At 49.5% G+C, this 143,257-nt stretch overlaps 1 protein-coding gene and 1 pseudogene across 2 annotated transcripts; one reads left to right on the top strand and one right to left on the bottom strand.

Moving 5' to 3' along the window:
* Positions 1–5,464: 5,464 nt before the first annotated feature.
* On the top strand, positions 5,465–5,610 carry LOC116869582 (annotated as a pseudogene).
* Positions 5,611–24,783: 19,173 nt separating this feature from the next.
* Positions 24,784–126,587, bottom strand: COL15A1 (collagen type XV alpha 1 chain). Of its 2 annotated transcripts, XM_032860696.1 has the most exons (42): positions 126,513–126,587; positions 126,183–126,257; positions 126,011–126,096; positions 89,909–90,456; positions 88,429–88,503; positions 86,752–86,832; positions 81,847–81,994; positions 77,557–77,720; positions 75,643–75,798; positions 74,311–74,454; positions 72,755–72,904; positions 72,127–72,270; positions 68,255–68,314; positions 66,933–67,025; positions 65,749–65,883; positions 65,100–65,162; positions 58,962–58,997; positions 58,438–58,578; positions 58,173–58,241; positions 57,367–57,402; positions 57,181–57,264; positions 55,812–55,877; positions 53,865–53,900; positions 51,951–52,013; positions 49,448–49,516; positions 49,302–49,337; positions 46,634–46,687; positions 46,473–46,532; positions 45,047–45,115; positions 44,891–44,932; positions 42,473–42,518; positions 40,324–40,404; positions 39,663–39,712; positions 39,459–39,560; positions 38,436–38,580; positions 35,290–35,354; positions 33,521–33,649; positions 33,312–33,371; positions 32,523–32,576; positions 28,702–28,887; positions 27,016–27,131; positions 24,784–25,873 (listed from the first exon to the last, which is right to left on the bottom strand). In XM_032860696.1, exons 2-42 carry the CDS (start codon positions 126,191–126,193, stop codon positions 25,660–25,662), a joined length of 4,167 nt encoding a protein of 1,388 aa, XP_032716587.1. In that variant the 5' UTR covers positions 126,194–126,257; positions 126,513–126,587; the 3' UTR covers positions 24,784–25,659. The 2 variants fall into 2 exon arrangements, with proteins under 2 accessions (XP_032716587.1, XP_032716586.1); XM_032860695.1 differs by lacking the exon at positions 126,513–126,587 and having other exon boundaries at positions 126,183–126,391.
* Positions 126,588–143,257: the final 16,670 nt, after the last annotated feature.

Raw genomic sequence — 143,257 nt, 5'->3', positions numbered from 1 at the left:
CAAATTCAAAAGAAATAGATTCCACCCCTTGATAAAAGGAACTGCAAAATCACATTGCAAAGGGGTGTAGATATCAAGAGAGATGTAAGTGTGGCCATTTTTTGCAAACACTTTTTACCACTTTTTCTGATCTTCATTTTTTTTTTTTATCCCTAGACTTTCCATCTCAAATCACTTTAATTCCACCTGAAGTACATCCTTTCAATTTCCCCTTAGTGAAAGCTGACTGGTAGCAAACAATTTTAGTTTTTGTTTGATAGAGATGACTACATTTAACCCTTATTTTTGGACAGTGTGTTTTTTTCCACTGGCTACAGAATTGTAGATTGGCAATTGTTTTTTCTCAACAACTGAAGCAATCATTTCACTGTCTCTGGCTTCCATTGTAGTTCAAGAGAAATCAAGTATTAGTCCATTTCTTCTTTGTAGGTAATTGGTCTTTTCTGTTTACTTTTTTTTAATAGACTTTATTTTTTATAAATAAAAATGTTTATAAATGTTATAAATAACAAATAAAATATTCATTTTTTAGTTTCACAGCAAAATTGAGCATAAATTACATAGAGTCCCCATATATTCCCTGTCTCTACCCAGGCACAGCCTGCCCCACTGTAAATATCCCCCATCAGTGTGGTCCATTTATTAGAATCAATGAATGACACATTATTACCCAAAATCAATTACCCAGAATCAATGAATGACACATTATTACCCAAAGTCCGTAACTTACTTTAGACTTCACTCTTTGTGTTGTATATTCTATGGGTTTTAACAAATGTTTAATGATGTGTATCCACCACTCCAGTATCACACAATAGTTTCACTGCCCTAAAAATCCTCTGTGCCCAGCCTCCTCCTTCCCCCTAACCCTTGGCACCCACCGATTTTTTTGCTGTCACCATGATTTTGCCTTTTCCAGAATGTCACATAGTCAAAATCATACTGTAGCCTTTTAAGATTGGCTTCTTTCACTTAGTAATATGCATTTAAGTTTCCTCCCTATCTTTCCGTGGCTTGATGGTTCATTTCTTTTTAGCGCTGAATAATATTCCGTTATATAGATTCACTAGAGTTTCTTTATCCATTCACCCCCTGAAGGATATCTTGGTTGCTTCCAAGTTTGGGCAATTATGGATGAAATGCTATAAACATCCCTGTGCAGGTTTTCGTGTGGACATAAGTTTTCAACTCATTTGGGTAAATACCAAGGAGCATGATTGCTGGATCATATGATAAGAGTATGTTTAGCTTTGTAGGAAACTGCCAAACTAGCTTCCAAAGCGACTGTACCATTTTGCATTCCCACTAGCAGCGAAAGAGAGTCCTGTTGCTCCCTATCTGGCTGCTTTTATTTTATTGAATTTTTCATCTCTGGAAGTTTCGTTTGGTTCTTTTAAAAATCTTCATTCCTCCTCTCATTATGTCTACATTTTTCTTTATATCCCTAAACATATGAAGCATATTTATAATAGCTGTTTTAATGTACTCATGGGATAATTCCATCTACTCTGTCATTTCTGGGTCTGTTTCTGTTTACTGATATTTTAGGCTCACATTTTCCTGCTGCCTCTTATGTCTAGTGACTTTTTATTGGATGCCAGACATTGTAAATTTTCAGGTATGGAATGCTTTATTTTCCTGAAGAGTCTTGAACTTTTCCTGACAGTGAATGAAGTTCCCTGAATATTAGTTTCACCCTTTTGAGGCTTATTTTAAAACTCCTTTGGGACAAGTCCAAAATAACCATCATTCTAAGGCCAATTCTGCATCCCTTATAAGATATGTTCTTTCTGGGATCTCTGTTAAATACTCTGTATGGTCCACAAGATCTCTCTACTCTGGCTGGAGAGAACGCAAATGATTCCTGAGCTGGTCTGAACTCTGAGCATCTGTTTTATAGCTTCTTAGCATTTTTTCTTGTCCCCAAAGTTGTTCTTGCCAGCCTTGTGGGGGTTCACTCTCTGCATGCATAGATTAGTATTCAGCCAAAGAGTCCAGAGGACCCCGATGTGGATTTCTCAAGCTCTCTGGAGAACTCCTTCCTCTGCAGAACTCTGCCTGGCACATTCTAGCAGCTGCAGGAGTTACCTGTATTATCTGGATATGAGTCCATTGCCAAATGTGTGTATGGTGAACATTTTGGTTCTGTTATTTTATTAATGTTATTTTTTAAAGAGTAGTGGTTTTAATTGTTTTTCTTTACAATTAGTTCTTGTCGTGTTTTGTCTTGAAAAAATTGCTTACTCTCAACCCCGGAGATAGTCCTCTATGTGTTCTTCCAGTTGCCTTAAAGTTTTAGCTTTTACATTTAAATCTTTAAGCCACCTTGAATTAACTCTTGGAGTCAAGGCTTAATTTTTTCTGTACTGACATTCAGTTGCTCCACTATGATTTGCTGAAAAAACTTGTCTTTCCCTTTGAAACTACGTTGATACTTTTCCAAAAATTATTTGAGGGCATGTTTGCAGGCTTATTTCTGGACTCTCTTCTCTTTTACCATGGTCTCATTGTTCATCTTAATGCCAGTATCACTGTGTTGATTACGGTACATTATGGTAACATTTAAGATCATGTAGAGTTTGCCTCCCAATTTTGTTCTTCTTCAACATTGCTTTTCCTATTTTAATAAGTAAATTATAATGACAGTTTGTCAATAACTACCAAAAAAAAAAGCCTGCTAGAATTTTTATTGCGAATGCCTTGAATCTATAAATCAATTTGGGGAGAACTGACATCTTTATGATATTGATTATTCTGATCTAAATGCATAGCATCTTTCTCCATCTATTCAGGTCTTTAATTTCTCTCAATAATGTTTTATAGTTTTTATTGGTAGAAGTCATAACATTTGTTAAATTTATTTCTAGCTAAATTTTTATGTTACAGTAAATAAAATTCATTTTAAATTTCATTTTTTAATTATTGTTTCCATTAAGTTTCCTAAAATTTTTTAATTTTAATTCTAGTTAGTTAATATACAGTGTTATATTAGTTTCAGTTGTGCAATACAGTGATGCAACAATTCTCTACATTACTCAGTGCTCATCATGATAAGTGTCCTCTTAATCTCCCTTCACCTATTTCACCCATCCCCCCACCCCTCAACCTCTGGCAACTAGTTTGTTCTCTATGGTTAAGAGCCTGTTTCTTGGTTTCTCTCTCTCTCTTTTTTTTCTTTGCTCATTTGTTTTGTTTATTAAATTCCACATGGGAGTAAAACCATATGGTACTTGTCTTTCTCTGACTGACTTATTTCATTTAGCATTATAGTCTTTATTTATTTTTTTTAAAGATTTTATTTATTTATTTGGCAGACAGAGATCACAAGTAGGCAGAGAGGCAGGCAGAGAGAGAGGGGGAAGCAGGCTCCCCACCAAGCAGAGAGCCTGATGCAGGGCTCGATCCCAGGACCCTGAGATCATGACCTGAGCCAAAGGCAGAGGCCTTAACCCACTGAGCCACCCAGGTGCCCCAGCATTATACTCTTTAAGCTCCATCCATGTTGTTACAAATGGCAAGAATTCATTCTTTTTTATGACTGAGTAATAGTCCATTACACACACACACACACACACACACACACACACACACACACACACTTTCTCGTCTTCTTTATCCATTCATTTATAAATGGACATTTGGGCTGCTTGCATAATTTGGCTATTGTAAATAATGCTGCAATTAATATAGGGGCACATGTATCTCTTTGAAGTAGGGTTTTTATATTTTGGGGCTAAATACCCAGGAGTACAGTTACTAGGTCATAGGGGAGTGCTATTTTTAGATTTTTGAGGAACATCTATACTATTTTTCATAGTGACTGCACCAATTTGCATTCCCACCAACAGTGCATGAGGGTTCCCTTTTCTCCACATCCTCGACAACACCTGTTGTTTTCTTGTATTGTTGCTTTTAGCCATTCTGACAGGTGTGCGGTGATATCTCATTATGGTTTTGATTTGCACTTCCCTGATGATAAGTGATGTGGAGCATTTTCTCACATGTCTGTTGACCATCTGGTTGTTTTGTTTGGAGAAATATCTGTTCATGTCGTCTGCCCATTTTTAGTTGGATTATTTATTGGGGTGTTGAGTTGAATATGTTCTCAAATATTTCAGATACTAACTCTTTATCCGATATGTGATTTGCAAAGATCTTCTCTTGTTCTGTAAGTTGTTTTCCAGTTTAGTTGATTGTTTCCTTTGCTGTGCAGAAGCTCTTTATTTTGATGTAGTCCCATAGTTTATTTTTGCTTTTGTTTCTCCTATCGTAGGACATATATCTGGAAAAATGTTGCTACAGCCAATGTTAGAGAAATTACTGCCTGTGCTCTCTTCTGGATTTTTATGGTTTCAGGATAGGTCCCTCATCCATTTTGAGTTTATTTTAGTATATGATGTGAGAAAGTGGTCCAGTTTCATTCTTTTGCATGTGACTGTCCAGTTTTCCCAACACATTTAATGAACAGACTGTCTTTTCCCCATGGGATATTCTTGACTTCTTTGTGGAAGATAAATTGTCCATATAAGCATGGGTTTATTTCTAAGCTCTCTATTCTGTTCTATTGATCTATGTGTCTCTTTCTGCTCCAGTACCATACTGTTTTGATTATTATAGCTTTGTAATATATTTTGATACTTGGGATTATGATACCTCCTGTTTTGTTCTTTTTATTATTTTATTTTTGAAACAGTTTTGTTCTTTTTGAAGATTGCTTTGGCTATTCAGGGTCTTTTGTAGTTCCATACAAAATTTGGAATTATTTGTTCTAGTTCTGTGTAAAATGCTATAGGTATTTTGATAGGGAGTGCATTAAATGTGTAGATTGCTATGGATAGTGTGGACATTTTAACAGTATTTGTTATTCCAGTCCATGAGCATGGAATGTCTTTCCATTTATTTGTGTTGTCTTCAGTCTCTTTCACTGATGTTTTATAGTTTTCAGAGTACAGGTATTTCACCTCCTTAGTTAAGTTTATTCCTGGGTATCTTATTATTTTTGGTGTAATTATAAATGGGATTGTTTTCTTAATTTCTCTTTTTGCTACTTCATTATTAGTGTATAGAAATGCAATAGATTTCTGTATATTGATTTTGTATCCTACCACCTCACTGAATTTATTTATCAGTTCTAATAGCTTTTTTTTGGTGGAGCCTTTAGGGTTTTCTATGTATAATATCATGTCATGTGCAGTAGCGAAAGTTTTACTTCTTCCTTGCCAAATTGAATAACTTTTATTTATTTTTCTTTTCTGATTGCTGTGGCTAGGATTTCCAATACTATGTTGAATAAAAGTGATGAGAGTAGACATCTTGTCCTGTTCCTGACCTTAAGGGGAAATCTCTCAATTTTTCACCACTGAGTATTATGTTACTGTATGTTCTTCATATATGGCCTTTATTATGTTGAAGTATGTTTCCTCTAAATCTACTTTGCTGAGGGGTTTTATCATGAATGGATGTCATCACTTCTCGGCCTTTTGGCTAAGATCAAGGGTAGTACCATGAATGGATGTTGTACTTTGTCAAGTCCTTTTTATGCATCTATTAAAACAATCATTTGATTTTTATCCTTTCTCTTTTTAATGTGGTGTATCAGGTTGACTGATTTGTGAATATTGAACCACCTTTGCATGCTGGAAGTAGATCCCACTTAATTGTGGTGAATGGTTTTTTAATATATTGCTGGATTTAGTCTGCTAATATTTTACTCATGATTTTTGTATCTATGTTCATCAGAGATATTGGCCTGCAGTAATTTTGTATGTATGTGTGTATGTGTGTGTGTCTTTATCTAGCTTTTGTATCAAGGTAATGCTTGTCTCATAGAATGAATTTTGAAGCTTTCTTTCTTATTCTATTTTTTGGAATAGTTTGAGAAGAATAGGAATTAGCTTTTCTTTAAATGTTTGGTAGAATTCACTCGTGAAACTCTCTAGTCCTGGGCTTCTGTTTATTGGGAGTTTTTTGCTTACTGATAAATTTCATTGCTAACAGTTGGTCTGTTCAAATGTTCTATTTATTCCTGATTCGGTTTTGAAAGGTTATATGTTTCTAGGAATTTATTCATTTTTTCCAGGTTGTCTAAATTTTTGGTATATAATTTTTCCTAATATTCTCTTATAATTGCATTTTATAATTGATTATATAATTGTATATTGTAATTATTATTTTTTCTCTTTCATTTTTTATTTTATTTATTTGAGTCCTCTCTATTTCTCTCTCTCTCTCTCAGTGAATCTGACCAACTTTGTTGATCTTTTCAAAGGGCCAGCTCCTGGTTTCATTGATCTGTTTTATTGTTTTTATAAACTTCTATTTCATTTATTTCTGTTCTAATCTTTATTAATTCCTTCCTTCTACTGGTTTTGAGTTTTGTTTGTTCTGCTTTTTCTAGATCCTTTAGGTGAAGGTTAGGTTTTTTATTTGAGATTTTTCTTGCTTCTTGAGGTAGGCCTGGATTGCTATAAACTTCCTTCTTAAAATAGCTTTTGCTGCATTCCAAAGATTTTGGACCATTGTTTTTTGTTTTCATCTGTCTCCATGTATTTTTTTTTTAATTTCTTCTTTGATTTCTTGGTTGATCCACTCACTGTTCAATAGCATGCCAGTTAACCTCCATGTATTTGTTTTCATTAAGTTTTAATTTTAATTTTTTTTCATTTGTAGAAGTTGTATTTGGAACTTTTCCAAATCTGTTTGGTCTTCCTTTAATGTTCCTTGTTTCCAATGTGTGTTTTTCAGTTTGGTCTTTTTTCTTTTTTTTTTTTAAGCATTTAAAGCATTGGTATGCTAAAAAAAAATTGCAATCATACTTATTTCATATTTGTATTTGTATAGATAATTCCAGCATTTGAACTCTTGTGCATCTATTTCTGTGTCTGTTGTTTCTCATTTACAGTGCGTCTGTATTCTTATTGTTCCTTTTTATTGAAAGTGGTGCATCTTCTTTGGGATTTTAATTGCAAAAATTCTTTAAGGTCTGAGGTAAAGTTCGGGTCCTCTGAGGAATATTTACATTTGTTCTTGCAATCTGTACTGCTTGCAGTCTCAGGTTACTTTAAGAAATTATTGGCTTGAATTTGGGGGGGAGGTTGATGTGTTTATTGTTTAGAACTCACAAGTAATATGATGTGGGGCTTCAGACTGCATGAAGGACAGCTCTGCTTCCAGATTCTCAGTGATGACATTATTTTCCCTTTTTTTTTTTTTTTTTTTTTTTTTTTTTTGTGCTCAGCACCCATGTTCCTGCAACTCGCTGGTGGTTAATAGCTATTTCTGGTTCACCTTTTCACTGGGATTATAGAACTTTGGGGTCTTGTGTTTATGGAGGAGGTGTCTGGAGTCCTTGAATGGCCCCTTATCTTTGTGCTCTGTGATTCCCTGTACTCTGTGAGACCAGATCAGAAAGTCAAGTTCATCCGGTTCAGTAAGTGGCCTCAGAGCATCAGCCGGCTACAGTGCCCCCGTTACCATGATGTGAGTCCCTTCTTTCTCTTAGTATTTTGGCCCAAGAATCTTCTTACTTTCCTGCCAGCTGATAAAGGCATTTAGGAAGCCATATTTCCCAGGCATTTTTAGGTTTATCCCATGGGAGGGTCAGTCCACCAATTGTCAGGAATGCAACGCCTACTGCCTAACCTCCTATTACGCAGACATCTTAAAAATCACCATCGAGGGGTGCCTGGGTGGCTCAGTGGGTTAAAGCCTCTGCCTTCAGCTCAGGTCATGATCCCAGGATCCTGGAATCGAGCCCCGCATCGGGCTCTCTGCTCGGCAGAGAGACTGCTTCCTCCTCTCTTTCTGCCTACTTGTGATCTCTGTCTGTCAAATAAATAAATAAAATCTTTAAAAAAAAAAAAATCACCATCGAATTTTCTGCTGCAGCGTAACAAGGTTGTAACTGTTATAGGTATCAGAGGGGATTCAAACAAAAGCTATGTTGCCAATATAGTGCAAAAGAGATTCAGCTTCTGCCATTGTCTCTGCTGCTTTTCAAACATTAAAAATATGCTCACAGGCTGTCTATCCCACTCGCCTCTGTCAAGCTGGTCTCCCCAAATGCTTGGGTTGCTTTAAGAAAATGTTTTGTTTTGTGTTTTGTATTGTTTTGTTTTCATTTAGACTTTTGTTATGGATGTCTCCTTTTAAACACACTATGGAGAAAGAATTTGTCCTCTGGATACTTTCTTCGCTTTGGGGGCTTTATTTATTTGTTAATTTTTGATTAATTTTGTAAACGCCCCCATGGATACTGGAAAACAGAAGCAGACTCTTGGGCATATGTGAATTTTTGTGTGTGTGGGTTTAATCCTGGTAGTTAATCTTTGCTTAATTTTGACTGCTTGATCTGCAAAGACACAGCCGTGCATTAAGCTCTCCCCACTGCTTTCCCTGTCTCCCCAGAGACACATTCTCTGGCCTTTACCGCCCTCCTTACCTTGTCATAAAACCGTAAAGTAATGCCAGCTTCCTGGCCCTTGTGATTTCGGGCTGAGGGCTAGCAGGTGTGAGCCATCTTCTCTCTGACCCCGGGGAAGCAGTCCACACACCGTGGCTCTGTACCAGTCTTGCGCTCAGAGGCCTGGATGGTAAGCAGTCCCCAGCCTCTCTCTTTGGGACCCGGCCTCCACTGGGAAGACACCTAGGCTTCTGCCTCGTTCCCATGTCTAGGCTGAGCGGGGCAGACCCAGCACGCAGGTGTGGAAGCCAGGCTCTGAGAAGCATCTCCCCCGAGTCAAGAGCAATGGGCAGGACACATTTTTAGGAGAGACTTCAAGGAGCCTGAGCGTTGGATGAGCTCCACTCAGGTAGGCTCAGACCATGCCAGCATCACCAACTCTGGCTCCTAGAGTACAGGTTTCGACTCCTCCTTCAGGCCCCAGAAGGTAACTCAAACTCTTACCTCATTTCTGGTAAGACAGTGGAGACAATAGGTACTTCCCAAAGAATTCGACCATGAGGCTTAAGGAAATGAAAGAAGAAAATGCTGTACACCACCAAGCTTATAGAATCTCTGTATTTCAGTTTCTGGAAGGTTCTGTTCCTCACCCTACTCGAGAGTTCCATATACAGATGACTTCATGTTATTTGAGATGGGCTCCTTCTTTCCAATCCCAACAAAAAGCCAGCGTGAGGGGAAAGGGGTCAGGTTTTTTGGATGGACGGCTTTCTGTCTCCCAGCCCTCAGGAGCCGGGTTGTACGGGGAAGGGTAGGGGCCCTGGAAGGGCAGGACTAAAGCAAGAGGTCTTTCCATACAACTGTTCCTCTTTCCTCTCTCAAACACAGATAGGTCACCTCCTTCCAGGTCAGCCCTTGTTTCCTTCTAGGAGCTCACATTTAAGTGAGGGAGATGGCTGCATGCAATTACCTTATTGTTAATTATATTAATTAACTGAATACAATTAACTAACTTCAATATCTCCAGACCACCTCCCAGATCCTGCATTGTGTTTGAGCGAAGAAACAACAGTCTGACTTTCCAAAGCACACACACAAAAAGTCATTTGCATTTTTATTGAAAATGAAATTTTTCATGGTGCCAGAAAGATTACATTTAAGCGACCAAATGTCGCCAATGCCACCCCATCCTCTTCCTCCCTCTGGACAGGCCCTCTTCCCATGCTGACATCTACCCAGTTAACCTTCTCCCTCCGCTTCTTCCACTACCCAGATCTCTATCACGAAAGTCCTGGGCTTCTGGTGGGCAAATGGACACCAGGTCTTGGCAGGCTGCCAGAGCAGGCAGGCGGGACAACTGCTGCTGTTTGTGTCTCCCGCAGTACAGCGGGACAGGTGCAGCAGTGGTGGCAGTCTTCCCTCTTAACACTTTCTTCTGTCCGTCCCCAAGCACTACTGCTCCCTAGGGTCTGTTCCGGGTCTACCCATCTTAACTCAATTCATACCTCTTCCTGGACAACCTCACTTGCTCCCCGGCCTTCTACTGGCACGGACATGCGGATGACTTCCCAAATCCCTGTTTCCCCAGGAATTCAGCTGCTGAGTGCCTAGATTCTTCCAACAGGTAAACACCTCCCAGGGGGAACCTGGAGCTTAAGAGGGACCCATGGTCAACTACCACGCTCTCTTTAGGACAGCAAAACCAGGACTTTAGGACTTTTATAAGTAGGTTATCAGTGGTGTAGCTTGGAACTCACCCCGTGTCTTGTTTGCTTTTTATGGTCTCTCCTCCCTCCCTGGCAAGTTCTGGCCCGCATGGGGGAAGGGTGGACAATGAATAGACTTTTTGTGTTTCAGACCAGATTGGGCATCTCCAAAGTATTTATATGTCGTTTCCAGGCCCATCACAGGATTTGGTTGGATTTCCTAAGAGACAGAATCCCTGGATTAATTGGGTCATGTGTCCCCTCACTGTGGCCATAGACTAAGACATATCTTGGTCTAGGCCTAGGACTACAGCCCACCCATGAACCAATCATGGTGGAACTGATTGCAATTACAGTAGTTGGTTTATATCAGTCAATACATACTCTTAGAGCTCACCCAGACCACAAGGCTATCCCACCGAGAAAGAGAAAGAGAGGCTCAGTGACACATGAGGAAGCAACCAGTGTCCTCTGCAAACTTCCTCCTGAGCAACAGCTAGCAAACGCTTTCTGTACATGATCCATAGTAAGAAATACACTTAACGCTGTGACCCAGTACCCACCCCCACCAGACCCCACAGCACTGTATCAGAGCTTGCACAAACCAGTATCTACCCTTTGCTTGCTGCTGGAAATGCCTGCTGATACTGTGTAGTTCCGGCTTCTTGACCAGGTACCACTCAATTCTATCTCCTTAGTTTTTAAAAACCCTGGTCCACATGCACTAGATGGGTTTCACAACTCCTTAGGGGGTCACAGTCCACAGTTTGAAAAATGCTGCCCTTACGATTTGCACGGACCACTTGCATTGTTTAAATGGTTGTTAAAATGGGTCATAAATTTTCCAGGAATGTAACAGGGAAGTGTGTAAGGAAGTGGAAGCTGAATTAATGGAGAGTACAAGGTCATGAAGCATAGAGGGCTGGTGCTTGCCACTTGTGACTCAGAAAACTGGCCTTGAGAGCAGAGAGTTTTGAGCTCCAAAGTGGGACTCCTGCTTCAAGCAGTAAGCAGTCTGCAGGATGGTCTCCTGAAACAGACCAGATCTGTGGCCACAGCGGGCTTCTCTGGAGGCAGGATGGGTATGCAATACAGCTGGGGGCACCAAGGTGTTTTGTTCCATGATTTTTGTCACCCGGAACCCAATTCCAACCTCTGACCAGCCTTCTTCGACCCCTTGGTGACTGGATTATAGCAAGTAGACAGGTGCTTTCTGATCACGCTAAGGCCAGGCTAGGCCAAGCCCCTATGGTACATGAGAGGTGTCTGTGTACAAGGCGGAGGCTGTGTGGGTACAGCGAGGATAAATGGGCCACGTACCCATTTACATAACATTAAATGACATACACAAGTAAAGAAGATATTCTTAAGGATTCATTAATATGATAAAATAATTCGAAATAGTAGTTTAGTAGATTGAGAGTCAGAGAGAGAGAGAGAGAGATAGGGAAAAGACAAAGAAGGGCCTTCAGCAGGGATGGTAAGACATTTATTTCCAAATCTAAGTGGTAGATACATGGCTGGTTGTTTTATTATTCATTAAATGTTAAAGATACTGTGTATGCACATGGACATACACAAACACACACCTATTGGCCTATATTACAAAAAATATAATAAGCCACAGGCCCTATGCTTGGTGAGCTCACAGACTCAAGCAGAAGACAGACATAATCACAACTAATATATTACACAACAACATCACAAGAAATATAAAGAAGGAATTCATTCGGGCTGTTTATAAGACCTTGGGTAAGTCATTTTATTTCTTGAAGCCTGGGGTTCTTCTGATGCGTTTGATACATACATGGATGGGTAGATACATAGAAAGCTAGCTAGATAGATGGATACACACATATACAATAGGTTTATTGTGAGACTCAATTGGTATATACTGCATGAGAAAATGTCTGACAAACTGTAAAACATGTGAGATAATATTATCACTCTGGGCATCTTTGCAACTGCTTATTTCTTCTGTGAATCTGCTATCCCACACAGTTTTGTGCTCAAGTGGCAGTCTGAAGGAAGCAGGTTGTAAGTGACTGTAAATTATTCTCGATCACACATATTTTGTGTCTAGCACAATGAGGGACAGAAATAAAGGCAGCACGGGCTACTACTGAATAGCTCGTGATTGCCAGAACGGGGACTTGGAGCTTCAGGGACGCCGGGGAGGACTAGTCTAGGGGGACCAGGACTTTGAACTTGTGGGCTACAGGGGGTTAGTGCAGAGAGGAGAGTACTGTGCCTCCCCTTCCCCAGGGGCTCTTCCAGTCCAGCTAGAAGACCCCCCACTGCCATTGTCACACCAAGGCCTGGCAGGTGCTGCTCGTCCTTCATGATCAGGCCGAAGCATGGACACAAATGCCTTCTCCTAGCTCCTCGGAGCCTGAGAAAGTGCAGGAGCACTCTGGTGCTTGCAGGGTAAGCCCTCTTTCTGGATTCCTGGGCCTGTCCTTGCCCCTCTGCCATAGGAGACACAGAGCACTGGCCAGACAGCAGTACAGCTCAATGGGCTCCTTGCTCAAGGTCCTGATTTCTGGCTCTTTGCCATCTCCATGTGAGGAGAACAAACCTCCAAACCTAGGAGGTTTGTTCTCAGGAATAAAGTGAGAATTCATGATCAAGACTTAGGAGTCTAGGTTCAAGTCTACTCCAGGCAAAAAGACTCCTGAACTTAGACTTCAAACACTGTCTCTCCTGGGATAGAGTATGTCCCAGAGATGAGGGGAGACCAAAGTCCCAGGATGGCTTTAGGTAGTTTTTCAGTCCAAGCCCCAGACAAACAGGTGACACATGTAAACGGGGTAATTTAAGGAGCATTTAATAAAAGGACTGTTTTCAAAGGGATGGTAGGCTACGGGGAAAGTGCGATGGTGAACGCAGAAGCCCACGGTGCTCCTTGAGGCACCGGTAACAGCAGCTGCTGTCACTAGCCCAGCTTGAACAATGGGTGCAGGGAGGAGGAGCTCTGGGCACATGGAGAGAGAGGCCCGCCCAGGATGCCACTTGACAATGGTGTTCTTTTCTATGGAGGGGTGCAGCCAGACCTTGGAGAGCCCAAAGACAGGAAACTTGGCAGAGAAATCCCCTGAATTCACACTCCTCCCTCCCTTCCCTCTCTAGCCAGTTGGCCTAACCTACCTGGGAGCCAAAGCACAAGAAAACCCAGTGCTGTGTTCCAGATGGATCAGGGTACAAGGCACAGAGCCAGGTGGGTCTGGAGGAGCAAGGGACCCACACAGCCTCATTGTGAAAGTGGGAGTCAGGTCAACGGGGGCCAGTCTGAGCAGCATGGCACAACAGTCAGGATGAGGGAACCCAGAAGGTATCAGAGATGACAAAAACACTGTCAAGGAGCCGATTCAGGAAGACCGCCTTTAGACCACAGGAATTCAGAGATCCAGAAGGCCTCTGGGAGGCCGGGGCATGTCCTTGATGGCTGAATTCAAGTGTCCCGTGTTTAAACAAGTACAGAGGCACAACTTTGCAGAGATATTTTTGGCATGCAAGAATTGAATTCATTTAGCAATTTCCCTTGGAGCAGCAGGTTGAAATTTCCCATCAACTGTCTTCAAGGACATTTAGAAGCAATGCTGTAGGAGACACTCCATTATTTACTTTATGAAACGGTCTTGAGTGACTTAGTAGCAAGATTCAGGTGCAACAGTGCAGAAGACCTGGTGTGAGACTTCACTTTGCCTCAAACTCACAAGGGACCTTTAAATCACTCTCTTCCCCTCTCTGGGCCCCAGTTTCCTCTTCTGCTGTGTGACAGGGTTGGCTGTGATCTGTAAGATATTTCCTGACTCTAGCACGTGACTTTCATAGAAACTATATGATCAAGAACAAGTCTTGACACTTGTTCTTGTCAAAAGACAAGAACTGGTCTTAGCAATGATTTTTTGGGATAGGAAGCCAGAAACTCAGGCAACAAAAGCAAAAGCAAACAAGTGGACCTACATTAAACGAAAAAGCTTCTGCAGCAAAGGAAACCATCAACACAAGGAAGGGGCACCCTACAGAAGAGAAGATATTTGCAAACCGTACATCTGATAAGGGGCTGCTATCCCAAATATATAAAGAATTCATACAGCTCAACAACAACAAACACACAAAAGAGAACGTTGATTTTAAGAATGGGCTAAGGACTGGAATGGACATTTTTCCCAAAGAAGACAACCACCACGGCCAAAGGTACATGAAAAAAGATGCTTGATATCACTCATCATGGGGGAAATGTATATCAAAACCACAGTGAGATATTACCTCACACCTGTTAGGATGACTGTTACCAAAATGACAAGAGATTACTAATATTGGAGAGGATGTGGGGAAGAGGGAACTCCTATATGCTATTGGTTGGAATGTAAATTAGTATAGTCATTATGTAAAATAGTATGGAGTTTCCTTGGAAAATTAAAACTAGAACTACCATATGATCCAGCAACCCCTCTCCTGGGTACGTATCCAAAGGGAATGAAATCAGTACCTTGAAGATCTATTTGTGCTCCCATGTTCCCATGTTCATTGCTGCATTATTCATAATAGCCAGAATATGGAAACAACCTACACACATACACACACACACGCGCGCGCGCGCGCTGGAATATTATTCAGCCTTAAAAAAGGAGATGATGCCATTTCTGACAACATGAATGAACCCAGAGGATGTTATGTTATGTGGAATAAGCCAGACACAGAAAGAAAAATCCTACACGATCTCACTCGTGTGTAGAATCTAAAAGAAGTCTAGAAGCAGAGCGTAGAAAGGTGATTACCGGAGGTGGGGAGGGCAAGGAAATGGGGAGATGTTGGGCAGGGGGTACAAAGTTGCACTTATGTGGTATGAATAAGTTCTAGAGATCTAATGTACAGGGTGGTAACTATAGTTAATAATACTGTATTGTAGGGACACCTGGGTGGCTCAGTCGGTTAAGCATCTGCCTTCTGCATGGGTCATGATCCCAGGCTCCTGGGATCGAGTCTCACATCCGGCTCATTGCTCAGTGGGAAGCCTGCTTCTCCCTCTGCCTGCCACTCCCCCTGCTTGTGCTCTCCCTCTCTCTGACAAATAAATAAATGAATAAAATCTTTTTTTTTAAGATTTTATTTTTATTTGACAGACACAGATCACAAGTAGGCAGAGAGGCAGGCAGAGATGGGGGGGGAAGCAGGCTTCCTGCTGAGCAGAGAGCCAGATGCGGGGCTTGGTCCCAGGACCTTGAGATCATGACCTGAGCTGAAGGCAGAGGCTTAACCCACTGAGCCACCCAGGTGCCCCATGAATAAAATCTTAAAAAAAAAATAATATTGTATTGTATACTGGTAATTTGCTGAGTAGATCTCAGGTGCTCGCACATAAATACACACAAATGGTAACAAATGGAGCGATGGATATGATAATTGGCTTAACTGTAGTAATCCTTTCACTATGTATATGTATGTCAAAATGTTGTACACTTTAAATATACACAGTTTTATTTTTTTAAAAAAGAGCCAGTCCTGACATACCAGCACAGCCAACTTGGCAGTCCCTCTGTGATTCCATTTTGTAAGCTACAAAATTGTTTCTTTGAAATCTCTTTAAAATTGCTCCATTTCTCTGATGCAGCAAGAAGGCAAGAGAAAATAATTGCTTTCCAGTGGACTCATGCCCACGAAAACAAACCCAAGTGTACTGCTGCTAAAAAGAATCCAGTCTGCCACACTTCCTATTTATTTGGCTTTGGAGAATTGGACAGAGCAGAACCGAGGAAGGCACGGTATACACCGCACTGAGTCATCCCCTGAAACGGATCCCACCCCCTCCCCCCGGGCTCCCGCGGGCTGCTGTGCGAGGGCAGGACCTCCTCTCACCGCTAACCCCTCGCTCGTACGGGTCTCCACGGAGGAAGCCGCAGAGCTCACTTCCTCACTACCATTCCCGCCCGCAACCTGCATATTTCTGGTGTAAGTTAGCAACGAAAACCACACCAGCCTGAGCGCGCACTCTCTCTTCGGTCCCCGGACTGCATTCAGTCCGATCTCCTGCTGTGTCTGCCTGCCTGGCTCCTTTTCCCGACTTTCTTTGCAGAAAGTGCAAAGGGGACCTTTGAGGGGGACCTCCCCTCCCTCAAAAATCTGCTGGGTTCTGGTGGGGCTGCCGGACGCAGGTTCCGGACACCTCCCCCCTTCCCCCCACCCCACCCCTCACCCCCCCGCTCCCGGGTGATGACGCAACCGAAGCCTGACCAATCACAGAACCTCGTCCCGCAGCCTGGAGACTGGGAGCAGAGACTGGGGGACGCTGGCAGGAGCGGCCGGTGGGACTCACATCGGGTTAAGTGCCCAGAGGAGAGAGCAGCGTTCTCACGGCCTCGGCCTCGCTGAGCTAAAGAACGGGTCAGGAGCTTCGGGTGGCCATGCTTCCTGTGCCCTATCCTCGCCAGGATGAAGCCATCCCACGTAAGAGAAAATGGGGCCCGAGCACACAGAAAAGTCAAGATGAGAGGTGCAGAGAAAGGCGTGGAGAGTCCAGGGTGGAAAAACTTGACAATATAATTTGTTTGCTTGGACGCAGTGATCCCAGTCCCAGGGCTCCCCGCCCGCCTCCCCCGCCCTCGGTACAAGCACCAGGAACTCTCCTTCTCTAGGTAAGCGAGGGTTAGCTGGATTTCTGTCCCACAACCAAAGAAGGGTGAATAATACAGCAACTGATCCGTGCACGAGGAGATTTGTAGGTAATAAGGTAAGAGACCCTAAAAGGGGGGACTGGCTCGGTTGAGGTGGTGCAGAGCCTCGGGGATTCCTCTTTGCCAGTGGGGGAGAAGTAGGCCTTACAGGCCTTGTGCTGTCAGCAGCCTTTCCAAGAATTCTCCACCAAAAGATGTCAGGATGCTAGAATGGGCCGTCTATGCACTACCGAAAAGGAAGCTTTCGTCAAAGTTGGGCTGTTTAAAAGTGGAAGGGATCAGCAGACAGATACAAGAGAAGGTCTTTCTCCTCACAGTGAGATGCCAAGGGTACAGAGAGTCGGGTGATCTTTTTCCTTGAAGAATTGCAAAAGCAGCAGTCTGGGGCTGGGAAGGAGAGTACGGGAATAAAGACAAAGCATCTTGTCTTGGAGCAGTATTGAATGCGGCACAGCCCAGGGCCTGAATGGACCTTCCTCGTCTCTTGGCTCTTCAAGCCAGCTCAGGCCTGGAAGCTGAGCCCCCAGGAAATGGACACTCCTCCAGGCCTGTGGCCAAGAGAAGACAGCCCTCCGCTAGGAGGTCTGGTTTGCTCAGTGGAATTCTTCCAAGTCCCGCAAGAGGCAGGACCAAGAGGAGGGTAGGGGAATTTGCTCCTGTGCCAGAGAAGTGAGTTTTTCTCGCCTCTGTCCGGAAGGATAGGGTGTAGGTAGTTGGCTGATGACAACCGGAACTGCTTCCCCTTCCATTTTTTAAAAATAGAATTTTCCAAATATACAGGGAGAGGGTTTGTGCATCATTTAGTCATAGATGGAAAGAGGATGAGTAGGTCTCTTCGGCTTCTCAATTATAACCTGGCCCAGTTGTTGCTTTTTCAGTTACTCAACACACATTTATTGAGCACCAACTAACTGCTGGATCTCTTAGATCATGGGGATACAACAAGGAAGAAAACAACCAACCAACCATGATTTATGACTTGGGGGAGTCATTCCCATACCAGGAAGTGGGGACACCATCCAGCCAACTGGCCAGGGCCAAATCCCAGGAATCCTTCTCCGACTATGGAGCCCTTTCAGGAGGCTCCTCCTAAACCCAGCCCAAATCTGCCCACTTCTCACTATGTCCTCGGCTTAGCCGGGGCCCAGGACGACATGGCGTCTTGGCTAAATCACTGCGACGGTTTTCCGAGCATGCCATTTGCCTCCAACGTTGCCCCCACCACCACCAAGTCCATTCAGCACACAGAAGTCACAGTGGTCTTTGCAAAACAAAAAATCAGTTCGTACACTGTCAAACCTAACAGATCTGCTGAGAGCAAACATCTAGATAGTTGTATCTATGTCAGTAATAAAATGAATGCTACCAGCAGGAGGTGAGTACGTGTTTGTGAGACTCACTTGGTGTATGTGAAGAGTCAATGCTGGTTTTGTGTTCTTTGACAGTGGAAAATATCATAATGATGCATTCAGTTGTATAATTTGCTTCTGCAAATTTATATATATATATATAAATATATATATAGTTTGTGTCCCTCTCCTGCTTAAAACCCTGCAGTCGCTTCTCAGAGCAACCACACATAAAATCCAAACGCCTTACCTTAGTGGGCAGGAGCCTAGGTGATCTGTGGCTTCCTCCCATCCTCCCTCGGCTGGTGCTGTCTTCCCCTTCACTGCCTCCTGCTTCGGCTCTACCAGCTTCTTTCTGCCCCTAATACATACCAACCGAGTTTGAATCTCAAGGCCTTTACCTTTACTGTTCTTCCTTCTTGGGATGATACCCTTCCCCCAGATCTTTGCAAGCCTGTCCCCTTTCCAATGTTCAAAGGTAACAGGATACTCAGTGGGGATTTTTATTGTCCAGGAATCCCAGCTAAAGCCCAGAGGTGAAGACAAAAAGGTTCTAAGCATCCACCATCTCAAGAGAGCTACCCCTTCCCCTCCACCCACCAGAGCCCCAGTTTCCCCTGGTGGGGTTTACTGAAAGGTGTCAGAATGTGCCTATCAGCTGTCCTCCAGGCCTCCTTTCTAATCTTCCTGAGATGACTGGGACTGAGAAAAGAAAGGTGGGCTAGAGCCAGAATCCTCTGCTTTGTGGGGAGAGCAATATTTGTAATGAGCGACAACCTTCCCCCTAAGCCAAATACTGGGGAGGTGTCGAGAAGTCAGCCATAGAGAGGGGGTCCCTGAGATACCTGCTGTTCCCAAGCTGATTATCATTTTCTAATCTGCCCTTAGACTTTTGTGAAAGGTAGGACGGCTGGCATTGTTTCCAGCTGGGAATGGGGCAGAAGGGAGGTACTTATACTCCTACTGCTGTCTGGCAAGAAAGGAAGAATTTGTGGTGGGGTGAAGTAGACACTAAGAAAGGTGGTTGGGCTTGGGTCCCCCAGAGGAGCTTACAGTTGGGTGTAGAGAGTTAAAAAAAAAATGGGCGCCTGGGTGGCTCAGTCATTAAGCGCCTTCGGCTCAGGTCCTGATCTCAGGGTCCTGCGATCAACAGGCTGCCTGCTCAGTGGATAGCCTGCTTCTCCCTTTCCCAATCCTCCTACTTGTTCTCCTCTCTTGCTGTATCTCCCTCTGTAAATAAACAAGTAAAAATCCTAAAAAAAAAAAAAAAGTCTATCCATTCTTTCTGATTCTAACACTGCTATTACATAAATATGGAATATTATATCTATCTTCCTCTCTATGTTTCATCTGATGAGTTTATCTTTTTGTCTGGGTTCTGAGGGGATCGCATTAATTCTTATGAATTTATCTGACAACTCACTAAGTCAGTTTTCAATAGTGTATATGCTGTAGTTCTATTTGATTTTGGGGCGCATACAATTATTTTATTTCCAAGGATTGTTTCTCGGTGTCCCAGTATTCTACTCCGTGCTTCTTCTGCGCTCTGTCTTTTCACTGAAATAAACACTTGAATTGTTTTAAAAATTACCTCCTGCTTTCTGTAATAATTCTTCTTCTTTGGCTCTGATCGATCTTCTGGTTCCATGTTGAGGTCACTTAATCTCCTCGGATGACTAACAGATGCTTGTCATTCTCTGGTATTTGTAAACAAGAAAGTCTGTAGTGAAAAGGAGGGATGGGTCTTCCGAGTGCTGCGAGCAGTCGCACAGGTCACTGGGAGCTTTCCTAGCTGCCCCCAGAGAACATTTGCCTCCAGCCCCTGCTGGCGTGGTCCTGCGGAAATCGGGGGCCGGACAGAGTCCCAGGCAGATGCTGCCTTTGTCCTGTTTGTCACATACCCGCTCATGCCAGGTGTCTGTCTCCCAAAAAGTTCTCGAGGTTTCTGCCTGGTTGGCGCTGTTCTTGAAATAAAACCCATGTGGCTTCCCTTTAGATGGAGCCTGATTTTGCAGGTTTTGCGGTGCCTGGCCCAGAGACCTCCAACCTGTCCTTGCAGAGTCTGCCCTAAGGGCTTGCTCTGGCAGCCTGAGCCCACTCTGCCTGGGCACAGCCGCTCAGAAGGACTGAAATTTAATGCACCCCTGCCTTCCAGTGATGGCTGGTGTATCACAACCACAGCTCCCCTGTCCCTTAGGTGGGAAATTCTGTGGTGTCTATTCATTGCATAAAGAGTCCCAGAGTTCCTGAGAGGAGACATGACCTGGTTATCCACAATGGTGACCGGATACCCCCTTTAGAGCTTGCCTTGCCTTCTCTGTCTCACTTCCCCACTTCCCTGTCGGGTGTGTCCTGGCACCACCTCCCACATAAACTGCTTGCAAATGAACGTTCATCAAAGGGGAAACGCAAATGACAGAGTGTGGCAGGCTCTTTAGAAAGCTCTGTCTCCTGGTATGGAGGAGGAACCGGAGGGGGAAGCCGGAGGCCAGGAGATCAGCCTGGAGGTGTGAGCAGCAGTCCCACAGAAGGTAAGAGAGGAGTCAAGACCTCACTGTGTCTCAAAGACCAACACCTACAGCAGAGCAGAACTGCCCTGAGATACTGGTTAAATATTGTGACATTCAGAAGACTAGAAGTAGCCATCGTGGAAATATCTAGACTTTGTCGACCTTCCTAGCATTTACATTTATGGTTTTTTTTCTTAAATTGTTGCTGTTGCTGCTGTTATTACTGCTACTTCTAAGGAAGCATTCCATCCATATTTGTTGAATGAATGAGAGATAAATGACTCCTTGGCTGCTGGCTGGGTCCGCAGTGCCATTCACTGAGAGAAGGCCCAGGGGAAAAAGAGCAAGTCTGGCGGGAGAGGGGAGAGACAATCTCCTCTACAGACATATCAGATAACAGGGCACTCTGGGTACTTTCTGGAACTCAGGGTGCCGGGCAGGCGCAGGCCGGGGACTCATCAGGCTATTTCATAGTCACTGTAGCACGTGCTCCTGTCAATCAGGTGGAATCCAGCCCCAGGGCGGAGCGGAATCTGGGAGCCCCTGCATAGCCCGATGATAACACTAGTTGTTGGATTACGAGGAGGAGCAGAGGGTGAGGGTAGCCAGAAGCTTGGGCCTCTCACACACTTAGGGGCTTGGGGCAGTGGATCTTCACCCCAGGTATAGTTGTACTAGGGTTTACAGGTGGAGCCCGAGCCCTGGGCCTGATGTCAGGTCGAGAAACCAGGCAGATCAGAAGACATCACCCAGCGAGGCCAGACCCCCAGCTCCTCCTTCCCAAGAAACATCAGGCCAAAGATAGCGAGCACTTACGGATGCTTACTCAGTGTGAGAAAACCCTTTCTAGAGCTTCCAGCAACTTAACAGAGAGTGGTTTTCCATTGCTATCTCTGTTTTATGGGTGAAGAAGCAGCTTCAGGGAAAGGTTGAGTGGAGGGGACGATTTTTCATAACTTGCCTATGATTCCAAGGCTCTTCGGGGGTAGAGCTCAAATTCAAACCCAAACCAAGGCCTGCCTATACTCGACTGCCCTGCAAGGTGAAGTATAAAGTGGGAGGCAAAAGGGAAAGTCATCCAGTGGGGACTGAAGAGCTGTGAGGGGCTCAGTGGGGTCTCAGTGACCCAGGAGCTCAAGGCATAAACAGAAAAGTACTTCTCCGGCTGCTAGGTTAGGCAGAGGTTATACCCATGTCCATGCCTCCACTGGGGAGGTCTCTGTGGACTTGAGGGAGAAGGAGATATACAGGAGGTATGCAATAGTCGGTGGCATGAGAAGGCGTTTGGTGGGTTTAAAAACTGGGGAGCATCATCTGTCTTTGCACTTCCAAATCCAAACCTAGTCCTGGGTGCAAACTCATCATTCAAAGTATTTCTGAATGTTTGAATGAATAAACAAAAGACCTACTAGATTTCTCTCGAACAAAGACCTGCCTGATCCCATATCTCATCTTTTTAAAATCTTCCCAACATGCGCCCCCAATTGCAGGATCAAGTTCAAATGCCTCATCCTCGAATTCAAGGCCAGTGTACTCTCACCCACCTCAACCCCCACCACATCCCCCACGCTCGGCCCTTCCCTGTGTGTGCTGGAATTTTTATTTGCTAGTTTGTTGTTTTCTCAACTTCCCAAGTCCCCTTTTTCTGGTCATCGTAACCCTCACATTTTGGGTGGAGGAACTGTTCCTTCTGCACGGTTCATCCTGGGTGGAGCTGCTGATCCATTTCAGACACACAACACACATGGGACGGATCAATTCCTTTCTGGAAATTAACAGAATCCCAGGAGGGAGAAGAAGTCTCTATCCTCTGAGGCCAGCCTCTGGGGTGGGATGGGGGGCAATGTAAGGCTGGGGATGTCTGTGAACTACTCCTACCACACGAAGAACTCTTGTTCCTCCCTGGAGGGAAGGAAGACTAAATACAGAGAAAAGCAGAAGCAGGACACCAGACAGACAGCCTCTCTCTCTCTCTCTCTCTCTCTCTCTCTGTCTCTCTCACACACATACACACACATACACACAGACACACACACAGAACAGAATAAGTGATCACATCACTTGAGTCTATTGTACTCCCCGTCCTTCCTCCTGGTTTCCAGAACCAATACATTCCTTTATGTGTGTTTGCTGTTTTGTGTTTTTGGCTTATGAATTTGGCTTGTGTCTCCCTTACTGACTAGCGTTCATCTGTGCTGGATTGATGACAGTTCCCTAAAGTCCATGCAGTCTCCTTCTGGCACTCTCCACAGGTTCAGACAATGTAGTATCCGCCATACAAAGTCCAGAGGTGCAGGACATGTGAGAGTGGCTCTTGTGATCCAGCCTCCTATTTCCTCAGTTTCCCTTCCACACCAGCACGTGGTCATGCTCATGTTGGCAGAAAGTATCACCCTGGACCTTCTCCTTCATGCTTTGTCTCCACCACCCCCATACCTTGTTAGTCTCTCGGCTCCTCTGGGCCCTCCAAAGTCTGCCTCTTCATGGGGCCCAGCCCCTCACATAGGTTGACAGCTGCTTCTGTCATTCTGGTTCTGCTTCTAGACGGGGACCTTGGACGCTGTGGGCTTCAAACCTTGAGAGTCTACAACAAAGACTCAACTCCAGTACCCAAAGACCTCCAGCACTGTAAAGACAAGCTGTCCATGGCATACTTCCTTCCCTTAGTGTACCTTAGAGCATCAGTCCACTTCTTGGCCTGAGGTCATCCAGGAGTAGAGTGAAGGCTTAGAGACCTTTCAGCCTCTGTGTTTCAACTGCGTGACAAGAACCCCGGGTGCTCAGAGGGGGAGGAATGACAAGAGGTAGACAGGTTTAGGGGACTGGGGGATGTTGCAGAAGAAGCAGTCTACACTGGCTATCAGCAAATGGTGGTGATAGCTGTCCTGACATGGGGTAGGACACGAGCAACAGCCTGGCAGAGGAGCTTGTGTGACTCACTGAAGTGACCCATGAGGACACCAGGCTAGTGGCCTTTGGCAAGTGACGTGAAAGCTGCTGTTCAGGGAAGGGTCTTGGATGCCCAGAATTTTGACCTTCATTCTCAGAGACTGAAAGGGCTTGGGTTGCTTCAGGGCCTCTTCCAGGAGGACCCACTGGTTATACTGAGTCCAGTGCCCAAGGAGGACTGAGAAGCCAGGGCAGGAAACTCACCTCCCTTCCTGGGGTTAGCGGAAGGAGGCTCTCCTCCTTCGGCTCTCCCTGAACTCCCATCTTGCCCTGCCCACTTTGTGACCCACGGCCGTGGTGGGCTCTCTTCACGTCGTGACCTCAGGTGCCTCCTGCCCCTCTCCTCTCTCCGTTCCCATCCATGCCAGGCAGTTCCCAGCCCCCCATCACTCGGTAGGTGGGACAGTCCTCAACAACCCACTTCTGGGACTTTCCAACCTATAACTGCCTTTCATTCTGTGACTCATTAGACATTCTCATCACTCTTCCATTTAGGAAGCCCCTAAGTGGAGGTTCTGGGCTGTGTGCTTTTTTTTGTCCTCAATTTCCTTCCTACCTCAAGGACTATTTGGGTGGATTTGGTGATTCTGTTTCTCTAGCAGGGTCAAGCCAAGAGCCAGAGCATCACAGACTCAGAGCAGGAGAGAGCAGGCAGGCAGCCTCCTGCAGGGGTTCCTTGCAAAGAGCTGACACAGACCAAGTCTGAAAGCAGCCCCACCATTCACCAGCTAGGCCACCTGGAACAAGGAACAAGGGACTTCCTGAGCCTCAACTTTTTTTTTTTTCCCATTTGTAAAGTGGAGCTAAAAATACCCACCTTGCAGGGTTATTAAGAAAGGCAAATGGGCCTTATAATAAGGTTGATGTTTAATAACTGGCAGCTGGTATTAGGGCTCTTTTATGCCAACCTCCTTGAAAGAACCTAGCAGGCTTGCCCAAGGCCACGCGTTGCTGCAGTCACAGTTCACCGTGTTTCCCGGGCTGGGGTTCTTCTGCCCACTCCACGCTGCCCCCACCAAGGGGGAGACAACAGGCAGGCCCGGAGGAGCATGACGGTAAATCCTCCTGCTCTCTGATCATCTCCCAAGGGCTGGATGGCAGCGGCAGGGTGACCAAACTCGCCCCAGGGCCACTTCCACATCAGCGGTGGAGAACAAAGGAACTGGGGGCAAAGAGTCAAACAGAAGAAAGTGCCTGGAAAAGATGTTTTTATGTTCACTTACATGGAAAAAAAAATCGAAGTATACAGCACAAAGATATATGCATCTCAGAAAATTCATCTTCATGAACTTGTCAGTTCAATGGTAGTTGGACTTCTTGAGTGTTGCCCCAAGGAAGTCATACAATCAGGGGGCTGGGGGTGGGGAGGAGGGCCTCCAAGGGAAAGATAGTCATTAGGCGCAATTTCTTTTCTAGTTTCAGATCATTTGGAGCTTAAACTTTTCCAGCAAGTCAGAGTTATATAAACAGATGCCATACTAAAATACGATTGTGTAAAAATATAAAACTCCTAAAGCATGATGGCAATAATAGTTTAGGAAATAAACATTAAAGTCTGGTAATATCAGAAAATACAAATGGGATCCTTTGAGCAGTTCTGTCTCTGTACGAACAGCAAAGGATGGGTACGTATTACAGATGCGTGAAGAATAAGGCCTTCGGTCGGCACATAACTTAGGAAGGGCAACATGTCTAAACGCTGACTTTGTGAGAAAACATGAAGGACATCTTACACTCAGCAACAATGGTTCAAGGAAGAAATTCCTTTCTGAAGAATGCAGGGGGCCTTTGTTTTCAACTCGCTCTTAACCGTGGTGGGACGTGTCCACACCACACGGGACCTCCTGCAAAATCTAGCACCAATAGATGGATCAGATTTTATTTTTGATCTGAGTCCTTTATGTCTTCAGTTTTGAGTGTATTGAGGTATGTTTTCCTTGGTTGCTGTTGTGATGAACGTGTAATAAAAAATAAACTAATATTTACAACATTTAAACCTTTTAGATTTCAGTGTCAACTTTTCCCATAAGAAAAACTGGAAAACCCTTATGAATCGTTGGAAGGTCATTACTTCCTGGCATCTATCATGAAACTGTTTTCGATACACAGAACGATGAGCCTATTAGCACAGCTATATGTTTTCTGGTCCAGAATCTTCCCTGTGCTCAGTGGGGAGGCCAGTCCCGTGACGGCCATGTCAGCGGTTCGCCACGCTTCACAGTAGTTATCCACAAGACGCACTCCGTGGGGGCTGGAGCCGTGCCAGATGACCTTCTGGGGCCTGCAAAGGAATTGTGCCACATTACTTTCGAGATGTTGCTTCTTTGTGGCGTACCTCATCGAAGAACAAATTGGCCTAAGTCACAAATCAAGTCCAACTCTTGAGTTCTTCATAGTCTGACCCCACATCATAGTCTCTCCCCACCACTGGGAACGTCATTCCTTCCAACTAGCTGGACACCCTGTATTCTATCCCCACCCAGCTCGGACCTGTCCTAGACCATACTCTTTGCTTTTGTGACTCTGAACCTTTGCTCACAAGGTCTCATAGTCTGGAGTGGCTTCTCTTTCATTTTCAGACCAGGGATTCCTTCTGGTCTTTCAAAGTCCACTAAATGCCCCTTCTTACAGGCAGCCTTCTTGACTGTCAGCCCCATATAAGGATAAATCTTTCCTCTGTGCTCCCATCATCATACCTGTTACTCCATTTTACAATTACAGTGTTCCATCTAGAATGGTAGCTAGGTGGCGACTGTCCTCCCCTGTAGACTGTGAGCCTTGTAAAGGTTTATTACTATGCTTTCTGGGTGGGCATCGGGCCTGGCATAGGGTAGACACTGAGGAAAGCTTTGCCAAGCTTGTTCTAATCTCTCTCTCTTTTTTTTTAAGTAGGCTCCATGCCTTGTGTGGAGCCCAATGAGGGGCTTGAACTCATGACCCTGAGATCAAGACCTGAGCCAAAATCAAGAGTCAGATACTCAATCGACTGAGCCACCCTGGCACCCCAACCAAGTTGTCTTAATCTTAATAGCACACACCATTTCCAAAGAATTAGAGCACAGCTCACAGCACAGCGTTAAAGGATCATGAAGAACAGCATTCCTTACCATTTGCTGAGTGTCTACAGCATGCTGGACGTTCTCACACTTATCATTTTATGCTCACAGCAATCCTGTGGTATAGATATGATCATCTTGTCCATTTCACAGTGAGGCCACTGAGGCTCATAACGTGGAGGAAACTTGAAAGGTCCCTTATTAAGGGACTGGTCTCAGGTTTCCCGGCTGCAAGACCAGGGCTCTCTCTATGGCCTTCAGCCGTATGGCTGAGGCTCTGTGTTAGCAACAGCCCAGAGGGGCAGCCGGTAAAAGCAACTCATAAAACTGTCACTCCGTATACTTTGAGGGCTTACCCCCGACTTACCAGGAAGGATCCGTCATCACATCTCGGCCATCAAAGGAGTATATCGGAATATGTGTATTGAACTGACCTCCGTGGCCAGAAAAAATTGTGTCCCAATTGTTGAAAAGTACTTGGCCCTGTAGAGATAGAAATACTTCATTGGAGTTACTGTGCTATGGGCCTGCTAGTGGACTAGCTATTTATTCATTGATTTTTTTAAAAGATTTTATTTATTCATTTGACAGAGAGAGAGAGAGAGCAAGAGAGGGAACACAGCAGGGAGAGTGGGAGAGGGAGAAGCACACTTCCCACGGAGCGGGGAGCCTGATGCAGGGCTCGATCCCAGGACCCTAGGATCATGACCTGAGCCGAAGACAGATGCTTAACAAGTGTGCCACCCAGATGCCCTATTTATTCATTCTTTAAAGCTGAGAGACCACCCCATGCCAAAGCCACCAGCCCCAGGCCCAGAGCCTGGACTGACTGGGAACTCAGGAAATGTCTGTGGTTTGATTTTACAATCCATCCTTGAACCTTTTGCTTTTATTGTTTATTTCTTGAGGTAATTTCTCTTATTATAGGCATATAAGGATTCCTCCCCATCAAAAGTGTGTTTTAGGTCTTTACTAATTTTTTTTCAAAAGATTTTATTTTATTTTATTTGACACAGAGAGAAAGAGAGAGATTACAAGTAGGCAGAGAGGCAGGCAGAGAGAGAGGAGGGGAAGCAGGCACCCCGCTGAGCAGAGAGCCCGATGCAGGGCTTCATCCCAGGACCCTGAGACCACGATCCAAGCCAAAGGCAGAGGCCCAACCCACTGAGCCACCCAGGTGCCTCACTAATTTTTATTTTTAAAAAATTTTCTACATATATACTGAACTTCAGAGTTGTGCCAGGGCTTGTGCCAATCTGCACTGTATGGAGATGACCCTCTCACTCCTTTTCCTGAAGGAGCCTAGTGCCCTTCAGTTATCTGTATTCCAAGAATACTCGTCATCTGAGTGGGTGAATGTGGCAGAACAGAAACTCAGGGAAAGAGAAAGAAAGGACGAGGTGTGGGGTCTGGAGGTACCAAATTGGAGCATGACGGGTCACAGCGCCTTGGAGGTCTCAGAGTAACTGAAATACAGTGAGAGGTCATGGTCCAGGCTGCATGTAAGCGGTAACAGAGCTGTCCCTCCATGGAATTCAAGGACGCGCCTTGCCAGCAAAAGGGGGCAGAGAAATACCTGCCAGGTTCGGGCAGTTTGGATGTGCCAAGAGGACCAAAGTAGGGGGCAGGACAATTGGGCTCTGGTCTGGGACCAGTGCTCACCAGTTCCTCTCTGGAACTGGGAACCCCAAACTGGGCATCAAGGACCTGACTTCTGGTTTCTAGTGATTTTCAGCAAATTCCTCTCTCCCTTTGTGTCTCAGTTTCCACATATGACTATTTGAGGAAAGAATAACTCCTTTTTATTGGAAGTATCTATTAAGATGATGGGTATAAAGCACTTTGTACTTGTCTGCTCCGAGAGTCATACCATCTAAGCAAGAAGGACCATGGTAAACGTCAGGAAGCTGAGGCACAGAGAGGTTCAACTGATCCACCCAGGCACACAGCCAGTCAGGGACAGGCAGGGTCTGGAACCAGCACGCCTCTGACGATGTCGGTCTCCGTGAGACCAGTGCCTCCAGCAGCCACTGGGAAGAATACTTATGCTTACCTTGAGGTTCACTATTGGAAGGCTGTATCTCTCTGCTTTCCTCACAACCGTGGAGAGGTCTTGCAGATGGGAGGACAGGAAGGCCCGGTAGGTGGACAACAGCCCCGCAGCCCTGGCCTGCTGGAAGCACTGAAAATCAGCTCGGAAGTCTCCAGAAAATGGCGTGTTCAGAGCAACCAAGTGCAGCTGTGAAAAGTAAGTGAGAGTTAAAAGTTAGAAGCCGACTCTAACCCGCATACCCATCTCAGGTTGCTGGTAAGACCCTGGACTCCCCAGGATGGAAGGCGCTACAGGTGGTGTCCCTCAGCCTCTGCCTGAGGGAGGCTTTCCAGCCCCGGCCTGACCGTCTCTGGGGCAGGGAGCTCAGAGCCCAAGCAGTGGGCTTCAGCTCTCTGACCCACTCTAGATGGTGACCACGTCCTCTGTATAGCAGAAAACAAAACAAAAGCAAGCACTTCAGAGATCTGAACCCAGGGTGCAGGCCATCTGCTGGAGACTCCTGGGTCTGCCCTTAAATCCCAAGAGGGATTTAAGCCAGCTTTGCTACTGGATCCCAGAACTCCACCACGCTGGCTGGCCTTGCCCTTTCCTCTACTCCCTGAGTAGGTTGGGGCTGATCATGAGGGTCCAGAGGGAAAGGCACTGAAAGGAGAAAGTCATGACATTTCTTGCGAAGACTGCTGGGTAGACCCTTTTAGAAACTAGGGGTCACACAGTAACTCGAGTCTTACATTCCTGCCACCTTGGGCAACAGCCAAAATAAAAGTCGTTCCATAGTCTGTTTTCTCCCACACTTCTCCCCAAACCCATGCCTCTCTCCCAGCCTTTGTGCTGTGCCCTTTGGAATACATTCTGTGGCATGTGTCCAGGAGTGGCCCTCTCCCTCTTCGATGTCACCTCAGAGAGGGATGGCCCAAGTCCCCAGAAAAGAAAAATATTTCAAAAGGTCTTAAACCAAAAGACACGAAATGAGCCCTGTGGGGTGAGGCAGGAGGTGGTCAGCGCTTCTCTCCCCATTCCTGAGCTGCCTCTCCAGGCTGAACGTCCCCAGCACCAAGCTTCTACATGGCCCGACACCAAGGGTCGCCATGTTGGCATTCTCCCACTCAGCAAGGGTCTGGCCGCCATGAACCACAACATTCGGACCGTCCCACGCAGTCCCCCCTGCGCTTCTTGGAACATTCTTCTCTGTTTCACCACCCCTTTCCTTCCCCATTTTGAAGAGAAGAGACCACGCATACCACACCTCCCAGTTTCTTCCTGTTTTTTTATCCCTGGTTCTGCCTGCATCGTCAAGCTGGATAGAGGTCCAAGTCAAGCACACCCTTTGCCCCCTACCTGAGACAAGGCTTCCCCCGCAGCCCTCCCAGCACCAGCCTGAGGATGAGGAGGCAGCTACAGCCCGCTGCTCACTCACCAAGACCACTTTCAGGCCACCGGACTTCCAGCCTCACACACAGGCTCTGTCTTCCTCCCTGGCATCGACCTGAGGACCAGCACCCAAGGGACGAGGCCCTAGTGTTCCATAACCTTCCAACCAGCATGCTTCTCGTGGCTATACCCAAGTGCAGTCACCAGAGGATGGCATCCCCACACCAGGGGCCACCTGGAGAAGGGGCATAGGTGCATGCATCCCTCTAATCCCACCCATCTCCACCTTTTTTTTTTTTTTTTTTAACAAAGATACATAAAGAACTGTCTGGAATGATGGCTGTTTCCAAATGGCAAGACTGTGCCCTCATGTCTGTATTTCTCTAAGAGCCAGGACATTTTTAATAATGAACATGCTATGGTTTTTATGAAGACAATACAAGTCCAATAGTCAAATGTTAAAAGGGTGATCTGGGGAGTGGTTGTAGTTTTGGTAAAGTTATTGGGGATTTACTGTTTCCTTCTCCATTCTTTTCATTTATTGCCCAGATTTTCTACAAAATACACATGACTTTAGAATTGATAAAATACTACTTTAAAACATCCTTCAGCTGCTGCCCTAACTTCTCCCCTTCGTGGCCGAACTTTTGGAAGGGTGACCTCCGCATGCGTCTCTCTTTCCTCATCTCACCTCCCCTGTCCTCTCAAGCACTTGGAATATCATTGGCATCCCTCCACGACCCAGATATGCTCATCTCTGGCTTCTAAATTTGGAGGACACCGTTTTGTTCTTCGGATGGACCTCTTGCAGCTTCTGACACTGCTGGCTTATACCTTGCTTGGCATTCTTTCCTCCTCTAGGGCTATGGCTTCTATTTGTTCTCATGATTCTTCCATCGGCTCCTTTCTGCTTTTGCTCTACGCTCTCCAACCCTGCTCAGTGCACACATTCTCTTTTGGGAATCTACCAGGTCACAGCTCGGCAGAAGACTCCCAGGTCCGGAGTACCTCCAGACCAGGCCCCCAATCTGACTCCCTCTGGGCGGCTTCCATTCACATATCCTATGGGTACCTCAGACTTACTGTGCCCCTGAGGGGGTCCTGACTGGTGAGTGGCAACACCCCCAAGAAACACATTTCGGCTGCGAATCCAGGCCTTGTTCTTTGAAAACGCCCCAGGACCCTCGCTAAAAACGCATGGCCTTAGGCCATTCAATCTCATTCTCTTGGCTACGCTCGATTCGGCTGGGAGTGGGCAATGAGCCCAAGATGACCCCTGCAGATGACCTCTCCACACAGACCCTGGACCGAGTCAGGTGGTACTGGGCTCTCCAGCTGCAAGACCCCCTGGAGCTGGGACCAAGGTCAGTGCCACGACAACCCAAAGTGGCATGCGAGCTTGTGGATGTGACCTATGTCTGCGTGTTGGGATGGGGGTGGAAAGGCGGCAGGAAGAGAGAGCCTTACAGAAGCTGCCCTGTACCAGCACGGACGAACAGCAGGGACAGGAGTCCCACAGGAGTCCCAGGAAGTTGTACTTCCTGCCGTTGAGTTTCAGGAGGTTCCTACAGTGATCTAAACACCTTCACTCAAGCTCATGAAGGAAAAGGGTCAGTGCTGTCATTCTGGCAACACAACGACCCTCCGGAAGAAAAGCAGCACCCTTGACGATCCAAGCAGAAACCTGGGCATCGTTCCCGATTGCCCTCATCCCCGCTGCCCCATATCTGTACCGGGGACCAAATCTGTCACTCCTGCCTTTTTATTTTCTCCCCAATCTTATTTTTCTACGTGTTCACCGCTGTGATCCTGGTTCAAGGAATACAATAGCCATCTGACTGTCTTTGGGCTGCTGGGCCTGTCCCTTCCGAACCATGTGTACACCGTAACCAAGGTAATCTCTGAAATGCCAATCTTAGAGACTGTTTTCTTTGCGACCCTTCAGTAGCTCTTCATTGCCCGCTGGAATAGGTCAAAGCCCTTAGCTTTGCTTACAGGCCCTTGCCCTCTGCAAACTAAATTTCTCCCTTCTCTGCCTTAAAACCTGCCTCTTCAGCCAGACCAAGTACCTGCTGTTCCACGAATGCCCAGTACCTCCCCTTGCCTCCCTCTGTTCCAAATCCCCTCTCCCTCAAATATGCCCACTCTCTCCCACCCGTCTGCCTCTCTCCTGCTCTCAACTCTCCTCTAGGTCTTAGTTTAGGGGCTCCCTCTAGTAAAGAAGGCAGAATTTTTTGAGGTTCCACGTTCCCCCAGCACCCAGTGTGTGCCTCGCCTCAATGACTTACCGACTATCGTAACTCCCTGGTTTTTGCCCCCCCCCCCCCCCCCCCCCCTCTCTATGCATCTCGAGGGGGAGGGAGAGGGCTTCAGGCACGGGGCAGGGGAGTACACGACCTCGGACACACACCCAGCACTTGCAGGGGGTAAAAAGCATGAACCATACTTACAACAGGTCTCTCGTAACTGACACTTGAGAGCGGCATCAGCGGAGGCGGATGTGGCTGTCAAATAAAAGAGGAAACAAATGGTCCTGAATAAGCATCCAGTCTGATCCTCAGCGCACACCAAGGGGCGACTGTGATGCTTTGCATCGTCTATCATTGTCTCCAGGACACTCTTAGGAGTTTCATGCCTCCCCGTCCCCGGGCCCCCTCTCCCTAACCAGGAAGACAGGATCCTCAGGAAGGGAGGGGATATTCTCCAATCTTTTACAGAGAACACAGAACTGAGGAAGCAGAAGACCATGTCTTAGAACCAACTTATTCACTTCAACTCAGAGCCTCTGTTTCCCTGCAAGACAGGGTGGGGATGGCAAGACGTGCCTCAAGGGGTTGCTGCAGGGCCAAAAAAAATGGACAATGGAAGTTGCCAGTGGTCTTATCAGGCAAAGAAGTCACAGAGTGCAAAAAGTAAAGGGCTCTTCTAGATCACGTATGCCAACCACGATTTCACAGGGGAATAAACTGAGACCAAGAGGGTTTGGAAGCCCCTCATTGCCCAAGAGGATTCAGCTACAACATGGAAATAGCAGGTCTCCACCCTCTGGGTCCGGTTCCTGCTCTGCTCTCCTGTGAGAGCATTCTGTTGGCATTTGGGAATTTCTGGGCTTCCGCCAGGGACTAAACCATGCCGAGCTGGCTGGGCAGAGGTTGGAAAGCTTGGTTCTGGACACTGAGGGGGACTTCGTGGATGCTGATGAGCGAAGGAGTGAGAAGTAAGGCAGGGCAACTACTCACATTGCTGGAGAGCGCGGGGGGAGGCGGGCTGTCGGCAGGAATGGGGATCAATTCTCCCAGCTGAAAGAAAACAATACATTGAAAATGAAACATCAACTGGAGAGTGTCAGCCTAGTTTCAAAACAGAAAAATGGCATTTCCAGGGGGTAGATTATTATTTTTAGAGGGTATCTGCAGGCAGCTTGTTAAAAGGAAGCTTAAGAATTAACCTGTAATTTCTTCCAACCATCTCGGACCCGAATGAAGAACTCCGTGCTGTCCCTCAGGTAGATGAAGGTCCCTTCAATGACCAGATGTGCTTTCTGCAGCATGTCATCCATGGTGCTAAATGCTGTCACCTGTCAGAAAGTTTTCCATTCCCAACAGTGCTGTTATCGCTAGAGTGGTGGTAGGATTCCCCTCACAGCCAGTGAAAGGCTCTTTGTGCCTTTCAGACATATGTAACTTCATTAATAGCCAAAGGACATTCTTTATGAGGAAACAAAAACACCAATTAGCTCAGAGTACAAATTGGAACTGTAATGAATAAAGGAAAATAGGAAGATGATATTCTAGGGGCACAAGGACAGTTAAAAACTATACAGAAAACCTTCTTTCTTGGGTCTTGGCATCGGCAAAACCATGGGTACATTTTGCCACTTGGATCTGTGTGACGGCTTGGTGGCCGTGATGTTGTTAAATGTGTTTAACTCCTGCTAGTCCTTTTTTTTTTTTTTTTAAGATTTTATTTATTTATTTGACAGAGATCACAAGTAGGCAGAGAGGCAGGTAGAGAGAGAGGGGGAAGCAGGCTCCCTGCCGAGCAGAGAGCCCCATGCGGGGCTCGATCCCAGGACCCTGGGATCATGACCTGAGCTGAAGGCAGAGGCTTTAACCCACTGAGCCACCCAGGTGCCCCAACTCCTGCTAGTCCTTAAAGAGTTTCAAGTTTGCTTTCATTTGGAATAAGAAACGCAAGCTGGTGGGCCATTCCACTTAGGTTTGGAAACTTTTTTGCCCAGTTGGGCAAAAAAAATTGTACAATTAAATAGATTTCAATTACAATAAACTGTAAAATTGTAAAAATTAAATAAAATTAAATTTTATTTTTATAAAAATAAAAAATTAAACAAAAAAGTTGTAATATTAAATACATGAGAGGCAATGGGGGTCTATAATTTCTCCGTCTAGAAATCGTCCAGAAAAAGATCAGCTGTCCATCTTGGCCACTCCAGGAGCAGCCACAAAAGTTACCAAAACCTGCTGAGAGGCATCATAGCTCTGAGAAATATCGGCCAAGAGAGCCTGTATTTTTCATCTTGACTGAGAAAGAGCATAAAAAGTTAGTTTTCACCTAGTCTTGAAAATCATGACTTTGGGCATCAAAATGGCTTAGACACGCCCCAAAGTCACCCAATGTCAACATTCTGTCAGCTGCTGGATGGTTTTTTTCCTTTGACAGCTACATTTTCCAGCTAAAATCCAGCCAAGATCTCAGAGCATTCCCAGGACTCCGGACATCCTTGTGAGGTGTTTGTCCCTCTTCCTGGGCATGGTAATCATCTCTGAGCGCTCGCTACACTCTGGGCCCACGGTGTGCAGGGGAACGAATGTATGAGAGATGTCCGAGGGAAGGAGCAAGAAGGCGCAAGGACCCAGGGGAGGTCTGACCAGCAGGGGCCCTGCCGTGAGCCTGCTGATACTCTGATGCTTCTGGTGTTGGATGTAATCGAATTGGTTCTTGTGACCATTTAGTCAATTAAGGATTAGAAGGGAGGAACCAGAGTCATAAATGATTTTGTATTCTCTTCTCTTTTTACTTGGTAAGTCACCTAAAGACACCGTAAAGAACCTCTTCACGTGGAATTATACCAATTCTATGGCCATGGAGACCTAATTCTTACCTAAAAGGTGTGCCAGCCCCTACACCCCATAGCTGAAATTCTAAGGAAACCCAGCCAGAGCAGAAGGAGAAATGCACAGTGGTAATAATACTGACCAGGTTTCTGGATCCGGGAAGCCCTGGCTGTCCTGGAGGGCCGGGTGGGCCTGGAAGGGCCACAGCTAAGACAAAGCAGAAAAGAGAAGTTACAAAAAGGCACCCTCTCCGCAAAACACCTCAGGTGTCGGCGGGGGGGGGTCACCGAGGGGAGCCCTCACAGCCCCATTCAGAGCACTGTGGAGCCCTGAGACTTGCAAGTGCAGCTGGGGGGCTGTGGGCCCAGCCTGGGACTCCGCCATGCTGACAGGTTTGGGAGAGAGCCGGGATTCTTGACGGTAGCCTCGCATGAAGCCACACTAGGACTTTCTCAGTTTCGCAAGTGACTGCATCCCCATTGTTTCTGTTGTTCTTATAGGACAGTCTGAGTGGAGTTTCCAAAAATGTCTCGAGGAAACAACAAGCTCCCTGAACCCCTGCTTCCTCACCTGTGTAATGTAAACCAATCTTTCCTCTTCCCTGGGCTGTGGTGAGAAGGGAGAAAAGATCGAAACTAGGGACGTGCTTTACACAAACGACACAGCATCCCGCCAGATGTTTGCAGGTGTTTGAAGAGTCAGAGCCCTCTTCCCTAGAAAAATGCTTGTGTTCTCCTTCTACCTCTCTAAACCCCGCCCCCCACCCCCACCCCCAAATCTGCAAAGCTCTTGGCAGTTCAGGATGTTTTGGCAAGTTCCCAGTAAAATTATCTTATGAGATTGTTCAGGGGCAAGGAAGTCCGCAGTTCTGACATAGGACTTGAAAATCATTACATAGATGCTGAATGTCTGGTGAAGAGAGAGTTGGAGGACCCGGGTTTGGATCCCAGCCAAGCCCTTACTACGATCTGTGACCTTGAGCAAGTCTCCTAGCCTCTCTGAGCCTTAGTGTCTTCATCCATGAAATGAGTTTTATAATAATGTCCATTTCCTCTCCCTCCCAGCGTTGCTGTGAAGATTAAGTGGGCTAATTGATAGGACATTTTGTACCCGGGGATGGCGTGACCTAGGTGAGACACAGTCCTTCGTCATTGGAGTGAGGAGCCCTGGGCAGCGTCTCCTATCGAGCTGCTATGAACAACAGATTCCCTGCGTCCCGTAGTGTCCTTCCTCCTCCTGCCACTGCTGCTCGTCCCCCAAGGTTATGTTGGCTCCTCTGGTTTCATCTGCCCAGAAACTTCTTTCTTTGTTGGATGAGGATCCTCACTTCCTCTTCCTCTTGAGATCTTCCCTCCCCCCTGACCCCCCACCACTTGGATTCAGAAGGCACCGTCCTGTTCTCATGTGATCCTGCCTTCTGGCCACAGGTGACTGGACCAAAGCTGGGCATCAGGGCCAGGCCAGGTTGGTCAGAATTCTTCCCTAGGCCTTCTCCACCCCAGGACCTTTCAGACTAAAACCGAGAAAGAAGGCCAAGATTTCTAGCTGAGCGGTGGAAAGTCTGAGCTGTCAGTAACCATATTTCCCTCCATGCAGGGGATGTGGTCTATGGTGAAGAAACGTGAAGCTGGCACACAGAGAGAAGCCGAGACAGGAGATGGCCAGAGAACCCTTCAGGGGTCGAGTCCCCGGTTCTAGGCTGTGCCTGAGGTCAAGCTGCAGGCCAGTCCCTCCCACAAAGAAAGATTCACCTCCTTCTTCACATCCAATAAATTTCCCTTCTGCTTAAGCTAGTTTGAGTTACATTTCTATCACTTGCCGCCAAAAACCCCCAAAAGCCCAATCCCAAAGCCACCTCCTGTGTTCTCCCTGATGTCCCTGACACTTCTCTTCCCGGGGGTCCTTCCATCACACATGGCTCGTGCCGGTACAAACAACAAAAGTGACACACTCATGCTCTGACTGCTGCTTTTCCACCATGGGCCCGGGAGGCAGAACACAGGCTTTTGGAGCTACGCTGTTCTAGGTCTGCGTCCCGTCGGTGCCCCTAATTAGCCGTGCGACCTTGGAAACATTCGTGGGTCTCACTTTCCTCATCTTTGAAATGGAGATGCTAGTACTTTCCTTGAAGGGCTCTGTGAGAATTCCATGAAATGATGTAGGAGAGTGACGAACGGAGTGCTGGCGCTTGGTGAACGTTCAGTAAAGGGAGATTTTCTTCTACTTCACCTGTTTGTTGTTTGAGGGAGTGAGGGACCTCTGGGTAGGGAGAGTTTTATAGAGGGTTCGAATCGACACTCGTCCTCGAGTCCCCTGAGGGCCGGACATTGACAAAGCAGCCAAGAAGTTCCCCACCCACACATGAAAAGGTGTTCCACGTCTCTAGGTAGTAGGGAAAGGTGAACAAAAGCCACCGCAAGCTTTCTGTTCATGGCACTGGGAGCTGTCTGGAATAAAACGGGTAGAAGACTAACAGGGGTGGGTGGCAGCGAGCAGATACCGGGGCCGGCCTGCGCTGCTGGAGGGGCTGCAGAAACAGGGTGGCCACTTTGGAAAGCAGGTCAGCAGGTCCTCAAAAGGTGAAACAGAGTGAACACGTGTCTCTGGCACCCGGCAAGGCCAGGCCGAGCAACACACCCCCGGGAGGCTTAAAAACATATGTCTACCCAAGAACACGTATGTGAATGTTCCCAGCAGCATTATTCCCAATAGCCGAGAAGCAGAAACAACGCGGGTGTCCAGCAGCCGAAGAGCGCAGCAGCAGGAGGTAGCGGGTGCACGCAGCGGACTGCCACTCAGCCAGAGCGAGGAAGGAGGAGCTAGGGCACTCTATAGCACGGTTGAGCCCGGAGGGCATCGCACGGAGGGGAGGCAGCCAGACACAGAAGGCCATGTGGGGTGTGAGTCCTCGGATAGGACAGTCCCAGAGCAGGCCAAGCCAGAGCAATAGCAAGTACACTTTCACGTGCCCAGGTCCGTGGGGGGAGGAAGGCAAGAATGACTGCTCATTGGTGCAGGGTGTCTTTTGGGGATGATAAAAACGTTCTGGAATGAGAGGAGATGGCAACACGACCTTGTGAATATATTAAAGACCAGTGAACTGTACACTTTGAATGGGTAAATGTTATGGCGTGTAAATTATACACCAGTTTAAAAAAAGAAAGAAAAGCCTGTCCAGGAAATAGCTCTCTGTCACTCAGTGTGGCCCAGACATGCCACTCAGCTGGGGCAGCTGACCCTGAGCACAACAGCAGGGAAGCATGAAAGACCACTACACACGGTACTAACCTGCTCCAAGGATTGCTGGGGGTCCTGGTGGCCCTGGGGGTCCTGGTGGCCCAGGGGATCCAGGTCTTCCAAAGCCAGGAGGCCCAGGCAGGCCAGGAGCCCCCGGGGGTCCCTGGGGCCCGACGACAGTCTCCCCTTTCTGGCCCTGTCAAGGCAAGAGCACAGTAACAGAAAAGAAAACAGCATCGCTCTCTAGAGGCCCCAGCTGTCTCTGTACATTGGTAAAAAGTCAGTAATTAGCCTCTAAGCCAGGCACAGCTCTGGCAGAAGAAGACCTAGAGAACAGCAGCCCAGTCATCATGCTCCATGTCCATGTCCATGCAACTGTGTCCAACTCCACAGAGCCCTGGAGTCAGAAGGGCCCCAACTTTGCATTTCACAGATTGGGAAACTCAGGCACAGAGAGAGGATGGGGCTTGTTCAGTGTCAAAGCAATTCTCAGCAAAGGAGGAAGCGGACCCGTGGTCTCCTGGCTCTGCGGTCTCTTGTGGTGAGCTCTGGGACCAGAGTTTGCTTAGGGCTCCTGAGGCTCATGATCTGGTCATTATCTCACTGGAGGCATAACCTGAATTTCTCTCCTGTGAGCTGGAGAAACTTGGCATCCTAAGAAGACTGAACCTATCTAAGGTTTCCTTCTTTGATGACATTTCAGAAGAATCAAAGAGCCCCTCCTAAAATATCTCCCTCCCCTTCCCTTCCGCCTTCATTATCTGATATGTTCACGATTAGTAACTCCTTGGGTTGAGTGAATTTCCCACCGTTGATGTGAAAAAGACAGTGTGGTGAATGACCTGGAAGTTGCCGGAATGCATAAGGCCACAGCCTGCTCCCATTCCTCCACGGGCCTCAGCAACCTCCCCATCAGTAAAGAAATACAAGGGAGGGAGGCCAATCCCCAAGTCCTGTCTCCAGCTTCTGGAGCTGTGACAGACCCTTGACTCTCCCAACTGCCTGGTCCTGCTGGGGGGCTTCAGGGAAGGCTGGGCTCACTGAGGCAGATGGCGAGGAGAAGTCACTACTCACAACCAAGCCAGGACTTCCTGGCAGGCCTGGAGGCCCCGACACAGAGAAGTCACTGTGAGAGTCTCCTTTTTCTCCTTTGATCCCCTGGTCTCCATTCTCCCCCTGTAAGCCGAGAACATTCAGTAAGAGTAAGAAGAAGCGGTCTATGACCTAAGCCCAAGCACTTGGAAACACGGGCCAAATATCTGGTAGAGAAAAACTCACCTTCAAGCTGTTTAGAAAGTGTCTCAGGTAAGCCGGATCTACTGGAGGGCCTGAAAAGGAAATGCTGTGTAAAATTCACAACTATAACCTCAGAGATTCAAAACTAAAAGTCTCCAAGGGGCACCTGGATGGCTCAGTCAGTTGGGCGTCTGGTTCTTGATTTCGGCTCAGGTTATGATCTCAGGGCTGTGAGATCGAGCTTCGCATTGGGCTCCGTGCTTTCCTTCTCTCTCTTTATTCCTTCCCTTGCTAGCATGCCCCCCCCAAAATAAATAATCTTTAAAATAAATAAATAAAAGTCTCCAAATTGGCAACCATCATTATTCCCTAGTGGAGGTGACCTCACATTGGTTTAGCTCACAGAGTAGGCACTGGACTTGGGCCCCTAGGCTGGGCCCTACGACCCGGACACTGTGGGATCCTAGGCATGTCCCTGGCCCTCTGTGGGCCTTGTTTTGCACAGGAAGCATGAATGATTGGAACTGGTCTCTCCTGCCAAGGTTCCATCGAGTGTATGTGTGGCCCATGACTGGGTCTCTCTAGAACTCCATGGAGCTTGCGGTCAGTGTGGTAGTAAAATGTGTCTTACTTTCTGGCTCAGTCAGTTGGATTTCTCATGAACAAAGACCCAAGGCAAGATCCAGAACAATAGTTGGAATACCTGGTGGTCCCTGGGCCCCCTGGTCGCCTTTTTCTCCTTTTGAGCCGGGAAGACCCCAGGATCCTTTTTCTCCTTTAACACCTGTCATCAAACACATATATGTTCTGTTTTGTTTTTTAAAAAAACAATGGAAAATCACCTTCATTCTATATAAAATGTTTCTGAGACAAGTTTTCACACTGAGCCCCTTTAGCAAAGTCCACTCAATCAACAAAGTCCTATTGAAGGTATGAAATCCTTTGCTAAATGATGGGGAGGGCAGAAGTAGATACATGAGACACAATTCCTCACCTTGCAAAACTCTGTCTGCCTGGGGAGACGGACATATGAAGGATAACGCAAGGCAGGATGGAGTGAGTGCTAAACTTAGGAGCTGTAGTGCATGGTGGGGGCCCAGCGGAGGCTGCTGGTAACCCTCTCCTGGACAGCTGCATGCACACAGCCTCACAGGCTCAACACCCAGTCAAGCTTCCAGTGCCATCTCCTCTCTGCCTGTGCAATACGGTGGTGCAGGGGAGGAGAGGAATCTCTCAGGGGTGCCCTCAGAGGACACCAAGGGAGCTAAGTATTCCATGTACAAAGCTGGAAGGATCCCAGCTGCAACCCCCACCACCATCTCTTAGGACTTATGAGAAGCAACCTGTCTCTCCAACTCTTTCTATGGAGGAGAGGCAGGGAGGGAGCCTTCTGGAACTTCAGCATTGGGGAAGGGAAGCAATCCCCTATGCCCACTTGACGGGTGGGGGAGACACCAGATCTCTGCATTCCTAGTTCCCAAGAGGTATGACAAATCAACCGAGCAGTACCCTTGAGCCTAGAGATGGGGCTCGGGGCTCAGGCTTCTCAGCATGGGGGAAGAGGTGTGAGTACCAGAGGCATGATGCCCCCCCCCCCCCGGCCGGGGGTCAGCAGGGAGATGCAGTCTCAGGGCGAGGGTGGGAACACCTCCACCCACCCATGGTGAGATCATACGCAGTGGTGAAGCCCCAGGAAGGGGCTACTGAACTCCCCACCAGGGATGAGGGTGCTCACTGCAGGGAGCAGAAGTGACAGCCACGGTAGGTAGCAGGACACAGGCTCACCAGGGGCGGTCCTGTCCAGAAATGTCTGCGCCCTCCCCCCTGCCTCCCACAGTGGCCCTGTGAGGACAGGGAACCCCCAGGGATCTGAGAAGGCAAATCCAGGCCCACCCTGCCTCCCCAGTGTCCACCTTGCACCAGGGGCAGGGGCAGAGCCTTGAACTGGACCTGAGCATGGAGGGTCTAAGCCGTCTGGCTTTGCAAAAGCAACAGAAAAACCACGGGGCCAGATATCATCAGTGGGACCACTGCCTGGCAGGCCACAGACAAGAGAGGTCAGTCTTGGGGGAAAAAATGACCTTTACCCGTTTAAACAGCAAGTGTTCAGAGATCCCAATCAAAAGGGGGACAAACAGTGATGTGGTGTGGGGACAGGGAAGTAGAGTGACTGCTCCCCTGCAGGCTCCTGTCTCCTGACCTATGCCCTCTGTGGATATCTACTAATGAGACACCCAGAGCCAGCGCCTCTCACGCTCTCCTGCGCACAGACCTCCAGGAGGAGCTTAAAGGGAGCCTCGGACGAGCAGGTCCGCGGTGGAGCTAGAGATGCTGCATTTCTAACGTGCTTTCCGGAAGTGCTGCTGCTGCTGGTCTGAGAACACGCAGAAGCAAAGGGCTTCTGAGCTCCCATGGCCCTTCCCTGTATTTGTTCCTCGCACACTGCATTATCATGGTTCTTAAAATAGTTCCATCTCGTGGAGTCTAAGGGCCTGGGTGGCAGGAACGGCGTAGGATTCACCTGCTGCAGCCCATCCCACAGCATGGGGTGCTGTCATGAGCTGTGGTCTCTGTGGATGCTTTACGAACAAACTAACAAACAAATGCACAGAGTACTTCCCACTAGCTAGAAGTCCTACCAAGATGTACAGAACATGCAGATGTGTGACAAAACCAAAAGAGGTGCCCAGCCCCACAGCACTGTCCCCGCGACCCCTGCTCCCACCACACACAGCTAAATCTTCCCAGTCATGAGTCATAGGTCCAGCGCTGGGAGTGGAGACCACCTTCTGCAGAGCTACAAGAGTCTAGAAAAGTCCCACAGACCATAAGGTGAAGAAGGGACACTGTACCATGAAAGGTGATGAGTTCTGAATTCCCAGGATGTGTGGTGTCAACCTGGAGAGGAAGAGAGTCAAGGTCATAAGGCACCCTGCCATGGAGTCAGGCCCTTCTTGGACTCTGGAGCCACCCCAAAACTCTGAGCTCCCCAGAAGCCCTCACTGCATAGGCCAAACCAGGCCTTCAACTGGGGCGGGGGGGCAGTGGGCATCATAGGCCTGGGGGACACTCACTGGCCGGACAACTCTGCAAAGGGAAGGCACAAAGCTTCAAGATTACAAATCGTGGCCAACTATGAGTGTCCTTAGCCTCCTTTCTTATGATTTAGGACCGATTCATGCAAGAGGTTAAGCATCCGAGTGAGTGATGTTCACGGTCACAAGGCTGGGCCAGCCGTGAGCTCTGCTGCAGCATAGGATCAAGGAAGGACGTAACGAACAGGAGCTGATGATGGGAGTGGTAATTAATAAGGGGGGTTAGCATTTGGTTCAAGGGCTATTCTAGACTCCCCATTTCGAGTCAGGGGCCGGCACCCAAGTTATCCTAGATAATCACTCCTTCGCAGTTCATTCCCAGACTCCTGCATTTTCTCATCTATAAAACAGAGCTACCTGCGCCCTGTTTTTAATACTCAGCTTCACCCTTTGCCAGTGGATACATAGAATCAAAGTGACCACTCTGGTACCGGGATCCTCCTGCTTTTGGATGGAGGGTCATGAGCTGCTCAGCGGTCACCAAGAGAAGAACAGGGGGCGTGGATGAGAACCCCTACAAACAACACTTTGGAGCTAGGGAAGAAGGCTGCAGTGCGAAGCTGATATCGTGCGGCTACACCGATAGGGTCCTCCACTCCCAATGTGGGCTGACACTGTGGTGTCAGAAAGGGGCTGAAAGCAGAAGGGGTTTATGGCATGATGGATGTGGACAGAGAGCAGTTCTCTTCCAAGTGTCCGTTTTGAGAGATGGTCCAGAAAGGTCCATGGTGTCCGGCCAGATAATGTGAAATCAAAAACTCATCAAAAATGTTCTGAGCTCATCACTGGTTTCTTTTCAGAGACCTCATGACCCCAGGGGCCATGGCTACGGCAAAAGGTTCCAGCACAGACCGTGGTGATGGCAGTAGCATAATTACAATGATCTCCAGGTTTGCGGAGTGCTGCCCCATGGTTGTTCCATTGACACCTGCAACCATGTTAGCTGAGGGGGGTTTCGGGCACAAACTCATGGGGTCCCTAGAGCAAACAGGCTCTCCTTCTGTATGATAAGGAGGCGGGATGCAGCCGTCTCTTGGAGGTGTCCCTTCAAGCCATTACCATAACATGACCTGGCTTGCTGTGGTCCTCATGGAGATCTGAGAGCCGGCAGGCCCCTTGGTCATCTTAGTGGGTCCCGTCATCGGCCTTCTAGGCCATAGTTCCCAGGCCCTGGGCTGCAGACTTGTGTGCCTCAAAGTTTTGACACAGACAGATGTCCAGGCAAACAACGCAGCCAGACTGCGTCATTTTAAAGCTTCTGACCCAAGCCTCACCACCACACCCAATAAGCATCAATTATGAACCCACTGCAAGAAATCTTTGTAAACTGACATTTGCAAGCTCCCGAGAAGGAAGGCCACGCCTGTCTAGTTCACCCCTGTGTCTCCAGGGCCCAGCAGAGTACTCGGTTCTGGGCAAGTCCTCAAGAAATACTTGTTGAATGAATGAGAATGTGATCACACTGTGCGTGGGGACAGGCCCTCTCTCCTTGGCCCTCCCTACGGAAACAGGACCCTCCCGAAACAGGAAGTCCTCAGCGACAGTGCCACTGCCTAGCTGGGTGACCAGGCACATGCCTGAATCCTGGGAGTCGCAGTGTCTATACCTGGTGCCTGAAGGCCAGGGGACCTGAGGGACGCCCCAGCTTGTTAGGACCACGGACCTGGACGAGTCAGGGAGCTTGTCTGAGTCACAGTTTGCTCACTCGTTACAAAGTGGGCGGGAGCGCTCGCCTCTCTGGGTTGTGTGCTATGTAGCACCCCAGTTGGGAAGGGACACCCCAACTCAGTTGTAGGCCTTAGCCCACAGCTCGTAATGCAAAGAACACTGATTGGAATTGCTGTATTTTCCCATTGATACTTTTAAAGTGTTTGTCTTCCTTATTACTGGGCAGTTCCATGCAGGAAGCTGATGTGGTTACAATAACGAGACACTGCTTTCCTGATCGCAATACAAGAAACACTCTGACATCACGTGCACCGTTAGAAGACCCAGTATGTTTCATTGCCATGGTCTGTTTTCTAGAAGCTTCTAGCTAGTTACTTTGGGGTGATGGGAGATATTGAAGAGGACGTTGTTGGACTGCAAGGGCTCAAGACAAAGACTGGTCACCTTCTCTAGGTTGCTTTCTATGTCCCAGTCTGGCCTGTAAGGCGGTGACTCCACACTACTTACCGGCGTTTTACAGTGTGGCCGGACTGGTATGGGGAAGACGGCCTGTGCAAAATAAGAACAACAGCAGTGAGGCCCTCAGGACCCCCGACTTCAGCTTAGGCCAGTCCGGGGTCCGTTCCCGCTGAAGGTCTCCCTCCCCAGCCCCACTCAACTTACTCCTTTGATGTTAACCACAGCTCCAGGGGGTCCTGGGGGGCCTGGAGGACCAGGTAAGCCAGGTGGGCCCTGAAGGGAGAAGAAAGGCCTTTTCTGAGTTCTGGTTATTGTGTGCAGAGGTGATGTGGGATATTTCCTCCAGGATTTGGGGACACTACTCGAAAAGAAGAGTCCTCTTAAAGTTAACTTCTCCCACGGGTAGGCCTGACACTTCTAAAGAGCATGACTGCCTCCGGGACCCCCAGGGCATCTTTATGGCAGCCCATGGGGGAGGCAGCGGAACAAACGGTCTCCCTAGTTTACAAATGGAGATGGAGACCCAGAGAGGAGAAGTGACCTGCTCAAGGCCACACAGTCGGAACTCAGATTCTAACTCCCAGAACAGGGCTCAGCCAACACAGAACCCACCACCTCTCCACCAGCACATCCCTGGTATGGAGGGGTGCCAGGAAGGGTGGGGAGGGTCCTTCACCAGACTCGGTAGCGGGGAGAATGTATGTAAAACTCTTCCTCAATAGCAGAGCTATTTTCAAAGTCAGGTCAGCCTGGCCTTAACACCACACAAAGATTTCTTGAGCGTGGATCGGAAGCAGGACTGCTCAGCAGGAGGGGTGAGGTTCTGACCACAGGCATGAGGAGTCTGGCCTGCTCAGAAGCCGCACTCATTATCCTAAGTGAAGGCTTGAGTGCCTGCTTTCCCTAAGCAGCTGCAGCGGCTTCACAAGCATGAGCTGGTCCCCACAAGCTTTAGTAAAACTGCATTCCTGATTTCCACACATTCAAAGGAGAGGCAGTGTGGCACCAACAAAAGGAGACTTAGCAGAGAGTGTGGGACACAGTAGGTGCTCAATAAACATTGACTTCCTTATTGTAGACCCTGGAGCCTGCTGTCGTCCCCAGTGTCTGCCCTCTTGGGAGCTTCCGCCTAAGAAGCTGACCTAGCTTTGATACCAGCTCACGAACACGTCCTGAGCCCCTAGAGATGTGTGAAATCCCAGGACTGGGTATGGAGGGAAGACAGATTACTACCCCAGGGTCAGAAGACTGGGGTTGGAGACCAGATTTCCTGACCACATCTGGATTGCTTTACCCCAGAGTCAGAAGACTGGGGTTGGAGACCAGATTTCCTGACTACATCTGGATTGCTTTCTCCCATCTCTGTCTTGGGTCTGAACAAGGAAGCTTCTGTTCCACTAAGGTGTTCTTGGGGACAGGGATCCTCCCGAGAGTGAGCTGGAGGACAGGGAGGGGTTGAAGGATCTTTGAAAGGCAATGGAGGAAGGAGAAAAACACTCCTAAAGATTCTGTCTGCAAGCCCCACTTGCTGGACCTGGCACACTCTCGGTCCTCCTTTGGGTACTGGACTCAGGGCTCTATCCCACGGGGGGTGGGAGGGAAGGGTTGGGACAGTGGTCACATCACTCACCGGCATCATGATCCCTCGGTCTCCTTTGGCGCCCTTGAGGCCATTCAGTCCCGGGCGACCCTGAAACCCACAGGTCATGCCTTAGTTAACCCACTCCCCAGCAGCTAGCCCAGCCCACGAGTCTGCCCCTCATGTCCAGTCGGAGGAACACCGACACCTACAGGTCGTCCGGGAAGGCCAAACTCTCCTTTGTGTCCAGGCGGTCCTTTGGGCCCCTAGAGGCAAAACAATTACCAGATTAGAAAGAACAGAAAGTCAAGAGCCAAGGCGATGGGGGCCACTGGCCTGCCTTCATGAGCAGGGGTGAGGATGAATCACGGAGGGGAGGAAGGATGACAAGAGCCAATTATGAAGTAGCCACTTGCCTGTCCCCTTTCTCCCAGCCTCTCTGCTCTATTCTGGGACCACCTGTTCCACCCCTTGCCTCCCCTGAAGCTCCTGTAGGCTCTGCCCCACCCCAGACTCCCAACCCCACCCTCTCAGTTAGAGCTTAGGAAGGAACAAGAGATCAGGAGCTCAGGGCCTTGGCTCCCAGGTAGCAGGGTGCAGGGTTAGCTTAGAAGCTGGATCTTTGCTCTAGGTCTTAGGTCCCAGGACATGTCTCCAACTGGAGTAATACAATCCTGCCTCATTCCTCATGTCAGCCCAGCCTGAGAACCTGCCCCAGGATTGGGCTTCTGCCTTGCTCCTACCTCTCAGGACCAGAGTCTTGGGCTAGCGCCCTGATTCTCCAGAGGAGTCCTTGACCTGTGGACCCTTATTCATTCTAGCGCTGGCTTTCTAGGTCTTCATGCTTCTAGAGACACAGCGCTGTTCCAATCTCCTGCAGGAACCCTCACACCTTCTGGCATCCGGGAGACACACGATGCACACGACCTCTTCCCAGAACAGGCTCTACCTCCAGTCAGCCCCTTCCTACTTCTGTAGGTGGGTCTGCCCTGTCTCCCAAGGGAATGCCTAGTTTAAGCTAAGCCCCTTCTTCCTGCTGCCATTAACATATACGTTCACGCCCTGGAAACTGGCAAATAAAGCTGAGCGGAAACAGCCACATTACTCCTCACGAAAGAAAGGCAAGAACAGAAGGAATCACAGGCCGCAGGCCACTTGGTGGTATGTTCTAGTGCAGAGCTTCTCAAATGTCAGTGTGCCTGGCATCACCTCCGATCTTGTCAAAATGCAGACCCAGGAGGTCTGGGGTGAGGCCCAAGGCTTCGCATCTCTAACAGGCTCCCAGGGGATGCTGATATGCTGATCCATGAGCCACAGGCAACTTGGCTCTAGGGAAATTGTACAGGAAGTGTAAGCTGTACAGGTCAGGAGGGCCACGGCTGCCCTATAGGGCACCTTTATGCAAATTAGGAGGTGCTTCCTTCCAGTCTGTACTTGGCAAGCTGTGCTCACACCAGACTTCAGTAGGAACCATCAAAGCAGCCATCCCCAGCAGCCTGCTGGCCACCATTGCTAACTACCACTATTTCCCATGGGACCAGATGATAGTAAGTGATTAACCAGTGATGAACACAATACTCCCCCAGTCTGCCTTAACCCACAGTTTCTCCTCTGCAGGGCAATCCATTCTGCCTGACTTAAAGGACCAAAGGGCTCAGAAGGGCCTTTGAAAGATGCACCTTGGAGGTTATGGCCCATTCATTCACCAAAGACATGTGTCTTTGAGTCCTTTCTCCCCAGGCCTGAGGTCCAGCTTCAACCGAAGAAACCCTGGGGGCAAATCTCCAGGCCAAATGCTTCTGAAGAAATGCTTCCTGGAGGCAGTGGGAAAACCCTGAACACGGAGTCTGACAGGCTTGGTTGAGATCCCCAGTGTACCATTTACAAACTGTGTGACAGATGGCAGGCTCCTTACTCTCTTTGACCTCAGTGTCCTGGTCTCTAAAATGGGGATTCTGATAGTCACCTTTCCGAGTGCTGAGGATGAAATGAGATGGCGTGAAGTGTCAGTGTGTCTGAGCCACAGTGGGGGGTCCTACACCTCAGTTTTCTTGTTCTTTAGTGGAGGGGGTGGAGACTATGACAAGAGAGGCTTGTAGTTTATTCTGGAGAGAACTGGCAGTTTCCAAAACCATTCAGCAGCCCAACTGGGTAACTGATTCCCAGAGCAAGTAAGGCCCTATCATATCACCTAGTACTAATTCACTACCTTTCCCTTACCGATGGGAAAACAGAAGCCCAGAGAGAAGTGGACTTGCTCCAGAACTCATGACAAAGGAGCCGTGGATCCACAACTAGAATCCGAAAAGCAGAGAGGCTCTCTGGGATTCCTTGGAGGGGCTCCCGGGGCAATGCTGGTGAGCACGGGGGTACCTGTGCAGCACCATCCCGGCCTCCCCACCTTCCTGGACACACAGCTCGACCACACTTCTGAGCGTGCCCTCCCCCCATCCCACCCTAAGCATCTGAGCTCTTTCTGGCCAGTAGAATGTGCTAGAGGTGATGTTCATCACTTTCCATGGCCTCTTTCCTCTCCCTAGTCCCAGCCTGCCAGCTGGAAGATGCCAGTGTGGTCTCGAAGCCACCAGATGGTGGAGTCACAGGATGGAAGCATCCTGGGTCCCCTAGTCATGGCTTGAGGGAAGGGGAGAGGCCCGCCGAGGAACCACCGCCATGGGCTTGGCGGGAGTGAGAAACATGCCTCTGCTGTGTTAAACCGGGGAGACTTCTACTGCCTTACAATTAGCCTACCTTAATCCACACGCATCGGGCCACATCCCTTCTATGTTCACAACGGGGACAACTCAGTCTAACAGGGCCCATATATGATAAACCCTTCAGCCCCCAGACCAGACCCGGCCGAGGGGTGTACCAGCTTACCATTGGTCCTGGGGCTCCGTGCTCTCCAGGTTCACCCTAAAACAGGGAGACATGAACTTGTCATTCAGAGGGCCACAGTCCATGGTGGGAGCAAACTTGGGATGCTGACACAGATGGCTGTCTTCAGGATTGGGTGACACAATTACCTTTTTCCCCTGCAGCCGTTCCAGAGGAATGTCCCCTGTCAGGATGGCACCTGGCTCTCCCTTCTCGCCCTGCAATTCAGAAAACGTTTGATGACGTGGGGCTCTTCCTCACTGCCTGGGCCCCCCTTTCCTGTCGCCTGGCCCCACCCCTCCAGCCCCACAGCTCTGACATAACCTGTGTCTGGAGAAAGAACCGCAGCAGCCTCCTCAGGGTTATTGCCTCCAAACACCATAGGACCAGGCGGGGGTCCTGCAAGCCCCCCCACAGGGCTCCCCAGTGTTGACAGATCTGCATTGTCATCCCCTACCCTCCTGGGACCAGCCTGACGAGGTCCTCCCCACCTCTTGCTACACGGCACCCCTCTGAGAACCTCTGACTCCGAATTATTTTGCGGCTTTCTTTCCTAACAATCCCTATTCTTGTTAAAACTGTAATTGGAAAAGAGACAGGTGAGAACACCAGGAGCCTCTCTCAACACAGAGGCCTTTTGTCTCCATGTGGAACTTTGTCCCCAACGCCAGGCTCCCGGGCAAACCTGGTCGGGCAAAGTTATCTCAGCTGCCGGGAGCTCGGGGGATGGGGAGACCGGTGGCAAATCCCATCCCCAAATCCTGTCCTCAGCAAAGCTGGCTACTTATCCCAGGAGGCTGGTGGATAGAAGATACTGGTGCACAGAGAAGGCCGGTGGAGGAACCCTCGATAACACCCTGAGGCTTTGGCTCCAAGCTTCAGCGCTGGCCCCTGGGGGGGGCTGGGCTTGACCCCACTAAAGTCTCCCTCCCACGGGGCCACAAGCAGCCAGGACAGTGGTGCCGAAGCAAGCAGAGCAGCCTCTTCCCTCTGTCCCCCTAAGCGCCCACCTCATGTTCGGCTCTTACCCCTCCACCGGTGAGGGAAGGCAGTCCTGAGCACGGCAGCAGCAAGAAGGACAAGCACAAGAGCATTAGAGGCTGAGCGAGAGAAAGCCTGTTTGCTGTGAGGCCTGGCAGCTGGCTGGGCGCCCTCCCAGTTTTCAAGATGGCAGGAGATTAGGGGCGGCCATGGTGTGTAGATCCCTCTAGAAACTGTGTAAGGCAAGAGCCACTCTTGCTTGATCAGGCTTCCTCCCAAGCCAGAGCAGCTGTTTGCCAAAGGCCCAAGGCAGTGAAAAGCATCCCAAGACATCACCCCATGTGGCGCCAAACTTAGACCCCCTTTGTCCAGCACACTGCTCCCCCTCCCCCCAAGACTGTGATTCAACAGATACCAGAGCCTCTGTTGGGGGGCCAGGGCGGGGTGTTGGGGGGAGAAAGAAAGAGAGAAGCTTAATGCTCCCTCCTTTTGGAGACATAACCACCCTCCGTGACTCTCAAGGCAGGCTCCAGGGCTGCTCCTACTGGCTTCGCACAGACCTTCCACGCAGCAGTGGCCATACTTTCTGTCGGCTGATTGCATGTCCGTTCCTCCTATCTTACTTCTGTGTCCCTAGTGCCTACTATGGGAAACTGGCTGGCACACCCCAGGGAACAGATATGCGGCGGATGAGTACACAAATGGATAGATGAATTAATGACCCAGTCCCCAGTCATTGCAATCTGTGTAGGGATGTCATTCTACACCTTATCTACAAAAACCAACTGGGGCGTTAATTCTAAGAGGCAAAGGTGGAAGGGTATAAAGTTCCACTCATTGTCCTGGGAGCTCCAAGGACATGCTTTGCATGCTTTTTATTCCAAAGCTTTTGGACCAAGACTGCCATTCAAATGCAGAATGCCCAGCTTATAATTTCTAAATGTCAGCATTCTTTGTACTCATTAATTATATATTTTTTATTCAATAAATGTCTTGACTGCCATCTGTGTACCAGGACCCATGCTAAGCACAGGAACTATAGAGAAGAAACTGGCATGTGGCCTGCCCTTGGGGAGTACACACTCTAATGGGTGGATGCCCAACAGGGCGTTAGACAAAGCACAGCACCTGTGACAACAACACTCAAGGGCATGTTGAGTTCTTTTCCCAAACTGAGATGAGAATCCATTTCTCCTCCCATGGCCCACCTATACCTTGGAAGACCATGGAGATTAGAAAAGTTAAGAGCTAGGGAATGATGGCTAATAAATACAGAGTTTCTTCCTGGCATGAAAATGTCCAAGAATTGGGTGTACCTGGGTGGCTCAGTCTGTTAAGCATCTGCTTAGGTCATGATCCCAGTGTCCTGGGTTCGAGCCCCAAACCAGGCTCCCTGTTCAGCGGAGAGCCTGCTTCTCCCTCTCCCTCTGTGTGCTGCTCTATCTACTTGTGCTCTCTATCTCTCAGTCAAATAAATAAATAATATCTTAAAAAGAAAGAAAGAAAACGTCCAAGAATTGGATAGTGGTGATAATCCTTTAAGGGGTGGCTTCTGTGGTACGTGAATGATATCTCAAAAAGTTTACAAAAATTAACAGTGACTTTCAGCCAGTTGGAAATACTTGGCCAATTCTGGAGCATGATACCACTAAACACCCAGCTCCCTCTTACCTGTTCTCCTTTCAGTCCTGGAAATCCAGGCACACCGGTGTCCCCTTTTGGTCCTCGAGGGCCCTGGAAGGAATCATCAGAGGCTATTTTATGGTTTGTTAAGATTAAAATGCTTTAACCAAGTGGAATTTTTTTTTTTTTTCAAAAAGTAGAATATGAAGGGTCACTCTGCTGGTGGGAAGAAATCACCATGAGCCATGAAGCCGTGATCTGGCAGGGCCTGGCAGAAAGAAGACAACACTGACCGAAGGCTTCCTCTGACAGCCACCACTGGAACACCCTCGTCCTGCTGCCTCTGGTGGCCCTGTGGGTCCTTCCAGGCCATCCCGTAGCTGGCTTCCACCCACCATTCACCTTCCGTGACTCCTACTTCTTCTCTGGCTCCCTACCACTTATGGGGTGAGATCCAGGCAGCCCAGCCTGACACCCAAACCCAGCCCAGCCAGCCTTAGACCTCACCCCCTTCTCCCTGTCACCCCACCAGGGTAAGCCTTTCCCCTTTTCCTCTGCGTCTCCGCCCATGCCTGTCCCCGGGCAGAAAAGCCCATCCGACCCCTTGAGGAGCCAAGTTCTGCACACCCAGCCAGAGCTGACCTCTTCTCAACCCCAACAGACGCTCAATACCTATGACGATGACTCACAACCAGATGTCTGCCCCAAAAAGGCTCACACGCTTTACTGCCATGAAGCTTTCCACTAGTCCCTGTCCTCTCCACTGGGTTAAAGGGTGAATTACGCGTGAGAGCAGTGGTTTTCAAATATTTGTGATTACTATTTTTTAACGATGAAGCTCTCTGCTGTCCTTTTTCAAACAAGACTTAAATGAAAACCCAATATATAAAATATGTCAAATGGGTGTTCTTTATTGGAGGTCCCCCAGAAACTGCCTTTGTGGCCTCCTCTTTACTCCCTAAAGTAGCCCTGTAGGCTCCCTCAGGAACGCAGAACTACTCATCTAGAGGAAAACATATTCTGGAACATGCCACCAGTTTGAAGCCACCACGCCCGGGCTCAGAGGTGTGGCCTCTTTTCCTAACAAAGAGGTGTCCTCCTCGGCTGCCACTCTCTCCTGTGTCTAAGGGTTACTTCATACGTATTTTCAGTGTCATTGTCAGATATGCTTTTACAAAACGTAAAAAGTTCAGAAAAGTAAAAAAGAAACAGAAAAAGAAATTGCTTATCATCCCACCATCAAGAATCAATTTGTCACAGTTTTGATAAATTCCCTTCATTTTCCCAGAGACAGTGTATAGGCCTGCTGGCATTGGGACGTTCCAGAGCTGTAGTGTCTTGGAAAAATCATGTAGATTTCACTCTGGAGCCTTGAGCTTCAGCACAGGTTCCAAGTTCTAGACAGAATTGATCAGTTTCTACACATAAATACATATTCACCTTCCACGATGGAAACCCCAATGGGGTTTCCTATGAACTGTTGGACTTCCGGCCTATGATTCCACTTCCCCGATCCCCCATCGCTACTACCTTCTCACTTTAGGAAACTGATCTGCTGGAACTGTATCGACCGTATCTATCTATCTACCAACTGAAATGTTTGACTCATCCACTTGCATTCATAGAAAGCCAACCACGGGGTCTGGTTTCCGCTGGTACTGTGGAAGAGAGAGATAAGACCCAACCTCCACAACCTATTCACAGTAAAATTGAGAAAAAAAGACAAGGACGCAAATAACTGTTATTCAGGGCAGAAAAGAATCATGGCAGAGCTGAAAATAAAGCCTATGGGACTCAGAGGAGGAAAGGATCCCTCCATGTGGGGGCCAACGAGGACAGGTTACATGAACAAGATGGCACCAGAGCTTGGTCATGCAGAATGAGAGTGGCATTCCAGGGGAAAGGGAACAGAATGAACACAGCCCCAGAGCACAGAGGGAGGAGGGCCACTGTGGTACTTACTGGAAATCCTGGCAGCCCAGGTATGCCCTCCGGACCCTGTGACATAACAAAACCAAGCAGATGGGTGAGGAGTAGCATTTCCAGCAGGAGGCCAGCAGGAATGTGGGCCTCAGGGCCCACCCCTCCCAGCACCTCCCAAAGGCCCAAGCATGTTCCTGTGTGGAGGACCCCATGATCCGTTCCTAGACGAGGATGCCGAGGCCCGGGACAGGAAGGAACCGTGCAGAGTCACATGGCTAGTTAGTGACAGAGCCAGAAACTGTCCGGGAGCCCAGAGGCCCCACTCCCTCTCCACCGCCAGGGAGGACCCTGCATTTGAAGTGGCTGACTCGTGCTCTGGGAAATCACTCAGCATCAACCTCAACACGTGTTCTTGAGAATAAGCCCCTCACTTCTGAGGAGTGGGCCTGGAGAGTGCACTGAGGTATTTGCGGGTGGAAGTGGGGGCGTCTGGGTGGCGTTCTTCTCCCTCAGAGAAGAATAAACAGAGTCTAGTTCACTACACGTTGGTCAGGGCTCTGTCTCCTGGCCTGGGCATCCACATACCTATTAAAGTCTGTGAGTCTGGCAGAATACATAAAGAGAGAGACAACTGGAAAGCAACACATTTCTCAATGCCCTGTGCGTACAGGGGGGTGGGGAAGCATGAGGGTGTTGGCCGGGACTTGAGTCCCGTCAGGGAGAGAAGGTCCTCTGAAGAGGACAATCTTGGCCCTTCATTAGGACTGAAAAGGACCCCTGAGGACCCGGATTTGCTAAGGCGGGGGCACGGGGGAACAGGGATTGGCAGGGAAGGTAGATTCTAGAGGTGGGCAGAGGGAGAAGGGGCAGGGGCAGACAAGGCCCAGGGACTTTCAGAACAGAGAGACCAAATATTTCATTTGAGCCTGTACATTGCTTTAGTAATAACCCACCTAATACCCTAAACCTCTAATAGTTTGGGAAATACCAAGAGCCTCTGTGAGACGACTTTGGCTTGATAGCAGGTTTGCTTTAGGGGTTGATCACCAGGGTGTTTTGAGTGATTGTCCAGAAATCAAGGGAAGGGAGCCCCAGGGGATGTAGTGCAGAAGAGACAGCAGAAGGCCCCACCAACAGAGGTGACCTGGCAGGAGAGACTGGCTCTAGAAGAACCAGATATTTGCAGAAGCCTTGGGGAGAGCACCGAGGGCCCCTGGACATGGATGGTGGGGGTTCCAGGCCAACCTCAGTGGGGACTGCTGGGGGGTGACCCCCAAAGCCAACTGTGGAGGTATGAGCCTCAGTCTCCATGTGGGCTTCCACAGAGGCCAAAGCAGGTCCATGCCCCAGCCTCTCATGAGCTGCCCCAGAGGCTAGTGAGGTCTTATCAGAGAACAGGCTCAGGGGCTCAGCTGACCTCTCTCCCCAGCTGTCACCAGCAGATGCTGGGAGGGGTGATGGGAATGTATGGCACAGCCTGTAGGAAGGAGTTTCCTTCCTCTTAGGTCCTGCTGTGCCTTAGACCAACTCTGTGGACTAGCTTCCCTGAGTGTTCCTGGTCTCTAACAGGGGCTAGAAGAACTGAAGCAAGTCACATTCTCTCCTTGTGTACCGCTTTTCCCATGAGCACAAGGTTAGTTCTCTCTAGGCTCTTCCCATTCTGCGAAATGAAATCATGGTAAGAAAAGCAGGCCAAAGCCATCACACGGACGTCACTGGGTTTGTTACTTCTGATTCTCTGATTTCCATGACACATACTTCTGGTACATGAGACTGGAAGCTTCCACTGCATTGGACAAAACTCCCAGGACAATCAAATTAATGTGATGGCAACTTCTCAGAAATGCAAAGTTCCTTTTCCCTTCTATCCTGATACACTCTAGCTCCACACTTCAGGAGCTAAAAGGGTTCCAAACCAATCCAACTTCATTTCTGCAGGGGCCTCTGGGTAGGACCCTCACTCTGGCGGCCGCTGTGGATACGCACCGGAGGCCCAGCCAGCTCAGGAATGTCTGAGAGATTCATGAATCCATGGGTGAGGTTGGTCAAGGACTGAAAAGAAGGAAAGCACAATGAGACAGAGGGTAGCACACACCCCACTGGTGGCAGGCCTTAACGGAGGTCACCCCAGGATGACAGAACACAGGTAGACACCATAACATCAGAAACTGACTGCCAACATACCCATCCCCTCCCCCACGTCTTATACAACAGCACTGAGCTGCCCTAGCACTTTCTTCTTTCAGTTAACCTTAAACTTGCACAATATGTACATGCCTGCTCTCTTTTAAAATTTTAAACATGTGTCTATATTTTTAAGCCATATATATATATATATATATATATATATATATATATATATATATCTCCACAGTAAGCTTGCAATGTTGGCGGGGTGTGTGTGTGTGTGTGTCCACGGGCCTGTTTTACATAAATGGCCTCAGGCTATCTGTATGATTTTTTTTCAACTTGCTTTCTCTAACTACACAGCATGACCATCTTTCCACGTGGAACTGGCTCTATGGGGCATTTTTAGTTTTAAGGTATTACTAAAAGCTGTCTTAAAGGGCCATACAATTCACACTGTTGCTAGAGCATATGAGATTAACTATTTCACCACGCCCTTACCCATGCTGGATATTTTTAATACCCCTCTCTCCCCCTTTTTAAATTCTAGTCATCCTTTTTTCCAGTTATTTGGGATTTTTGTTTTTCTGTCATCTACTGGTATGATGTCATGTGTCTCCAAAGGGCCACAGTTCCTCACCAGTGTGAGGTCCTAACATGAAGGGGACCTTGCTCTGGTCCCAACCACATCCCAGCCTTCTCTACAAATTTCCATCTCTCTCCACCCCATCCACAGCCATCAGCTCCCTGGGCCTTGGACACACTCACGTTTTCTACTCTGAACGGTGGGCCTGCCACCTGAATTCTGGAGGTCCTGTCCTTCACACTTACCTAGTAAGATCCTTCCCAGCTCTCAAGTCTCTGCTCAAAGACACGTCCTCCAGAAAGTCTTCCTGAATTTCTCATAACCCAAAACATCTCCCGTACTTGTTCCCTCACTTATGTTCCTCTGCCTCTCTGTTACAGCTCTGTTACAGCTGTTCTCTTGACTGCAAATGCTGCCAACCAGAGGAGTGTTCTGGAAGCCCCATGCGAGAGAACAGTGGTACTGGGGTAAGAACAGACACACGGGGTATGCTGGCAGCCGGGAACTCCAATGCCAGAAGCCAGCTATGTACCCTCTGTGTAACCACCAGCGCTGAAGGCCCCAAAAGCTGTGGACAACCTTATCTCCCCTTCAGCAAAGGCACAAAATACATAGTCACTCTCCAACCTGGATGACACTCACACTGGACAAGACTTCGATGCGACCTGGTGGCCCCCTGGGTCCAGGGGGTCCCACAATGCTGGCTCCATCCATGCCTCTGTCACCCTGGATACAGCAGTGATAGTGGAAAAAAAGTCATTGTATACAGATAACTCTCCCAGAACCTGGCTGGGAACCCCCACCCCCATCTCAGATCTGTGACCTCACCTTGGGTCCTTGGTCTCCTTTTTCTCCTTTGGGACCCTGGTGAAACAAACAGACATTCTCTGGTTTTCTTCTCTTCACTTTGCTTCCTCCCCATCTATCCTCCTGTCTTGCCGTCTCTCCCTAAGCACCCACATCAATTTTGCTCCCCAGATAATGATGATGGGCAAATTCCCCTTCCGGAGTCAGAAAGAAGAAACACCCATAGAAGCTCTCTGCCAGCAGGGAGTGAGTGTTCTCTTGACCCTGAATCCCAGAGCCTTCTGCATCTGGAGGAGAGGGAAGGGTCTTATTTAATCGTGGAGGGGGCTATGCTGCCTGCCCCTGTGAGGCTTCTCTCCTGGACTGGTATGCTCAGCTCTGGGTCCCATCCGACAAAGATAATGAGATCTTTATCTCATTATCTTTGTCAGATGGGACAAAGATGGGGAGGGGTGGTCCTCTTGAGAGCAGGAATCATTGCAGAGGATGGATAATACCTCCCTGGGACTAGGTGCAGCCGGAAGGAGCCCCTGTCAGGAGCGCAGGGTTCTGAGATGAGGAAAGTGTGAGTAGTGAAGGGGGCAGCAGGTAGGAGGCAAGGAAGCCGAGATGCTTGATGGTAAGGGACAAAGAGAAGACTTTCAAGTTTTCCCCTATGATGTTTTATATAAAACGTCTGTGCCGCTCCTCAAAGAAACAAGCTATAAAGAGCACTTGGTGACCCCATTGCACGGCTGGCAGCCAAAGGCACAGAGAGGGTGAATTACTGAAAACAGCAGAGCCCGGATGGCAGCCCCCCCAGATGAAGGCTTCCAAAATCAACCTACACTGGGAGCCACTGGTCCAGAGGGTCCAGGTTCGTGTAACAGCCTGATGTTTCCAGACCCTTCAGGATCCTGGGAAAGAAAGAGAATGAGAATTTCTTACCCAGTTCCTGAGCACCTACTGGTGCCAGGTGGGGAGCTGGGCCCTGGGGCTGGGCTCAGTGGAGGGTCACCACTGTCTCTGTCATTGGACTAACATTTGTTAGCTGGTTTGCTCCACAGTCCCTAGTGCACATTGTACTTTAGCCACAAAAAGGGGGCAAAGTACCTCAAGTCCAAGTCCCGCTGTACATCCAGGACCTGGGGGCCCTGGTGGTCCAGGAGGCCCTGGGGGTCCCATGACCCCGGGAGAGCCAACTTGTCCATTTTTCCCTGGAGGTCCCGGTAAGCCTCTGTTGCCAGGGTCACCCTGTAAGGAAGACGACAGGTTTATTGTGCAGCCCTGGGTTCACCGGTGAAAGGAGCAACAGACACGCCTGGGTCCGAAAATCATTCTTTGTACTTAATGAGGCTGATGGGTTCTCTGACAGGCACTGCTTCGAGGTACAAAAACCTCCGTCTTGCTAACTGGCATTTCATGTGGAGACACGCTGATGCACTCTGTGCATTTCGCCCTTTGGGTGGAGGGCGTGTGAGGAAAGCAGACATGGTATCCATTCTGCTTTCCCCAAGCACTTCCTGAGATCCGTTTCTCTCTGCTCCCAGACACGCAGACCCTCAGCACTCCAGCCCAATTGAGCAAACCCAGAGAAAGGCCATGAATGAGAAGAAAGTATTTTCTTTTTCTTTTACCTTTTCACCGACTGAGCCGTTAGGCCCCCTTGCGCCCTGGGGAAAAAAACAAAACAAAACAAACAAGACACACACACACACACAAAACAAAAAAACAAGAAAAAGGGCCAATTAATATACATCTCATTTGGTATAATCAGAGGAAAAAGTGCAGAATTAATGACTTTTTTTTTAAAGATTTTATTTATTTATTTGACAGACAAAGATCACAAGTAGGCAGAGAGGCAGGCAGAGAGAGAGGAGGAAGCAAGATCCCTGCTGAGCAGAGAGCCCGATGCGGGGCTCGATCCCAGGACCCTGGGATCATGACCTGAGCCGAAGGCAGAGGCTTTAACCCACTGAGCCACCCAGGCGCCCCAGAATTAATGACTCTTAAGTAACAGGATATTAAAAGGGGCTGATGTCTCCGAGCCGAGGGCATATTACAGTTGTCAGTTTGCTAGGCAAGTTATACTGAAAGCTGGAGAAGTCCGTTTTTCAACTGTTAGCTCATTACCTACCTCAAGAGTGAAAAGGAGAGGTTAAAGATGAAACAAGGAGACTGGAGAGGAAGAATTCCCTTGGAGAATTATCTGTATACTGGCTGGTCCCTTTTCCCACCTTCCCACAATGCAAGTAGAGGGATATGTCTCCTACCTGAAGCCAAGAAAGGGGCTTCAAGAACTTGATATGTATTTCCTAGACTTTTGGAGATTTGTGGAATGATGATGGACTTTCTTCTGGATATATCTAAAGACCAAAAACTGGCTGGGGTGGCCCCGGAATGGGATTGGGGAGGAGGTTATCATTCTAAAGTGGGTTGCATGTCCATTCCCAATGGGAACCACAGTACAGGTTGAGAGAGGGGGGTTAGATGTGGATTCCATAGATGAGAACCAGCGATGAGCTCTGAGTAGAAGGGAGGACCAATGGGGGGGCTGGTGGCCAGGAGTGGTCAACCACAAGAGACATGGCCCTACACCAGGGGACTGTGGACAGGGCCCCCCAGAGGGAGAACCTCTCAGGATTTACAAAGGAAGGAGCCAGGGAAAGGTCCTGACACTTGATTGTGATGTACCCACCTTCTGTGGCTCCGCCGTTCTCCCCAGTCCCTCTCTCACTGGGCTGGATGGCCCTTCATATCAAATCCATAGAAAGGACAGAACAGAGAGTTCCAAAATAATATGCTCAAAAGTCAGATGGCAAATGACACCGAAACTGAAAATACCGAGGAACGCTAAGGCAAAAACACAGGAAGCTGCAGCCAGAGACTTCAATGGTGGAGAGAAAGCACAGGGGAAAAAGGATCCTGCAGAGCAGTGGCAGCGGAAGCCAGGAGCTGGGTGTGGCTCTGATGGGCAGATAAGTTCAAATTCTGGAGCAGTAAGGCTGGCAAGCGGTGCCCATTCCCCCTCACCTCCTGGTCTCACGCCTACATGAACAATGAACATTGTTTACTAGAGTCAGGACATAGGGCCGAGCCTCGAGAGGCTAAGGGAACCCAGGGAGGTCCAGGGGTACCCCCAAACTCATAAGACCAGCTGCAGAGGGGCCCTGCCTGATGGTACACCCCACTGTCCCCATCCTCTCCCCGAAACCTGCAAGTCTCTGAAGTAGATGCTGCCCAGCTCTCCAACAGAGGCAGAAAACAGACCGAAGAGAGGTTCCAATTTCGAAAGCAAACAGACAAGCAAGAAACAGCACACATCCGGGGGGAAGGCAACACAACACTGTGTAAGGGAGGCAGCAGTACCGACAGAATGCATGCCCGGGGAAGGAGCAGGAGGAACAGAAGCCAGTCGGGACTCTAAGTGTATACAATCTGTATTCTCAGGGAGAAAAGGGAGGGCTTTCCAGCCACGAGACGTGGGCAAGCTATCATGGCATAAGCACAGATCACTTCAAGATCTTAGAAATAATACATAACCGCTGAAAGGAAGTGCTCTATAGGGACTGAATCACAAGAGAGGCACCGGAGGAGAGAATTACAGAATCTAGCTGTAGAGTCCCCCTGCCTTCCAGTGGGGACATTAGTGGGTGGCGGGATGGGAAGGGGTTCCGGGAGAAGGAAGCAGTGGTGGCCAGGCTCAGAGGCTTCTCTGCCTACCAACCTGACCGCTGAGAAACTACATGGCACTTTTCACCATGGGCAGAAACAGAAAATAATTGTATTCCAGTTCCTCCTCCTAATCGGGAGGCTGTGGTTTCTGTGCCAGGTTTTCTCGGGTGTGAGCAGCCATGCCATCCTCTGCGGCCTGTTGCCATCTGTCCTTGAAGGAAGTGCCGACCTTCTGCACCTTTCCAGTCACAAGTCACATCGCACTCAATCAGGGATATTGTGAGAAGTTAAACGAGCCTCCTCTCTCGACTCCTGGACTCTATCCTCCAAAAACCTTATTGTGTTTCCAGCTGAGCATGTTAAAGAAAATTATGTTTGGAAAGTGAAAAACGGTCTTTTTCACGTTACCTTCCCAGCTCTTCAAATTGAGAGTACATCTTGTAGCAGTTTCAAAGGAAGTTCTGGAAGGTATTTTGGATCTTGATTAACTGGTCTCAGAAACAGATGATTTTATCCAGCTTGTACATGCAAAAAGGTAGTATTTGGACTCATTCCACTGGCTCACAGATTCGGTGGCCACCATTTTGGAATCTGAGCGGATTGGCTTGGGGCACGGAAGAGCTCATCTTGGAATTTACGTGAACACATACAGTGTAAACTGGGAAACCCAATGACAAGAATCAGCAAAGACTCTCTGCTCTCCAAATGACAGGGTAGAGCTGTACTTCACTGCTCAGTGGGGACTGGAGGATCCTGGAATTCCAACCAGCCCAGCTGCGGGGTTGGCTGTGGCAGTGAGGTATGGAGAGGCCGCTCCACAACGGAAATACTGCCAAAGACCAAGGTGCAGGAGTGCTACAAAATCACACTGCAGAATTCACTAGAAATTTCCGCTCATTATGGTAACTGAATTTGCTAAGGACTTTATTTGACGTCAGTGTACAAGAACATCAAAGAACCTAATAAATACGTTGATTTTTTTTTTTTTCCTGTTGTGGTATCTGAGATGTTACAACTTACTGCCTCATACATGTCTCTCAGCTGAGCTCTTGGTGTTTGTTACACTGATAACTTCAACTTGTTACAATTAGAACTGACCATGGTTGGTTCGGTTTGATGGGGGCCTATGATCCTGATTTTGTACCAAACCCGTCTGATGGTTAAAAAAGATATGAAACAGGAAATCAGGCCAGTACTGAAATGTTCAAGTGACCTAATCTGTTACCAGCCCCAAACCCATTACTGGACCTTTATTAAGCGTGGTTCACCGTGTAGGTTCTCAAGAGCACCCTGCTCTGCCGCGTGTAAGATTTAGAGAACTGCTCAAATCCCGGGTGGGGTTCAGTAGAGAAAGGGCAGCTGATAATGATTTACTTGCATTTCCCCTCATCTCATGGGCAAAACAGAATCTCCTATACGAGGCCCAGTGATGACATATGGGCAGTTCAGTGGGATCACTCGAAGCCCATTAGTGGGAGCTCAACGCCCCTCTGCAGTTCTGGGCACTGAAGAAAACTTCAAAACACAAACTCCTTCTGGCCTGGCTGTCCCAGCACCTTTTGACATCGAAGAACACAGTGAATGACTCAGATTGTAAAAGGAGGACAAGAGTGGGGATTGCAAATGCTATACGTGTGCTGAAGATCTGGGTGGCACAGTGTGCCGGGCACAAAGCAGGAAGGAATGTTCCAGAGATCCATCTCTAGCATGTTGCAGAAGCGTCCTTTCCAGAAGCATTCTGTAGCTGGGAAAGCAGGCAACTCTTGTCCTGTTCCTTCATGGGCTAACGATCTGAGAGGAGCTGCTCCTCTTAATTCGGGGAAAATAAACTGAAAACGCCTGTCATCGAACTCAACATAAAGTAATCGATTGCATAAATTCTTAATGACCATCCACATTTTGAGGACAATCCCAATTTGAAAATAATGAATATATAGGATAATATTCTCTTGCCAGCCAAATAATTCCTTGGGGGAAAATTCTTTATTCTTTGGGGGAAAACTGCCCTTTGGACAACTGCCCAGACTGGTCTCCATACACGGTGAGAGAGAAGAGAGGCTGTTTTCTGGGCGGCGTGAGGAATGATCCCCTTACAGGTGGCCATGTACCGCCTGGCAGGAAATGAGGCCCTTGTCACGGGAGGTATGCAAGCTGAGGAACAGATACCATGGAGGGGAGTCAGGGATCAAGTGATGTGTCACTGGATCCTACATTGTGTGATGACCCGGAAACCGCTCATGTTCTCAGGCACCTTCTGTTATTTCACTTCCCTACCACGCTCCTCGGGTTACTTTTGTCCTTTAAGAGATATTTTTTAGGTAAATGTCATCTGCAAAGTTTCTTCCGAGCTTTCTAGATCTAAATTTCCAAGTCCTTCTAGAGTCTGCTTTCACTTGACCAGAAAGTGTCTTCTGCACGTGGTGTGACAAATTCGGACTCATGCAAATTTGGGGGAGAAAACGGTAATTTATGTCCAACAGTGATCCTGGGCGAGCCTGCCGCCTAGAGCAGTTGCAGACGGTGCCCGCCCCGTGTCCGCGGGTGTGGCTATGGGTATTTTTAAATATGAGACGAGCATGGGAGGGGTGTGTGCGGGTGGGTAGGGGAGAGCTGGAAAGAAGGACAGGGAGGAACAGTGTAGGTCTGTGATGTTTCCTGCAAAATCTAATTTCTTATGAAATAGTTGGTACATGTAAAAATGAGTCCTATAAAGCTTGACAACTAGTGTTTTTCTTCTTTTTCTGAGAAATGAGCTTTCCATGGAAATCAAGTTACTGTTTCAGTTAAAAGAAACACACCTGAGAGCTGATGGAAACTGGAAACTCATTTCAGCAAAGATGGCGGTGTCTGGGGAGTTAGCATTTTCCACAGCTTCATAGAGTGGGGTCCACAGAAGGCCTTGCTCCCCATCCTAGTTGGGAGGGATCATCCCTCCTCTGATCCCCAGAGAAGCTCACGACTGCCTCACTGCAAGGAGGTTTACTTTTTTTTTTCTTATTTTTAGTGTTCCATCATTCATTATTTACATATATACCTCATTTTGATTGCTCTCCTTTGCAGGATGTGGCTTATCTCCTCAAAGAGGCTGGGGACCGATGGAAGGGCAGGACCTCCATCCCCGCGGCATCATGTGGGGTTTGCAGACTGAGGACAATACAGGTTCACAGAGAATGAAGAGACTGAAGGGAATGGCCAGTTCGCTGGTCAGACGCTCACAGAGGCCTGAGCCAGATTCTAAGGACACATAGACAGCGCTAGAGCTGTTTGTTACAGATAAGCTAACACGGGCTCGGAGGGGTCCCGGCAGAATCAATGCTGTGCTAATGGGAAGTGCAGGAGGGACAACTGCTCTCTGCTCTTCGGGAGTTTGAAAGGGCTTCTCAGAGGATGTATCTGAACCGGCCCTTGGAGAACGAGGAAAAGGAAAATCACCTGAGATGGAGAGAAAGCATGTGCAAAGGGCAGGGGGCCATCCAGGAAGGGCAGGCCCAGAGCACCACAGTAGGGTTGCTGGCTGACCCAGAATCCATGTGTGGGAGCGGCAGGGGACGGAGCTGGGAAGGCAGGTCTGGGCACTGTCAGCGTTTGGTCCTTCAGGCAGCAGCAAGGCTTGATACCTTCTCAGCAGAGACCAGAAGGAGCCTGCTGCAGGAGGATGGACAGGTGGGGCAGGTGGGTGGAAGCTGGATTGCGGGTGGGAAGAATGGGACACTGGCGAGAAGCCTGAAGCTGCCGTGCGGAGGAGGAGAGATGAACCTCAGATCAGGGTGGAGAGAGGCAAGGCAGGTGGATGACAGATGGGCCAGTCCCCGAAATGGGTGGGGCAGGGCAGGAAAGGGAGATGAAGCAGGGCTTAGAGAAGATTCTTCGTTTGCGTCCTTGGGACTGGGTAGAAGGCAGCATCATTTACTGAAGCTGGAGATGCTAAACTCAGGTTTGGGCATCAAGAGCCCTGGGATGGAGACATCCAGCAGAGAGAGGATTCGGAGGGGATTAGAAAGGGTTATTCACCTAAGAGGCAAGGACAGGCCTAGAGGTAAGTGAGAGGCGGTGTGGCCTGGTGGACCCCGTGCGTTGGGCCCCTCCCACCCTGTCCTTACCTTCTCTCCTTTCATCCCAGGAAGGCCGGAGGCTCCATCAGCTCCAGGCTGTCCCTCAGGGCCCTGGGAACAACAATGACAATCAGTCCACAACATCTCTGATAAGAATCAAGAATGAACACTTCCTAGAGAAGGAGGCCATAGCTGGGAGGACTGAGCTGGTGAGGTCAGTGGGTCCAGGAGCCTTGTGTCAGTCTAGGGCAGAATGCAGGCCTCTGGCCCCAACATGGTCACTGCTGACCATGCCCTGAGGACAAGTGTCCTTCACTCTCTGGATGGCATCTTCCTCTCTGGAGGGGAGCTGGGGGCAGGGTCAGACCAGATGGCCTCTAGTGGCCTTGTGCTCCAGGCCCAGCACTCTGATGTCCTAGGATTCCAAGATTCCACCTGAGTTTGCCTCTCCTATAATGACTAAGCTAAAGCAGCAAAGGAGGGGGTAGGATGGTGTATTTCTTGGCTTCCGCCTCTTATGAGTCTTAGCAATGACTCAGCTGAGGCCTTTTTTGCTTACAAACATTAACAAGCTGCTCACTCTCTGTTATGAGCCTTCATGTTGGGGTCTGGGGGCTCTACATGCCTCCCTGGCTAGAGGAAACCTCATGGCCACTGAAGAAGGCCACTGAAGGGGGAGAAGACCCCAGGGGCTCACCGGGGGTCCAGGTTCACCAGCAGCTCCATCCTCTCCAGGCGATCCAGGGGGTCCCATGAAAACATCAGTTCCTGGTTTTCCTGGAATCCCAGGTGAGCCAGGTGGGCCTGGGGGGCCTGGGGGGCCTGGGGGACCCTAAAAAAACAGAAAGTCTGTTAAGAAACAGCAGGGGAGGAGATAAACGTACTAAGCATTTATGTTCCATCCATTCTTTCCTTTCCTCACACTAACACTACAAGTAGAGAGCGGTGTTTGCACTTAGCTGATGGGGGAAACTGAGGCTCAGTGAGATAATGTGACTTGGTCTGGGCTCACACACTCACAGCTAATTATTAGAAGAGCTGGGATTTGAACCAGGGTCTTTCTGAGCCCCTCATATCATGTGTTCTCCCCAGTTATATGTGTACAATAAAAGCCTAATCAGTTAGACTTTTCAGAGGTGCTCTAATTTAGTTTTCTGATTACCTGACAGAGCAGTCAAAAACTTCCTGTTGCTAACCCTTATTAAAACTCTTTAGCCTCTTGCTGGGTTGGCTGATCCCACCAGCCTGGAAGAGCCATGTGGCTCCCACTCCATTTACACAGTGAGTCCAGAACTTTCCTGCTCTATCCTGAGGTGTGGGTGGGGAGGGGGGCAACTGAGTGGTGGGGAATCAGCACAGGGGGGTCTGAGTGAGGTTCGGGCCTCAGGACAAAGCCACCAGCTGCAGCTGGAATAGGGAGGTGCTGCCCGGGAACCAGGAACCAGGAACCAGGAACCAGTGGCGGCCCTGCCTTGGGCGGGAGGCTGAGGGGGTAAGACCAAAGAGGAAGGAGTGGCTGAAGAGGTAGGAGGGGCTGCCTCAGGGTAGGGAGGATTTCAACAAGAGTCTGGAAGCCGAAGTGTGAAATACTACCTAGAGAGGAGGCCAGTGGTTCTCTATAGTGGTTTCAGGGAACGGGGGTAAAACCAAGCAAGAGGTGAAGGTCACAGGCATATGCTGCAGGACAGCCCAGGATGCCAGCGAAAAGGGGGCAGGGGCGAAGTAGGGGTCCTGAAGAGAAACTAAGGCTCATATTCACTTGAAACAAAACTGATCAAAGTGGAAAATGCCAAACATAGACACATGTGGGGGGGGAATATAATCCTCCCAATAACTGGGAAGGCAACCCCAAACACCAGGTGGTTCCATCTTCACACTCACCCTCAGCAGCTCCTCACTGCGCACCAGCTCGCCAGAGCCGGAGCCGACGTCCAAGCCCCAGTCCAGGCCAGAGCCCTCGGCCTCAGCTCCTACCTGGAGAGAGAAGAAATTCCCACCACTTGGTTTCACCTGCCACTCCCTAAGGACAGCCTTGTCACCAAAAGTCTTTCCTTACTCTGTAGCCCTGTAACTGCAGCTGCCAACCTTCCTTCTGGCCTTTTCTCCCGTTCCCTTCTACCCCTCCCCTCCTTCCCCACCAAGTCCTGCTGCACAGCCAACGGGCAGCCCGTCCTTGAACATACTGTGCTCGTTCGCATCTTCTCAGCCTCACTTCCTGCCTTCCAAACCCCTACTCATCCTTCGAGGCCTAGTTCTACTGTCTCCACTTCCAGGAAGCCCTCCCACCCCATTTCCAGGTGGAGGCGGAATTCATTTCTCCCTACTCTGTGTTCCTCACCAACCTCTGCTGAGGTCTTGATTTGGTGGTAGGACCACCTGACTTGAAGCTCAGTTGTGTGTATGTCTGTCAGCCCCTCCAGACTAGGACCCCTCCAGAGCTGGCCCATCCCGAGATACCGCTGGATGTCCAGTATCTTGGCACAAGATCTGATACCAGGAAGCTGGCCCATCCCGAGATACCGCTGGATGTCCAGTATCTTGGCACAAGATCTGATACCAGGAAGGTACTCAGTGCTTACTTGTTGAATGCCATCAAATTCCTCCAAAGAACAAAAGGGAATTTCTAAAAACCCCTTTCTGGGACTTAATTCCTGAGCCCAAGAACCAGGTGAGGCTGAACTCAATCACAGAACGTGCAAGGAGCACACACTCCAAGGCCCCGAGGAGAAGCAGGGCTGGAGGTCCGGGCTGGGTTGAGAAGGGAGCAGTGGTATGGGAGAAGGAAGGTGGGGACTGCGGGGGCTTGCTGACACCGTCTGAGGGACCAGCTAGACTCGGGGCTTGGAGACTGACTGGATGGGGGGTGGGAGGCAGAGGGCTCCTGGCGGAGGCTTCCTGATTTCTGTCTTGGTATCCAGGAAGGTGGGGCACCACTCCCAGAAACGGGGCATCCTGAGGGAGGAACAGATCTGGGGCATTGCAACAAGTCATTCAGGATGTGGTTGAGAGACGTACAGGCCGTTCAGAACACCGGATATAAACGGGATGTAAAGAGACTCCGCTCCTGAGCTCACTGAGGGTTCTGACAGAGGTGAAGGCCCCACGTGTCACTGGAAGACACCCTGAACCTTAGGCTGGGCCTATTTCTTGGCTTCCCAGCCCCTGCATGCTGTGTGTGCGCTGAGCCTGGGTGAGGGTCTCACCGTGAGTCCGGTCGGCCTGGCAGGTTCGGGATGGCCAGGAAGCCCCTCCCCAGCTTCAGCCTAAAGAGAACAAGATGGTCAGTGGAGTGCTGGCCGCCCCCCCCCACACACACACACTGTCCCCTCTGCTCCCTGTAGAAACCGCTCATCTTTAAGAGGAGGCTTACGCAAGGAGGGAGAAGGCTTTGTTCTTCATAAGCCAGCCCAAGGGACACTCAACCACCCTGGGCTCAGGAGCCCTTCATCTCTGCATCACACGCATAGTATGCATGGGAATGATGGAAGGAAGGAGGCAGTAGGGACCCTCTCCATCCCATCACCTAGGGTCCCCCCGTCCCACACCCTGGTCCAGGTGCTGCCAGAACAAGGTAGCCAGGCCCATGTGCCTCCCTCTGAAGTGGGTCCTGGCCACCCTGCTCCCCCCACCAGCCCTTCACCCTGTCCACAGGGTTGTAGGCCTGTCTCCCTGGGACCGGGGGCTTCTGGAGGGCAGGTGTGGCACCCCAATCTCCTCCAGGCCCCAGTGCCTGACACATGGCCCTTGGTGGGTACTCAGGAAATGCTTTCAGAGTGACAGGAATACCCACTTGGAAAGGAAAAGGAAGCAGAAAATGAGAAAATGCAGCATCCCAGGGGGTGTTCAGCTGTCACAAACGGTGCAGAGAAATGGCTGCTCTGACAAAAAAGGTGACACAATGGTCTGAGCCACCAGAAGGAATGGAAACACAAACAGTACATTCGCACAGAGCTCCTGGGAACTCTGCTAGCATCCGAAGTCCACCGAGGAGGCCAGCCTAAAAGGAGGACACCACCCTCCCCAGACTCCAAGCCCTCCCGCCCCTCCATCCCCACCGGCAGCCCTTCTGACCCCACCAGGGCCGGAACACCCTCCATCCGGGGGAGGGTGGGAGGGAGGCAAGAGGACCGGGACCAGCAGGCAGACCAAAAAGATCCCCAGAGGCAGCCAGGTTGCTGCCTCTGGCTAGAGCAGGCTCCGAGGGTGGGACCTCAGCAGGCTGGGGGGCTCCCGGAGGTCCTGGCCCTGGTTACCATGGGCACAGCCCCTCGGTGACAGTTCAACCTCACTGCTGCTTCAGGAACAGTCTGTTATCTGTCTGTGGGGACAGACACCAGACAAGGCACTCCCACCAACACCACCTGATTTCATCCTGGCAACATCCTCGAGGGGTAGTCTCCACCACCCCCCATTTTACAGATGGAGAAACTGGAGCACATAAGTGGCAAAGATCTCTCTGGAAATCCCACAACTCCCAAGAAGCAAACCCAAGTGTCTGAAGCCCCCATGCTCCTGGGCTTTCCCAGGAAGACAATCAGGGGCAGAGACGGGAGCCGAGCCAGAGAACACCCAGAATTGGAAGGATCCTCTGATTACAGATGGGGAAACTGAGGCCTGCAGAGGTTAAGGCCACCGATCAATGAGGAGAGGTGGCCAGACCTGAGCCCAACACCTTTTATTTTTGGTTCGCCCGGACTCCCAATTCAGTCTCTTTGGGACTCAGTCCTCCTACTGCTTTTGTTATTTCCTTGATCAGAACTGACTCTATTTACCCCAAATAACACGCTCCAGTCACCTGACCAGAGCCAATGTATTCTCCAGAATGGTCACAGCACCAGCCTTTTCTGCTTGCGGCCCAACCTGCCCTTTCCTTCCCACATGTCCTCTCTGAGCCAAGAAAAGAAGATATCATTGAAACCTGGTCCGTGTCCCAAAGACATGATGGAGCAGCTCAGCTCCGATGTGGGAGCCCTTTCGTGAGCTAAGTGTGGCCTGGGGGCTTGCAGTAAGCCCCTGCACAGAGGTTTGGCCACCTAGCCTCTGCTATGCCCCTCAAACCCAGCAGACACTAGGGTCTTGGTAAGTATTCCCCTGACTAGTGGGAAGTCTTCCCTGATGAGTGGGAAGACTGTAGACATGGAGTGACCTCATTTGGACCACCTGGACCCTGATGACAGGCTTCCGGCTCATGTCTGAAGATGGGTGTCTGGCGACAGTGCAAAATACAAAAAGACAAAGTCCAGACAGTAAGGCTTTCACCCCTACTCATCTCCTGGGAGCTGTGTGACCCTAGGCAAACTGCCAGCCCTCTCTGGGCCTGCATACGTAATTGGTTGGGTGTAGCCATGCATTAGGTAAGCTCTTCCATGTACTGATTCATGTGATTCTCACCACCACCCAAGAAATAGGTGTTAAGACCCCGTGTTACATAAACAGAGAGAGAGGTGAGAAATGCGTCACAGGGCTGTGGCAGAGCCAACCTTGGATGTCCCTTTCCCCCACTGTCTTGGGTGACTTTGAGACTCACAAGGATCCTAAAGATGGCGTGGGTACGCTCTTCGCTGCCCCTACTGTGCCTTTAAAACATTTGCTCCTGAACCGAGGCTTCCATTTCCCTTCCCTGCCGATTCCTGGCACAGTGACCTATCTTAGGGGTGACCTGTCTTCATCAGTCACATGCCAGAGCAAACTACAATCAGTGTGGCTCCCCCTTTCCCCATTGTCCCCCTGCCTGGACTCTCCTTAGACCTTTCACAAATTCCCACTGTAAAAGTCATAAACACCTCTGGTGAAAACACCAGAATGTATTAGGAACCTGCCAGGCCTCCCCGATCCTGCCACTTTGAGGACTCAACTGCTAACACTCAGGGAGGGTATTTCCTTCCAGAGTTCGTGCGTGTTTATTTTTAAATAGTGAAGACCACAGAATGTACTCGAGCTTATAATCCGTTTTCATCGTTCAATGTTATGTTGTATTTCTCCCACCATTAAATACTCTTAATAAGTGTAATTTTAATAGCTGCATAATGTTTCGTTATTTGAATATACTTTATTCAATCACCCCCCCCATGGTTGTCTCATTAAACTGTGTCTGATTTTTTTCTATTATGGGTAATATGAAGATTAGCAAATGTGTCTATAACCAAGCCTTTTTACACAGCAGACTATCTCCTTTAGGACTGATTCCCAGAACAGGAGCCTCTGGGTCAATTTCGCCAAGAGGTTCTCATGAGTAGTGAGCCCAGCGGCATTGCCAGCAACGGGGCTGGTTTAACTAGACAATGCAGGGGGTTAGTCCTGGAAGGCTGTGGCAGGTCCCATAGGTCACACACCGGTAGCCTGGGTCAAGGCTTTGAAAGTGCAGGTGACCAGGTGTGACTCTGGTCACTAGACTGTCTCTTGAAAATATTCACACCTGAAGAGCAGCTTCCTTTAGATTCACAGCTGCCCGTGCTGGGAACCAGCTCTGGGGCTCTAGTTCCAAAGCACGAAGTTACAGCCCTTAAGTGAGGGCAATGCTGGGCATGCATACAGAGTTTTCCAAACATTCCCAGACCTGCATCCTCTGACTCGGCCTCACAGCCGTCCTCCCGCGAAAAGGAGGGAATGAGGCCTAGGAAAAGAACGGGTTTGCTTGAGGTCATGCAGGTACGGCCCAGAATTACAGAAACTCGTGGGAGAAGGGACGTGGAGGTCACCTCCACACACCTCTGAGTCCCTGCTGAGTCTGAGAAGCTTCCCCGAGTCTGGGATGGGACTCACCTGACATCAGGGTCTTGGTGTCTTCAGCCAGCTCTGCCTGTTACAAAGTTCTCATCTGAACTTGGGGACAACTGGGGACATGAACCCAGGTGCCCTACCTTTTTACCTCTTGCTTTTTCCTCCACACTCTGTGGCTTCCTTGTGTGTTCCCATGTCGCAGGCCCCTCAAATGCCCAAATGTGGAACCTTCATGAACCAAAATGAAACCCGCCTCTAAGCAAGCCAGGGGCAGGTCCCTCCCAGGATGCCGGCCTTTCTTTTTCCCCTCAATAAGACAGGTCATGCCAAGTCTTTGCGCCTCTACGCCACTCACCAGAGTGACCCCTCTCTCTGAAGCCACCGTGGGTATGGACAGTGGGGGCCCCTCTGGGGGGCTGCCATCCAGCTCTTCTGCCACAGTCCCGGGCAGGGGCTCCCCTGCTGCGGCTGCTGCTAGGTCCTCCTCTTCACCAGAACCCTGAAAAGCAAAACCAACAAGAGGCATCACCTCGCCTGGCCTGTGACGCAGCGCGCGGCAGGCTGCCCGTGAGTCTGGGTGACTGTCATTCCTACAGTGCCTGTCCAACCTCACAACACTTGCTTACCTTCAACCGTCGGTACACGCAACATTCACAGAAGCCTAGACTCAAAATTCCCCTCCCACATGTGCATCTCCTCTTCCCACGCATCCTCTGCCCACCCCACCCCCATCCCTAGCGACCCCTTCCAACCTGGCAGCACTCTGAGAAAATTCTTGGACAAAGCTAGGAAGTAGCAGGGTGGGGAACCTGATTCCCTGACCTGCTCTCTCACGCTCCTTCCAGGCACCCTGCCTCCCTCCAGGGGCGCCGACCCTGATCTGGGCTCTCCCAAAGCTGGGAAGGCCAGTGACCGCTCGTGTCCCAGGATGCTGACCCCTCTCCCTGCCGCGAGCCAGACAGAAAATGCCAGGAGACACTTACAGAAGCAACTGCTTGCTCAGGGGCCGCTGTGGGTGTGGGAGGGGCCAGGCCACCGGTGGGGACCCCGCGAGTCTCCTCTTCCTCAGAAGTGCTGGGGGTCACTTCCACTGCAGCTGCCGGTGTTGTGAACATTGCCTCCCTGATTGCACCCTGAAACAAAAACGGCATGAATCGGCCCCTTCTTCTACCCGCCCTGATTCAGCAGGTGTATGGCTGCAGGACAGGAAGCCACTGGGCCACCAAATAGATAACTCATGTGGCCATAGCTTTGCTCGAGCAAGACCCACCTTGGCCCACAGAGCCCCGGAACCCCAGGCTGGAGCGCACCTCTCAGGTCAGGGCACTCGTTCCCCAGACACCCCCACAGCACCCCGCTGCCCAGTGCTTTGGCTGGTTAAGGGTCCGACGAGCCACCCGGGTGCTCCTGGGATGGTATTTCCTTGACAAAGTGGTATTTGAGCTGAACTTTGAAGGCTAAGCCAGGATTAAGGGCAGGGCAGAGGGAAGAAGAGGTTCAAGGCAGAGAGGAGAAGGTCTGGGCATGTTCAAGAAACTGAAGGAAGGTCAATCAGGTGGGAGTACTGACAGCTGGGGAGACAGTGAACCAAGATGTGGTCACCAAGGCTGGCCAGGCTAGATCCTGAAAAGCCTTGTGGTCAGGGGCGGGGGAGCAGGGTCTGCAGTGACGGTGATGGGAAGCTCCAAGCAGAGGGCTGCTCCCACAGGAGGAGTTGGGGAGAGGATGAAGGACTCATGGGGCCTCAGCTATTGTCTGGACTGGGGACATGCTGTCTTAGTCCACAGGCTGGCACCAGGGAAGGGGAGAAGGAGGCAGGTACACAGTGGGTTTAGATAGAAAACCAACAAGACCTGATGCTTGACAGGATGTGGGGAGTAAAGAAGACGGAAGAGAATTCTGGATTGGCCAACTAGGAGGCAATGGTCCCAATCATTTGAGGTGGGGACACAACAGTGAACATAGGAAGTCCAGGTTTGAGTCTGAGTCTGAAGAACTTGCAGGACTGCCACTGTAATGACATTTTAGGGACAGACCTGCCACAGGTCCTGAGATATTTGCATCCCACCTTCACGAGCTAGGAACACTATCTCCATGCTGCCTAAGAAGAAGGTTGAGGAAGCTTGGCCCTGCCCTTGACCCTGATTCCCTCTGCCCTCTGCCAGCCTGTGCTTGTGTCCAGAAATTGGCCATGGCTGTGCCCACCATTACCTGACCCGCCCACATCCAGGCTCCCCCACCCTGGCTCCTGCCCCACCACTGGTGGAGGTGGTGGGTCCCTGAGACTGCCCCCACTCGCCAGCTCTCCACATCCCCCCAACTGGGCTCCCCACCGGCCTGCTGGGGCTGTCAGCACATGCAGTCCCCAAGCCAGCTGGGCTCTAGCACACACATACCCCGGCCTTGGCCAGCTCCCCTTCAGAGAAGTGCCCCATTCAGGCTCCTTTAGGTGTGCTGAGCAGAATGAAGATGGGTCCTCAGAGAAGGTCAGGACCCACCCAGCTGCGAACTCAGCGCTGGGGCACTCTGCACCCCTTACCCATGTAATCCCTTCCCCGGCGTCCTGGATGGGCATGGACGGGGTCACTCCGCCTGCAGGTACCCTGCTGGCCTCCGCTTCCCCGGCGGTGCTGCCGGCCTCCCCAGCTGCAGTGGCTGCTGAGCCTTCTTCAGCGTCTGCACCCTGAGCAGGAAGACATCATGAGGGAGCTGGAGGCAGCAAACCACCCGGCCCCGTGAGTGCCTGCTTGCTGGCACTTCCTGGCCCTCAAGGCACCTGCAGCTCCCAGACCTCACCTCATGCTAACGCCCTGAACACGGCACCCACACAGAAACCCACGCCTTGCATACCACTCGAGGCATGAGCCCTGGGTCAACAGGCCACCTACGTGGTTCACTCCGTCCCTCGCTGTCACCCTTGGTGCCGCGCACCGCCGTCCTTGCCTTCTCCCTTCTGCTCCTCCCAGAAGGAGGGCTGTCACCAATGCCCCAGTCGTGGTGCTGGGACAAAACCTGGGACTCGCAACGCCCAGCCTTCTTTCTTGTTAGAGGACTTGGCTGCCCTCACTGACAGCTTGCTCGTCTCACTCTCCTTCGACACCTCCTGCGTGCCTAACCCTGCCCTCCCCACAGGCACCAGCCATCACGGGGGCAGATCCACCGGGTGCCTTACAAGCCCTTACTCACGGAGACTCGTGGCGGGACATGACATCACTGACCAAACCCAGAGCAACACAAACCACCTGTTGCCCGGACCATGACAGCCTCCGGTCCCAGGCCTGGCCTCCAGGCTTGCTTCTCCCACCCTTTCTCCACTTTCTAAGCCCTACTCTGACGAGGCCACTAGCCCTTCAGTGACTCACCACTTCTGAACACACTCCAGCTCCAACTCGTGGCTCCCCAGGTCTCAGGGGCCTCTCTGGCCACATTCCCTGCCCCTCTTGCTCACACATGCCCCTTGCATGTTCCTGTTGATGCCTCCAGGCCTCTGCTCCTACTGGCCTGCCACCTGCTGGGCTCCTTCCAGGCATCCCCGTAGTCTTGCCTTTGGCATCCTTTCCCTAAGAAGGCTTCCAGGACCCCCAAGTCTGGGTTCTGGGCCCCTTTCGGTGCTTCTCCTATTGTACCTCTTAGAGCTCTGTCCCCAGGAACTGGCCTATCCTATTTGCCTGTGCCCAGCATAACACATCTGTCCACAAACAGCTGCTGACTGATGCAGCAGAACCCTCAGTCTCCAAATCGGTGTCCACTCAGACTGGATCCCACAAGGCCCCCACTCTGCATTCTGCAGACTGAGAAGGAAGACCAGTGACCGCTCCCACCTGAGATGGCCGCCCTCCCCCAGAAATGGCATAAGCTCTGAGCTACTCACCAGAGTGACCCCTTCCCCTGTGTCTTCAGTGGACAAGGACAGGGCTGGCCCCCCGGTGGGCACACTGCTGGCCTCTGCTTCCCCAGAGGGGCTGGGGGGCAGCTCGGCCTCCCCAACCGCTGCTGTGGCTGCCAAACCTTCCTCAGCACGCACACTCTGAAACAAAAGCATCGTGAGGGACCATGTCACTGAGCCCGTGGCTCTGACCAGTGTGCCTGTGGCTGGATGGATCAGACTGCTCACACCCCTCTCCGTCAGCTTGTGTTTCCGTAGCTTCCTTCTCTCACAGCGCTTTCTTATCTGTGACGTCACCCCCACACCACGACAGTCCCAGAATCCCAGAATGCCGGGGACAGGAGAGACTGTAAGGCAAATGGATCTCCTGTTTGATTCCAAGCATCTGTTTGCACATGCCCCGTGACCGGGAGATCCCTGTCTCCTGGATCACCCTGCTCCAGCTCCAGACACTTCTGTCTAGACACATCTGTGTCCCTGTGACCTCCCCCAGGTGCCCATCCAGGAGCCATAGAAACAAGTTGAAAGCCTTGTTTTTCAATTCAGAGATTCAGAGAGATGCAGGCAACAACAATGACCTCCCCAGGCTTCTCCAGACTGACCCCCCATGATTCATCTCTCCCTGTGACTCAGTTTCCTTGGGAAATGCTACACAGCTGATGCATGAAAGGGATACAGCAGTTTGGCTGCGAGTGGCATCAACCTATGTTATATCTCAGTTTCCAAAGGTTTTTTTTTTTCTTTTAAATTTGGAGGGTGCGGGGGTCATTTTATTTTGTTTTGTTTCACAAAAAGTAGCTCTTTTGGATACTAAAACCGCGAAGCTGATCAAAGGTAGATTTCCTTGCTGCAGGATTTATAAGGGGACGATCATAAGGAGGATATAAAGTGCAGTATTTCCCAAATGTGTTTGACCACAGAACCTTTTTCCCTACAACATTAATCCTTGCATTAATCCCCACCGCCCCACAAAAAAAGAGAAGGTGGTGTCACAGATTTTAAAATGAGACTCTGCTTCAAATTGAGCTGAAGTCCCAAAGGCCTTACACTAAAGTATAATTAAGAACAATTAATTCATTGTACAATTAAGTACACTTCACATGCTAGAAGGAGGGACCAGACCACTTGTGTGGGATGTACTAAGACACAAGAAAGGAAATCAGTTCTATCAAGGTTAGCTGCCACCTGCCTTCAGGCTATAGAGGAAAAGGTAAAGAATGCCTTTGGAGACAATCATCGGTGTGGGGGACCTTCTCCTCCCTTCTCCCCACTACAAACCATTTGTGAGCTGGATATGTGTTCCTTGGAAGCTGAGAGACAAAGGGGCTGAATTTTGATATTATGCCAGACTAGACTTTGGAAAAAGCTGTGAAAATAGGTTATTATCAGGTGGCATCTGGGAGAGCATAAGTGTCTGAGTTCCATCCCACGATAACAGAAAGAATGAGCTGAACCTGTGGGATTTTAGCAGAGGTTGTTGTGAAAAGAAGACATTTGCTTTAATTTTGTACTTTACTGTGTCTAACATTTTAAAAAATTGGCTTTGCGGGTATAAAAGCCAATTACCCAACAATGGAGTGGACACGCACGTGTGCAATCAATCTGGTTCTGTCTAAAAGGGGCTCCAAAGGAAAAGGCTGTGTTCCTTCACAGATGAGCAGGAGGGAGGTGGTTACCGTGGGGAAGACCCGGCACCCATCCCCTGGGGAAGGTGTGAGGACCAGCTTGTGCTGCATCTCCTCCCCCTGACCTGGTGTGTGGTCTACTCTCCTCCGTACAAGGATGTTCAGCAAAACCCCCCTTGATTCTTTACCATGCCCCATACAAGTTCCCATCAAGTCTGCAATGAGCAAACAAATTGACTACCGATTTGGCAAATGAAATATACCACTCACTCACCTCTTCAGTGACATGAATGAAGGCTCCACCCCCCGAACCAACGTCTGTACCGGGGGCACCGTCCGTGATGGGGGCACCATCCGTAACGGGGGCACCGTCCGTAACGGGGGCACTGTCCATAGTATGAACTCCCTCCAGCGTGTCATTCAGGACCTCACCAGACCCTACGGAAACAGGCATTCTGTAATTGATGACTGTATTTTGTAACCTTGGAAAAGAATGAAGCATCGCTTTACCTATTAACTTGAAAAGATGTCCATAATATAGGATTAAGAGGGGAAAAAACCCAAGTTGCAGAAAAACCGACGTTGAAGGGCAGTATCACACCATGCTTCCATCAGCTCCAGCACCACCTGCAGATGGGAACCCAGCTTTGCCGCTTACTAGGAATGTGACCTGTGGCGAGTCATTCAGCGGGGGCCTCAGGTTCCTCATCCATAAATTGGGAAGGATAATTCCTATTTTACAAGGGTGTTTGGAAGGTTATGTGCTACAAGGATTCAATGAATGAACACAAAAAAAAGCACTGAGAACTGTCCCTCAATAGAGTTAGCAATTTCATTAGCCATTCATAAATGTTCACGGTCAGCGTGGTTCCGTGTGTAAAAGGAAAAAAACTATGTGAGTGTACGTGTTTTTTTTTTAAGATTTTATTTTTTATTATTTATGAGAGAGAGAGAGATAGCGAGGGAGAGCATGAGCAGGGGGCTGGGAGAGGGAAAAGCAGGCTCCCCGCTGCGTAGGGAGCCCGATCCCAGGACCCCGGGATCATGACCTGAGCTGAAGGTAGATGCTTAACTGACTGAGCCACCCAGGCGTCCTGTGAGTATCCAAGTTTTATCATCATATATATATATATATATATATATATACACATATATACATATATACATATATATATATATAAAATTATCATTATATAATTAGTACGATTATTAAATAACACATGTAATATATAGAAACATATATGTGTGCAGATAATCCACACAATGTTGGCTAACCCAAAAGGCTAAACACTGGTTTCCTCCGGAGGACAGGTAACGCAACTACTATTTTGGAGGGTTCATACAACTCTGCATTGCTTGAACTGTTACCAGTAGCACGTATTTCTTTGCAATTTAAAAAACAAGTGGAGGGGCTCCTGGGTGGCTCAGTTGGTTAAATGTCTGCCTTCGGCTCAGGTTATGATCCCAGGGTCCTGGGATCGAGCCCTGCATTGGGCTCCCTGCTCAGCAGGGGGCCTGCTTCTCCCTCTCCCACTCCTCCTGATTGTGTTCCTTCTCTCTGTGTCTCTGTCACATAAATAAAATCTTTTAAAATTTTTATTTAAAAATTTAAAAAACCTTAAAATAAGTGGAGTCCTAAAGCAAAGAAAAAGAAATTATACTAATATGAATGTACACCGGTCATGGGCTGGGTCCCATGCTAAGCATATCCCATGCAGTACCCCATTTAATCCTCCTGCTTGCCCACTTGTCCTACCCACAAGGACCTTCCCACCACCTGACATCTGGAGGAGCAGAGCCAGGACAGGGATTGCACGTTTCCAGGCTCCTCCCTATCACTCCAGGGCATGTGTGTGCTGCCCTGATGTACACATTAGCACCTTATTATGATTAACCCCATTTTGCTGAGGAGGAACAGGATCCCACAGAAAGTAAGTGACTAGAAGGGGCCCTGAAGCCAGGTCAGCCTGTCCTCCTGTCAGGCAGGTCCATGCATGCTGTACGCACACATGTCCCAGGGTGAGAACAGTGTGGGCAGAGGAAGGTGCTGAAGGGTCCCCCACCCGGCCAATGCCGGCAGGCATCCCTGCTCTCTCTTGTCCTCCCGAACCTGGCCACCAGGGGGTGCCATGCAAACAGAAGGCCAGACCCCAAACCTCTTGAGTCTCCACTCCTTGGAGGATGTTAACTGGAGCGTGGAGGGAGGGGTGCCCTGGGCCAAGATGGTGTCAGGAAAGCTTGGAATGAAACTACTAGGTAGCTTTCCCCAGATGGAGACAGGGCTCAGGGTTCAGGCCCTTTCCTCCTCACCATCTGGGCTGTCAATCCGACAGGAAGAACAGGAACGCTTCAGCAAGCTCTGCTGTTTCTCAGACAGTAACGGAGTCCGGCTGATGCCGGGGAACGGAAGAGCCAGTGCCTGGATCCGTGTCTCTGTCTGCATTGGCTCCCACCTCCTCGGCACTCACCCCCGAGTCCAGGAGAGCCTCCAGCCTGGCCCTGTAGCCTCTGCCGGCTCCGTGACCCTCCTCAGAGATCCTAATTCCACCCAGGACAACGGCATTCACAATCCATAAACCACTTGCACATCCCTGGCTGCGCTCAACCCTCTAAACTACCTGGGAGGCAGAGATCGTGAACACTCCCAGAGGGCAGGTAAAGACTCTGAAGCTTGGGGCACCTGGGTGGCTCAGTCCATTAAGCATCTGCCTTCAGCTCAGGTCATGATCCCAGGGTCCTGGGATCAGCCCCACATTGGGCTCCCTGCTCAGCAGGGAGCCTGCCTCTCCCTCTCCCCTGCCCCCACGCTCTCTCTCCAAATAAATAAATAAAATCTAAAAAAAAAAAAAAAAAAAAAAAAGAAAAGATCTGAATTTTGGAAATATTAAGCAATGTTCCCCAGGCCCGAGAGCAAATAGGTAGCTGAGCAGGGATTCTGTCCAAGCTGGCTGCTGTTCCCAGTCTTCCCCGGCAACACCCCAACTCCGTGACGGTATTAAACGATGATACAAATTTTTTCCTCCTCAGTCCTGTATACCTTCTCTCTCCCAGAGACTTCCCAATTTAGTTGTTAAAATAATGTGCATTTACTGATGGCAGAAGTGAGAAGAAGAATGATACACAGGATTACAGAAGGCTTGTTAAACCAGAGGTAAAGACAGAAAAGCCAGCCAAAATCCTACCACCCAGATAACTACTTAGAACATTTTGTTGTCTATTACTCTCTCCCTCTCTCTCTCTCTCTCTCACACACACACACACACATACACACATGCACACGGCTATATATAAATAGATATAAATAATATACTCAAAGTTAGGGTTGCAGCACACAGAGTTCTGAAATGTGCTTTCCTTGTGGTGTTTCGCACGAGTCCGTCCCTGGGTCCTTACATCTCCTGCATCATCAATATCAAGGCCGTACACATGCATGAAAGGCAGCTTGCCCAGCCAATCTTTCCCATGGGCAGAGCGGGTTTCTATCTGTGCCTTCTGCCCTGCACGTTGGTGCTCTGGCGCGGGCAGTAATCTCAGTCCGAAGCCAATATGCCTCTGATAAAGGGCAGGAAGTGCAGATCCCTCTCAGCCTTGGACACATGTCACGCCGCTGCCTGGGGGTCACAGCTGATCTTGGGTTTTGACCAGTGTCCTCCGCACACGTTGAGGGACAAGGGTCAGGGGTGAGAGCGCTGGATGGGGACACAGGAGGCCAGAGCACCCCCAGGGCCTGCTACTGACTTGTGGATACCTGCCTGCCCCTCTCCAGCCACCAGTTTCCACTGTGGGCCCCACAGGAGTTCAGAGGACCTGATCCTATCCTCTGAGAGTCAGGAGTTTGTGGCCAAAGCTGAGAAGGGTGGGCATTCTGGAGTCGGGCCTGGGCATGAGGTCCATCCCACCACTCAGTAGCTGTGTGACTGTGGGCTTCTCACTTACATTTTCAAGCATCCATTTTTCCACCCATAAAATATTGGCCAATAACCCCAACCAGGACATGGACTGCCAGGATTGGAGATGAAGTATGTGAGCACTTGGTGAAAAGCAGGTATTTAATTAACAGCAAATTACTACAAGCTTTTCTGTTGGAACTCAAGCCCTTCCAGAGTCTGGGGGTTAAAAGCTCAAGTACCAGGGGCTCCTGGGTGGCTCAATGGGTTCAGCCTCTGCCTTTGGCTCAGGTCATGATCTCAGGGTCCTGGGATCCAGCCCCGCACAGGGCTCCCTGCTTCTCCCTCTGCCTCTGTCCCTCCCCTACTCTAGCACACAGACACATCCACAGTCTCTCTCTCAAATAAATAAATAAACTCTTAAAAAAAAGTTCAAATATCCAAGTTCAAATGCAGGTCTGCCCTTTACAAGCCAAAGAGCCCCAGTTAGGTCACCTAACTTTTCTGAGTTGATTTCCTCATCTTATCTATAAAATGAGGATGGTTCTAGTTCCTTCCTTGAAGGACCGAGGGGAAGGTTCCATGAGAGGCTCTAGGGGGCATACGTCGCGCAGGCTGAGCACACAGGCATCACCTCATGAAAGACCGCCGTGGGTGAAGGCGCAGTGGGGACTTGCCTTGCTCCAGGCCGCTGTGCTCGGTGATGCTCAAGTTGGTGGTTTCCGGAGTCCCCTCAGGTACAGGCTCACCAGAAAGTTCGGCATCATCAGAAGGAGGCGATGGAGTTGGAGGTGTGTTTATGGGCTCCACTTCTGCTTCTTTAGACTGAAGAGAGGAAAAACGAGACCCAAAAGGATTCACTTGGGAGGAAAGCAGGATAAATGGTAGGGATTTTCACTGGAGGAAATAAAACGTCCACGACCCACTGAACAAACCCAGAAAAAATGCCTGGGCCTGCCTGTTACATACGTAGGCTATCGGTAAACCTCCCAGGACCTTAGCAAGGTGCATACTAGGGGTCATGAAATTCTGTTCTGTTTACAGTAATACTTGGCTCATCTCGGCTGACATTCAAGCACAAGGACCCTGCATCCCAGGCCAGCGCAGAGGACGTGATCAATAGAGATCTCTTAGATGAGGGAATGAACGAGTAAACAGAGGAACCCCGGTGTCCTCAGTAAAAACCATATAAATCCAAGGCCAGATGCGTACTGCGCGCCTGCGAAATAGAAGAGGGGGGTGAGTTCCTTCCAAAGAAACTTCAGGATCTGGGCAGCTTTTCCAAAAGCAGTCAATGTCTTAATGAACTTTACCAAGTAGAGAAAAATGAATAGACAAAATCCCCCCAACAGTTGGAAACACAGCACGGCTTCAAGATCACAGCAAAAATCCTGATGGGGGGTGGGGCACAAAGGTCATGACACCATCCCTCGACCCAGGATCAGGGAGCAGCTCCTAAGCCCAGGGCTTGGGGATGTTCACAGTCTCATCCCTTCCTGAGCTCAAGGAGCTGCGGGTGGTGAATGGAAGGGACCAGCGTTGGCCCTGTGGTCTGAACAGGAAACCACCCAGACACTGAGATTTTTAGAGCTGATTTGTTACGGCAGCACGACTTGACTATCCTGACTAATAACAAGATTATTTCCTTTATGTCAGAATCTAGTATACAAAGAGTAAGTCTCTGGTCCATTAGAACAAAGGGGATTCTTACGGGCACCATAACCTGGGATTCAATGGTTCAGTTCTTACGATCAAATTTAGGTCCAATCTCTGCACTCCGCTTACTGGCTACATTTTGTTGGGCAAGTCGTGTAACCTTCCTCTTTGTAAAATGGGACAATGGTGCCTGCTCACAGGGTAGAAAGCTTGTGAAGGTGTTCAGGACAGAGCCGGGCCCATAGTATGAACCCACATATGGTAGCTATTATTCACATCACTGGAATTTCAAATTTTTGAGAAAGAACAACTCCTCACTAATGCTTTTCTTTGGGGATCGGTATTAAAGGTGACTGCCTTATCCAGCCTGTCTGCCGAAACCTTCCTTTGTCAAACTTGTGAGGCATTTGCTACAGACCCCTGTTCAAGGCAGAGCATGAATCTGGCCCCTGGTTCGGGCCAGGGGTCCTGTGTCCAACAGGTGTCTGCTGGTTTTCAGGGGTTCATGTGGACGCGGAACCTGTGTGGCTGATGACAAAATGGGACTGTCGAGTCTCAAGACTTTGTGTTAAAAGCATAGAGATTGGCTGAGCCTCTCTGGCATTTGCAAACACAGTTGTTCATTCCACGTGTATTTCCGGAGGCCCATTTGTGCTCCAGGTCCTCAGCCGACCCCCAGGGATACAGAAATGGGGAAAAAAGACAGAGTGTCTACTCTCTCATTGTTGGACTGTGGGGAGACCCAGACTCAGACATGGTGTGGCTGAATGTGGCGTGTGAGGGCAGAGGGGAGAGTTGAGTACGGGAGGAAGGCTCCGACAAGGGGCTGGGGACTGGATCCTGAAGGGGAAGTTAGGAATTGGCCAGGTTGGGGGAAGGGGTGTGGGCAGGGCCCTCCAAGCAGACGGATGGCCGGGACCAAGGCCTGGACAAAGGGGTTACAAAGATTACAGAGCCTGGGAAAACTGGGCATTTAGGTGTGGCTAGAGCAGAGGTCTGGCTGTGGATCAGAATCACCAGCAGAGCTTTCATAAGTACAGTCCCTTGAACCTCACTCCAGACCCCCTGAATCTGAATGTCCAGGTATGCAGCCAGGAAGCAAGTGTCCCCCTACCACTGCCCCACCACCACCCGCCCAGACACACACGCAGTTCTGATGCACAGCCAGGGCTCAGAACCATAGGGCATTAATTCTAACTCAGCATGATAGAACTATCCAGAAATGGAAAGGATTGTCAAGAGAAGCTGACTTAGGGGGAAGCATGGGGTAGCAGGGACTCCTGCCCTAAATGGGGAAAGAGGTGAGGAAGGCTGGCTTTTTAAGTCCCTCACTACTCAGACAGCCCATGATTCAGTTTGCTGCTCATGGCTTGTGTCTTGCAGGGTGGCAGGCTGGAAGGGGTGAGGACAGGGAAGTGAGATTCATTCCAAGAGAAGCCAGACAGAGATGGGAGGGGAGAGTCTGTGAGAAGAAGGAAACTCCCTGTCCTGGAGGGGTGGCCACAAAGGGGAGCCACGGAGCCCTTCCAGAGATGGTGATGCCACTGACAGAGCCCTAGTGCCGAGCTAGAGACCTAGCTCTCCACCTCTGGGCTGGGCAGCCCTGGGGACAAAGGTTTCCCCTCCTCTGTGCCTCAGGGCCTTCTCTGAGGAATGAATGGAAAAGCACCCCCCAGCAAACAGCAAAGGGAGCGAACAGACACTCTGCAGGACCCTTGCCAGGAGGAACAGGACTCCAATCCCAGGAACACACCCGTTAGCTCTGGGACCCACCGCCCAGATAGAATTCTGTTGAGGACTAAGGGCAACCACAGCAGCTCGGCATGCCCAGCACCCCCAGTCACCAGCCAACCTGGAAGCAGGGGGCAGGAGGGGGCCCCAAGAGGACAGGGCACTCTAGCACAATAAACTTGTCAGTCAAGGGCGACACCCACCACCACACGCCAAAGGCTGCCGTGTGCTGCCATGTGCCGAGCGCTGCCCGTTTCCTGGGGCAGCAGCTGCAGGGGAGGTCTGCTACATCTCAGTGGAGGTGGGGGAAGTGATAGACTCATGGTCAAGGACCAGAAAGGGGCGGAGCTGAACCACACCCAGAGGGACTCTCATACGCCCCAGTTATCTCAGCACCACTGAGGACAGTGAGGCTAGGAAGTCTAGGAAGGAAAGTGTTGCGTGGGGGGAGGCGGGCAGGGGCCACTGAGGCCCTCAGCTGACTTTTCTTCAGATCCTGGAGGGATGTTTCTTACCTCCTCTCAGCTGCAGCATGTTTGCGCACCTGCCCTGCCCTGGAGGTCTGAGGTCCTGACATCACGGCTGCCTGACTCTGCTCCCTGAGCTTCTGTCACCACCTCCCCTCCACCAACCCCCCGTGCAAGCTGGTTGGAAGAATTAAATCAAGTCACATATACAGAAGCACCAGGCCCACAGCAGGCAGAGAAATTCTGGGCCTCTTCCATCCCCTCCCTTCTCTCACCCCTGTCCAGAGTGCCCAGCGTCAATGCCTCCTCCACCAGAGAGTACTCCCTGACCCATTCCTGCCACCATGATCATCTTATGCTCTCAAACCTCACTCCCCTTATCTGCCCCTCTCGCAAGGCCGCCATGTGTTACTGGCATCCCTGCCCAAGCTGAACTCAAGCCTCGCTGTGACCTGGTGCACTGGGGGACAGCATCAGGCTAGAAGACCCAAGGGACCACCGCTCTGTGCCCTGCTGCAGGTGCCCTGGACACACCAGTGGTAGGGTGGGGGGCAGAGCTGTGGTACACAGGGTTACAACTTTGCCCAGAGCAGCCACCATCACCATCACTGAGCAGGCCACCTCGGACCCTTGCTTCCTCTGCCCTTGCTGCCCTAGAGCTGGCTGTAGTCCTAGGGATGAAACTTGAAAACACCGCCCGGGCCAGAAGCACAGGGCTGCGGCCTGAGAACTGGATGGGGCAAAGGGGGCCCATGCTCTACCCTCAGCTCTGCCCAGGCACCCAAGGGGCAGTCTCATCCCCTGTCTGGGCCTCAGTCTGCCCATCTGTACAAAGGGCAGTCTCCCATATACCTCTGGACAGAAAGAGGAGAACTTTACGTGCCATCCCCTGCACTACGGGACTACAGTTCCATTCTGCCCCACCCAAATCTCTGTCACCAAAAGTCTATAATCTATAGCCTCTGCGTTATTCCCGTGCTTTCTTTTATCAGAGATGAGTCTGTAGAATGTGCCAGCCCAGTCGAGGAGATTTCTGGGCTTCTGTGTTCAATGACTCAGACCCTGCTGGCTGTTTTCATTAAAATAGGCTCCTGCTGCCCCCACCGTCTGACTCAGTACTTTCAAAACCACTTCCTCGTCTGGGCCACAGAGTACATTCCCAGGAGGGAGGAGGCCCCAGTCACTGCGAGGACGGTGCCTTTCCCATGGGAGCAGAAGGGAGCTCCTGGGAAGGTTCTGCATGTCCCAAGAGAGGAGACCCTGCTTTCTTTCTCAGAGCCCAGAGCCCGGAACAAATGTGATTCCAGCCACCATTTAGGGCCACTTCCCTTGTGCCTGACGCCAGGCCCTGACCCTGCACTGCTTCCTCTGACCCTCCTAACACATCCTCGAGATGGGACTCTGAATAGCATTTTATGGAAGAGGCGCAGAGGCCCAGAGAAGCTGAGTATGCGACCTAAGCTCACAGAGCCGGGAGGCACAAGAGCACAACGTTTGCCTTTGGACAGTACTCTTGTGGCCATGGCACATGGTGGCCAAGAGATACGGACATTCCAGGGCACTGGGGCTGTGGCCAAATACCCTGGGCCAAGACTTTCCCTCTTTCCCAGGTAAGCCCACAATTGAAGCCACAGATCTGAGAAGAGAGATGTCAGGCCTGGGCACACTCCATTGACTCTGGGCCCCTAAGAGCTGGCAGAGAAGGTACGGTGCAGCTTGAGTACTCACCGGGACTTGAGTGTAGGTGACTGCTTCCAAGATCTCAGCGACTCCCTCTGTGTCCTGAAGCCCGCTGGCCTCTCCTGACGCCTGTGTGGAGACAAATGATAGCAGCAGAGGGCAAGTCACAGACGGTCACTCCTTTGGAGAAACTGTGCATGTGTACGTGTGTGTGTGTGTGTGTGTGAGAGAGAGAGAGAGAGAGAGAGAGAAAGAGAGAAAGAGATGGACAGAGAGAGGAATTGAGAGCGAGCACATATATAGTTGCTATTCTTTTCACTGTTCCTACCATATATTATTGTTCACGCAGACAAAAACCTAGTCAATATACAGTTTCTCTAATATCATTTTGTGATATTAGATGATATTATCTAATATCATTTTGTGATATTAGATGATATTATCTAATATCATTTTGTCCAGGTCCCTTCAACCTCTGCCAAAGGAACTCTCATTTCCATGGCTGTCACACGAATGTTACGCTGGAGAACCATGACATTTGGAGAATGTCTTCCTATTGCTACCTTGTCTTCATAATGAACCGCCTGATGTCAGCCAAGGAGCCTGAGGGCCATCATTTTGTAATGAATACCCTATTCTTGGACTCTCGGGCAGCTTCTACTTTTCCAGTACTAACAGCAACGCAGAGAGAAGGGAATGCATATACGTACGGGCTCCCTTCTCCCAGCTTCACAGGAATGTCAGGCCAGGATCATGGCCTTGGGGAGAGCCAACATTCTTACAGAGCCAAATTCCACCTCTGAAGGGTTTCCCCACTAAATGGGCAGCATTTTTTTCTAAATGAATGAAATCAACTTTTGCTTTGCTTTGGGGTTGACACCCCCCAAAGAGAAACAGAGGTTCCAGGAATATGGCACGCTGTGCTCGCTTCTTTTTGTATCAAGCTGAGGCTTCTGCCTGAAACGCCTTTTCTTTCTCATCCGGCAGATACTTGCTTGTCATTGGTCAGGTATCAGCTCCTCCCTTGCCTACTCTGGTCCCTCTTCTTTCACCTTCGTGCCCCCCACCCAACCCAGAGAGCTTGGGTTTGAGGACCACGTAGGTCACCCCGCGGTTCTGTCACTGCCTCTGGGCACGGAAGTGGCATGAGCAGCTTGAGGACGGAGACAGCTGCCAGCGTATCTCGATATTTCCAGCATCCCCCAGGACTGTCACCTAGCAGGGACTCAGTAGATCCTGTGGGAAGGGAGGGAGGCAGAAGGGAAGGGGGCATGGAAGGACCCATCTTTTTCCCTGCCTACCACTCCATCCCCAACTTAGGAACGGATTCATTTGCCAAGCATAAAAGCTAAATTTAGGCTCATTTTTATAGGAATTTACACTCATGTCTTAGAGTTTTAACTTCGATTTTAGAATCCTGACACCCTTTCTTGGCAGGAAGTCTGGAAACCAGGCCACAGACTGCCACAGCCACCGGAGAACCTAACACCTTAGAAGAAAGGCAACCCTCCCCCAACCCCCCACCCCCTCCACCACAAAAGAGATGGCTGAAGCTTGTAAAAAAAATAAAGCCAAAAAGCCCAAAATAGGACTTGAGGCAGCGCTTGACAAGTTGAGGGATTTTAGAGACTCGGTGACGTTGAGGGAGAGGAATTGCCTGGGCGTCCAGCCCTCCCTGGCTGACCAGAGGCTGGGGGTGGGGGGCGGTGGGGGATGGGGGCTCACCGAGGACTCTTCAGACTCACACAGCTCCTCAGGGATCCCGGAGTCAGGGTGGATGGTGAGCTGCTGTATGGAGCCCTGGGGGGAGAGCACAGGGTCAGAAGCCACCACTTGCTCGTCCACCGCACGACCACGAGTGGCAAGCTTGACTGGTTTTTTTTTTTTGGGTTTTTTTTTTTTTTTTTAAGACTTATTTATTTATTTATTTGACAGAGCGATCACAAGTAGGCAGAGAGGAAGGCAGAGAGAGGGGGAAGCAGGCTCTCCGCCGAGCAGAGAGCCCCATGTGGGGCTCGATCCCAGGATCCTGGGATCATGACCCGAGCAGAAGGCAGAGGCTTCAACCCACTGAGCCACCCAGGCGCCCCAAGCTTGACTGTTCTTGCAACAGAGCCCAGGCCATCAAGTGAGAAGACAGGCGTGAGAATGCATGCCTGGGGCCATGACAACGGAACAAGCCACCTCTTGGCCCACTCTCCTTTGGGGGCAGGGGTCCTGGTTGGGCCAATGTAAGATGAGCTCCGCTAGCTGGAGAAGCCCTTGAAGGTTACTGTGTTCAAGGTACAGACTCCCAGCAGCCTCCTACCTGGTCCCAGGTCCCCAGCCTGTCTGTGGCAGGCCCTGGGATGCCCGTCTCCCCTCTTCCAGAAAGTGTCAAAGCTCCTTGGCGGGCAGGCCTCGTGGCAGCCAGCCAGCCTCCCGGCCTCCACCCCCACCTCCTCTCTCCACCCCTGACAGTCCGTTCTCCATGATGCTCCCAAAGTGAGTGTGGAAAAACTGTAACTGGATTTTCACTTCTTCAGACTCCCTGATGGTCTCGCGTTCTCCTATTGTCCCACTGTCCGGCTGTCCTACAAGTAAACCCAAACTCTGACCCCTGGTACCACCCTGTATCACTCAGCCAAGGAATCAGTAAGCAGGTGTACTGACTAGATGCGTAACTACTTAGAGATTTTCTTAGAATGGCTTATTCATAAAAGCCTGTTTTGACAGGAAAGTTAATTTTCTGCTTATTTTTTTCAGAACACACTGTCCAAATGGAGAGAGAAAAGCTACCTCTCCTGCTGGCATTCTAGCTTTCTCCACCTTCACAGAAATTACTTAAATGTACATGACACTCCTCTCCAAAGGTAACAACAACAACAAAAATTGCTGAATAAATAATAAACCTTCCTCTTTTTATCATGTCTTAAAATGCACAAAAAGCTTTTACTCAGACCATCCCACTTGAGTCTACCACTCCATGGCGTAGGTTTGCTTATCATCGTGCCCAGATAAGAAGACCCAGAGAGAATTGGAGGATCCACGCTCTAACATCACCGGGCTAAACTGAAAACAGGACCGGAATCGGGGTCCCAGGACTAGCGCTCTTGCCACGGCACACACGTGCCTCTCTGAGGCTTTAAGAACAAAACAGTAAGAACGGTTGCTTGGGTTCCTGCCGGCGTCTGGGGCCTCCCCAATCTGCAGGGCTTGGACTCACAGTGAATCTCTCCAGCCCCGTGGCTCCTGCGTTGCCCACGAAGATTCCCGCACTGGGCTCAAAAGCCAACGGTTGGGAAGACCGCTGGAAGGGGATGTGGCCGTGTTCCTCGCAGTCCATGAGGAGGGCCACTTCCTCGCCCTGGACAATCACGGAAAAGCGGCTCCACCTGTGGGTCATCACGGGCACCGGGAAGGCAGCAGCCTCGTGGGACACGTGGGAGCCTGGCTCCGTGTAGTAGAGGATGACCCGCTGGCGGCCATCCTCCATGCCTGAGAGCCGCAGGCCCAGGTAGATGATCTTCTGGAAGGCATCAGTGATGGCAAAGAGCACGCCGCCATTGTCGCTGCTGGGCTTGACCGTGACACCGATGGCAAAGTCCCTGAAGAAGGTGGGTGGGATGAGGGTCCGGGCCGGGCGGCCGACATTGGCACCAGGGCCGAAGCTGTAGGCTGGGAAGCCACCATAGCCAGTGACGAAGGACACAGAAGAGGGCAGCGGGACACCGATGAGCTCAGTGAGATCCAGGTGGCCCTGGGAAGCCAAGTCTGCAGGGGGGGAAACAGAGGCCATGGCTCACACATGTATTCTACTAAACTTGGAAATGGGGAAGAAAGAGAAAGTCCCAAGTGAACTGGGATCCCTCAGAAACCTCACTGTAGTTCCTTAATTGCTGGTTTTCAAGCTTTTTCAACAATGACCCACTATAAGAAATGTATTTATATTGCAACCCAACACGCAAGTTACGATAAACATGCACCTTTAACACTGAAACAATGTTTCCTAAAACATTATTACTTTCAATACTCATCAGGTACTATGATATTTTCCTTTTGGGAATTCTTTGCTCTTTTATTTTATTAAAAGCATGCTGGAGGGGTCCCTGGTTGGGTCAGTCGGTCAAGTGTCAGAATCTTGGTTTGGGCTCAGATCATGATCTCAGCGTCATGAGATCGAGTCCCAAGTTGGACCCCATGCTCAGCGGGGAGTCTGATTGAGATTTTCTCCCTCTCCCTCTGTCCACTCCCCTCAAATAAATGAATAGAATCTTTAAAAGCATGATGGCAACAATCCACTAAATTGATTTCATCACCCACTAAGAAGTCCTGACCTGAAATTTGGGAAACATTTTTAAGTATGTCCTGGAATATTCGCAGACTGTAACGTTCGCAGACTGTGTAACGTTCTCCCGTCAATTTACAGATTGTTCCTCATTTCTTTCTGTAAAACTGGGTAGGTTTGTTTTGTTTGTTTTGAAAGAGGTCTACTATTGAAGTGCCCCAGGGTATGGGGAAAAACTGGGACAAGGTGAAGTGTTTCTAGATCTAAGGCAGTTGAAATTCACATCATCGTCATAATGGACATTCCCTGAGTTCTTCTGTGCGGATCCCAGCTCTAAACTCTTCACATACTTTAGCTCATCTAATCCTCACAACAACTCTGTACCCTTAGCCGCATTCTACTTCAGGGAAAAGTTAAGAAATTTGCCGTGGTTCAAAGCCAGAGTGTCTGACCCCAGAGTCTGAGCTCTTACTGGGCTGAAATCCTAGGGCTCCATTGTGGTGGTCTGGAAAGGCCCTCAGGCTCGGAAGCCTTAATCTGTCCAACACTGACGCCCTGGGAGCAGGCTTTGAACTGGCTTGCAGTGATGGGCACCCATTCTGAAGGAGATGCCAGGGTCCCAGCAGTGAGAGAGGAAGGCAGGTCTCAGGGACAGGTGGCCAGGACCCCTGCAGACAGGACCCTCCCGCCCCCAGACGGGACAATGAACACACAGGACACCTTGCCCTCAGAAGTGAAGCCAGATCCTGAGGACACAGCCCAAGGAGGAGGCCTGGAGTGAGTGAGGTTAGGAATCAAGCAGGGTACTTCCCCAGAGACCAAGGAGCAAAGCAGACATCTGGTGACTGCCTGGGCTATGGCCAAAGGCCAGAGGACCCTAAGAGCCCGAGTGACCGCAGGGTTTGTGTCCAGAGAAGACCCACGCCGTTCAAAGACACTGTGAGTAAAGCCCCATCTGACAAACTGAGCCTGCATTTCAGTCTACCAACTTGCCCGTCTGTGTGGACAACTGATTAGCTGGTGACTCATTTCACTGCCCCACGGCTGTGTGTCCTTCTGTGATATGGGCCCCACGAAATTGATTAAAGGAGGCCATCCGTGTAGCCCTGGTAAATACAGCGGTGACACAATAACCATTCACTACTCTTTCCTTCAATGGCATCTATTCAACAAGCCCAAGAGGTTGCTGGACAGGGGTCATCAACTACACCGTGCTGACAAGGAGAGGGAGGCCAAGATGGGGGCCTGGACACCCTGCCTCAGTGTTCCCTGAGCTCCCTACACAGAATAAAGTTAACCAGGTTTTTCATACGTGATTTTCCTTCGTCCTCACTGCAGGCCCGGGGTCATCTGCCATTTTCCCATCCTACAGATGAAGAACCAGAGCTTGGGAAGACGAAGTCACTCCCTGAGGTGACACAGTAAATGGCACAAGTTTTCAAGCCATGACTGGTCTGACCTCAGGTTGGTTCCCTGCCTCAGTCTCTTCCGACAGGGGTTCCCTCCCAGGGGCTCGGGGGGAAGCTGCACCTCATCAGCTTGCCATGCCAATGACCCTTGAGCAGCACAAGGATGCAACTGAATTCTGGGTGACCCAGGAAGTCAAACTTCCCTGGAGGATCGGGGAGAGAGAGATGGTGACTCCAGTGGGTCGTCCCAACTGACCTGGGTTACAAGAGTAACATGTGAACCAGATTTCAAAGACTTCGTTTGGACAAAGGAATGTAAGATATCTCATCAATCAAGTGTATATGGATTATAAAAGGAAATGACAATTTGGGGAAATACTGGGTTAAATAGACTATATTATTTAAATAATTTCTAAAGAATCTGAAGAAGAACAGGTCTGGGTCCACCTCTCTGCTGAAGACAGTACTGACCCGGGAGAAGCCCTCAGACACTCTCCAATCCTCTTCCCCTGGCCATGCCCCCGAAGGCAGCCTCTCTGAAGCCCATGGCATGCCTATTCCCATGCATGTCCATTGTCTGTTTGCTACCTGAGCACAGACGTGCTGGGGACAGACTGTGCCACCACTGCGCATGTCTCTAACCCAGTGTCTAGTGTCTCTAACCCAAGCAGCAGTGTTTGGTATGCCGCATGGACTCCTCTGACCCTTTTATAGCTCCCACCCAACACTGTATTTTGAAGGCTGATCTTTGTTGATGCATTTGGCTCTGGATCTTACACTTTCCCAACAGTCCCCTACTCCATAAGCCGTACAGACTGGCTCACTTTCCTGTTGATGGGAAGGGAGGTTTTCACGGCTATTCAAAACACGACCACTGCGGACTTCTTACCCACATCTCCTGGTGCTTACCTGGTTGGGGTGGGGAGGATGATTGGATGCTGTGGGGCTAGACATCTGCAAATTCACTGAATGCTGCTACAATGGCCTCCGAAGCACTTGTGCTGATTTTTTTTTTTTTTTTTTTTGCATTGGGACATAAGTGATAGCATTGTAGAAGTTTAAGATAAACAACATGTTGATCTGATATACTGCTGTATTGCAATATGATTACCCCCAGCTTTAGCTAACACCTCCATCAACATCACGGTAACTATCACTTCTTTTTTGGTGGTAAGAACATTTCAGATGCCGCTGTGCCCACCAGCAGCACACTCTTACCAGCACTCAGGGGGAGGTGAGATGACCCAAGGGAGCTGTCTGTGGGGCTTTTCAACTCTAGCAATAATGTTTATTTCTGAGACTAAGCAATATGTAAAAATATTCATTGTAGTATTGTTTATAAACCATGCATGGAAAATATTTCACAACATTTTAGCAAAAACAATTACCCATCTTCAACAAAAGAGCAAATCTGATCATGTCGGTGCTCTGCTGAGTAGTCTCCGGCCGCCTAGCCCAGGGCTCTGGGTCTGCAGTCAGCATGGGGGTTGGGATGCCTGCCACCTCCTGGCTTGAGAAGACTTGGTGGTCCAGACCCAGCTGTGCTCCCTGCTCCCCAGCAAGACCTTACGCAGGCCTGGGAGAGCCCCACGCTGTGGCAGGTCCTCCCCACTGAACAGCAAGTGTGCTTCCCTCTGTCGCCACCCCATCTCATTCCAACCAGTTACTTTGCCAGAAGATCTCCTTTAAGACCCAACCCTGGCCTCGCTTCCCCTGAAATCACTTGTTTCACCTCCTGCACCCAAACCCTCCTCCCCTCTGGAGGCTGCATTAGACGCCCTCTCAGCCCACACTGGGATCGTCCGTCATTACCCTCGGCTCATTGCATGTCACTGCTGGGCCGCTTGTCTCTCTCTCCATTAAACTAAGAGGACAGGGACTACACCACTCATCTCTGGGTTCCCAGTATCCAGCCTAGTCCTGACGAATCAATGAACGAACGAACAAATAAATGAACGCTGGACTCAAGTCAACCCCCTCATTTTACAAAGGGGTAAAAGTGAGATTAAAAGAGGGAGGAGACTGCTGGCTAGGAACTTAGAGCTGATTCTCCACCAATGCTTTTCCTCTCCAGTTTGCAACTTGCATTAAAACAGGAATTAGTTTTAAGTATGAGAAACCCCAGAAGGCATACATGAAAAGATTGATAAATCTGGTTAAATTTAACTGCACCGAAATTCTTCAAGTTCTGCATAGCAACGAAAATTCCCAAACTGGTGTCAAATAAAATCCCAAACTGGACAAAAATATTTGCTACATTTAGTACAGACAGCAAACTAGTCACCTTATGTACAAAACAGAAAAGCAACAGCCCCATGGAAAAATGGAAGAAGAACAGGGAAATTCTTTCCACTATAAAAAAAAAGAAAATTAAAATGGCTCTTAAATATATGAAAAGATACTCCACCTCCCTCAGGAGAGACATTCAAGTTAAGGCAATGAAAAGACACCCATTTCCCTATCAGATTGGCACACATCAGAACATCAAATAGTACGCTGTGTCATGGGTTGCTGGTGGGACCACACGCACCGGTATACTGTCCGTGGGAGGCTCTTTGACAATATAAATCAAGATTACATGTGTACACGGGCTCTTTGATCCAGGAATTACACTTCTACGGATTCTCTAACAGATAAAGTCACATATGTGAAATCTAAAGCATGTACGAGAATATTGGGAATGGTTAAATAAATAATCAGCTTTGATATACCATGAAGGCTTTAAATAAATAATAATTTTAAAAAGAGTTGACTCCTTAGGTACTGATATGTAACAATCAACAAGTTGTATTAAGTAAAAACAGACCAAAAAAAGAGTGCAGAACAGAATCACTATGAGTTTGAAATACACATATTAATACATATTTCATATATAAATGATATAAATATATATAATATATTTTAAAATATATATTAGGATATCTCTAGAAGGATATGTAAGAAACCGGGACTAGAGATTGTCTCCAGGGAAGGGAGCCGGTGGCGGTTGGGGGGGGTGGGCGGAGACAAGAGACTTTAGTTTCTCTAGACACTCTTTTGTGCTTTTAGAAATTTTATACCATATACATGGTGTGAAAGAGATATTTACATATTTTAAAGACATTAACTCCTTCCATCCCCTTTTAGAAATTATAAAACCCTCTCTCCTTGCTTGTCCTCACTCAGATATGGCCTGTCTCTGTATGGAAAGAAAGGGGAGAGAAAGAGTGAAAAGAAAAGAAATGGACACCCCACTGGGATTTCTTTTCTCCCCTCCAGGTTTAAAGATAAAGCAAAACAGAACCAACAGCACCCTGCTGAAAGCCCTGCTTTCTTCTTCCCGGATCCAGTGTGACGGATCCTGTTCCCGGATCCTGTTCCAATCTTCCCCCTCCTGAGAAGAAGAGGGAAGCCCCTTTCCGGTGGGCCGCCCCAGCTTTGGAAAAAAACGTGCCCTTCCACGGGAGTAAATGGGCCGAGCTCTCATTCAGCCAGTGGCTTGTTTCCAAGTGGTGTCCCCACGGTTTCAGGGACAAGTGGGGTTTCAGACGACCTGGGGCTAGAGGCAGAGAGGCCAGGAATCCTGCTTAAACCAACCCAGCGCTGCCATGGCCAGTGCAGCCCAGGCTTCCACGTGGCAATTCTGGGAATCCTGTAGTCCCCAAAGAATCCTGCTTTAAAAAAAAAAAAAAAAGAAAATCACACATCTCTCCAACCTCCTGGTTTTATAGATAGGAAAATGAATGGCCAGGGATGAAGCTCTGTGACTATAAAACCACAGCCAGGAAGTAGCAGCTGAGCAGCAGGCAAAGAGGGACAGAGGGGAGGTGTGACTCTGCCCCGCTGTCCCAGCCCCTCCGGGCACTGGTGATGGGTTGGCCATCTGGAGAGTGGGCAGAGGAAGCCACCTGCGGAGGAGAATTCTTGGCATTGGGCAGAGCTGGGTTGGGATCCAGACTTCGCCATTTACCGAGTGGGCAGCCTTTGGGTGGATGACTTAGCGGGGATGTGGGGACATTCGGTTCATCTCTCGTGTGGGGAGCCAATGAAATGAAGGGTGGGAAGTTCCCCTGCTCAGCAAATGGTAGTGACTTGTGTTCTACTTGACTGAAAGGTATAAACTTAGCAAAAAGCAAAGTCTGCAAAGAAGACCCTCCCTAGCCACCCCCTGCCCTCCTTCTGCCCAGGCCCCAGCTGTGCGAGGGAAGACAAGTGCGCAGGAGCCTGGCCACAAGCCTTGTTTCCACTGGGTTGGCCACAGAGGGAGCCAAGCTGCAATCTGCAGGAAGCCCAGGTCAGCCCAGCTCTGCTCTCAGCAACCCCAGCCTCCCTCCAAACGCAGTATCCCGCGGTACGGCGTGGTGGAGAGTGTGACCCCTGGCCTGGAGTGACCCGTGCTCAGGGCTGCGCCTGGGCCTGCTGGCTCATTTCCCCTTGGCTTCTGCAGGAGGGCCACCTGCTCAGGCGGCCACCAGGGAGGGGAGAGAAGCCAGGGAACCAAGACAAACAGGCCCGGCAACTTGGTCCATAGGCTTGTCCTGGGATGGCTCTGCGCTGGGGGGAAAGTGGGAGGGTGGGGGATCACAGCTGGTGGGAAGACATCCCACCATCCTGGGGTGGGGGGTGGGCTAGATCAGAGGGGGCAGTCTGACAGGGGCTGATCCTGGAACTCTCTGGCCTCAAGAACCTTGGGGCCCTTCATGGGAAGGGGCCACACTTCTCCACAGATAATAACATATATTCTCAGAGGAAGCTGTGTAACTTGAGTGAAATTATATATCTAAAATGCTTAGCACACAGGAAGTGCCAGGCTCAGAATCTGAGGCCCCGGGGAAGGTACATGAGATCAGGCTCAGGCTCCACATCTAACAAGGACCTCATTGCATGCTCGTCCATCACCTGGAGATCCAAGCTCCCTCCCATTCCCACAATGCTAGGTCCACAGGCCCAGGGAGCCCTCCAGGCATGGACATAGCCATGGGGCCATGAGAGAGGCCGGGGATCGGCGGGGTGGGGTGAGAGAGGGAATGCAGGACTCCTCAGTTGAGCCCAGCTCTGCCACTGACTCCATCTGTGCCCTTGGGCAAGCTTTCTCCATCCCTGACCTCAGTTTCTCCATACGTACATCAAGGAGTTAGACGAGATGGACGCTTGGAGCCATAGCCATATAAACATAGTCTAGGTATCTTCATTGCCTTCCAAATACCTCCTGGGGCTGACTCTGACTTCAGTCTTTATCTCTTGCTTCCTCAATGCATAATAACAGTTTCATCTCCAATGGAGATTTCTCAACCCACTTTTTTAATCCAAGAATTGATAACATTTATAAAGTCCCCACATTCTGCCTGTGTGCCACTAGGGATATGATGCTGAATCTAGAATGCAGGCACTCAAGAAGCTCATGGTCTAGGTGTCTTGGTTAGCAGTTATCCATTCATGCTACTTACAAGCTCTAAAACATGGCTCCCTAGTGCCGGTGGGATCAAGTCAAAATTCCAGTGAACACACCCGCTGCTTCATCTCTTCATCGGCCCCCTCACCCCCGTCTCTTGTCTCTGCTCAAACTCTTCCTTCTGTTCCCATCTTCTCAGAGCCGAATCATCTAAGAAGAGCCCCACCCTCCCACTTCCTGCCCTTGCTCAGCGGCACTCCAAGACACCCGAGCCCTCCTCCCACCCTATACACAGAGCCACAGCTTCAATCCCTCCTCTAAACACTCAGATCAGGTCTGGGCACAGAGCAGGCACTTAGTGCCGTGGCCTGATGAAAGGGGACAAGTCTTTGGCTCAGGCTCCTGAGCACAGCTCTGGGCAGCCCCTCCCGAGGGCACAGCGAGGAGGCATCAGATGGTTCTAGAGATGGACCAGGCAGAGGAAAATCTGAACAGTCACAGCAGGGTGCAACTTTCCTCCCAGGGGTCCAAAGCCAGTTTCCATGGAAACCAGGGCAGATTCCTAGTGATGAAGAAACAAACAGGGCAGGGTTCAGGTTTTCATTCCACAGAGGCGACAGCAACCTGGCCAGAGGAAGTGTAACATAGGAACCTTTCCCTCTCCTCTCCGCAGCCACAGACTCCAGAACATCTGGCATCTCTGTTCCCCAGTCAAACCTTGGTTTCTCCTTCTATGTAATGGGCTGGTTCAGCCCTTCCATCTGTGGGATGAGGAGGCAGTGCCTAGGGCTAGTCTGGGCTTTGGAGCTTTGCCTCCCTAGGGAACTGTATTTGGCTTCGAAAAGCTCCATCTCACAGATGATCATCTGGGACCCGCGCCCAGTGCTCGCGCTTGTTAGCATTTAAGGCCGGAAGGAGCTAAGGAGCGTTCCTCTGGCTCTAGGTCAACTAGGGCTGCAGAGAAGCCAGACAGGGAGGGAGGCTGAGGACACCCCAGGATGGTGCATGGCAGCGGCTCCTGGTGGCTGTAGGCAGAACTGCGCCTCCGTGAAACCCAAGGAAGGCTTCCCCAGGCTACAATTGGGAGGGACATATCCTGTGCCTGGAGAAACTGGGAGGACAGAGATCGCAACAACAACAACCAAAGGTCTGGAGGGTCAAAGGTCTGGGAGGGTCCCCAGAGGGCAGGCTTGAGGTCATGCTGGCTTCTGCAGCCAAGTCAGGCTCAAAACTTAAATGGCTACCTCCTATTCTTTTCACTTTTCTTGTTCTGGCTGCCTGGGAAAGCAAAAGGTGGCACCCACATCTCTCATTCCCACCTGTGGCTGTGAAGACCCATGGGACACTTTCATCAGCTTAAATGGGACCCAGGATTCCTTCAAGCTGGTTGGTGTATTCCACTGGAGACAGGGCTCAAGGGGTCCAGAAGACCCTATGTTCCTGGAGCTAGAGCCAGTAGGCTGAGGGAGTACAGGTAAAGTGGGGGTATCTACCCTGGGAGCCCCAGCAGGACCCCTCTGCACTCAGGCTCTGGGGAGAGAGTTCCCCAATACCTCTTTTGCTCCAGCAGCATAAACTGCGGAGCCTCAGAGAACCAAGTGTCCCCCTCTTGCTCCTTCTCAGGCCATCCTGCCTAGGAGGGAGACATTCTTCATCTTCTCAGGACTGCTCTTTCCCTTCCCTGTGGATACCCCTACAGGGACATGGCCCCTGAGGACTCTGGGTTATCAAATCAGACCTCCTGGCCCATGGCTTCCCTTCCTCTCACTTCCCCCCAGAGACAGGAAACAGGGAGGGCAGCAAGACACAGACTCTAAGCGGGAAGAGCACAGCTCACCATCTGGAGAAGGAGTTTCCTCTACCAAAAGGCCATGTGCAAGGGTTCTGTGTGCCTATGTCCACTGTTGGGGAGTTAGGTCCCTCTCCTGAGAACCCTGACCACTGCTGGACAGTTTTCAGTCTTCAGGCCTCTTTCTCCTGATAGACCGAGGCGGTCTCCCTTAGCTTGCGCCCCGCCGGGCTGAGCCCTTCTCCGCACTCTGGGACCACACACAAGTCAGCCTTGACTTTTTGTATCATGGCCTCTCAGAAGCAGGGGGTGGGGGAAAGGGCCAGCCTGGGAGGCAGACTGTCACTAGCTCAATGTATGATCTTAAGCAATCCCTTTTCTTCTCTGAGCCTCAGGATGATGGTTTCCAGAGGCCCCTGCCAGGTCTGCAAGTCTCCAAACCTGCGTCCTTCTCGTCTGCCATCTATTTGTCCAGTTTCTCTAACCACTCTTAACCGTCCGTTCCTCCAGCCCACAGCATTCAGGCCTGGAAGGAATGACTCCAACAGGGAGCAGGACAAACCCAGCCCTCCCCAACAGACTTCCTCATCTTTGGGCAGCACAGCCTGGCCAGAGGCATGGAGCGCTGTGCCCAGGAAAATGTCACAATTCGGCCTATAAGGAAGCATTGCCCCACCCAGTCTGGAGCCCGCAGAGGCTCTCAGCTCTACCTGAGTCCCTTCCCAAGGAAAAGGAACACAACAGAATGCATACTGCATGGGATCCATCTGCACCCAGCAAAAAGATGCAAAAGGTTCTTAGAAAAACCTGCCACCCAATGCATTTCTTAGAAAAAGAACCATTTTCCTGCCAGGAGGGAAAAAAATCCTGGATCAACTTAGAAAGGAGACCTGGGCTTGGCAACAATCAAAGACCTCATTTTTCTGAATTACAGAAGAGCATTTTTCTACATGTAAACTTAGAACGCCTCCTTCCCTTTTCCGGTTTTCATATATAGCATAGGAATTTTCATGCTCAATGAAGTTACTGTGTGAGTCCTCCTCCCTCTCTTTCTCTCTCTCGCTCTCTCAGGCCTTTGGCGTAAACCAAGAGAGGGATGGCTTTGAAGGTGCCTGGCCGTGGGTGGAGACGGACCAGGTATGGGCACTGTGGCCTGTCTGCCCCGCCCACCCAGCAGGAAGGAGAGGTTGTCCCCCACCTAGCACCCTCTCTGGCTTCCAGAGCATCCCCTCACCTGAGCACCCCCAGCAGAGGGGAGGCATGGCATGATCATTCTCTCCTTTCAAAGAGGAGGAAATTGAGCCCCAGCCTACTGGAAGCCCCCGTGCAGGAACCAGCACTGAAGACTTGACGCTGGGCCTCTGCCCATGACAAGCCATGCCCTCCCAGGCTGCCCGTGGGACTCCTCCGGGTCCGGCTGCACACCTCTGTGTCCCCATGGTCCCCACCCACCCCTCCACCCAAACACCCTCATCTCTCTGCCTTCTGCTGGTGCGTCCCCTTCCCCCTCTGATATGACGACACATAAGCTTCTGGGCATAGACTGTGGGGACCCCTCTCAGTCCCCAGTGCCAGCAGAGCCTGGCAAGAATGACCTATGAATGAAGACAAGCAAGAAGAACATCAGCAGCTAAGATTCACCGTGGGCTTGCTGCGTGACGGGCACGGTTCAATGAGCTCCCCATGAATCATTTCATCTTCTACAGACTCTCTGTGAGGTAGATAAAGTTATCCCCATTTTACAGGTTAGAAAACTAAGGCTTGGAGAAGTTCATCACCACTCTAAGGCCATGAGGACAATCAATAAACGATCAAAGTCAGGATTCAAATCAGAATGGGTGGTACAGCCTGGTGTGAAGTTTCCAGTCCTAGCCACACATCCGGGTCACCCAGGGAGCTTTCAAAAAGACAGAGGTCTGCCCCTCCTGCCTCGCCCTGGGGACCCCACTGTCTTGCAGGGTCTAGCCTAAGTGTGATGCCCTCCCCCATGGGGCGGGCCCAGGTAAGAGTCACCCCCCTCCCCCAACCCCAGGCTTGTCTATCAGGCAGACCTGGGCTTGAGTCCTGAGTCAGCCTCTAACTCATGTATGGCCTTGGGAAAGCCACTTCCCTCCTCTGAGCTGTATGGAGAGACAGCAACAGAGCTGGCTCACAGGGTCATGGTGAGAATGGATGACACGATGAGGGCCATGCCTAGCAGAGGGCTGGCACGTCTGAAAACTCAGGACCAACTGTGGGTCCTAGCTAACTGGACTGGGCCAACTCTGGGCCCAGCCCTCCCACATTCTCGCCAGCCAGCCTCCAACTCTTAGCCATTGAAGAATTAATATCATTAGATAAGTAGGCCCAACAAGTAAGGAAGTGAAGAATTTAGCCTGGTCTCCCTCCTGTGACCCGGGTCTGCTCACTACCTCCTCCTGCAGACACACACACATACACACACATGCACACACGCACATACTCTAACTGCTTGGCCCAGGCAGAAGTCAGCTCCTGAGCAAGAGCCATACGCAGGCCTCAGGAAGCAGCGATGGGTCCTGCTGTCTTATTGCAGAGGCTATTCCCTGATTTGTTCTAGAAACCTGGGTACCCAGCCAGCACAGTGGCCACGTGCACCAGGTGGCGCGTGAGAGCCGGCAGGTGTGGGCCAGCAGGAGCCTCTGGGCACAGTTTTCTAGTCATCTCTTCTCGATGCATGGCCCTTCCTTTTCCATTTGGGGAACAAAGACTCATTGAGTGTGAGGAGGGCCTTGAGTCCCAAGGATGACATCAGCTGCAATGAGTCATCAGTCCCAGCAGGCAGCTCTGGAGGGCTCAGCTCAGGGCACCGTGAGGGAAACTCATAGAAAACAAGCATGGAGGGCACCAGGCCTGTTGGGGGCACCTGAGGGGCACAGATGGGAGCACGCAGCAGCCTGCCAGGAGCAAGCACCTGGCAACACGCAGATCCTGAGCACTGCCAGGCTCGGCGCCAGATGGAGACAAGAAACCAAGAGCCGGAGGCCAGGCGGGGTCAGTGTAGACATCTGGACCAGAGGGCTTCAAATGGCATTCCCAAGGGCTGGGGTGGAGCTCCGGGGAGGGGGTGCACAGAGGAGGCTGCCAGTGGTGGGGTGGGGGTGCAGGGGAGGGGATGAAGGGGGGAAGGCCTGCCTGTAGGGCCCCTAACACACACGCACACAACCACACGGATGTGCACGTGCACACACAAGCACCCTCACACACACAGACGCCTCTAGTCCTACACACACGTTCACACACACACCCGCTCTGACACCTTTGCCCACACTCGTCCCCTGTACACACTCACTGAGCCACATGCACACTCGTTCCCTCACACACTCACACATTCACACACACTCGCCTACCCTCATACGCATGCTCGCCCCAAAGCAACTCTGACTCCATTCCTGCTTCATGGATTCGGTTCCAGTCACAGCCTCATTGGAAGACGGGGTTCAGTAGCTAAAAACCCACCCACCAACAAAAAAGCCCACCATCAAAAGCCTTTGACGTCACTGATGTTCACGAGGGAGCACGGCAAAGGAAGCTGCTGGCCAAGGGGCCCACAGAGAGTCGGCAGCCCACTCTTTCTTCTCCAGCTACCTCTTGAAGGGTTTGGAGATCTTTGCCTACATCCTACACAGAGGGTTTTGGTTTCTCTCATGTGGGTACATTTTCTGCCTTTTTCCCCTTGTCAGCAAAACCTTCTCAGAATGTCAGGTTTGGGCATGTCTTCACAAAGCATCGAACCCAACTGACTCATTTTCCTAGAAGCAGTGCTAGAAACGGTTGATCGATGAATATGAACATCCGACCCATCCAGGTGATGCTTGGCAGAGAGCCTGGCACGGGTAGGTGCCCCGCAAAGGCCAGTTTCTGGAACGTATGAGTGCATTTGTGTGTAACGATGGCTCACGTGTACTGAGCCCTCACCATGTCCTGGGTGCAAAGGCTTTACCTGCACGGCAGTGGCTCTCAGCTCTGGCTATAGAGCAGAGTCACTGGGGAGATTTCCAAAAATACTACGGCCCGTGCCTCACTCCCACAGATTCTGATTCAGATGGCCCAAGCGTGGCCTGGGCTGCAGAAGTCGCATAAGGTGATACTCGCAGCCCCTGAGTTCCTTTTGTTTTTTGTTGTTGTTGTCGTCATCGTTGTTGTTTTTAAGATTTTATTTCTTTATTTGAGAGAGAGAGAGAGAGTGAGTGTGCGTGGGGGAGCAAAGAGGGAGGGAGAGAGAGCATCTCAAGTAGACCCCACACTGGGCATGGAGGCCGACATAGGTCTCAATCCCAGGACCCTGAAATCATGATCTGAGCCAAAATCAAGACGCAGACACTTCACCGAGTGACCCCAGTACCCCAACACAGCCCCTGAGTTCTTCACAAAAACCCCACTCTTATGGTTCCCAATACAGAGATGTGGGAACAGAGGCACAGAGCAGTTAAATCACTTGCCCAAGGGCACACAGTTATCAGGTCCCAGAACTAGTGACTTTAATCCTTCATCTGTCAGGTGTGAGGAGCTGAGTCCCTACCCCCTCCTTTCCAGAAATGTCACTTTAATCCAAGGCTGCCCCTCTCCAGGGAGCACCCCCTGTTTAGCCCTCAGGGATCTTGGGCCCATTTGCCTCTTAACCCCATTGCCCTGACAGCCCCTCCTCATCGTTCTTAGGATCAGCACAGCCTCTCCCTACCAGCTACGAGGAAGAGGGCTTTGCTGCCAGCCAGAGACAGTCTCTCCTGGGCTTCATTTTCTGAGCAGATCCGGGAGGGTGGAGACTCCAGTCCTGCTGGCCACTCGGTAGCCCATCTTTTATCTTGGCTCACCAGACATATTTTCAGAGCTGTGAGAAGGAGCTCCAAGCAGAGCGGTGTTGGGGAGAAAGATAGCTCTGGCTTCAAATCTCAGCTCTGCATTTAAGAGCTGTGCAACTTTGGACAAAACACTTCCCCTCTCTGAGTCTTGAGCTCTGAATCCATAATATAGGAATAATGTCACCTACTGCAGAAAAGAATTTTGAGAATGACCTGAGGTAGATAACAGATAGAGAATGCTGAGCTGAGGGCCTAGCAAATGCAGACATTTAGCAGAGCACGTTGGCGGGGGCGAGTGCTATTATTATCAATGACATAAGCTTTCCTTCCTCTGGGTCTCAGTCTTCTCACCTGCAGGTAGGACGATACTGCTTCCTTCCCTAGGTTGCAGAGAGGGCCACGGTGGCTCTGAATGGGAAAATGTTTTGTCAAGCACAGCCTACTCTGGTGCAGGGAACAATTTATAAGGACAGAGGGCTCCAAACAGGTACTGGGAGCTGAGAGTGCTCAGCTCTGAATCCATCCGATGGATGTGGCCAACGTCAATTCAGAAGCAGAATCTCTGCCCCGGGCTGGGAACGGCTTGTGTACCATGGGGCCAGCACAGAGGAGCTGGAACCTGGAAACTGGCTTAGCACCCCACTCGATACCCACCCCACACACCCCAGGGTAAGAAGCTGGGGTCAGGCCTAACTGCAGGTGTTGGAAGAAACAACAACTAAATAATAATAACGACCACGTTCACTGCAGTGGGTGGAATGATGGCTCTCCAAAGACATGTCTGTATGTGCTCGTCCACATCCTAGTCCCCAGAACCTGTGAATGGGACCTTATTCAGAAGAAAGGTCTTTTGCAGATACATTTAAATTTATTGGCAGATGTATTTAAGGATCTTGAAATGAAGAGATCATTCTAGATTATCCAGGTGTGCCTTAAATCCAATGACAGGTATCCTTAAAAGAGACACACGGGGGAAGGTTGGACAGACGAAAGGGAGACACTGTGACCGTGGAGGCAGAGCCTGGAGGGAGGCTGCAGAAAGTCAAGGAATGCCAGCAGCCAGCAGAAGCTGGAGGAGGCCAGGAAGGACCCTCCCCTCAGGCCTCCAGAGGGCGAGTGGTCCTACCAACACTTTGATTTTGGACTTCTTGCCTCCAGAACTTTACAAGAATAAATTTCTGTTGTTTGAAGCAACCCAACTGTAGTATTTGGGCCAGGGAAATGAACACATTCACTGAATGCTTACTGTTGGCCAGGTGGGACCTGGACTGGGTCATTTGGTGCTCACGGTAGCCTGGATTATAGATGAGGAGACTCAAGTGTAGAGGCATGGGTTCGCACAGATGGTAAGTGACAGAGACAAGATCTGAACCCAGAGAGCCTGGGTTCAAGCCCCACAGCCCATCTGCTCATGCATGGCCCTAATGGTTCTCAAAGTGTGGTTCCTGGGCCAGCAGCAGTAGCAGCACCTGGGAACCCAGAGCTACAAATCCTCGGGCTGTCCTCCAGACCTAATGAATCAGAAACTCTGCAGCAAAGGCCAGCATGTGTGTTTGGACTAGTCCTCCCGGGACCATCACCCTCAGGTTGGTGATACCTGTCATACACTGTGCTGGTGGAGGCTGAGGTTGTGGCCCAAGGCCAGAACAGAGGGGTGGAGAACCAGGCAGAAGGAGATGTGAGCAGACACCCAGCAATGGAGAAGTCTGTCGCAGGGCTGGGACCCAGGCATAGGATTGGACAGGAGTCCAGCCGGCAGTGATGAGCTACAAATTAGCGACTTCCTAGACAGGACAAGGGAATGTTGAGTCCCCTAAGTGACTAGATCCCAATTATTGACAACAGGAGGGACTCAGGGCCTGTAGTGAGGTGGCCAAGGGGCCCCAGGCTGGAGATAAGCAGATATAGGGAGGCTTGGGAGCCCCAGCCCCATGGCCTGAGCTTGTCGGCTGAGGGTTCTGCAGCCAGGAGTAAGCTGATGGCCTCCAAAGGAGCTATTCCCCAAGGAAAGCCTGTCCTGAGCAGAAGGAGCCCATGCCTTCCAGAGGGGATGGCCATAGCTACTTCCCTTGCCTCCCCCAGCTTGCCCTTGCCCTACACTCGGCTTAGGGGGCCTGAAGACATCCAGGGAAGTCCACTTCAGCCACACGGGGAAGCTGGGCCTCAGGGCCCACTTGTTCTAGATGACTACAAATGAGTCACCCCATCTTGCCTAGAAATCCTCCCTGGGTGAGTTTCCCAGGAAGCTCCAATTTCTCACTACTCTGTTATTATCTGTTTACTTGCCTGTGTCTCCCACTGGCTTATGAGCCTTTCAGGGTCCAGACATCATGTTCTGGCTTCATGTCTGTATCTTGCAACTTCACCCACCCCTCTAGCATGGGACCTTGCCTGGGGTAAGTGAAAACTGAGCATGGGGGGATGGACAGATGGATGGACAGACAAATAACGCACATGTGAGTGAATGAACGAGCTCAGTAGATTCTGGACAAGAGTGACTGCAGACCTGCCCTAATAGTTGCTATTTATTGTCCAGTCAAAAGAATTCTAATGAATGTCCACTGTTGTCACTGTAATCCCACCAGCACCATTAGCTCAATACGCACCTATTAGCCCAGCTCTCATTGGATCCCCACTGTCAAGATATAATAAAATATTATTATTATAATATTACAAAGGCTTGATGTTAACTTTTGTGAGGGCTGCAGTCTTCCATCCTTTTGGCTGATCCTTAAGCAAGACGGCTTTGAATGACCAATCTTCTGCAAAATTCCAGCCCTTGGCTCTCACCCACTGACTGAGTTGGGAGTGCCTCCCCTAAACACACTGGCCTCTCAGACTTCAGACTAGATTCCAGCCGCCCCCAGGGAGTGGGGAGTCCCCCCTCCCTGAAACGAGGAAGATGTGAGCAACTGCCCTTCTCCCTGACACACTGTTAGAGTCCTGAAGTTCGGCTGGAGGCCTTGGGGAAGTTGTTCATAGCCTGTCTGGGTATCAGACATGAGCTGGGGCCACTGGACAAGTGGGATGGGATGGGACAGGCCAGCCCTCCAGGTCCTAGGGGAGAGAAGGGAAATATTCCTGCTCCTGGCTGCATCCCCCACCCTCACCCAAGAAACAAGGGTGGGAGGGGCATCAAGTGGTGGGAGGAGCTTGGAAGCCTTAACAATTCTGGAGCTGTCTAAGTCTCTCTCTAAGTGAGGCTTATCCTCTGGTGTTTCTTGAATTTTTTGGCACGGGTGACACTACCTGGTCAGTAAAATCTCTCAAAGAGTTGCTATCACCTGCCTTGATGCAGCCATCACTTATATTACCCCAGCTCCAATGCAGCCACAAGGGGAGAACAGATCCCGAAGGGATCTTTCCTTTACTCTATCCCGGTCCCCGTCAAGGGTTCTGGCCTTGCCTACAACCAACGTCCCATGGCTGACCTGGTCCAAACTTGGCTCTGGGGTAGACTCCAGGAGATGGAGAGGATGCAGTGTCTGGTCCCCAACTAGCTCTCATCTTAGTAGAGGGGACAAGACACCAACTGGTGGCCTGAACTGGAAGGCTTTGCACAGGTGAACATGGTAGAGTGAGCAGAGCACAGGTGACCCCACTGTAAGGAAAATGAGGGGTATATGCATGGTTCTGGGGGAGTGGCACCCAGGCCCCTTAGATAACCTCCTGCATTAGAGCAGCAAGGAGAGAATTACAAATCCGAGGAAATAGAGACGTAGTAGTGTTACTAAAGTAAGTATGCAGTAGCTCATTAATCCCAGGACAATTTGGCCAGGTGGGGACTGCCGCTATCTCATTTTGCAGACGAAAGCCCCAAGGCTGGTGAGCAGGTGGCTGGGACTCACAGGGGGTCACCTGAGGCCCTCCCCAGTTCTTTCTAGTCGCACCACTTTTGCACAGAGGAGACAGGAACCAGATTGCAGAAAGGCTTGAGAGGCAAGGAGACTGAAGTGTATCCAACAGGCCACGGGGAGCCTCAGCAGGCTTCTGAGGAAAGCCACTGCTGACCATTTTAGGAGGCATCCCCACCTCACCCCAAGTGGCTGCCCCTGGCAGCCAGGTCCCCTTCCCTCCCCTGCCAAGGAGAGGGTGGAACTGGGGAACTGGAATGCGGAGCGAAGGCGGTAGGCTGGCAACAGCCAGAGACATACTTTCCTGCAGCCTCTCAGGGCACTTGGCATGTAGCTCTGCCTCGGGCAAACCAAGCTGCCGTGGGAGCAGCCCGGGGCGTCCCAGCAGACGAGCTGGTGTGAACTGAGCCAGGGCGGAGAAGCCACCGGGCAGAGTGAGCTCACGGCTTCGGCGGGCCCGTGAAATCTCACCCACGCAGAGCAAGCCCAGTGGAGGCCTTCAGAGCTGGGGAGGACCTTGGGGAAACACCAGTCCCATGTCCCCAGGACGAGAAAACCAGGGCCCAGACTGATGATGTGAGTCACCCAAGATGGCATGTTCCCATGGCCATCTAGTCTCCAGGCCACTCTCCCCCGAAACCCTAGAGAAGGTGCGGTGTGGGAAAGCGCCTCAGCCGGGGCTTGGCACACAGTAAAGGCCCAGCGTGGGCATGAATGCCTCATACCTGTGGTGGGGGCCCGCAGTCCACACATGCAATGACTTGGGTGCTGATGGGCAGGCGGGGAAAAAACCTCTAAGCTACCTGCTGACAGTTGTCACCAAACACACTGCTTCTTCCTACAGACTGGCCTGCTCAGTGGCGCAGAGACTGGCTCCCTACTGGACACTGGAGCCTGTTCGGCTCTGCAGTGGGATTTGAGTCTCAGTAAACAGCTGGAACAGATGGTGACCCTAAAGTCATATTTTGCAACAGGCTGACTCTTGTTTAATCTAGATGAAAGTACAGCTCAACAGTCCCCACATGTTCGCCGGAGGGAGAGCGGGGTTGGTGACCGGAGCGAGGGGGGACAGAACTTCCACGATGACTACCTTGGAGATGCCCCTACCTGGAACCCTGAAACTGAGGGTGACGTCGAGGGAATCCCAGGAGGGCCAGCGTCACCCCGTGGGTGCAGGGGAAAGGATGGGGGATTCGGCGCCGGACAGACCTGCGTGCAAGTCTTTGCTCCACCGCTTACCAACCGGCGACCTTGGGCCAGTCCTCTGACATTTCTGAGCATCAGTTTCCTTATGTGGGCATACACATGGGCAGAGCCAGCTCTCTGGGGGGTGGCGGAGGGCAACGTCAGGTGCCAACCAGGCTCTCCCTCCATTCGTTCACTCATTCATCCATTCACTCACTCACAAATAGCATCAAGCACCAGCCACCGCATGCCTGGCACTGCTAGTCTTGGAGAGGCGCCGGTCTTCGTGGTCTGTGTGGTCTAGGACTGAGCAACCCTGGCGGTACCACCACTGCAGGCTTTCGAACACTGATGCCCGGAGGCCACCCTCGTCAGAATCTGCAAGGATGAGGCCAGTGATGCCACTGGTGAAGCAGCGTGAGGTCCCTGGTTTAGGGAAACCTCCCAACCACTGAAGGCCTGTTGCTTCTTGCTCTCTCCAAGCACTCCCCTAGCATCACTTGCTGAATGCCTCACACAGCCCCAGAGGTGGGACCTCTGCCCACCCCAGTCCCACATCCAGGAGAGGAAACCATCCCTCCTTCTGAGTGATCTGCCTGAGACACATCGCTCCGAAAAGAAAGAACTGGGATTTGAAGTCCATCTGATGTTTCTAAAGCTCAGTTCTAACCACAGGCTGCCATATACAAAAGGGACCTCAGCATCTGTGAATGCCTACCGTGGGCTCTCCTCCCACATCTCCAGGGGTGGGACAGACCAACCATGCATTTACAGTCACGCGGCGCTGGGGGAGTTCTGGGTGGAGCAATGCCCCCACCTGGACCTCAGAAGACCCAGATCCAGGCTTCTTGCAGGCCAACTATGTGGCTCCCATCTTTTTGTCTGTAATTTAGAACTAGAACAGATGATCCTGAAAGCCCCACATGTTCGGGGTCCCTAAGGTTCCCAGGGGGTTTTGATGGAGGCAAAGTGTTTGGGGAACCTCCAGGCCCTTTGCAAGGGGTACCCTAGGAACCCAGCTCTCCAATGTGCACAAACAGTGGTTCTGTGCCTTCTCCCACAGAAGCCACCATGGCAGGGACCACATGGGGAGGAGGCTGCCTCCAAAGGGCGGTTCTTAGAAACCCTGAACTTGAGTGGGACTGGCCAGTCCCCCGCCTGCACACACATGGGCAGCATTTCTCACATTCCACTCAACCTTGCCATGCTAATGTGGCCCCACACACTCATTCCTGGAAAGGTAAATGCAGATTGAGAGGGGAAATCTTCTCGTAGCCATGAACACACACACACATCTACTCACTCAACCAGCATTCGTGGAGCACCTGCTGTCTACCTATTAGAGGTGCTGGGGATCCAGCAGTGACAGACAAGTTCCTCCCCTTAGGGCATGGACAGTTCTAGTACAAGAGCTATAGAAAGCAATAATCTCCATCTTGTCAACAACAACAAAGAGTGAATCCCTTCCACACACAAGTGCATTAGGCATCTGCAGCTAGAGAAAATGTTTATACAAGAGTGGGTTCAGGCATCCATTGCCATGATTCTGAACCTCTCCTACAAGTTGGGGACCTCAAATCTATATATAACATCATCTCCACTTATGCATCCTGCCATCAGGGACAGGGGACCCTGTGCCTGAGGATCTGGACCTAGACAAAGAGCCCCCAGAGCTCAGAGACTTAGCGAAAGCCTCCTGCTTTAACTCTAAAAGCACTCAACTTCTGCATCCTGCTCCATAATATATGTGTGCTGTTCCTTTTAGTATAAAATGTTCTTAATTGTTCCCCAGTCATCACCGGACTCCCCACCCCCAGCCAAGTTACCAGCTTCTGAGTAATATGGATGTGGGAAATAAACAACGTGACTCTGTGTGCCACGGTCACCCAGCCAGGAGCCGGGAGCACAGCCAAGGTGAGGTCTCCAAAGGGACGGCCCGGACGGGAGGAGGGAAAGCATCATCCCTACCCCACCATTTCTAAAGAAGTTGTTCTCCTGTGTAAACACATCTAAAAGCTTCCCGCCAGAGTTATGAGCCCCAGGATCTTGCTTCTGTTCCCTGGTGAGAGATTTCTGCATTGTGTTTATGGACAGACCTTCTGAATACTGAGATCCAGAGAGAGACAAAAGTCAAAATAAAAGTATCAGATCTGGATGGGCCTGAGAGCTGGTCTCACCCTTTCGTTTCATAGACAGGAAGAAGCTTTTCAAAGCCAAGACCAACTACAGTCTCACTGCAGGGGGCGAGTCTTAGAATTCTTTCCCCCTGTAACATTCATGGCCTCATCACCTCTGGTGATGCAGGGGCCACAGGTTCTGGGTGGCTCTCACTGAGTCCTGCTCCCCTAATGGTACCAAAATTTTGCTGCTACCTCTCCAATGCACTTCTCTGGAGCAACACAGAGGTGGGGACCCTGTACTTCCTCCCTGAAGCAATTCACTCTTAGCAAGTAGAGGCACAAGCAGGGCGGGAGGCAGGACCTGGAGGCCCACAGCGCATGGATTCTGGGCTATGAGCACTGCAAGGGACCCATGGGACAGAAGGAAGCCAGGATGCTCACCCAGGGCCAGGCTTGAGAAAGCAGCTCCTGGATGGAAGTTCTGTTTTTACCTGAGACTCCCCGCAGCCTCCCCTCCCACACCTACACGCTGTTGTTTCCACCCTCTCTTTGTTCTACTCCCTTGATCTGGAACATTCCATTTCTCTTCCAGCCCCCCAGACCCATCCCCTTTTCTGGCTAAATCGATTCACCCCTCACATCTCACCTTCAATGTCACTCATGGAGACTTTTCTGACCCCCCAGTGCTGATCAAAATGTCCAGGGCTGTGCTTTCAGAACTCCCTGTACTTCTTCCTAACATTTGCTCACCACGTACAATAATTTAGGGTTGGTTTTTTTTTTTTTACAATTATTTATTTAGTGTCTATGTCCCCCATAGATTGTAGGTTCCCTCAAGGACGGGAACCATGTCTCTCTTGTTCATCATTTGCTGCCCAGACATACCACATTGCCTTGTACCAAGCAGGCAGTTAATGAATATTTATTCGGTAACCATGAGTGAACAAATGAACGAAAGAAAAGCCTGAGGCACCTGTGTGGCTCCATCGGTTAAGTGTTCAACTCTTGTTTTGGGCTCAGGTCATGATCTCAAGGTTGTGGGATGGAGCCCCGAGTTGGGCTCTGTGCTGGGCTTGGAACCTGCTTGGGATTCTCTCTCTCTCTCTGCCCCTCCCCCTTTCTTTCTCTAAAGAAAGACAGACCTACCAGGTATGACAGGCAGGATGCAAAGTCTACTGAGGTCAGAAACTCTGGGATTAATTCTATCCCACCCACCTACCCGCCCCTACAATGTCCTCCTTTAGCTGTATTTCACTTTTCCCACAACAGAGTATGGCTTTTTACGTTCCCTCCACTAGAAGGTCAATGATTCCAAAGCTGAATGACCTTGTTCCAGTCCTCCTCATCCTTGGCAAGATGGACCTGCAAAGGAATTCTGAGCCCTGATAGACTGAAGCAGGTACAATCACTGTGCTAAGAGCTATGGGGACATGAGCCCCTGGCCTCATCACAAGAACTCTGAGATGGGCACGATTATTATCTCCCATTCTACAAATGAGGAAACTGAGATAGAAAAGGATTAGTAAGCCATCCAAAATCACTAGCCAGTACATGCAGAGCCTGGAACTGAACCAGTTCTGTGTGCCCCCACAGCCCAGACCCTTAACCACCATGCTACAAAGGCCATGCACGAACACCCACATCCCCAAGGGGCGTAGGTGATGCCGACCTGGGGCTCTGCATTTCTAGCAAGCTCCCAGCTGATGCCCATGGGCTGGTACAGGGACCAGTTTGAATAGTAAGTCTATAGAGGAGGAAAAGCAAACGAAGATTTCAGTAGGGCAGGGAGAGTATCCCAGCCTGCAGGGAGGCACGCATGAGCGAAGGCTGGGTGAAGGGAACAGTGTCAGAGCCCAGCAAACAGTTTGGCATGGCTAGAGCCAGGGCATGAAGGAGGGATGGGAGGGGACAAGCAGCCTTGAGCTCGGGCCCAAAGAGAGTGGAATTTAAGGTGTAATGGAAAGCACAGAAGTGTTCTAAGAGGGGGCGTGATGTGATGGGACCTGTGTTTCCACGAGCCGCAGGGCATGTTTGGGAACAGAGACATGGAGGTCCCACCATCAAGGGAACTGCTACTACAGTCTATTAGAAGGACACGACACAGCCCTGATGCTGGGTGGTGGGTGGGCAGAGGGATGGAAGCGGGACATTGGATGCAACAGACATTGCAAGGGTAAGACCCATTTCTTTCCAACAAAGCAGCAGTGCTCTTTCCACATACTAACAATTTCTCAGCCCCTCCATGCACTAGGGCCACAATACAGAGCCAGAGCTGGCAGCAGACATAAAGTCAGGTGCACACCGTTCAGGAGTCTCAAACAGAATGACTCTTAGAAACGGGGCCCACCAACCGCTCCTTCCAGTCCAGCCACACAGTCTCCACGGGGAGCTGTCTCCAAAGGGCTGCCTTGTCTTGCCTTGCTCCGGCACCAGCATCTGAGTCCCAGAGTGGCAGTGGCTCGGTCAAGCTCCCACAGCCAGGCCCAGCATCGAGGAATCGGACAGCTAGGCTAGTGCTGGGCATTTCAGAGAATTTCCCCGGCAGAGAAAACGAAGACATTCAGCTGTAATTATCAGCCCGCACTTGCAAATATGAAACAAGCAAAAACATTCCATTTCTTCAACTTCAACTGGAAGTTTACATTCTAAAAGAACACAGGGGGGAGACCCTGAAATGGAGCCATCTACTCTAGACAGTTAAACCTGAAGTAAAATTAGAAAATGTGTCACATGGAAAAACTCCGCAATGAGAGAGAGTTTCTACCCACCCCTCCTTTTTTTCTTCTTTCCGTGGGAGACTGAGTAATTTGGCATTTTAGCTAGACGGGGGAGAGGGCAGCTGTGGTCTCCGTTTTGTGCCAAATGCACGGTTGTCGAGGACAGTTTCGTATCCTGCCTTGTGAATGGGGGTGTAGTGAGGCATCTGCCTGGCAATTGAATGGACAGGGCTAAGAGTTGCTGAGTTCAGTCACTGCCCTCCGAGTGCCACAGTGTCTGGGCAGACTGAACTCAGGCATGCTAGAATGTTCCTGCTAACAGTGCTTTTAGGGTTCACCTGGCCCAACCCCTTCACTTCTCAGATGGGAAACTGAGGCCCCCAAAGAAGCAGAGATCCATTGAAGACAAAGGAAGAACAGGGGAACATCAAAGCTGAGCCTCTGGGCAGGTGTCTACCGCACCTCCCCCCATCATTGCCATCTGTGCCTCCTGAAGATAGGGGAGCCCCTCCATGGCTGATGGTCACCTGAATGCACCAGGTTTCTACTGGGTTGTTCATTTCAGAAGCATTGCCTGAGTACCTACCAGGGGCTGGGCATGGTGCTAGGTGCTGGGGTATGGAAAATGTCCCCAGTTTAGATGCTTGAGGTGGCCCTCCCCCAGATTTCAATGTGCAGTTTGAGCTCAGGCTGTGAGGAGGGATAGTCTGGTACACAAGGCCAGAACAGCACTTTGGTGGGATGTCAGGGGGCTCAAATGCCATGCTAGGTAGTGTTGTCATTGTTGTCTATAGCTGCTGTAACAAGTTACCACAAATTTATTGAATTACATCAAAAAAGAAAAACAAAAATTTATAATCTTACAGTTCTTTAGGTCAGAAGTCCAACCCAGGTCTTACCTGGATAAAAAGTAAGGTCTCAGGACACCTGGGTGACTCAGTTGGTTAAGCGTCTGCCTTCAGCTCAGGTCATGATCCCAGGGTCCTGGGATCGAGTCCCACACCGGGGTCTCTGCTCAGCGGGGAGCCTGCTTCTCCCTCTCCCTCTATCTCCCACTCCCCCTGCTTGTGTGCATACTCTTTCTGACACATGAATAAATAAAATCTTTAAAAAAAAAAAGTAAGATATCAATAGACTGGGCTCTCTTCCAGAAGCTTGAAGGGAAAATCCATTTCTGCCTTTTCCAGCTTCTAGAGGCCACCTGTGTTCCTTCACTCATGGTCCCTTCCTGTGTCATCAGCATCAGCAAAGAAGGCCGGTCAAGTTCTTTCCATGTTGCATCTTACTGACCTCCTCTCCTGCCCCTGCTTCTACTCTTAAGGACCCTTGTGATTATGCTGGGCCCACAAGCATCTTCCAGGACCCTTTTTTTCCAGGAACTTCTTTTAAGGTCAGCTGATCAACAACCTGAATTCCATCTACAACCTTACTTCTCCTACATCATGTGACCAAACGTATTCACTGGCTCTGGAGATTAAGACGTGGACACCTTTGGAGGGCCATGACTACCTTCCATGGATGGTTAGCATGGGAAGATGACAAAGGATTTGAAGCCGGGGTGACATGATCACAGTTGGTGTTACAGTGTTGCTCAAGCTCTAACGTGCACGCACATCGCCAGGGAGCTTGTTACAACGCACATTCTGATTTACTGGGTCTGTGGCTGGGACCGGAGATGCTGCTGTTGCTGTTGCTGGTCCTTGGACCACATTTGAGCAGCGAGAAGCTAGAAGACTACTGTGGGCCACAGTTTGAGGACACACCGAAGGGTGGCAGGAGACAGACCTACATGCCGAAAATAAAGATGGAAGAAGCCTATTGCTAAGATGTAGGGCTGAGAGGGGAGAAGCACTTAGAGGGCCCAATGGAGTTTTGGGTGTGATGCTGTAGAAATGGCATGAATTGAAGTTCAGTTTGTCCGCCAGCGTTTAGGCTCTCTGGACTTCTATTCTAGAATCGTTATAACTTCCCAGCACCGGAAAAGCCTACCTTCATTTTCTTCTGGTGACACATACTCTATCCTGACCTATCTGTTATATCCGGGTCCCTGCCACAGCTCCCATGGTCCCCGCACCCTCTGTCACAGCGGATGGCTGCGGGTGGTCTCCCAGCAGGGCAGCAGACACACACAGATTTTGCTAAGGTCAAGGGTTCATAATGCTGGGTTTTCACTCAGATCTCCACAGTCTCAGGCTTTGAATGATTCATTCATTAATGGACTCAAGTGCTCATTGTGTCCGTTTGGTGCCATGTCAGATGCTGAGGAAACATGGATAAATAAAATAGGTTTCCTGCCCTCGGGGAACCTGCAGTAATGTGGGAACAGGGAAGGAAGGAGGTACTGAACGGGTTAACAATTACAGGCCTGATGCTTACCTCCTTACTCTTCTGAGTAGGAATTCTTGGCCCAATGTATAGCTAAGGAAGGTAAGGCAGAGAGAGGTCACTCAGTGCGAAGCAGCAGAGCTGAGATGTGAACCCAAGACCCAGGCTCCCAGAGCTCATCTGCCTGAACTATGCCCCCTGAAGCTCCCTCTGGGATCCAGTGCCAGCCGTGCCCCTCCTCTGTGTTGCAACCACGGCTGGTACATTCCTCTCTGGGACTCGGGATCGCCACGTCAGAAAGGAGGCCTTCGGGCTGCACCAGTTGTTCTCAATCCTGGCTGCACCCCAGAATCACACCAACAGCTTTTAAAACCTGCCAGTGACTCGACTTCACCCTGGATGGGTCCAGCATCCTGGAAGTGGGGAAGGCTGGGCATCGTGTTCGTTCTGAATCTCCATGTGATTCTAAGGTACAGCCAAGGTTGAGAACCACCAAGGTCCTTACGACCTAACTCCTGGAATTCCAATTTCCGGAAAGACCCTCTTCTCGTCCAGCCCTTACAGGACATGTGCAAAATGAATGAACAAAGCAGGAAGGGAGGAAGGATTCACGACTCCATTCAACTAAGGGAAATATGGGGCAGTGATGCAGCACCGTCCCTCCCCCTGCTGTCACTTTTCTCCTTTGTTTTGTTTTGTTGAAGATTTTATTTACTTATCTGAGACAGAGAGAGTGAGAGAGAGAGCACAGGGTGGGGGTAGGGGAAGACAGAGGAAGAGGGCAGAGAAGAGGGAGAGGCAGACTCCCTGCTGAGCAGGGAGCCTAACACACAGGGCTCGATTCTAGGACCCTGAGATTGAGACCTAAGCTGAAGGCAGAGGCTTAATGGACTGAGCCACCCAGGCGCCCCATCTCCTTTGGATTAGAGAAATGCAGCAGCGGATAAAGGCCACCTTAGCTCCTCTTGTGCGCTGCTGTGAGGAGGAGGAGAAATCACTACTGCCTTTCCAAAGAATGCAACAGAAGCTTTAAAAATGGGCATGCACTAGAGCCAACAATTTGCTTCAGGAATTTGTGTTAGGGAATAACTGTGGAAAGGGTCAAATACAGAACTACAAGAATGGGGTCATCACAATAGTTTTTACAGTAGCAAGCAACCAGAAACTGTCTAAAGGCATAAAAGGGGACTAGTGTAATTATCGGATGTACATGCAATGAAATACTATTTCAATTACAAAGGATGTTAGGGACAATATTTAATGCTCCAGAGGAAGGGTTTAGATGACTATTAAGGGGGAAAAATGCCAAGCAATGAAACACAATGTACAGAATGAGCTATTCTCTTTATAACATATACGCACATTAAGGCACATAATTTTGAAAAATTGTCCACTAAATGTTGGCGGCATTTATCTCTGAGTCATGAGACAATATGTGGCCTTTGTAAACTCCTCCATCCTCCAGGTCTTTACAATGACTATTACTTTGACTATCAATTTTTTAGTGTAATTGAAAAAATAAAGCTCCTCTTTCAAAACCCATTTCCCTCCCCCTGCCACCCCATCTGCTGGTGGAAATGGACATCCCTACTCTGGTAAGGCAGAGGCTCACCTGGCACCTGCATTAGGACACACATGATAGGCTCCCTAGCAGTTAAGTCAGCTGCTGCCCGCTGGTCTCTACTACTGAGCTCTGAGGCGCTCTAGGATATGAACGCTTGGACCAGTGCATCTTCTTAGTCACCAAACACACATCCCAGAGGGCCTCTGTGAGATCAGGCAGTTAGGAAATATGGGGAGAAGACAGAAATCTATATATCTATAAATATATCTCTCTGTATATATATATCTATAAATATAATTATATAAAAATGTTATACATATAAATATTATATATATATAAATACAAATATATCTGTATAGTAGCCAGAACACAGAACATGGCAGTTTTTCAAAGACTTCAACAGATGTTCACTTTGTAGAAAGACTCGCTGAAAAAGCCCTCCTGGCAGTAGAGGGGATTTAAAGCTGGGCCTCATGCAAGTCCTCAGTGATGGAAGGGTGACTCTCGGAGACGTTGAGGGCAAGGCTGCCCCCTGCAAATCAGACTCTAGCCAAGCTCCCTCAAACCCAGGAAGAGGCTCTCCTAATATCTGAAGTCAGGGGTTCTGCTCATTTGAGGGAGATACCAAGATCCCTAGAAGAGTTTTCTTCCCTGTCTAATCCTTCAAGTCATCCATGTCATGCAACAAGTGCAAAGTGAATTGGATTGGATAAAATTGGTTTGGTTTGGGTTGGGCTGGGTTGGGTTGGGTTGGGTTGGGTTGGGCTGGGTTGTGTTGGGTTGGGTTGTATTAGATTAGGTTGGGCTGAGTTGAGTTCTGATGGGGATATCAGGTGGGATGCACTCATTAGATAACCCCAGTCTCATATCTCCCTCATTAGAGCTTTCCCAATAATAGGTCTGCATCTTCTTTCAGGTTCTGCTCCAACCCTAGACTTTCTCTCTCTTGAATTGGGGTGGAGCAGAGGAAGGTGGTCAGTCAGCAAACCTGCTCCTCCCAACACCTCTGATGCATCTCTGCTCCCCTGGGCTAGTGTCAAGAGTAGTATCTCAGGCCCCATGATCTGCTGCTCTGGCTTTGAAACCTTATTTGCTCATCCATTCTCCTTATTGCACATTAGTGTCTTCGGCTGAATCTTATTGTAAGATTTCCTCCCTTTTGACAACCCTCACCCACCCACCACCACTTCAACACTTCCACTACTAAATCATATGAGAAAATTCTGTGATACACCGGTCTGCACTAAAAAAGTGTATGGCCTAATGAATGAGACAGGGGTGACTTCCCTTACCAGATTTTAAAACATATTATAATGCAGTAATTATCAAGACCAAGTGAGATTTTATTTTTTTTATTTTTTTAAAGATTTTATTTATCTATCTGACAGAGAGAGATCACAAGTAGAGAGGCAGGCAGAGAGAGAGGGGGAAGCAGGCTCCCTGCTGAGCAGAGAGAACCCGATGCGGGGCTCGATCCCAGGACCCTGAGACCATGACCTGAGCCGAAGGCAGAGGCTTTAACCCACTGAGCCACCCAGGTGCCCCGCCAAGTGAGATTTTAAAAACACGCACACACATACGCACAAGAAGGGATCAACAGTAGAGATCTGAGAAAAAAATTTTCTATCATTTAAGAAAAAAATTACATGGTAACCAAAAGCAACACAATGATGGGTAAATCACTCACATTTTAATTAGTATTTTGGGGAATCCTGGGTACCACTTTGAAAAAAAAAAACTGACTTCAGATGACACACTACATAGTCTATGTAATTAACCTAATTTATAGTCCATTTTAAGCAGATCAAGCTGTAGACATTCAAAGAAACCTTGAAAATAAACTCAATATTTAGCAAGCAAAGAAAAGATAAATGTACAACTTTTGACAAAACGGAGGCCATCAGGAATAAGATGAATGGGGATAAGCTAGACAACAAATTGTTATGCAATTACATATAATGAAAAAAAGATAAAGAGCAAAATGACATTAGCATAAATTTATAACTAGTTATTAAAGTTACCAAAGGAAAAAAAACTAAAAGTCCCAATAATGTACCCTCATTCCAGGCCCTGGGCTAGGTTCTAGGATTCAGAGTTGGAAAGGCCCAGTCCCTGCCTCTTAGAGATTCCTGGGTAGTAGGGAAGACAGACTTCATCAATGATTTCATCAGTGGTCACCATCCATCTGAGAAGCCCTGTGACTGAGGAATGGATTAATAGTGCCAGCCCAGAGGAACGACACCCAACCTGCTTGGTGGAGGAGGGCTTCCCAAAGAGAATGGGTAAAGGATGAATGGTGGGCTATCAGGAGCATGAGGAGAAAGGTAGTCTCAAAGAGCAACCAGCCTGGGCAGAGACACAAAGATGAGTCATTGCATATCTTATTCCACCAGCTAGAAGTGGTTTGGTGTGAGCCCTACTCAGTAGGGGCTCTGTGTGACTGGAGAGACTGGGAGGCCACAAAGGGCCCTCTGCAGCAAGGAGCATGACCCCCTCTGAGGTACAGTAAGAACCCAGTGAGAGCAATTAAAGTAAGAAGGAGAATGACTAATTTTGTATCTAAGACAGATTGATCTAAATACAGAAGAACTATCCAACCACTTCTGTTCGTTGATGGGCATTTCTGTTTAGGATAATCTAGTCCAAAAAAAAAAAAAATCCAAAAGGAAAACAAAGGTCATTCGTCAGAAGATGGTCCCAGCAACCCTGTTCATAATAATGACAAAACAGCTGAAGTCCAAGTGGACAACTCTGGACAAACGAGGCACGACCCACACCATCAAAGGGCTCCCACGGAAAAGGGAGACAAACATACTGACACTAGTGGGGGCAGGGGGAACAGTGGGTGGTGCCGGGAGAGACAGATGAAGGTCGTGGGGAGTTCCATAATGAGAAAGCTTATCTGGCAAGATGCCTCTACCAGGGTGCCATGTAAACTGGTAGGTAGCATTAGGCCTTCGAGAGAAACAGAGGGCAAGGCAGTCTCTAGATGGAGAGAGGAAGTCACATCTTGTGCTAAGTCAAAGAGACTATAAAACCCTAAGACGACATGGGAAGCTATGAGTGGCTCCGTGGCCAGTTCTCAGCCTGAGCTCTGTCATAAAAACACACAGGCGGCACAGAAGGCCCCCAGGGGCATTCCCCAGTTTCTATAAACCCGAAAAGTTTACCCAGTAATGAAAACATTACCATCATTTATCTTCATCGCAACTTCCAATGGTGTGTAAGCAACAGTAGCTCACTACAGGCCATGACCCCAGGGAGACAGGAGGCCAGGGACAGGACATCCCAGGTGTGACCTTTCCCCACTCCTCTCTCCTTCAAGAAAACACATCAGATGGCCATGAGTGAGAGTGAGATGGTTAGAGGAAAATCCCAAACTGGCTCTGATTAGCATTCAGATTTGCCTCCAAGAAGATCTGCAGATGGCCAACAAGGCTGTGAGAAGATGCTCGACGTTACTAGTCATTACAGAAACGCAAATCAAAACAACAAGAAGGGACCACTTCACACCCGTACAAAAATAACTGTAATTAAAAAATGGACAAAAATAAGTGTCAGCAAGGATGTGGAAAAATCAGAGCCTTGTATGCTGCCGGGAGGACTGTGGAATGGTGCAGCCATTATGGAAAGATTTGGAAATCTTTACAAAACCTGAGCATGGAATGACCACATCACCCAGCAGTTCTACTAGGTATATACCCAAAATAATTAAAACAAGTACTCAAATTCTTGTACAGAAATGTTTCTAACAGCACTATCCATGACAGCTAAAAGGAGGAGACAACACAAATGTCCCCATCGATGGAAGAATGGATAAACGAAAGCGATATATCCATTCAGTGGAATATGACGCAGCCATAAAAAGCAATGAAGTCCCGACACACACTACACATGGATGTCTCTCAATGATATCATGCTACGTGAAAGAAGCCAGAAACAAAAGACCCAAGTTATTTGATGCCATTTATATGAAATAGAACAGGCATATCCATAGAGACACAAAGCAAATCAGTGGTTGCTTAGCACTCGTGGGGTGAGCCTGGGGAAAATGGCCAGGGAACACTTAATAGAAATTAGACTTTTCACTCTTTGGAGTGATGAAAACATTTTGCAACTAGACAGGAAACAGCTGTACCACAATATGAATGTACGGACTGCCACCAAACTATACACATGAAAGTGCCTAGTTTCATGTTATGTGAATTTCACCTCAGTAAAAAAAGTCAGAGAAGATAACCAGAGATCCAAAAAAATATATGGAAAGGCAATCAACTTGATAATCAGGAAAACATAAATTAAGACTACAGTAAGATTCTAGGGGCCCCTGGGTGGCTCAGTCATTAAGCACCTGCCTTTGGCTCTGGCCATGATCCCAGGGTCCTAGGATTGAGCCCTGCATTGGCCTCCCTGCTCAGTGGGAAGCCTGTTTCTCCCTCTCCCACTTGCCCTGCTTGTGTTCTCTCTCTCACTGTCTCCTCTCTCTGTGTCAAATAAATACATAAAATCTTGAGGAAGAAAAAAAGACTACAGTAAGATTCTACAATGTATTCATTAGAAGGGCCAAAATTCAGCCCAGCGACAAGACCAAGTGCTGTTGGGGATTTGAAGAAGTGGGAGCTTTTATACCAGGCTGGCGACCGTGTATCTCAGGGCTGGCATTGTCTGTTTGGCCTCAGCGGCACACCCCGTTACCCAGCACTCGGCCCCTAGACACGGAACCAACAGGAATATGTGCCCCTGTGCACCGAGACACATGTACAAGAATGTTCAGACACACGTCGCTCTATCTGCCAACATGGAAATGCCCCAAAGCCTGTTGGAGAAAAATGGACAGATAATGTACAGCATATTAATCCAGTGGGAAATGATACAGTGATATGAATGAATTCACTACAGCCACATACAACAGCGTAAATGAATCTCAAAACTTAATATTCAGTGAAAGATACATGTGTAAAGTCCAAACTCAAGTCAAATGGAACTGTAGACTTTGGGGATACATGCTTAGGTGCTACAGTTATTTCTAAAAAGGAAGGAAGCAATCACCATAAAAGTCAAGGTGATGGTGACCTCTGAAGGCAGGGAGGGAATAATCACATCCAAGGGGTGCAAGAGAACTTCTGGGGCTATCTTGTTTCTTTCCCTTTTTTTTTTTTTTTAAGAATTTATTTATTTATTTGACAGACAGAGATCATAAGTAGGCAGAGAGGCAGGCAGAGGTGGGGGGGAAGAAGGCTCCCTGCTGAGCAGAGAGCCCAATGTGGGGCTCAGGGCTCGATCCCAGGACCCTGGGATCATGACCTGAGCTGAAGGTAGAGGCTTTAACCCACTGAGCCACCCAGGCGCCCCCTATCCTATTTCTTGACTTGGGTTATATGGATGTTTGATCTATGACAAATCATTGGGCTATACTTTCTGTGTGCACTTTCCTGCATGGGTGTTAAATCTCATGGTAAAACAGTTTAAAGAAAACTAAGTAAGTTGCATCTATCAGGATTTTATTAGCAGGAACAAATTACCTGTGGAACCACTGCCCCTGTCCCCCAAACCACTACCCTATCTGCTAAAAGAGAGGTATCCCAATGGCACTGTAACTTTATTGGCTCGGCTATGATGTGTTAGGGGCACCAGGATCGGTGTGGGGGATAGGGTCCCATTGACAAAGGTCTCTTTAAACAGGGCAGGCCAGGAAACCCTCAGGAGCTAGGAAGCCTTGAGACTTTTTCCTTATTAAAGCACAAAGATAATGACAGTCCTGGTCCCTGCCTCCTGCAGTGATTCTGAGGACTGGATGAAGGTAACACAGACCTGCTCACACCTCTGCCTGAAAATATAAAGCGGTTTGTTTTAAGTGTTGGCCTGATTAAAGTGCATGCAAAATCTGGTTTGCAGGAGGATATTTCTCGTGTCTGGGAAGAGTCTCTGCAGAGGCTCCAAGGGACGCCTAGTACCCATCAGTTGCAAATGGCCCTTTCGTTGCCCTTTTTGGCTCCTGAGGGTTTCCTGGCACTTCCTTTTTATGTTATGGATGGGAACAGGACTTCCTCTGTGTTGTTTCTAACAACAGACTTGGCATCAAGGAGTCCAGCCTCCAAACACAGAAGAAATAAAAACACCAAAGTCTCTTTTCCCAGAATCTTCTTCCTTTTTGGAAGTGGAGATTATAGCAAAATTCACAAAGACTACGAAACATGAAGCTGCCCTCTGCCACTGAGCCAGCAGTATCCTCTAGCACGTGAAAATTGCAATGTTTCGACATGGGCCATGGTGCTGAGAAGCCAAAGCTGTGCTCCAGCTGCCCTTTGATCTGCAAGAAATGCCAGGCTGGAGGCTCGGGCAGGAAAAAATGGTCTTTGAATTTAGGTCTTGCTCCAAAGGAGACAATGGTCTAGGCTGTCTGAGGCTTCCTCTGGCACACAAAGAGTTAACCCAGGCCACCCTCCATAGTCCGTTTCCTGCAAAGGGAAGGAGGTTGATTCCCCCTTCTCACACACTTCTTCTATTGAGGCTAAGTACTGATTTTCTAAATTCAAAAGGGGTGGGAGGCTACCACTGAGCCAATACACAGCAAGGAGAAAGAGCTGAGGGAGCAAGGACAGGAACCCAGAGAGCTGGGCTCAAATCCCGCCTTTGGGACAGGCCACTCCTAAACCTCTCTCAGACTGCATTGTTTGCTCACACATCTGTTTCAAGGATCAACCCAAAAGTTCTATCACTTACTTTGTGCCTAGTATGAGTCACAGTGTGGAAAGCATATTATTTCTAATACCTCTTTTAATCTTTGCAGCATCCCTAGGAGGGCAGGTGGTCTAATTATTGCCCTTTACTGTAAATGGAGGCACAGAGACATGAAATTCATTGTCCTGAGCTGGGTCACCTAACTCAGCCACAATTCAAGCCCACACAGCCTGAACACACACTTTAACCAAAATCGAAAAATCGATTTTATTTATTTATTTATTTATTTATTTTAATCCTCTCTTTATTTATTTATTTTAATCCTCAGTTTGTTGTATTACATTTTAAAAAAAAGATTTTATTTATCTGATACACACACACATCACAAGTGGGCAGAGAGGAGAGGGTGGGGGGAGCAGGCTCCCTGCTGAGCAGAGAGCCCGATATGGGGCTCGATCCCAGGACCCTGGGATCATGACCTGAGCTAAAGGCAGAAGCTTAACCCACTGAGCCACCCAGGCACCACCACCCCCCAAATCAGTTTTAACTCAGATCCTACCAGTCATCCACCCGCCTCTGGGTTCTGGTGGAGAAACTGAGGCTCGGGGAACCAAAGAGACCAGATCCCTGGCTCTCCTCCACCCCCAGCTCTTCTCATCACCCATGGCACCACTGCCCGCGACGGATGGGAGACTCCCTTAGGTAATTCAAGACTAAGTTAAACATCGAGGTAATTCGGTCCCGTTATTTCTTGCGCGGCAAAGGCGCCAGGTGTCCCTGCTGGTGGTCACGCTCCCGCACCTGTGTCCAGAGAGGGCACCAGACCTGCCCTTACAATGAACCAGCCAGCACGCACGACCTGCACGCGGGCGCTGGGTGAGCTGGAGCTAACTGTCCCGGCGGAGCCGCTGGCGCTGTCACTGTGCTTCCAGTGTCCCTCTGTGCCCACGATCCGGGGGGCCGCGATTAGCTCCACAGGGGCCGGATGGCGCGTCACCCGCCCTGCGGGTGAGGGACTCCCGCTCGTCCCTCGTATCCTCTGCACCGCCCGGGGAAGCTGCGGGGCCGCCAGTGCGCACCGCGCGACGAGGACTCCCTTTTATGTCCAGGAATGAGGAGCGCACCGCAGGCACTCCCGCCGCCAAAACCAACTTCCCGGGAGGGCGCGGAGGCAGACGATGCCACCCTCGGGCCGGGTCGCTTACCTGTCGCGGAGCGTGTCCGGGAGACAGCGGGGAGAAGCGCGGAGATCGAAAGCAGCAAGAGCAGGCGCCAGCAGTGCGCGTTCCTCCTGCAAGAGGTGGCGGGGGCGAGAAGGTGAGGCGGGCGGGAGGGCCGAGGGGCCGAGGGACCGGGGCGCGGGGAAACGAGTCTTACCTTGGCGCCATCTCGCAGGCCTGCCGAGCCCCCGAAGGCACCGTGCGCCCAGCTGCGCGCTGGCCGCCGCTCGCCCTTCCTGCGGCGAACAAAGGCGGCGCTGGGCAGCGGCGGCGGCGGGCAGCCTCGTTGCTCCCCTGAGTCACCCGCGCTCTGAAACCCGACTCCGCCGCGCCCTGCGCTCGCCCGCGCGCCGTGCCGCGCCCACCTCGGCCAGCGGCGCCGCACTCACGCCCCTGGGGGTCCCCGCCGCCGCCGCCGTCCCCACGCCCCTCTTCCCCCTTCGACGGACGCGCGCTCCCGGCCGCCACCGGGACGGCCTTATGTAACCTTCAAGAAAAGCCCCACACCCGCGCTCCTCTGGGTACGCGGGGCTCTGCCTCCCTTCCGCCCCAACGTCTGTCCCAGTGGGGGCTGCCCCGCAGACGACGCGCTCTCCTTTCATGGGCCAATGGAATTCTCTCCACCGCCCAGGAAGGCTGGAGTCATTGTGATTTCCTTCAATGACGGATGAAGAAACTGAGGCTCAGAGAGCTGGAGCGAACGTCCAACCAAGACCACACAGCGGGACCGAGTTCTGACAGCTGTGCCGGCCCTGAACGCCTGACCCATGAACCCCACAGAAGTGGCCCCGTTTCTAGGGGTTCGGTGATACATACAAACTCATGCAGCAAAGATGATCCTAATAAAAAATTTAAATGTTGACTATTTCCAAGGTTTTCCTCTCTACAGCTTGCCTGTCCCCTCCACCCCCCTGCCAGGGAATATAAGTTTCAGGACGTCAAGAATTTCTATTTATTTTATTATCTGGTTAAAGCAGTACCTGGTGGTAGGAAATACCAATAAACATTGGGTGAATGAAGGAGCGCGGTCTCAGGTGAGACCACTCCAGGCACCGTGATGATGTGGGACAGGGGAACCAGGCTCAGCCTCCAAAATCTATCCCTGGTGTGTGTGACTGCCCCATGTAAACAGAACTTAGCACAGGGCCTGGCACTGGCTAAACCCTCAAATGGTCTTTTTATTATGATTACCAGCGAGCACAGTAGAGCAAGATTTGGGGGTACAAGGAGGCATCATGGAGGTCCGTGGAGACCTGCATAGTTCTGAAGCCTTGCAAGCCCCAGGGGCCTCTCTTCTTGAAGCACCAAGCAGCCACAGCGGGCTAAGGGGCTGTGGTCAGTTCCCGGTTTTCACTTCCAGTAATTTGCGTTAGCTCCCAGAGATGGGATGGGGGATGGACATGGTAGCTAACATTTATGGAGTGCTGATTACTTCCCAGACCCTTGCTGAGTAAATTCTTTACAGGTTCCCCCCACCATCGGAACATAGAGTGAGCCTATGAAATCTTTGCTGAGCCAAAATGGTGTAAGGTGAAGAAGCAATTACCACTATTTTATCCGAAAAATGTTTGAGAGTTCCCAGACCCCAGAAATAACCCCTCTTAGGCTTTTGTGACACCTTAGGACACATCGTGCTAACAATGCCCAAAATAAATTGAGATAAAGCACAGGTGCTCACAGACACGGTCCAAAGCGGTGGCAGCTTGATGCTGAGATGCTTGTTGGGGTTGGGGGGACATCCCACTGCTTGGGGTCCCTGCTGCATCTGTAATGTTTGCCTGCAAAATGCAGAGCACTATTTTCATGTTGCCCCTTTTCTCCACAAAAGTGAAAATCCACTTCGGATTTCTTTTAGTTACAGAAAACAGGTACTCCTGTAGGTCTTTCATAAAAGCAAAGTGGCAAAGTGTGAACATTTGTAAAGCAGGGGATGCCTATATCTGGGTTATCTCGCTTAATCCAGCCCTGGAAAGGCAGAATTGCAATGATCCTTATTTCATACATGAGAAGGCGAGGCTTACAACATGCCCAGCGTATGAAGGACAGGGACAGGCACCCATGCTCTTCACCACTCAATCACACTATGGACCCAATGACAATAGGGTTAGACCCATTGGAGACATGCAGCACCCCAGCATGAAAGGGTTAATGCCTGCACAGCCAGTGAGGGCTCTGAAGCGAGGCCATCAGGAGCTGGGTTTCCAGTCCATTTCTGGCCTGGGCTACAGAATAAAGTTGGGCAAATCCTGCCACTTTCTGTTTTTTTAATTTCTTCATCTGTATAGTGGACACAATGGTCCTGATGTGGGCAAGTGGCTGTGGGTCTGTTGATAAAAAAACGTGGAGAGATGCTCTTTCCCCCCATAAAGGGCTGCATATCTGGGATCTGTACACAGCTAGGATTTGTGTGAATGGCCTTCAGAATGGGAAGAGAGCAACATGGCCTGGAGAAGGCAGGAGAGGTTTCAAGATGAAACCGAAGTTCAACCAGCCTCTGGGTCCAAGGAGAGTTTTGTGGGGGGGGGGGGGGGGGGGGGGGGGGGGGGGGGAGGCTCAGAGGAGGGAGGGGAAGGCACTACTCCTACAGGTGGACACTCAAGCAGCAAATGGCTAAAGACGTCCTGGATTGGAGAGCAGAATGTCAGGCAGGGCAATGCTACAGAGCCAAGACCTTCTATGACATGCCAACTGATATGTTTGAATGTGGCCTTGAAATCACTGGCATTCCCTACACATTTGGAATGCTGGAACACTACATAGAGCCCTGAGAAATCTGATCCAGCCACCTCCCTCCTGTCCCTATTTTATTGACAGAAAAACCGAGGCTCAGAAAGGCCAAGTAATTTACAAGTTAACTCTCCAGTAAGTGACAGATTGACAAGTCCCAGAACTGAGGAGGAAGATTCGTAAAAGGAGAGCAGGGGTAAGGTCCTCAAGTGTTGCAGAAGATCCTTAAAGGTGGTGAATTCCCTGCCACGAGAGAGACACACCCCTTAACAAACAAGAGGTCCCAGAGACACACCCCTTAACAAACAAGAGGTCCCAGAGAAGGCAGGAATTATGAACTGGGGCTCTGGGATCATGCCTCCCGGTGAATCCTGGCTCTGTTACTAAGGAGCTATGTGAAATGTGGGCAAATTGCTAAAACAAAGATGACGAAGCATTTTTCCTATCAGTTGTTGGGAGGATGGAGAGGTTTCTGATGTATACAGCATTTATCGGAGTGTCTGGCGCAAGATAATGCTCATTTGGATGTTAGCTTCTGTGATTGATGGGGGTGAGATTCTGGGAAGGGGTGTGGCTGGAAGAGAGACGACACCGCCCACCCCCAGCCCAGCCTTCAAACCGCCAAAGCAGCTCTAGAGCTAGGATGGCCCCATGCAGAACTAACACACAAGGCAGAGTACATTCTAACAAAATCATCTGCTTCAGGGTTCTTCCTTCATCTGTTCGTACTCTCTGTGAATACGAATTCTCTCCCACTTGCAGCCATTCTGTGTGGGAATACCTTACTTTAGTATGAATTACCAACCATAGGGAATTTGCTTTCTTAGTTCTCTATTTCTCTATTGCTTACAAAGTATCACATCAACTGGACACAGAATTGGCCTCCTTAGAACTCAAACTTAGATTACATTTCTACATTGCTTAGAAAGAGCTCTAACAGCCACAATTTTCTGCTAGGTCTGTGGTTCTATTTGACTTAAAACCAGGTGTTGTGAACTGGTGGCCATTGGCTCAATTTGGCCTACAGGTATGTTTCATTTGACTTATCTGGTGACAAGATCAAAATTAAATTAACAATATTGGGTAATTATGTGATTTTATATAGTAAAGTCTAGATTTCTGGCTTCTTTTTAAATTTTTGGAAAACCTGGCAACGTGGGGCCTGCATTCCCTGTGCCAACAGTTGACTATATTGAAAAGGGGCTATTGCCTTCAGGTAAGGCTGTGCTCTCCACTTTGCCATAGTCCCCACCATTCCCTATTGTTCCTCAACACCAAGGCTATGAATCATTTGCCATTACATCCACTTTGCCTTTCTCATAAAAAAGAGAGAAGTGGGGAGTGCCTGGGTGGCTCAGTCGGTTAAGCATGCAACTCTTGATTTCAACTCAGGTCATGACCTCAGCATTGTGAGATGGAGCCCCACATCAGGCTACATGCTGGGCATGGAGTCTGCTGAAGATTCTCTCTCTCCTTCTCCCACTGCCCATCCTTACCCCTCCCCTTCTAAAAAGAAAAGAAAAAAGTAGAATGGACTGAGTGCTTATGTCTTTGTAAAAAAATGGGTAAAATATAAAAAGATGTATAAATATACAGTCAGATTTCAAGAAAGATGTGGAAGAACATATTTCTGCATGTTTAATATCTACCTTGGGAAAAAAAAAAAAGAAAACTAAGATGCTGTTTTGAAACAAGCCTTGTCCCCCTGTTATGTTGCTACTGAAAGGATGAAGGCATGGCTGCACTTTGCCTGGTAGACTTTAACGGTGGCCCCATTTACAATTCAAGGTACATACAGATGGCCTCAGACTTACAATGGTTTGACTTATGGTTTTTTGACTCTACAGTGGTATGAAAGCAATATGCAGTCAGTACAAGAGAAACTACACTTCAAATTGTGCATTTTGATCTTTTCCCGGGCTAGATGGATGGGGGATGATACTCTCTCATGATGCTGGGCAATGGCAGCAAACTGTGGCTCCCCATCAGCCACCCGATTGGGGGGTAAACAACCCATACACTTACAATCATTCATACCCATGCAACCATCCTGTTTTTCACTTTCAGTAAGTATTTGGTAAGTTACATGCAATATTCAATGCTTTATTATAAAACATGCTCTGTGTTAGAAGATTCTGCCAAAAAAAAAAAAAAAAGAAGAAGAAGATTCCACCCAACTATAGGCTAATGTAAGTGTTCTGAGCACATTTAAGGGAGACTAAGCTAAGCTACAGTGTTCTGTAGGTTAGATGTGTTAAATGCATTTTCAACTCAGGATATTTTCAACTGACCTTGGGTTTATCAGGACTTAACCACATTGGAAGTAGAGAAAGATCTGTAGGCGTAAGGCTGCAGGTTCCTTTACTACTCTGGCAGGGGTGTCTTGTGTGCACATTTCACATTTTGCAACTTCTGCGTACATATTAGATAATATCCAGTTCACTGGAACCTAAAGATGAATGTCTCCAAAGCGCATGTCTTCTACACAAATGCCTGGAACCGAATGCATGTGAATATTGTTAATTTTGTACCTACTTCACCCGAGAAGCCAGGTCCTAGAGGGCTGTGGTAGGGCTCTCATTTTGGAGTTAGGCCTAGAAGTGGGAACTGTGAGCTCAGGGGAGGGTGCAGGGCATCCAAATGGCCCCAACTGCAGGTGTGGGAGGGATGGGGGTAGGACGCCAAGCCAGGCCATTCGCCTCCTGCCAGACTGTGTTTTGAGGGTTTCAGCCATTTCCTTCCATTCAGGATGAAGTGGTAGAAATGGCCAAGGGGAAGCCTCATGTCAAACCCAAGTGGGTCTTAAATTGTTTACCACGGCTTCAGTACAATCTGAGAGATTAAGACATGTGGAGACGTGGGGATCTTGTGTCCCTGGCTCTTCCAGGACTCAGCTAAATTAATGTGCTGTTCCATTTTCCCATGATCTACCCAAGTGTCCCAGAAAACACAGGCTCCAAAAACATTCTCCAGACTGTCTCCAGAAGCTGGAAGGGGTACAAAAATCAGTGAGAAGCATCCCAAGTTTTGGTTTGGGAAGAAGTTACCAAGCTCATAGCACATGTCTTCCCGAGCCTGCTTCTTCAGGATGCAGGGATAATACCTCCCTTGTGGAGTGGTGGTGACAGAGTTCCTGCCGGCACTCGAAGCTTGTATCCTCATCTGATTCCACCGGCAGAGAAAGGGGAACAAACTTAGCTAGCTGACTAGAAAAGAATTTGCTAGAATAACCAAAGAGGGCAGCCTTTTGGGTGATCAAGAGAAAGCAATGACCCTTATTTAAGGCCCCAGTCGCTTTCCAGCGAGGAGCCTTGCTCTGATGACCCCTCAGATGTGTTCTGTTGTGCAAAAGGGGAACAGAGGGTTCCATAAACAACAACAACGACAAAAAACCAACAATGGTGAATTTGAAAATCTGACAATCCTGAAGGGAAGTGGACCAGGAGGGAGAGTGTGTCGGATGTTCTTCAGAGCCACTGTCAGTGTCCGGTCCTTGAACCCTCTGCCTTTGACATTTGTGTGTATTATAGGCAAAGGCTTCCAACTACCGGGCCTGCTTCCCCTTCCCTGAGCGATCTCTCTGGCTGCTGGAGCCTGCTCCGGCCACCTGGACCTGAGGTGCTGGGAGCTGCCACTGACCGAGCAGCTCTCAGCCAATGACCGCAGTCAGCTCCCTTCCCACCTGGTGGGAATGCATAGAGACCCCAAGAGTCCCCTGTCCCCCATACCCCTTGCTCCCACGGAACACCTCTGGCTCCTTGCCCCAGGGCTCCCTGTGGGTGCTGCCATACGTGTGAGCCACTCAGCATGGGACACCTGGAAGTGATGTGCAAATATCTCCCTGGGAAGTGAACTTTCTGCCAGTGGAAGCCAACAGGTATGTGTCTCTCCCTACTTCTCCCAGATGCCCTGTCCCAAGAGAGCTGTGTGTAAGGTGTCTCAGAAGGTGGTCTCCCAAAACAGACGTCTCTCCTCTAATGCGTCTTATGGGCCCCTCCTCCTTCCACGCCTCACTCCCCTTTCCTTCACCCCTGCTTCCTGCGACTGTACTCCCAAATGCCAGACTGACACCCAAAACTTCCTCCTGAGAGCCTAGGATAAGGCGGGGGCAGAGCTTACCTCTCACTCTCTCACCCTCATGTGTCGAAACAGAGTCTCTAGGTGGTTGTCATTTCCCTCTCACCAGGTCCAATCAGCACGATGCCATCGACAGAGGGGACTAGCATCACGACCTGTTGCATGTCCAGAGGACAGAGTCCCTGTGGGCTATATTATAATAGAGACCAGGAGAGTTAACACCGCCCTGGGTGGGGGGGGGATGTAGATACCTAGTACTCTCCTTGCCATATGGAAGAAAATTGCTTTCAGTTTTCCCTACTGATGGGTATCGTGCCTACCCCTGCCAGACCATGGTGTGCCCCAAGTGCCAAAGGTTGTGTTGATATATTCCAGTAAAGACACTGCATCTGGCATGACAGCTCAAGTGAGGCTGCCACCTAGGCAAGTTTATGGCAATCCACTATTACCCATCACAATCTATTTGGCTTTTGCAAGAGCCATGGAGGTGAATTAGTGGATGTATAATGGGACTCACCACGTCTGCACTACTTAAATCTTAATCGAGGGTCTAATCTCTGCCGTGCTTCCTGGGAGACAGTATTGCTTATTTACTCTTGGAGATGGATAAAGGGTGGAAGTTTTAAGGACTTCCACTTGGCCTTCCACCAGGCTCCGTAAGTGTGACAGCAGCTACCTTATGAGGGTAGGGAGGAACTCAAGTGATTTCATGGGGATTTCTTGGCCCCTCCATATTCCATACTGATGACAAATGAAACAATCAAGGCTGTGATCTTGAAAGAAACTCTCTGGCTGGACTTGCACTTGAAGAGAACATCTTGTTCTCACAACATCGGTGCCCCATATCCTAGCATGGGAGCCGGATCTGCTGGGAGGGCACATGCAAACCTAAGAAGTACAGGCGTGGACCAGATTAGGCAACCCTAGCCCACCACTTCAAATCCTCCCGTGTCACCTGTCTCCAGGTGGCCATGTACTCCAGTCACAGCCTTCACTGCGGCCATCACCTCTGCAAGGATTCCAGCCAACCGTGCGTGCGGCCTGGCAGCCTTTCACCCAGACTGGGCACCACCCTTCTCCTGCTTTGGGACCTCTCCTTCCATGCAGAAGCCTGAGACACCGCAGGATTCACTTAGTGCCCAAGCAACTTGGAAATGCAAAGGAAATACTGTGTGGCTGACTTTTGAACAATGGGAGATAGAAACCAGTGAATAGATATTTTCACCTCCCTCTTCCAGATGAACCACCCTACAGTTCAGCTTCTTAAAAGAATATCCCACAAGAGGGAGAAATTGTTTCCACTTGATGCCTCTTTAGTATCTTTGTTGTTCCTTGATTCTTTCCCACTTCCCTCCTTCCAGGGATTATACTCTGTAACGAATTAGCGCAGAAGTCTTTGCCTTGACCTTGAGTTCCAAAACCCAGGTTAAGACCGAGAATAAGAGCTTTTAACCAGTACCCACACAGAGCCCAGAAAGTCTGTAGATGATGCAGCCGGTGAAACATTTGTAGCTGGCTTGGCCGCAGACCCTTGGAAAAACTCTGAAGCTAAGGTACAGCTTGTAGCTGTTTGCATTCCAGCAATGGAAACTCCTCCTCACTGTCCCCTTCCTGAAGCCACAAGAACAGAAGCCTTCCATCAAGTTTGCCAAATACATAAATGCCTCGTGAAAACGGGATTTTAAGGACATCAATTGAGAGATGAATACCATATCTTGGTCAACAGAACAGAGGCTGCCCACATGGGATGTCCTGATAAGCCGTCACTGGAACTTAGCAGGAACAGGAGTTCGGCATCAGAGGTAAGCCTGAGAACTTCAGCTTTCTGAGAACTTGTTTAGATATTGAGGGTGACTCTGAGCTTCCAAAAGAAGCTCTGCCACAGAATGGCAGAGGCAAAGGTCACTTTCAAGGGACAGAAGGACTCCATCCAACATCTGACATGTGAGTAGCAGAGATTATCTAAAATCAGACTGTATAGCTTTAATTCATGGATTGTCTCTTACTGAGTGTGTGGCCTTAGGAAAGTCACTTAACATCTCTATGCCTCAAGTGTCATGAATTGAAAAATAGTTACAGTGGGGTGCCTGGGTGGATCAGTTGGTTAAGCATCTGCCTTTGGCTCAGGTCATGATCTCAGGGTCCTGGGATCGAGTCCCGAGTCGAGCTCCCCATTTAACAGGGAGTCTGTTTCTTCCTCTCCCTCTGCCCTTCCCCACCACTTGTGCTCTATTTCTCTCTCTCTCTCTCTAATAAATAAATAAAATCTTTAAAAAAGAAAAAAATTGTTATAGTAATATAGAGTGGGCACATGGCAGTCACGAAGCAATTTTCTATTTTTTTTTTATTATTTAGTGCCTTTGTCTTTTCAATATAAATAAAAGTCCATACTTACTGTTATAGAATATCAGATCTAGAAGGGGCACCTAGGTGGCTCAGTTGGTTCAGCGTCTGCCTTCAGCTCAGGTGATGATCCCAGGGTCCTGGGATCGAACCCCATGTCAGTCTCTCTGCTCAGCGGGAGCCTGCTTCTCCTTCTCCTTGCTGCTCCCTGTTCTTGTACTCTTTCTGTCAAATAAATAAATAAAACCTTTAAAAAAATAGAATATCAGATCTAGAAGAGTTCTCAGAGACTGTCAAGCCAGTCTCTCCTCCTGCCCAGACAGAGAAAGGGGCTTGCCCAGGGCCACAGTTAATCCAGGGCTAAGCCAGGGCCAAGTGCCCTAACCCCTGTCCAGTGATCTCTCTGCCTTGTGGGGCTCCTACCAAGTTCCCCCATATACCCAGACTCAAGACCATTACAAATCAGAAAGATAATAAATGAATGTTTCACTCTCATGAGATGCCCACTTTTCTAAGGGCCACCCTAGAGCATTTCGCTCTGCTACTCTGCATTAGTCAGTCTTGGTCCAGACCAGAGTTTTTTAACCTGTGGCCCACACGCATCAGAATTGTTTTGTGGGAGAATGCTAGAAATGCAGCTTCTGAGTCTCTACCTGAAACCTTCCAAATCAGAATGTCTGTAGGCTGACCCTGGGAACTGGAATTTTAAGAAGTTTCTCTGACCCACCTTCTGTACACTAAAGTTTCATTGCCATTGGCCTGAAGTTTCAATATCTCTGTTTCTCCTAACATGTGGTGCCTGAACTTTACCTTGGCACTATGTGCATTAGGACAATTCCCAGTTGAAATATAACCCCATACAATGATGCATTTGCCATATCTAGCTCTGACAGAGTGGGGAGCTGCAGCCAGAGGGAGAAGCAGGCTCCCCGCTGAGCAGGGAGCCCGACATGGGGCTCGATCCCAGGCCTGGGAGCATGACCTGAGCCAACTGAATCACCCAGGCACCCTCATTTCCAAATGCTTCATCAGCACCAGTGAGCGGAAATATGAAACATGGAGGGAACCCCTCTGTAAGCATTAGTCATCTGCTTTCACCCCTACTACTTGACTTACAAACTCTCAGGGCTAAAGTGAAAGCCCCAGGGACTTCTGATGAGCCAAACTAGTCTTGCTCTGTCTCCCAAAGCCAGATGCAAACAACTGTCCATTACCAAGGCCTGCGGTTTTCACAGGGCCCTGCTTTGAGGTTTTCAGAAGGCCCCGCTCTGAGGCTCATGGCCCATGTGTTTTGCATCTCTCCCTGGGGTGGGGCAATGGAGGGATCCTAGCCATTCAAAGGTTTTACCTCCCAGTGGACCACGGAACCGGCCCCGGGGGCAGTGGAGTGGGGTGAGCGCTGTGATTCAAGCCAAGGGGGCTTAACGGACTGTTTCTCACTTTCCTGAACCAGAGCCTGTTGTCCGCATCAGATGAGCAGCCTGGTTCTCCGAATCGATTCCTCACTCTCCTGCCCTGCAAGCAGGCCAGGTTCTAACATGCAGGAAGGAGGACAAGAAGAGATGCCAATCATAAGGCCAAGGGCAGGGCCAGGCTCCCGGAGTGGGGCCTGTGACACTGGTAGGCGGGGCCACCAACCACCCTTTAACCACCCGCTGACCACTGACAGCCCTCACAAACTAAATAATCAGACCCTTCCCTCCTGCCGCGCCCTCTAATATTCTTAACACACTCTTACTTATCATTGTATCGACGTATTACTTTAAAGTGGTTGAAAAGACTCCATCTTCAGAAAAAGTGGCCTCCCCCTGCCTCTCCATGGACAGTCCCTTCTTATCTTGGTTTATGTTTTCCCCACTTCCTGGATTTAGTGACTCAGTGTTCTCGCACGTACAGTCATTGCGTAAAGACCACACAGTCGCCTCGCAGGCCCCTGGTGCTGCCCAGGTCTGGATGCCCCGTCGCTCCCCTGGCTTCCTGCACAGCTCCAGGCCCTGGGGGGTCACGACCCTTCCAGGCCTCCCATTCCGAAGGACCTGCGAGATTCCAGGTTTCGCCACCAAAAAGTAGACAACACAAAATGTTGGCTGGCACCGGCCTGAGCTGGTCTGTGTTCTCCAATCTAAACAAGACTATGACGACCCACCGAGGTATGGGCCCTCATGGCTCCCTCGCCGCTTCTCTCACACAAGACTCACGGGAACCTTGGAGGTGGCAAAGCACCTCTTCTTCCCCCCCGCCTCAGAGAGGAGAAGACTGAAATTCGGCACGGTAAGCAGCTCACTCTCTCAAGGTCAGGGAGTCAAGAAAGAGCAGAGCTGACATTCGAGCCTGGGTCTCCTGGCCTCACTTCTCTCTTCACTCCATCCCCTCAGCAAGGCGGCCAGGATTTCCTCCAAAGCCCGGACACCAACACCTCCGCCTCTCCGGCAAGACAGCTTAGCGATTCTCACCTGCCCAGGAGAGGCTGCGGGAGCCTCACAGAACATCCACGGGCAATGGGAGCTTCTCATCACCACGTGCGTCCAAGGAAATCCCGACAGGCCTTGTTCACCATGTCAACATGGCGCTTCATGAGTAACGTGTGCCAAGAGGGACTATGGCTGATGTGGGTACCTCGCTGTTTGCTTGGGGTGGGCCCATGGGACCTCCCGATTCCAAGAGCTGCCTTGGTCTGCGGGTCAGGAGGAGGAATCCGAGGTGGCATTGGTGTCTTCAGCCCAAGGAGGTGGCAGCACACTAGAGGCAGCCTGCAACTGGGAGGCCGGGCCCTGAACCCAGAGGACAAGAGCCCCTCATCTGGGGCCATTTAGTGAAGAAGCAAGTAGCTTCTCCACCGCAGAAGTTCCTGGAAGAACTCATGTAATCCGCCCAGAGAAAATAGCTGATGGGTATGCTGATTGCATGAGCCTTCGAGAAAAACGTCGGACAGTGCTGTGTGGGCTCTTTGTAGAAAGGCTCAGCAGTGTAAAACATCTCAGAAGAGACTCTCATCACAAACAAATAAAATAAGAAGCAACTTTTAAATTGTTTTCATTTAAAGGGCAAGCTTTCAATGACTTAAAAAATGATCAGAGCCGCCCTTGGCCCAAGGTTTTACATACATGTGTTACAAGGGATTTTCTTGAAGCCAAATTTCCTTTTTTTGATGTTTGTGAACCTCATGAAATAGAACACCTACCTTCTTCAAAAGATACTTTGAAGCCATAAAAATGTTCATACACTTCGACTCAATAATCTCCTTCTGGGAAGCTAGCCTAAGAAAATACCCTGAAATATGGAAAAAGCCATATGCAGAAAAATATTCATCAAAGAGTTGTTTAGTGAAAAACTGGAAGCAGCCCAAATAGTCAAAAAAGGAAAGAGAGGATGGTAAAGTAAATTATGGTATAAGCCTTGAAGAAATGTTCTATAACCATTAAAAATGATGGGTATAGAGTTTATGAAGGATCACAGAAAATACGATAAAGTACTGGGTATGGAAAGTCTTGAACAATATTTGCACACACGTGACTTGTAAAAACAGGAAAGGAACATAAAAATATAGTTGTCACTGTGTCTAAGTGGTAGGCATATAGATTTTCCCTTGTTTCTGAATAGTTGTAATATTATTATATCTCTACTTTTTCAAAACTTTCAATCCCTAAAAAAAAAAAGTGTGATGGGCTGTGGGGACAGTAGATGCTGTTCATGCTTTAAGTAGGAAGAAACATTAGTAGACGTCAGGGGTAATTAAGATGCAGAAACTACCCATCTCAGTGCCCAAATTATTGTTTTTAGAATGCTTTCATGTTTTAGAAAATAAATATATAATACATGCAAAATGCAGTTTTGTTCAAGGCTCAAACCACCCAAATTATATTACTGCAGAAATCATTCAGGGTTTACAGAGTCTCTTATTTCTGTGTTTTTAGGTTGCTAGGATCCACTTACAAGGGGCTTCTTGTCAAGGAGCCTGGAAATGATGCTTCATATCTTTCTACATTTTTGTTTCTTCTGTAGGACTCAGTATGCCATGGATGTGAGTGTTGGACTTAGAAAACAAAACTCATTTTCTCCCTCCACCATCCAGGACACTTAGAATAATGGAAGAATTGAAAGGAATTCAAGTTCATCTGTGTATAAATCTCCTGGGTAGGAGTCTATGTCATAGCCATGCGGGTGGGGTGTTGGACATTCAGCGTCCTGGGAGTGCCATGGAAGTGTGAACCTGGAGTCAAAGTCCTACCTGGGGACAATTCAAGGCCCGTGTGCAAAGGTGAAAACAAACTGCAAATCCAAATCCAAATTCCTAGGAAAATACAAACTGGAAATGCAAATCAAAGGAACATAGTTCTTAACATAATTTTTTAAAAAAGGAAACATAAAAGACACCTGTTCCAGTTATCCATTGTTGCACAACAGACGATCCTAAAATCTAGCAGCTTGAAACACGCACCAATTTATAGTATTTCATGATTTTATGGGTCAAGAATTTAGGCAGAGCTCAGCTGGGAAACGCTTTTGCTCTTCATGGCCTCTGAGGGCACTCCCTGGCACTTGGATGGAAAATGAATCCAGAGGCTCCAAGCGTCCCCTCATGTGCCTGAAGCCTGGGGTGGCTGGCAGAATGGGCTCGGCTGCAGGTGTCAGCCACAGCTCCTACACTGAGCCTCTCTGGTATGGCAGTCTCGTGGGCAAGGTTGGAGCTCTTATGTGGTGGGTGGCATCTCCTGGAGCAAGTATTCAAAGATACCTAGCCAAAAGCTGCAAGGCTTTTTGCACCTTGGCTCAGAAGTTCCAGAACATCACTTCTGTCACAAACTGAAGTTTGTCAACACATCATTAAGGTCAGCCCAGGTTCAAAGGCAGGGAATTAGACTCCATCTCTCAATAGGAGAGATAGCAAAGAATCTGTGTTCATCCCTGGTCTACTGCAGCATCATTCTACGTGAAGGAGACCAGGAGGGAAATTGCAGGGAGTAAGCACACCAAGGCACAGCGACGGGGTTCATCCGCATATGCATGGTGAAGGTGCATATGGGTACCACACTTAGAGAAGACACCTTGTCAATATGTACAGAATGTATTAAATCAGAGGAAGGCCACGGGCATTCACCAAGAATTCACTTGCCCTAGAGCTGGGCTTTCCCAGTGCTGGCTGCCACTGGCTTCACCTGGGGGCTTTCAAAAACACTCCTGCCTGATCCCCCTCCCAGACATTCTGACGTGCATGGTCTGAGGCACGGCCAGAAGCAAAGGGATTCCTAGAAGCTTCCCCAAGTGACTCTAGCATGCGGCCAAGACTGTGAATTCCTGCCACGGGGGCTTGTGATACTCATAAAAATCAAGTGAATGAATAAAACCAGCTTTTTTCTTATTGCACTTTAAGGCCAGATGCCACTGGATAGGGTCTTAGGGTCCAAAGATTTGGGAGCTTAAAGAAAAATTTAACTCCTCGGACACTAGGGTCAACCCTGGAATGTTGTCACATGTTCAGAGCTTAGAGATTTTTGCCAAGAGAGATTTAAGTTTGCTTTTTTTTTTTTTAATCACATGGTGAATAGCTCTGTGTTGATTCCCCCTTCCCCTTATTATTTTGCAATGGCCCATGTTCAAAGACTTGAAAAATTGAATGTACCATGTCCCCTTGATATAGATGTCTAAGAATAAGTTAGAAAACATTTGAAATATATTTAGAAAAAAAATACCATTTTGTACTACAAGGATTGAGGGTCTATAGAAAGACGCCTTTCAGAATAAATGTCAGGCATTCTTTTAGGATGAGTAAATCCCTACAGAGGTCCCATGGTGACCAGTCAGTTGCAAAGGAAGAGGCTTGACAAATAGTGCAATGGTTCTCCGAGTAAGGTCCCTGGACCAGCAGCATCCGCACCCCCCCGAGAGCTCATTAGAAATGCAAACTCTCCTATGCACACAGCAGACCTACTAAATCAGTAATCCTGGGGTGGGGCCCAGCCATCGGTGTGTTAACCAACCTTCCAGGAGATTCTGACCCACTAGAGCCGGGAACCACTGATGAAGCACACAGACAGAACATGAACAGACTGGGCTTCAAATGCCAGCTCTCCAGCTTATTTCTTGGGTAAGTCACTCCACCTTCCTCATCCTAGTTCCTCATCTGTAAACTCAGAATACCAGCACGTCCCGCTGTAGGGTTATTTGAGGATTTAGGGAGTGCATACAAGCAGATGATAGAACACTGCTCTTTGCAGGGCCAGGATGAGGGTGAGACAGGTGAGGCACCTGCCTTGCTGGGGGTACCTCTGTAAATTCTGCCCCCATGGCGGGGGGGGGGTTCACTTAACTCACCCTAGTACCAGCCCTGGTTCTTGATATTCCAAAAGTGCTAGGTAAGTGGCCACTAGTATTATATTACTGAGGAATCTGAGGTTTCATCCATTTTTGGGATCTTGGTAAGGCAGAGTTCCAGAGTCAAGTCTTTGAACAGTTTGGTGTAGAGGAAAGAGCCCTGGCTTTGGAGTTCACAGGTCCAACTCTAGGAACATCAGCCAAGGATCGAGGTGCAGACCAGCAGCAGAAGAGGAGCAAGTCTAGTGGCCAATGACAGGCTCCTCCCACTGGGTGGGGCTTTTTCTTCCCCTCTCCTTCCTGAGAGAAGACAGAGCCCACTCGAGTTTGGACTCTCCCATCCATAATCGCTGGATTTTCTCTATCCTTAGACACTGACAACATCCAAGATCCATTCCTGATTGAAAGTCTCAGCAAATTAGGGATAGAAGGGTAATAGGAGGTCTCCTTTATCTGTTCAAGGGCACCCACAGAAGAACCCACTGGTAACATCTTCTTTAATGCTCAAAACTGGCCCCCCCCCACCTTGGATCAGGAACGAGGTGAGCATGTCTCACTGCTGCTGAGGTATCAGAGGTTCTAGTTAGTGCCTTAAAGCAAGAAAAAGAAATGAAAGGCATCCATATTGGAAAAGAAGAAGTAAAATTGCCCAAATTTATGCACTGATGCCATGATTGTCTGTAGAGAATCTGATGGAATCTTCTGCGAAGCTACTGGGACTAAGGAGTGTGCTCAGCAAGGTTGCAGGATACCAGATCACTGCACAAAAGCAACTGTATTTCTATGTACTAGTGACAAAGAAATTGGATTTTGAAATTAAAAACCAACATTACTTACAATAGCATAAACTGTACAAAATGCATCGGTACAAATCTAGCAGAAGATGTGAAAGGCCTGCAAACTATAGAACACTGCTGATGAAATGAAGACCCACATCAGTGGAGAGAGAGCCCGTGACCTCATCCAAAGTCACCAAGACTTACACCTCTGTTTTCTTCTCAGTCTTCTAGTTTCAGCTTTTACATTTGGGTCTTTGATTCATTGAGTTAGTTTTTTGTTTTGTTTTGTTTTTTTGTTTTTTAAGATTTATTTGAGAGAGCACAAGCAAGCAGGGGATGGGCAGAGGGCAAGAATATCCAAGCAGACTCCTGCTGAGCTTGGAGCTCAATCTCACCACCCTGAGATCATGACCTGAGCTGAAACCAAGAGTCAGATACTTGACCAACTGAGCCACCCAGCTGCCCCTTGAGTTAGTTTTTACATATAGCATGAGGGAGAGAACCAACTTCATTCTTTTGTGTATGGATAGCCACTTGTCCCACTACCATTTGTTGAAGACCTTATTCCCCCCAACCCCATTTCAATGGTCTTGGCACCACTGCAGAAAATCAATTGATCATGAAAGTGAGGGTTTCTTTCTGGACTCTCAAATTCTGTTCCACTGCATGGATGTCTAAATTTAGGATAGTACTACACCATCTTGATGGCTGTAGATTTGTAGTAAGTTTTGAAATTGTGATGTTACTCTTTTTCAAGATTATTTCAGCTTTTCTGCATTTGGACAACTGATCTTTGACAAAGATATCAAAGTAGTTCAGTGGAGAAAGCATAGTCTTTCCAATAGATAGCGTTCTGGAACAATAAGACACCCCTATGCCCTTGGTTTTCACTCTCTCCTTCCTGCTACCCTTGCTTTTGGCTCAACCCCCATTTTCTGAAACGCTTCTATTCTTCCAGAAGTCGTTTGCTTACATCTTTTCAAACACATAAAAT

Source organism: Lontra canadensis, unplaced genomic scaffold (assembly GCF_010015895.1).
Source record: "Lontra canadensis isolate GAN:19392208 unplaced genomic scaffold, GSC_riverotter_1.0 scaffold19, whole genome shotgun sequence".
NCBI classification, from domain to species: Eukaryota; Metazoa; Chordata; class Mammalia; order Carnivora; family Mustelidae; genus Lontra; species Lontra canadensis.
The sequence above is the reverse complement of the archived record's forward strand: the minus strand, read 5'-3'. Positions and strand labels throughout refer to the sequence as shown.

Coding starts and splice junctions, on each gene's coding strand:
- COL15A1 (XM_032860696.1), bottom strand. Junction 90,457..126,010: donor CCGGACACGCTCCGCGACAG/GTAAGCGACCCG, acceptor CCCCCCCTGCAG/ACTTGGCTTCCCAGGGCCAC. Junction 32,577..33,311: donor CCCCCGCGCTCTCCAGCAAT/GTGAGTAGTTGC, acceptor TTTATTTGACAG/CCACATCCGCCTCCGCTGAT.